The sequence below is a fragment of the Gracilinanus agilis genome, chromosome 4 (genome assembly GCF_016433145.1).
Source record: "Gracilinanus agilis isolate LMUSP501 chromosome 4, AgileGrace, whole genome shotgun sequence".
Classification (NCBI taxonomy): Eukaryota; Metazoa; Chordata; class Mammalia; order Didelphimorphia; family Didelphidae; genus Gracilinanus; species Gracilinanus agilis.
The window spans coordinates 295088277-295208004 of record NC_058133.1 but is presented as its reverse complement, the minus strand read 5'-3'; the positions used below and the strand labels follow the sequence as shown (position 1 = coordinate 295208004).

General features: G+C 34.9%; 1 protein-coding gene across 1 annotated transcript; it reads right to left on the bottom strand.

Annotated features, from left to right (window-relative positions):
- Positions 1-6430: 6430 nt before the first annotated feature.
- ZNF451 (zinc finger protein 451) lies at positions 6431-116033 on the bottom strand. The gene is made up of 16 exons (XM_044675923.1): positions 115989-116033; positions 115149-115226; positions 82623-82703; positions 50500-50625; positions 48027-48138; positions 43264-43414; positions 41510-41636; positions 37201-37354; positions 36242-36386; positions 32323-33953; positions 30616-30759; positions 29913-30043; positions 23742-23928; positions 16226-16303; positions 9248-9284; positions 6431-6986 (listed from the first exon to the last, which is right to left on the bottom strand). The coding sequence occupies exons 1-16, from the start codon at positions 116031-116033 to the stop codon at positions 6917-6919; spliced, it is 3297 nt and encodes a 1098-aa protein (XP_044531858.1). The 3' UTR covers positions 6431-6916.
- Positions 116034-119728: the final 3695 nt, after the last annotated feature.

The following is a 119728-nucleotide window of genomic DNA, read 5'->3' as shown; positions in this document are numbered from 1 at the left end:
TTTTTTTTTAACATGGATGCCCAATACTTGTTCAAGCTGTTGGCATTTATTTTTATTTTGTCAGAAAATGCTATGTAAAAAGTCTGCCTTTTGAAATTTATCAAGGGATTACATAAAATTAAGATTTTGCATAAATACCAAATGCAGTAAAAATAAGAACATAGAGAAAAGTATTTGCAGCAAGTTTCTTTAATACTTTGTGTCACATATAAAATCTATATCAGATTGTTTACCATCTCAGGATGGGAGAGGGCAGAGAGAAAGGATCAGGAGGAGAGAATTTGGAACTCAAAAAAAATTTTTAAGTGATTATTAAAAAAATTTTACAACTAATCAAGGAAATATAAAATATTATTTTAAAAAAGGTGACACTTTTAAGAAACATAAGGAAAAGAATCAAATTCATAATGAGCCAATTCCCAATTGAAAAATGGTCATAGGATATGAAGAGGCAGTTTGTAGAGGAAGAAATGCAAGCTATTAAGTCATATAAAATTCTCTAAATCAATTAGAAAATTAAAACAACCACCTCAATTCATCAAATTCATATTTTAATGTACTATTGGTGGAGCTGTGAACTGGTTCAACCATTCTGGAAAGCAACTGTCCAAATAACTATTACAGTGCCATTACCTCTTTGGCTGAGTGATAAGTCTATATTCCAGAGATACAAGAAAGAATGAAAATAAATTCATACAAAGAAAAATATTTATTGCAGCTCTTCTTGTGACAGAGAATTGGAAAGTGAAGGGAATGGCTGAACAAGTTATGGTAGACGTGATAAAATACTATATTGCTGTAGGAAAACCTGAGAAGGCATGTGAATTTTGCAACACAAGATCAGCAGAACCAGGAGAACAAGATAGAACAGTACTTTTGTAAAGATAATCAGACTTGGATCTATGATCAATACAATGACCAACCGATACAATAATTCCAAAAGCCTCATCATGAAATATGCTATCCTAGAGAAGTGAAGGGCCCGTAATGCAGATAGGGGCATTTTCCTTCCTCTTGTCTTTCCTTCTTTTTGGACACTAATACAAATAATTTTTGCATGCTAATACAAAAAGTTTTGCATGACTATACATATCTGTAATGAGTTTTGTTTTTCTTGACATCTCATGGGTGGTGGAGGGAAGAGGAAAAAAGAATTTGGAACTGAAAATAAAACAAAAAATAAAGCACAGTTTGGGCCATCATTCATTGGCCACCAAAAGAAAACGCCAAGTTTAGTGAAAACTTTTTACTAGTTCATGATGGATATAATGGAAAAAACACACATGTAAAACACTGCTTGATTAGCAATTTGAGATATACCTACCTTGGGTGCTGATGTTCATCCCTTTGTGTTCCATACAAACAGAAGTCCTATTAAATTCCACATATAGGATTCAGCTGGCTAAGAGATACTTGGTGGGTCTGAGAGACAGTTTTTATATTGGAATACTATTACATTTAATGAAACAGGGCAGTGATGGGCAAATTATTCCCTGCAGGCCAGATCCAGGCCGTAGTTTGCCCATTACTGCCTTAAGCAATTCCCTAATCACTATGCCCCCACATCCAGATATAGTGATTAGGGAATTGCTTAAGGCAATGATGGGCAAACTATGGCCTGGATCTGGCCCGCAGGGAATAGTTTGCCCATCACCGAAATAGGGAATCATTTACATGAATGTGCCTGGCTAGTATAGAGATCCGGTATTAGTGTGTGAAAATATCCTCAAGTGTTAAGTGACAAAAAGGTAGATGTTATGGACAGAAAGTGAAAGCCAATTCAATTTTCTTCCAGAGGAAATATCTCTAATACCATTATGACATTTTAGCCAAAAAAAACAACTTTGAGAAACTTTCTTTTGACTTGCCAAAAAACTAACCTGAGACTTTCATTTGGAGTTTATTGCATTCCAGTATCTCCAAAAACTGTCATGGACTTAGTACTGGCAGTGTATTATGACCAGGATTTACATTTTCCTCACACAATTGCATTTCTTGATAAAAAATGACCTTTAAGAGAATGAAGCTAAGACCTAGCGTCAGAGGTCTAATTTCACAGTAAGCTATTATTATGGTAGTGGTAGGGTATGTTTGCTGCTTTATTACAAAGCTAAGCAGAACATATGCTTACGCTAAAGAAATAAACAGGCTTCCAAATAAATGTGGCAGTTAAAAAATATTCAAAATATTTCACTTTCAAAGTTAGCTCTTTTAGAATACAATCATATCCTCCCTGTGTTTAAGGCACAAATACTACAATCCCATCACAGTATTCAGTGGTGGACCTGATTACTGTCACTCCCATTCTTTTTTTTTGTTTCACTAATACATATTTTAATTTAAAAAAGAAAAAAAAATCAAGGCTTTCTTTATGACCTAGTAGTACATGATTAATTTTTGAGTAGTGTTCACTTAAATAGAATATATTACTTGCTTCTGGATCTTTATTTCCAGCTTATTTAATGGAGTTTTTATCTTATTTCTTGAGGAAAGCTAGATGGCGCAGTGGATAGTGCCAGGCCTGGAGTTGGGATGGACCTGGGTTCTATTAAGGACTCAGACATTTGCACGACATTTAACTGTTTGCCTCAGTTTTCTCATCTGTTAAATGGAGAAGGAAATGGGAAACTATTCCAGTATCTTTGTCAACAAAACCTCAAATGAAGTCATGAAAGAGCTGGACACAGCTGAACAATCTGATTTATCTATTTTACCTTCTTAGTGGATGTGGCTGTCTGATAATCAGGAATTTCCTAGTATTAAGTTTGTTCTTTGTGAACCTAACCAATGAGTTGTTTAATCCTTACTTATTTTAAATTGTTTTAATATTCATGTGTTCCTTTAGCCATTTCACTGTGTAGTACCCCTTTTATCTCTTGATTATTTTCTAGTTTGAACTAAAAAACAATACTGATTGGTCTTCCTACCTCAAGTCCTTACCCATTCTAAACCATCCTCCACTCAGCTGTCAAAAGTAATCTTCCTGGGGGCAGCTGGGTGGCTCAGTGGATTGAGAGTCAGGCCTAGAGACAGGAGGTCCTAGGTTCAAATCCGGCCTCAGACACTTCCCAGCTGGGTGACCCTGGGCAAGTCACTTGACCCCCATTGCCCACCCTTACCATTCTTCCAACAAGGAGCCAATACACAGAAGTTATGGGTTTAAAAAATAAAGTAATCTTCCTAAAGTTCACATTTGACCACATCACTTCACACACAAAAAACCCCAATTCAATAAACTCCAGTTGCTTTCCATCATGTATATACAGTCCAATGTAAAAATCTCTTTTGGCATTCAAAGTCCTTCACAACCTACCACCCCAACCCCTTTTCTTTCCAGACTTGTTAAACCTTACTTTCCCTACCCTCCAACAACAAGTATTCTTGAGATCCAGTGATAGTAGTGGTCTGGTTATTCCTCAAACACAGACTTCAGATTCTGAGTGTTTTCAGTTTCCTGTACATAAATTATTCTCCCTCTTGGATTATCTAACTTCCTTTAAGTTTTAGCTAAAATTTCATCTTCTAAAAGAATCTTTTCCTGTTCCCCCTTAATTGTAGACAACTTCTACTATATCTTGAACTTAGTTAAAACAAACAAACAAACAAACAAAAAAGTACAAGAAAAACTCAGGAGAAACATGGTAGGCCATCAAGGAAAGCCCTAACTTATGAGACTCTTTACACTTAGGAATTTCTTCTGATTAAACTTTTTAAAGGTTTTTTGATTTCTGAACAACGATACATTCAAAGTTTACAGGAAAGGCATTTTGCATATTTAAGCTGTTTATTTTTGCCTAATTTTGTTATTTGTCCTGTTATTGCTGAAAAGATTGCTTTAAATATGTAATAATTGCTTTTGAAATTTTGAAGTGTGTGAATTAAATGAACTGAAGGCTATTTTAGATTTCTTTATAATGGATAAATCATTTAATATCTTTCTATTTGTGAATTGTTGCCTCTTTCTGTATAATACAGAAAACTTTTTTCAAAAATTTCTTAATAAATATCTGTATCGGGAAACTTTTCCCAATTATTTATATTTAGTCAACAAACTTCAAAATCATGATTAAAGTTTAAATTTCTTGATCTCTTATATAAGCCTGTTACTTTGCTTGCAAAGTTGTATTCTGAAAAAAGTCAACTTTATTTCCATTCTTTTGACTTTTTTACTAATGTAGTTGGGTTTTTGCTGGTTTCCACTGGTTTCATTCTATACAGTTGCCTAATATTCAGTTTCATATTCTTTTATGAATTCAATATTACCCAATTTATTTATACTTGCTTCACTTTTAGCATCATTTCAGCATTAATATTTGGATTTTTATTCTTTGGCTCTTTCAAATATTAAACTGTTTATCCTTTGGATGCTTTATTTTCTCTTATTCTTGTTCTGAAGGATGATTCTCTTTTCTGATCAAAAAAAAATTTTGCACAGAGCCAAGATCACTGACCTAGGATAAGTCCATAACTTCCTTAGAGGCAGAGTAACCTCTGGTCTAGTGTCATTTCTAAGAAGGCTGCAGTATGTTACCATTTCATCACTTATGCTCCCCCTTCTTTCCCTCCTACGGCAATTCAAGGTAGAAAGGCTGCCTTTCCCATGTCATCAGTGAGCTAGACCTCAATGTATTTCCCAATTTTTTAATGTCATCCCCAAATAGCTGCCCTTTGGTCCAAGGATGGCAGCATCAGTGGTGGCATAGTTTGGAGCAACATTCAGGACTAGGCTGAGAGCAGTGGTAGTGGGGTGAGCTGATTTGGAGAGTAGGAGCAGAAACTCCACATCCCTCTACTACAGTCATGCTCAAATATTTCTAACTGTAATTCTCCCCTCCCTGGTCATTCCCCAGCACTTTTCTACTACTAAGATATTAGCAGAGCCACTTCCTTTGCATTTTAACTCCCACATAGTACCTCTAAGTCCTTAATTTATTAAGCCTTTATTTAGCAAAGATGTAAAGCAGTGGTTCCCAAACTCACAAAAAAAGTTAAAAATGCATTTCTGACATGAAAGCTATAGCTAAATTCTAGAATAATCATTTCCACTTAAGTTTTAAAACCACTTTCAGAGCCACTGAATACAACTATTAATGACATTCATGAATTAGCAAGCAATGAATGAATGAATATTTTTTAAATGGCATTAAGCAGCCTGATAAATGACAAGTCTTTAAGTTATGGGGCATTGTGAGGGGAGGGGAAATTCCTTAATTCCTAAGGTTATCCACAGGATCATATCCCTTTCTTATACTCAAGTAAATTCAATCCTTACAATACTTCATATGAAATCATTTAAAACATGAATTTTAATGAGTAAGCAGTAGACTGATCAAGTGACCTGTTAAAATATGGGAGAAAAATGTAACTCTACTAATGAATATTTTAAAATAAGAGACTTGCATAAACTGCTTTTCATCTCATCAAAATAATCCTTCACTGATTATACTATATGGAATGCTAAATAAGAAAATTTAGACCAAAGTCATCCTTATAAGTGTAATCTATGAAATGCAGATAGAGGGATGTCACTACAATAGTTTGCTCATTTCTCTCTTTATGACCTTGGGTTGCATAGCTTTTCATATGTAAATGCCTTCCAACTTCCAACTTCTTCCTACTATTTCACCATAGCAATTCACACATATACTTAAGGTTTGGATCAATTACCATTCTCTATGACCAGGCTCATTCACAATGCTCTCTCCCATTGAATTCATAGCATTTTAGAATTTGTGCCACTGATATGACACTTTTATAATGCCACATGGCATCTCTTGCATTATTCTATATTTAATTTCTTGTGTGCATGTCTCTTCTTGTTTGAGAATAATAAATTTGTAGAAACAACTTTAAAGTTATTTAAGGCAGTAATATTAAAAAAATATAGGGTTGAATTTCATTTTTAGTCAAATTTCATTAGCCATGTAAAAATACAAAGGCAAGTCCTTCCTAAATAAAGACTTATATGAATGGCATAATAAGGGTTTAACTGTCTCTTTTTCTCAATCAATGACTTTACAATCTGCACAGAAGGGTCTTGGGACCTTAAAAAGTAAATGCCTAATATTATAATAAGAATATTGATAGCTTATTCTATTAACCTAGAATGAAAAAGACTTCCATATAAATGTCAAGCACAAAGCATATAAAATACTGCAGAAAAAAGCTTTTACTGGGAACTTGTTTTAAAAAAGGTTATTTCTAAGAAATGTTATAAAAATAACAACTCAAAACTATTTGGAATTTAATTCTACTCAAATACTCAATACCCTTTTCAAACAAGAGCACAAATGTATATTGCATTGTTTGTAAAATAAATGAAAATAGAAACTTTTAATTTTATTTCCTTAGAAAAGATAAAGTTGCATTTTTTAATGTATCAACATGTGATCTGAAGTCATGGGTGTAAATTTGTGTGCAACACAAGGGATAAAGCAAGTAATATGATTTTATTATCTCTCCAACTATAAAGAACATTTTAAAAAGACATCAAAAAGATATTAAGAGATCACACTCTCAATGCTAACCAGGACTTTAGGAAAATTAGATTGGAGCAATTTATGTCTGTAAAAAACAAAGGGCCAAAATGAGATCCATGAAAAGTCAAAAAAAGATTAATAAGGAGAATACAAAACCATAGTGAAGAGCTTATTTTAACTATATAGAGTCATATGGCTAATTTGAGAGATTATAGCAACTGTCTTAGAACATGGTGATTCAAGTTTATATTAAACATTTATTCTCTTCCTTCTGTACATTTTATAAATCCACATTAGTACAACATAAAATAAGCAACATTAGCTTTCAAGTCTAACAAATAAATGCATAAGCATGTTTTCAAATGTTTGCTAGTAAGGTTTTTGACTCAAAGTAGAACTCAAGATTCTACTATTGTGAGCACCTTCAATGACAGCTGTTATTGTGTAGGAGACTCTTCAATTACACCTCCTCCAGACTCCTTTTGAGAACTTCCTGCAATTCCACATCTGCATAAAAAGATTAGAATTTCAAAATTAGAGGTTAGAAACAAGCACATATGTTTTGTGTCACTATAAATCAGCACGGTGATGATTATGTTTTCAACATCACAGTATATCTTGTTCATCCTTGTAAGCAGACTAAGCATTTCTTTTAATTGGGGTTGAGGGAATGGGTGAGTGAATCAGGTATAAGAGCCTGAGGAGAAATGATATTGCATTTTATTAATTATGATGTTCATATGGCAATTTAGAGATCATAAACTCAAAATTCATTATGATTTTAATTGTCCCATTTGACAGTTATTTTCTTCCTCTAGTAGGGGCACTTGAAACCTAGGGATATGTGCAAAGACAACATAGGAAATTCTTATTTAGGAGTGTGTGGGTGTTTTTATAGCTTCATTGGGGCTTTAACATTTAAAGATTTAAAACCTTATTATCCAAGGGAAATGAGATAAAAATCAATGAAGGGTCTCCCATAGGGGTTTGCTGTGAGCTAGGTGATAGACTTGTAACTCAGACTTAACATTTGTACGGATAACTGCTGAAATAAGGAAATTTTTATGTTTTGGATTTTGGGGGAGTAGAAAAAGCAATGGACAGGACATCAAGAATTCTAGACCTAGGCTCTAACACTGGAAGGTCATTTCTCCTCTTAAGAGTCTCAGGTTCTCTTACTGTTAAAATAAGGAAATGTGACTCTATATTATCTTTTAAGGTCCCTGCATTTTTAATGGGTTTTTTTTAAAGAGTTGAAAAATGCTATATAGGTGAGGAATTTCTCCTGGTTTTAAGGCAGCAATGTCCTCCATTAAAAGTCCTTCTCCAATGCCTCAGTCATGACATGGAGGTGACTTTGGGTTCTCAAAAACTTTGCCAGTTGAGCACAAGCTCTGGCACATCTCTTGTCAAGCTGGAAAAGCTTATAGTACTGGCAATGGACTGTGTATTTGTTGGCCAAGGAACATTCTAAGTTCAGAGATGTTCATCACCATGAGGCTGGCCACTAGGTGATGACTTTTATTGGCCACAGCAATTCATGAAGACCAGAGGCCTGAAAGCATTGCAGTCAGTGTTGGTGGAGGAAATGCCCACACCAATGAAGCCACAAATCCTTGAGGTCAGAAAAGTGCATGATTAATCGCAGAAATAGCAGACAAGTAACATATATAAACATATATATATGTTTTCAAGCTGCATCCCTGCAATAAAGTAAACAAAACTGTATCTGATGCCGGCATTATGCTGTCCTAGTGAGGCTGGGCCAGTGACACTTGGCCCAGGCTAGAGCCGGTGGAAACTGCTGTACCAGGAAGCCTAGCACTCCTCCTGCTACCAAAGATCCCTTCCGGGAAGCAGGGTGGAGGGGTGGAATGGCCATTGGCTGAGTTAAACCAGCACACCTGGAGGTCCTGTGAGAAGGGCTCACTGGTCTCCAGTAGCATAAAGCATTACTGAGGGCCAGCAGCAACCTGAGTGATTTACTGCCAGTGTTACCAAACAAAAAAACACTGATTTAAAAAATAATATAACAAACTGTTTGCAAACTACAGTGTCAGCTATTGGTACATAGTGGTTTTATGTTCTAATCATGTTGACTGATCTCTTCAAATGGAATATAAATGATGTTTTGGGGGAAGTCATCATGAATCTGCAAGAAGGTTAAACTTTGTTAAGCTGAAGTTTTTTTGTATGTTTCTTTTTTAACATACATCTAAGGAAACATCCATAGCAACTGGACCTATAGTTTTAGGTAGGAATTATTTTTCACATTAATTATCATATTAAAAACTGGCCTCAATCATGATCATGGTAATTGTTTAGCATTTTGTGCTTGCCTATTCATACATACATACATAAACTTGTCTCTAATGTAAAAGTACAAATTTTCAAGGCTATTACCTTGGATTATTAATATACTCTATTATCAATGAATAATAAAGTTATTTAATATATGTGAGGATCAAACTTACTCTTATCTTGGAAGCATTAGCACTGTGAAATAAACATTAAGTGAATATACATGTACAAACAATTGAGAACTTCTGCTACTATAGCCAGTGAAATAAATTCTCATAAATACATGATTTCATCTTTAATGCTACAACACAAAGATGTGTCACGAAGGCTTTGTCCAAATTCCAATAGTACATTTGGTTTGGAGTAAATTTAATAGCAATCAACTAAGAATAATCTAAAATATAAAGGAACTGATTAAATAACTGGAAATGTTAAATGACCAACCCACATCAAAATCCCAATTTTACCTGGCCATTTGATTCTGTATTTCACAGCTAAAGAGAACTTGAGTAAATGAGAAAAAACAATTAGCAAATTCATAAATTAGGGACATATCAATTCAATTCATTTCCATTAAAAAATACACAATGAGCACCTGGCTCTATGTGTACACTTAGATACATGCACACATACACATACACAGATAACATTATAGGAAAAATAGAATTTAATTCAGTCTGCTCTCAAGGAGATTACATTCTAGCTAGGGAGAACAAAAAAATATGAAATGTTTAAATTACAATACAAAAAACATACAGTCCTTTTCAAATATATGCAACTTCCTATTATTATTTCTTTTCTTCAGATTTTCACTGCTTTTGGTCAAAGACAAAGTTATGAAACTAACATAGCAAAGAACAAATATAACAGGAATTTTTAAAAGATTGAAACTAAACAAAAATAGGATGTTTTGAGTTAAGTCCTTGATTAACACTTGACAAGTTGACAAGAGTATCACAACAAAATATTAGATTTTCTTAAATGAGGTATCTAATAAAATCCAATAAAAGCCTGATGTTTGAAGTACCTATCAAGAAAGGTACCCTACAATTATTCATGTTTTCAAAGAAACTAAGTAACTTACCTTTTCCTTAATAATGTTTTAGAATGGATACTTGTTAAAAATATATGTCCAATAAAATTCTGGCAGGGTACTATAAATAAATGGAAGAATAAAAGGTATAATGTGGAGTGTCTTCTGGCTCAGTGGTTCCACAAAGATTAGATGGCATAAGTAGGAAAGAAGGAAGCCTAAACAATATATAGAAATGCTACCTACTTTTGAGTGCAGTAATAGGCATTTTTTAGAAATAAAGATTCATAGAAGCAATGAGAGGGTAGGAAGTATAAAAATGACCAGATAAAGTGATCTACTAGAACAAATCAATTTTTAATTATGCTATATGAATAAGAAACTATTCTATTCAAATAACCAGTCCATTGAATTTAGTATTATAACTGAATATTGTACAAATAAACCATTTCAGAATTGAAAGTCTCATTCAGACTTCTCATTTTACAAAAAAAAGATTCCCAAAGAAGGGAAAGTATCTCAAGTAAAGGTCAAAGAGCTGATGAATCATTACAAAAACCAATGCCTCTTGACCTTCAGTCCAGAGATACTTTTTTTGGGACCTAGATCTGAAATTTCATTTGTGTGGGTTGTTCCCTCACCAATGAAGACCAATAACTGTTATACAACTTAGACAATTGCTTAGAACATCAAGAGATTAAGAAACTTGCCTAGGGTCTATCAGAGATAACACTTAAACCCAGATCTTCCAAAATGGCTTTCTATCTACTATATTCTGCAGCCTTTCTTCCAGGTACACATTCTAAACTACCACATATCTGAAAGTCACAAAAATTAATCTGCTTAAGAAACTGAAAATTTGAAGGGTTTCCAAAGAGTTAAGGTAGCATGATGAATTAAATTTCTCTCAAGGACTTGTTGCCAAGACTATTAAGGACTAGTTTTCTTTAAAAACTTCATAGAACCACAAACTCTGAATTAGATGGAACCAAGAAGCTATCAAATCTAGTCTATACCAGTACACCAATCTCTCCTGAATCTTGATTTCTGCTTGCAACTTGCTAATGAGGGTAGGGATCAGGAAAGGTTTAGTGGGGGTGGGAGTGGGGCAGGGAATAGAGTATCAAAATATAACCTTCATGAGGCACCCCATTCCACTCTTGGATAGGTCTAATTATTAGGAAGTTTTTCTAGATATTTAGAGAGCTGAAATTCTGTCCCCAATTTTTACCCACTGCTCCCGATTCTGTCCCATAGGTCCATGGAAACAAATCTAATCCCCTTTTCCCTAATAGAGCTGATAGGTCTTCAAATATTTAAAGACAGTAATCTTTACTATCAATCAAGTTATCTCTAAGTTTTCTCCATGCTACATGTCTCCAATCTTCAACCAATCCTTGTATGCCATCATCTTTAAGACCACTCTATGCTTTCTCACTGACTTTTCTCAGATGTGAACTGAGGAAGGACAAAAGGGAAACTCTTGTCTCCCTTATTCTGGATAGTACCTCTATTAATGTTGCCTAAAAATCACATAAGCTTTTTTTCAATGCTGTGTCCCACTTAGGTTAATGCATAAGGAGCTTAGAGTCTAATAAAAGTCTAAGATCATTCACACAAATCATATTTTATCAACACTATTCTCATGTGTTTTGTAAATGGCAAGAAGAGTACTTTACATATATGTCTGTTAATTCTAAACAGCAAAGGACCAAGGAAGACACTTTGATCCCCTTCAATAGATACCCTCCCTATTTGTTGTTACCTGGTTTCCAGACCCTGCTGCCTCCTCTCTAGCCATGTTCCTCAAGCCTCCCTCTGGAATTTGGACTTTGCTCCCTAGATCTCAGGATACATGAGTTTTTGTTTCAATTCCTATGAATTTCCAAATGTTTCCCACTTCTTGACCCTTTTATAAGTTGTCTCCCCACTCCCTCCTAGAATGTAAGCTCTTTGAAGACAAGGACTGCCTTGTTTATACTTATATCTGCAGTATCTTAGCACAGTGTCTAGAATATAGAATGTAATAAATGCTTTAGTGGATAAAGCATACCTGTTCAAATCTTGCCTTAAACACTTTCTAGTTGTGTAATTCCAGGCAAGTAACTTAAATGTATTTGCCTCCATTTCCTCAACTATAAAATGGGAATAACAACAGCATACCTACCTCACAGATTGTTGAGTGGGTCAAGTGAGATACTTGTAAAGTGCTTAGCATGGTGTCTGGCACACTGTAGGAGCTATATAACAATATAAATGCTTATTCTTTCCTCAAATCATTTATTCTTTGGATCTGGTCATTCCATCCATCTATAATATCATTTAGCCTATATGTCCTCCTTTTATCCATAAGGATGAGAGATATTGTGAAATATTTAGCTTATAATCTAGGTAAAACTATTTCTATAGTATTTCGCTGATCCACTGACTATGTAAAGGAATCATAAAATTAATCCAGCAAAATTTGTTCTTGATGAAGCCATGGTAACTTTTGTTGATTTGATTTTAGACCCATAGCCATGGGCTATAACTGAAAGGAGTCAAATTTCTGCCCATAGTAAGAGTAGCAGAGATTCTGTGAAGAAAGATGTTCCAGATTTGTGTTCTACAAATACATTGTCTAGGTTTTATACTTTTTGTTCAACTGAGATATTTTGGGTGTTACTTTAATACATAAGTTCATTAGAACTGAAAGGAAGCTTAGAGAACTAGTCTGACTTCTTAATTCACAGGTGTGGACCTGAGGGCAAGAAAACAAGTGATTCGTCCAGGGTCATATGGCTAATAAGTGTCTAAGGCAGGATTTGAACCCCGAGGCTTCCTGACTCCAAGTCCAACACTCTAAACACTATAGCATGCTACTTCTAGAGTTTTAATATAGTAGTAGGTGGTCTTTTTTTTTTTTTTAAACAAAAATAGAATTCCAATGGTTTTAAGCCCTAAATAAATTTTTGGTAATTATTTTTTATCTGTGTTTCATTAAAAAAGACACCAGGATATTGAACTATGTTAGGTAAGTTACAGTTTATCAAAAGTTAAGTCTCATTCAGAAGAAGAACTGCAGGAGTGGAAACACAGAAGAAAGGCAACTGCTTGAACACATGGTTGAGGCAGACATGATTGAGGATGTGGACTCAAAACTACCACACCAATGTAACTATCAACAATTTGGAAATAGGTCTTGATCAATGACACATGTTAAAACCAGTGGAAATGCACACCAGCTATGGGGGGGGGGGGGGAGATTGGGGGGTGAAGGGAAAAGTAAGAGCATGAATCATGTAACCATGTTAACTTTTCTAAAAAATTATTAAAAATTAAAAAATTAAAAAAAAAAAAGTTAAGTCTCCTATCATTAACCATAGTTTAAGTCACAAGATCTGTTAAAAATATTAGCTTTAGTTTTGGCTGTGTGTCTTTAGGTAAGTTTTTTCTAAACCTCTAAAGGGATAATAAAACAAACAAAAGGATCTACTGTGAAGAAAATAACCATTTAAGTATGTTATAATTTCTTTAGAAGATGAGGACATTAAGTTTAAGAATTTTTCTTTGCAATGGGCACAGAAAGTTTATAAATTAATCATAAGAAGTCATTCAGTCTCCCTCTCTGGTTTTCTCATTCTCATACCTATAAAATAAAGGTGACCTACATGAACTCAAAGGTCTATTCCAGTTCTCAATCTTATGAAGTAGCTTAGCTGAAAGAAATATACTTAAGATTTTACAACAGCCTTTTATTCTTCAGGCTTACTCAATATTTTAACAAGATAACAGTAGTAATTCAAAGCATGGGATCTTACTTGAAGTTACTATGCTTTAAGACAGAACTACAAAAATAAACTTAACCTAATGAATTAATAAAACTTCATTCCCTTTTATAGCCATTTGTAATATAGGATTTTTAACCTTGCCATGTTGGATTAGGGCAACCTGTCAGTTGCTTAGGGCAAGTTTAAAAATCCTATATTACACATTAAGCCCTGATAAGTTTTACTCCAAAGATATAAAAATTTTAAAAATAAAATAATTATGAACAAATCCAGAAATTAATGTACATTTTTGTAATTTGAATACAAAGTAAAAATTTGCCCATTTTTATAATTTTCTCTTCCATTCAAATCAGAGGTTAAATATTCCAAATTTATATGGGATAAACAGAAGTCACAACATGTTCTTTATACAAAAAAGGAGGTTTGTTTCTTTAAATTTAAGATACTTAAGAAAATGGTTTTTTAAACATAAAAATTTCTATATCACACACATTTTCCCTGCTTTTAAAAACAGAAATCATAAGAGAAACACTTGGTTTTTTGGTTTTCTTGTTTGGGAGGTTTCAATTAATTAAAATATGGCACTTTGTTAAAGGGTTAAAAAGCAGGCATTTTTCTGGAGTTATTGCATTTTAAAATGAATGCTCTTCTCACTTTCAAAAATCAAAGGTCTAGAAATGTTACAAAACACATTACTATACAAGTGAAAACAATTTTTAAGCTAAGAAAAACTGAAATCCTCAAACTATAATCCAAATATGGATGGTGAAATATTAAGCATTATTACAAAAATGATTTCCTTGAGTTCCTTCCCCGCAGGTTTCAAACTGTACAAAACAGAATAGTAAGAGAGGCCTGGGAAAGCACATTTATAACTTTAAATGACTAGTTACTCAGACATTTTCAATGAGTCATAGATTGTTGAATAAGGAGAGCTAGCTAAGCCTGAACTTCTTCAATGTTTAATCATCTTCATTAGCCTCTTTAGTATGCAACAACTTTGTCAATTGCTTTTGTTTAAATTTCAAAGCCTCTCTTCCTAGTTTTAATGGATTATGTGGCTGTTAAGCACTGAATTAGATCTTATCTGATCATGCTGGGAATAGAAAATGGTGTCAAAAAACTAACCAAAAAACCTTGTTCTCAAGGTTATAAATTCTCTGGCCAATTTAGTCAGCTACAGGTGACATCAAAAGTAAAAGACAAGTTAAAGTTTTCTTCATTAAATACCATTCTATTGTTAAAATCAACCCTGGATAACACAAAGACTTATTATATGTCTACTTCACTTGTACCGTTCTTGAGAACAAGAATGTGTAAGTCCTAACAGTTGTTTTTCTCTATACTTGTATATTTGGGCTTGGACTACATTTACTTTGTGCTCCATAGACAAAGCAACAATTGTCAATGTCAACTGTACTTTCAGATCCATATAATTGCCTTGACCAAGAAGAATCCTGATCAAGTTGTTTCTTCAGGCAAATTCAAAGTATTATGACAAATGAGAATTAAAACGTGTATTTCTTTAAAAACTATGGATAAGAAATATAAATAAGATAGAGCAGCTAAGAAATATGAGGCATAATTAATATTAACCATCTTAAGGAGGAGGAAAGATTGGACCTGAGGTTTCAGTACTATAAAGAACCTTCCTAATGAGGAAACTATCTCTATCAACCCCTAATGCCAACTTTTCTGTAATTTATAATTTTAGAAAGCGAGGGGCAGTTAAATTTGAAAATCCAAGGCCATTTCCACACCGAATGACATTTTCATAGGACTTTGGTGAAAGAAAATACACTTCTAGAAAATAAAAGTTTATTTGCTAGAATTAGTCTATCAATCACTACAACCAGGTAAAACTACATACTTGTCAAGTTTCACTATAAAGCTTTAAAAGTTATTAAGAGTTCTTTATCATAGAACTTAGTTTTTACAGATGAAAATACAAATAAGTCAAAAATAGTCATTTCTATCTTAGCCTTAAGTGGAAAAGATGATGACGCATTAGGGATCTAGAAGAAAAAGTACTGGTTTTTGATTTAAAAAAAAAAGTACTTGAAAGAATTCTAGATCTGCCACCAAACTGCTGTGTGACTCTGGAAAAATCAGGTTACCTCTCTATGCCTATGTTTTCTCATCTATAAAAACAGAAATAATAAAAGCACAATAGCTACATCAATAGTGCTATTGTGCCCCGCCCCAAAAAAACAAAAAAAGTTGTCACTGTAAAGGTGCTTTAAACTGTAAAACTACATGTAAGTAAAAATGCAAATGACCCAAGAATTTGATAACTATTAAAAACAATTATGAAAATCTTTACCCAAACCACAATCTACATATTTCTGCTAGTGCACTTTCATCACTCTTAAACCGATAGACTACTTACTACTTTTTGAGCAAAATAATTTTTGTTACACCATCATGAATCAAAACAATATAAATATATTCCAGAGGCCCATGAAGTTTTCGGACTAAGTCTGTGATATAATAAAGTGGCATTATTATTAAGTCTTTTATTTTCCTTTCGAGTAACATTTGCTAAGTTTCTAAAAATTCTGCCTAAATTAACTACATGTTACATAGAGCTGTGTTTTCATATCATCTGAATCAACAAAGGGAAAACTCAATGATTGGGTTACCTTCTCTGGACTTGATTTCCTCTTCTTGAATAGTATTTCTGCTTGTTCTTGTTCGGTCATTTTCACTACTGTCACTGTCTGTAAAGCAGCAATATGTCAATAAATGCAAATTAGCTTAATTATTCCATTTCATTACAATTTTTCAATGGTCTTGATTATATCCAATTTTACTGTGTCAAAAATTTAGAAAATTTCCTCTCCAACCCACTCAAACTAATACAAAGCTAATACATTTTCACTAAGAAATATTAGATTAACTCTAGTCATCTTAAGTTCTGTTGAGTAATATTGCTCAACTCACCAACTCAACTTTATAAGCTTCTTTTAAGATATATTCTGTATTTAAAAAAAAAAAAAAAAACAGAGCCTTCCACTTAAAATCATCTATTTAATGCCTTATCACGACTTAGAGGTCGACACTTCTTTCTTAAAAATTACATCAACTGAGCAAAAAACTCTTGGCTGTCTTGCAAGCTAGAAGGGTTTTGAATAAAGAATTTGTGATGGATTAACTCCGTTTTTCAAGGCTTACCATGTCCAAATTTGAAAAGGTTCATCATCAAAAAAATTGCCCATTAAGGGATTAGGAAACTGGTTACAGCAACACTTAAAAAAGACCATCTACTAGTGTGGTCAAAGGGCTGTACAGTGTGTCAATGGAAGGTTGTTCATATTGATACATTCATGGAATTGTGTACTAAAATAAAGGGGAAGAAAGAAACCTGGACACAGTTAAATATAAGTACTAAATAAAAACAGAATTCCAGCTTTTAGAAAAATCTGAGAAAATAAAAGTTAAATATATTTGACCACAGGCAATAAAACTTGAGGATTTCATGGATTAATAAAAAGAGACATGTCCACTTTTCCTATGTTTTGAGTACTATGTTGACTTATTTCTAACGAGCTTCCTTAGAAAATTATTATAGACATATCCTAATAACTTTTATCTCATTACAACTTCACATCTCATAAGTCAATGTATCTGAATGTTGAAGGTTTCATATTAGAATGTTTTGCAATTACTTCATAAAAATCAATGTTTTAAAACTCTAAAATTCTCTTATCTAGTTTTTTCCAGATAAGGTTTAAATTTGACAAACTTGAACATAACTTTAAAATTATATTAACAAATGCAGAATAAAATGGTTTTCATAAGAAAATCTCTCAAATGACCAAATTCAAGGCATATTTTTAACTTGCTTCTTTATATGAAAACATGTCAATATTTGCTGAAATGTTCAAACTGGTCATTTATAATTAAAGAAATAAAGTAAATATATAGCTGATATTAATTTTGAAAATGTCTAAAATTTTATTCTTCTAGAAAAGTCAATTCCACATTTGCTTCAAAATAACTCAAATTTATGGAAATTCTGATCCTTACATCACAGCCTAGAATAAAAATCTGTCAGGAAGAATACCTTAAATGAGCTTAATTGTCAAAAGAACAAAAGAAAATATTCAAATTGAGAAAAAAATGAAATTAAGAGCTACGCAAAAACACCAAGTTATGGTGACTTTGAAAGATTCCTTGTTCCATGAACAACTCAAAGCTTGCGGCTAAATAATTCTGTTGCCTTATTTTCATTTTCTTTGCTGAGTACAGAAGTTCCAAAACATCATTAATAAAATGATCTGCCTGACTTCTACAATCTAATGTAGTTATTAAGCTTATGATATCCTTAATATGACACTCTGTGATAAATATTACTTGGAAAGAAACACAATGACAAAGAATGTTATTATTCATTGTTACGGGTTACTAATAAAAATCTTTGGTATCTACCTATAGATGCTGGCTAAATGAAACTTCAAGACTTTAAAAAATCATTGACTCTTTATCAGTGTGGCTTTTGTTTTCTTTCCACCAATGAAATCATGAGCTCTACATAGTTTGGGCAAACTGTTTCATGTGTTGCTATTGGCCATAAAAACTATGTCACACGATGGACCTTGCAACACTTAGCTAGTGTGGTGATGGCAGTCTATTGTTCAAAATTAAAATCTTTTAAATTTGAAAGAACTTCTTACAAAACTTGTATACTTTGGTAGCAAAGCTTTCCAGAATCCTAGGCCACCTACATGCAATATAGCCTCAGAGTAGAACACTAAAACATAATCCACAGCTATTATAAGTACCACAAAGTCCAAGAGATTTTATGCAGACCATGAAGTTACAAGATGGGCCACACCAAGTTACCCAAGTATTCAGGCTCCTGAAAAAGAATTTTGAATGACAGTAAAACTTTTTTAAATTCAACACCATTAATTCAGAATTACTGTTAATTCAGGCCTAGGCAGTATTTCAGTGAAATTATATTGAAATTGATCTTTGGTTACCTAGAATCAAAAGATTAATAAATAGTCTAAAATCACTAAAATGTAAATCCTTTGCCTACTTTGGAACTCAAAGTTTTGTTTTCTTATATTTGAGACATAAAAATAACACAAAAGTCTTACCTATATTACTCTAAAATAATGACATTTATATTTTATAAAATAGATCCATTTTATGCCTTTTTTTCCAGTACTTGTCAATGAAGGAAATTAAATATATGAAAAATATTAACTGAGAGATTTAAATGAACTATATGCACATCTAAGGCAATATGCTATAGGTATCTGCAAACTAGGTTCTAATCTTAGATGTGCCCAATAACTAGTTGTGCGAATTTAAGGCAAGTCCCTTCCCTTTTCCAAGCTTCAGTTTCTTCATCTGTAATAAAAGTGATTTTGGATCTACAAGATCCCTTAGTGGCTCTGAAGTTTTATGACTCTAAAGTCACCAAACGGTTTAAATGAAGAAAATGGAACCATCTGATTATTCCAAGTAATCAAGGTTGGTAAGTGGTAGAGAGCAGTGCCTCTTTCCCTTTTAGAAGCTTAATATATGATTGTACATTCAATAACAAGACATCTCTGTGAAAGGCAGTATTCTTTCTAAAAGAAAGAGAATTGGAAATTTATTGTAAAAATGCTTCAGTCATGTTCTCATTATCTGATGTTCCAACTTTCTGTACAGGCTTTTCAGATGTTATGTGTGATTTTGATTAACATGCCTGCTAATAGCTGTTAAAAATTTTTTTTAAATTGTGTTTTTCCATGGCCAACTAACATATTTATCAACAATGACAGAAATCTGTATAATTTATAAAATCTATAGTTTTTCAGCTAGGTTTCTTACTATCTTCTGATTATATCTTTCTTACAAACAGGAAGCTGGATGTACGTGTCTGGCTCTTAATAAGTACCCACTTTTGGTGCCTACATGTAACTTCTGCAGTTATAAATATTTTTCACATATCAACCTAATAACTTCTCCCTAAAAAAATGAGTAAGGACGAGTAATTGGTGGTGCCTAGATGGTTACACAGAGGGATAGTGGGTACAGCAATAAGGAAAAAGATCAGTCTTGGGAATTTAAAAAAAAAATGCAGTATTTCGAGAATGCTAGGAGTAAAAAAGCAACACAAACTTAAGGTTAGAAAAAAATATGGGTAGGTCTATTCATATGGACTTGTTTGTGAAGCAAACACAATAAGACCAGAAAGGCAAAAGTCTATTTTGTGCTGTAATTATAGTCATTATAGTGGATTACTGTATTTTGTTAGCAACAGATAGGGGGAGAAAATAGGATATCAAGAAAATAGAAGTGAAAGAGGGTAGGAATCTAAGGACAGGATTAATTAAGGCATATATGAGTACAAGTACAGAAGATTCTTTTAAAAAACTCATCTGAGGGGGCAGCTGGGTAGCTCAGTGGATTGAGAGTTAGGAGGTCCTAGGTTCAAATCAGGCCTCAGACACTTCCCAACTGTGTGACCCTGGACAAGTCACTTGACCCCCATTGCCTACCCTTATCACTCTTCTGCCTTGGAGCTAATACACAGTATTGACTCCAAGACAGAAGGTAAGGGTTTAAAAAAAAAAAAAAAAAACTCATCTGTATTCCCTGTTTGAGCTGATCATGGTGGTCTTATATTGATTTTTAAGATTTCCATAATTAACTTTCTATTATTTTTAATCAGCCCAATATAACACTATAGAAGTAATGATAATAAAGAATAAGCAAATCCATTTTGCTTCTGAGGGGAAGAAAATACCCATTTGTTAACACATATAAATGTATACAGGTAATCCATAGTAGCACTGTGACTTTAAAAAATTTATTACCTAGTGATTGGGGACATAAACTCTGAAATGAAGGTAATGGAATGTATCTGTACTTAAGTTGCAAATGGGAAAAATCTAGATAAACACAGGAAAATGTGTATAATGTGGACAGCAAAGATAGGCAAAAGCAAAATCACAACAGTGAAAATAAAGATGGTGCTAAAAGTCAACAAATACTTGAGTAAAGAGAATAATGGTGGTACTACACTATAAAGATAAAATAAATATTCTATTAAAAATATTGAAGGAGTCCAGAAGTGGAAATTAATAAATACCATCAAATGCAATCACATGATTAAGTTTTGTTTAACTGTTTTGAGAGATTGCCTCTTGGGGGTGGTAAACTGGATGGGTAAGAGGCTATTTTTACGTGTTTGGAAGTGTCTTCATTGTCAAAACAGACAAACCCCCCTGCCCCCCCCACCTATACCTTAAATTACAAACCTAACTTTAATTATGTCTCACTTTACAAATGAGGAAAGAAGAAAAGATTAAGGAACTTACTCAGAGTAAAAAGTAATGGCTGAACTATAAATTTTTTCATATCTTACTCTACCCCAGTGATTCCCAAAGTGAGTGCTGCAGCGATCCAGAGGAGCGGTAATGGCCACTGGTGCATTTATCTTTCCTATTAATTGCTATTAAAATTTTTTAAAAATTAATTTCTAGGAGGCTAAGTAATATTTTTTCTGGAAAGGGTGGCGGTAGGCCAAAAAGGTTTGGGAACCACTGCTCTACCCTCACAAAACTAGGCCCAAATAGCCCCTGAAACTGCAATAGGAGAGAAGCACAGATATTAAGGCACAAATTCCACTGCTCCCTCCTGTTCTGACTACCTCTATATCTCTACTGAAGTGCTTTCTTGAAAGGATAAATTTAACTGTTTCCTTGAAAACTGAAAAAGACCAAATGCCCTATTTCACAATGTTCCTGGAGATTTCTTCCATTTTCATCAGGGAGCAGAAAGGCTACCTTCCCAATACCATTAAGTATCTAAGCTGTCTGAAAGAAGAAATAAGAGTTACAATTAAATTCTGGGCTACACAACAAAGAATGATAAATGTCTGAGTCAGTAGATTGTCTAAACTCCACTACTCCCTGCATCACCATATCACTAGTCACTCATCTAAAGAGTAACAAAAAACTAAAAAATAAGATTAAAATCTGAGTTCAATTACCTAAACCCAGAATCTTCTCCAAATTGTCAATATAGCCAAATTTAATATAAAATGAAGATGCTAAAAGTGAAAAACACCTGGCTTTATATTGTATATATTGGGTCTATAAAGGTACAGATATCATGTACATTCTCACAGGAATCAGCTAACTAAAAGGTCAACTTATGTTACATCTATTAGATTAAATCTTATAAAAGGGGTACCTAAGGTGACTCACTGGAGAGAAGTGCCAGGCCTGGAAATGGGAAAGTGGGTTAAAATTTGGCCTCAGATACATCCTAGTTGTGTGACCCTGGGACCAAGTCACTTAACCTCAACTATCTAGCTCTTACCACTATTCTGCCATGGAAATGAATTTTAATATCAATTCTAAGACAGAAGGTTAAGTGTTGGGTTTTTTTAAGTGTTACAGGGAATAGACAGACAAGATGATCTTCTTAGATAATTAGTACTAATGAACTCAAGTAATGGTGTTGTGATTCTTTTCAAGTAATCAGAAAGTAAATTCAAGTTTTAAGTAAATCTAAGCTGTGATGAAGAGGACCTGCTTGATACTATTAAAGACAATACATTTTGACCTACTCTGAAATCCCAAAAAAGATGTATATTTAGATTTAAAGTAATTAGCAGTTAAGAATTGTTCAAACAATTTATCAGATGGAGATAAGTTACATATAATATGGTGATGTTTCTTCAGTAAGAATCATTTAATAAAATGCTGTAATACTCTTTGTACTGCCATTATCTGATAACTTCATTGCTTTCAAAGGAATGATGAGAAAAATAAACACAACAATGAACCACTCTGTGTGCCAAAGACAAAGGATATACCCAAAGAGTTTAAGTAGGGAAGAGAGGGAGGAGAAAGGAAGACTTATTTGTAAATGTTCACTCAAGATAAGAGAAGTGTATGATGTCAGAGTTGGAACAGACCTCATCTAATATGGGAGGGAGTTACCAGAACATATCATTCACCCTTTTATTTAGAGCCCTCTGATGTCTTGCCACCAATTTTTCCTATAGCAGTATCCCATCCAGTACTCAATTAATCCAAGCAACATATTACTGAAATGGATGGAACCAAATCCCATTTCACAATCTCTAAATAAAGTGCTCAATATACAGTAATGAAGAATGTAAAATTAAGGCAGAAACTGATAAGGAGGTAAAGGTAAAACAAAGGCATAAACTTTTTGGTCTTTCACAGGGCAAAAAAACAGGAGACTGTTGAGATTCAGTAACAAGGATGAAAAAAAGAATGGCAAAGAAATGAGCAAAAAACAATAAATTCAAAGAAGAGAAAATCAAATATTAGGCAGATAAACTGGTAAGTCAGAGTACGTATCAAAGAATAAAAATTGTGAAATAAAATGTAAAAAGAATTCAATGTAAATATCATAGAATTTAATATAGTTAAAATTTTGGCATGACTATTCTTTTTGTGTTGTCTTAAGACAATAAAGCCTGGGAAATTACTATGTTTGTAGAGATACTGCAGTCTAGAAAAAAACTAAGTGGAGTAGTGAGCACCATTTAAATCCTTAGGATTTAACTCTTGATTTAAGTAGCAAAGTTCCCTCCTTTTGTTTTTTAATCGCCTATATCTCTTTGCAGAAACATTATTAAAAAGACTTTTGAGGTCTTTAGCCTCAGATTATTTTCTATAAGCAGATTGTGGGATAAGGAGGAATAAAACATAATTGATTAAAATCCTTTCACTTATTCACCTTATACTCTTAAAAAATTTAAGACAAAGTTGCTGATCTTCAATAAGCTTATAATAAAGGGGAGAGGCTAAACCTACTCATTCAAATGATTCCTACATATACTCAGCTAGACCACGCAATGCTAGTGAAAAATAAGTGATCACATCTATATTATTTGCTATCTACTGTTTGGAAAACTGTAATTGTGGTTTTTCTCCGTATAATTTTCAAGTGAAACTAAGCCTATCACATCACACAATAACTATGAATTCTGTTACCATTTGAGAAATTCATATGTGGTTGCCAATGAGAGGAAAAGAGATGCAGATTAGATAAGATTATGATGGTTTAAGTAATAGGGAAAACAGTTTCCTTGTGGACAGCCATTTATTGGTTTCTTTCAGCAATGAAGTCTCCTCCTCTTTGGCATTCTGTATGGTATCTGCAGCTGCGTACCTTTGGTTGTATCAGAAATACTATTTAATAAGGCACACATCATATCCCCCTCTAAGTGATGAGGGTTTAGGATGTGGGCTGGCCTCTGAGTCTTCTTAAATTGATTCTGTAGCTCCAGAAAACCTTGATCTCCTGAGAGAATAGTGAAAGGAATTTGCTTAGGTAGCTGTTCATCTAGACGGCCAGCCTGTAGAACAAAATATAAAAGTTGGTAAAATAAGATATACTGAGTTACAATAATGAGGTAATTTGTAATTTATACAACACTAATTCATTAAATACTTATCAGTAGTTTTGTGCAAAACACAATCTTGGATGTATTAACAGAAAATGATTAAGACAAGGTTTCTCTGAAAAACATTTTCCAGTAGGGAAAATAAGGGACTCTTACATATTTATGCAGATAGGCAGTTGGGAAAATTTATTAAGGTAATATAAGAACTTCAAACAGTATGACTGACAATGAAGATAGAAAGAATCAACTCGAATACACAGGTACCAGGGTTTGGTAAAGTCAGTCAAAACTTGATTATATTATAGACAAAATAGTATGTCTGGAATACCAAACAGCTGGACAAGGATGAGAATGAGGCAATGGACATGTGATAATATCAATGTAATAGGGATCCCTGTGTGATACAACTACCAAGTAATAGATCAGTACCTTCTCCAAAACTTCTGTCTGTAGAGATGACTTTAAGCATCTTGTCTAGGGTCAACATAGCTAGTACTATATGAGAAACAAAACTTGAACACAGAATACCTCTGAGTGGGAAAAGAGACTAATTAACTTTTTTCCCACTAAAAATACATGCCTTTTTGGGAAAAGGTCAAAAATTGGAAAGAGAAGTTGATGCTGGAAGTATTTTGAAGACTTCTTCATTAAGAACATAACTAAAGATGCAGGACTAGAGAGAGAAAGTATATATAGAGAAGAGTAATATGAATGTTCAATAAACCCAAAGATCACAGATTTTGGGACAAGAAGCCACTACTGGACAAAAACTGCTGGGAGAATTTGAAAACCGTATGGGAGAAATTAGGTTTAGATCAACATCTTACATCCTATACCAAGATTAACTCAGAGTGGGTAAATGACTTAAATATAAAGAGGGAAATCATAAACAAATTAGGTGAACAAAGAATAATAGTATACCTATCAGATCTATGGGAAAGGAAGGAATTTAAGACCAAGCAGAAGACAGAGAACACTACAAAATGTAAAATGAATAATTTTGATATTAAATTTAAAAGTTTCTGAACAAAGAAAACTACTGCAATCGAAAATTAGAAGGTAAGCAACAAATTGGGAAAAAAATTTTATAACAAAAACCTGTGACAAAGGTCTAATCTCTCAAATTTATAAAGGAGCTAAGTCAATTATAGTCAATTACACAAAAAAAATCAAGCCATTCCCCCCAACTGACAAAATGGGCAAGGGACATGAATAGGCACAGTTTCAGATAAAGAAATCAAAACTATCAATAAACATCAAAAACTGTTCTAATAAATCTCTCATTAGAGAAATGCAAATGAAAACAACTCTGAGGTACCACCTTCACACCTAGCAGATTGGCCAATATGACAAGAGTAAAGGAAAATAATAAATGTTGGAGGGGATGTGGCAAAATCAGACTAGTACACTGCTGGTAGAGTTGTGAATTAATCCAGCCATTCTGGAAAGCAATTTGGAATCATACACAAAGGGCTTTAAAAGAATGACTACCCTTTGACCCAGCCATACCACTGCTAGGTTTGTACCCCCCCCCCAAAAAAAAAGAGAAAATAAGGAAAAACACTTGTACAAAAAACATTCATTGCCGCCCTCTTTGTGGTGGCAAAAAATTGGAAAATGAGGGGGGTTGTCCCTGGACTGGGGAATGGCTGAACAAATTGTGGTATCTGATGGTGATGGAATACCATTTGTGCTCAAAGTAATGATGAAGTGGAGGAATTCTATATGAACTGGGAGAACCCTCAATGAACTGATGCTGAGTGAAATGAGCAGAACCAGAACATTATATACAGAAAGTAAAAGATTGTGGAACAATCCTACGTAATGGAACTTACTACTAGTAGCAATGCAACAAAAGCCAGGACACTCCTGAAGGACTTACGGGAAAGAATGAAGAATGCTAACCACACTGAGAGAATAAACTATGGGAGTAGAAATGCAAAAGCAAAACATATGACACACCCCTTATCACAAGTATATATGGGGATGTGATTTGAGGTTCAGACTTTAAAAGATTGCTCTATAGCAAAAATCAATTAATATGGAAATAGGTAAGTGATAACATTCATACAAATCCAGTAAAATTGCTTGGCAGCTCTGGGAAGGGGAAAGGAAAGAAAATGAACCATGGAAACATGGAAAAATATTTCAAAATTAAAATAAAAAGAGTAACATATCTTATCATGGAAAAGAGAATAGTATAGTCATAAATGTGTTTCAAGAAACGAGGGGGGAGGGGGACGGGGATAGCTAGGTGGCTTCAGGGGACCGAGAACCAGGTCTAGAGATGGGAGGTCCTAGGTTCAAATCTGACCTCAGACACTATCTAGCTGTGTGACCCTCCCTTGATTCCAAGATAGAAGGTAAGGGTTTAAAAAAAAAAAAAAAAAAAAAGGAGGGGCAAAGGGAGGGGTGAGGGAAGAGTGGAAGAGGATATTTTGACCTAGGGATTCTATTGTGTGAACCACCATCGAACCTATCTATAGAAAAATATTTAGACACTCTAATTGTAATAGCAAAACAAACTAATCACATTAAGAACTTTACCCTTTTTACATATGTTTAAGAAAATGGATAAACAAATTATGGCACACTGATAATCAAAATGTTAATATTCCATTAAAAATAAATATTTGAATGTAAGAAAAAATTTATGAGGTAATAATGCAAAATCAATAACATCAGAATTTATAAACAAATGGCCTATAACTAGATTAGATTCAAACAAACAAAAAGACCCCAAAGGTGGTAGAACTATAAGCCAAGTCTAGAAAAGGAAACAAAATATTTTCTATGTTGTTTTGCTGTTTGTTCAATTTGTTTGGTTCTATATTCTAAAAGACTATAAAAGTAAGGATAGCTCTTCTGGGAGGCAGGAAAAGGGACACGGAGGCAAAACTTAGGTTAAAACACATAAATGAAAATAAATTTTCTTAAGCTAAGAATTTAAGCAAGACTTTACTAACCTATTTCCTATTTAAGTATGTTGCATGACTTTTGTTGACCACTTGTAATTTGGGAAGAAACAGAGGAGTAGGATAAAAATGGTCAACAGTGTTTAAAAATTCCACAAAAGTGGAAAAATTGTACTGAAAAGACACAACTGAATTGGGCAATTAGCAATTTTTAAGAAAAAGTATTTGTAGAGTAGGGGGTGGGGAAAATTTTTTTTAAGAATGAAGTAGTAATGGGGGCAGCTGGGTAGCTCAGTGGAGTGAGAGTCAGGCCTAGAGACGGGAGGTCCTAGGTTCGAACCTGGCCTCAGCCACTTCCCAGCTGTGTGACCCTGGGCAAGTCACTTGACCCCCATTGCCCACCCTTACCAATCTTCCACCTATGAGACAATACACCGAAGTACAGGGGTTTAAAAAAAAAAAAAAAGATTAAAAAAAAAAAAAAAGAATGAAGTAGTAAGATAGTAAGAAACATCCAATGTAAATTATTCTTTCCAAAAGATGGACAGAAATAAAAAGAAAGCTATGGGACAGTATAAAACAGTAGTATGGTGGGGGTCAAGGAAAGGAATGGTTTTGGAGAAATATGAGCATGTTTCTACGCAAAAAAAGTAAGTTGCTGATAGAAAGTTAGAGCTTTAATATAACAGAGAGCTGATGGGATATGGTAACAGAGAAGACAGGAGTGAAACAAGACCAAAGACATTTAATGGAGTCAATAGGTCAGTCTCAGAAAGAAAATAAGGTAGAGAAAGAGTCATGATATAAATACACTTTAAATAGAAAAATGGAAGGGACAAAAGTTGAGGAGAGTTCAGGTATCTGAATGAAAAGATTTAAAAACTTGTTGTAGAAAAATGAAAGGAAACCAGTTGGAGATAAATAAAAGAACTGCTAATCAAGCCAAATTAAAAAAAAAAATCTATGAAAGCTCTGAGTTTAGAAAGCTACCAATAAAGTTTAGTGGGGGAAACCTTTTCCTAAAATGAAATAAGTGTATCGCTAAAGTCTCACAATTCCAAACCTCTCTTTTTTTTAACAATAGAAAAGATGGAATTGAGCTATATACTAATGTTTGGTAAAGAAACTTTCATGCTTTGAAACAAAGCACTCATTAGTGGCAGCTATAAGTGACCATTATTGGCTTGCATGGATATATTATGTAATGCATTTCTTCCTGAAGGCAGGAAACTTGAAGCTGATTCAGTACTTCAAACAAAAACTAGCTGTGTTACAAACTCCTCAGATGATTCATTTTCTTTTCTGTAAAATGTATGATTCCTTAATTTTCAGTTACGTGAGGGAAACACTTTGAAAACTTTAAATCACTATTGTAAATGTGAGCTTTCTTTTCTTTTTTCTTTTTCTTTTTTATAAAACCCTTACCTTCTGTCTTGGAGTCAATACTGTATATTGGCTCCAAGGCAGAAGAGTGATAAGGGTAGGCAATGGGGGTTCAAGTGACTTCCTCAGGGTCACAGCTGCCCCCTAAACTTTCTTTTAATTAGAGAAAAACCTTATACTTATTTTAAATTTGGTCAAAAATATATACATATAGTCACAGTTCTTGCTTTACATAAGATTGTAACAATCTATAGATCTCTAGAGTAAAGCAATTTCTCCATAATACAAATTTGCTCCCAGATGTGGGGAAAGGAAAGACAAAAGCAGGAAGAGAGCCATGGACTTATGGGGGGAGAAAGCCAGCACATGGCTCAAGGACACATGCGGACTGCGGAAAGAGAAGTGAGAGCAGCATAACATTTAGGAGCCAGTATCAGCCATGTCGGGTCCTGGCTGGAACCAAGAGGAACCTTTTGAGGGGAAGGACAGACACAGGCAGGAGAGGATGGAACATATGCAAGGGCTAGGGACACACAACACGGTACTATGATAATGAAATTAAATCTACCTTGCCCATTCTCAAATCTAGTCACCAAAAGTGTAAACAACTCCACTTAACTCTCAAGTGGGGAGGTCTATGACCCACGTGTGCAAGAATAGGTGACAAATCAAAATGGACTAACTGCCCCCTAGGCAGTCCTAAGAAAAGCATCTGTGGTGATTGGACATGTAAACTAAGAAGAAAGCACAGGAAGTGACAAAAGAAATGGCCTGAATAAACTGAAAGAACTTCCAGGGCTCGCCTTTTGGGCTCTTGGTTGCTCGTTTCTTGTGGTGGGTGACTAGGACCTGGAGGAGCTCCTACCACTGGCTGAGACCTTGGACTAAGTGAGACTGCTGTTAATCTCTCCCTTGGAGTTATATGTGGTGAGTTTAAAGACTAAATCTTCCTGGACTTCTCTAAAGGAACTGTTCTTTCAAAAAGAGACTCTGTGACTGAAGTCTTCTGCTTCATTCACCTCTGGAGCCATTTGGCCCCTCCTGCATTGGGCTTCAAGGCTGAGCCCTCCCCCAACTGAGGACTAATTAGATCTGCCTGGGTTAAACTAAGGGGCAGGAGCAAATTTCTTGGTGTGTTAGATTTGAGAATGCTCAAGGTAGATTTAATCTCATTATCATAGTACCTTAGTGGTGAAATCAACAAAAGGCACACAGGGCCAGACATATAGGTGAGTAGGTGGAGTTGAGCAAAGGCATTCTCGTCCAATACAGGAGGTCTCAAGCCAAGCTTCTATGCCGATTGGCAGCGGTGGTGGTCGCTCTGCAGATGTGTGTGTGTGTGCGCGCGCGCACACATGCATGCGCTGGGAGAGGAGGTTGGGGGCAGGCATGAGAAGCTACTGAAAATCAAGCCAAAGGGCAGAAGCAGAGAGAGCACAGTACTAAACAGTAAAGCTAATATAGGTGGTTTTTGGATTGTAAATTTCTTTCAGAATTCTATAGAAAGTTGAATTTGTGTAATGTGAATTTATGTAAATTTAAAACTGTACTGCAAAATTTATATGAAACCCATATGCGATGATCACAGAATAAGTGAGTTATAGATATCAAAAGTACTTTAGTCCAACTATAACTCACGTGCATACAGATGGCAAAGTCCGCAGCATCTTTTCTCTTACTGCAGCGTGGATGAAGGAAGAAGCATCCAATCCTGTTGAGGTAATTAAAGATCTTGCAATTGACTGGAGGCTTCCAATTGGTGTTACCTCCTAAGATTTAAATGTTAAAACACAAAAATGATCATCAAAGTGGGAGAAGAAATGCCTGAAAAATTGGCCTAGTTTTAAATACTTGAAAAAAATCCAATATCAAAAGCTGAAATTAATCCATCTCTATTATATAACTGTCATTTCTTTACTTTGATGAAATAAATTACATTCCATACTATATTTTACAAAGTGCAATGGATTTTAAGTTCTGTTTTTTAGCTTTGATATACACTTAAATATGATATAAACATAGTAGTAAATCATAGCAAAATAGTAAATAGGTTTCATAAAATTATGTACATATATATGTAACAAATTAACCATGTTTGGGAAAACTCAAACTTTACTGTTTCAGTACTAATACATAAAATGGAACTTTGAGCTAAATAAAACAATGTTTTAGGATCATCGAATCTTGAATATAGCTAAATTAAAATATTGAATGTGATTCTCAATACACATAAAACATACTTGATGTCAAAGATTATGACAAAGATGATTTCAAAAGCAAATTCCATTTAAGTGGGCCATAAAGCAAAGGGAATATGTCCAATTTCATTGTTAACTTTTACCTTGAAAGCCCCAGACAAAGGTTCCTTGATTAAGGAATCCTGGTAGATGACCAAAAAAGTTCGACCAGTTATCAAAATCCACAAAGACTATATGAGTCATGGTTCGCAAGTAGTCCAAATCTGGTAGCTCAACATCTCCTTCATCTGGTAAAGACACAAAGACATGACGACGCTTAGTAAGAATTTCTCTAAAACTTTTTAATTCCTCAACACAAAATCTTAGCAAATTAACTTTTTACATGTCCCTTCATCTATAAGTAGCCACATCATTTGTTTGTACATGATTACAATAAAATAATGGAAATTAAATTCCCAGGTATCCAACCATGTTCATATGCTAAGTAGGAATCTGATTTCATAAAATAGGTGGGAAAGGAATAGAAACAACTTATCAGAAAGAACTGAACAGCAATTCTCATTTAGTGTGAGGCTCAAGTTATAAGTTTTGATTTGAGAATTTTTTGTCAATTTATATTTATAAGGAAAATGTTTCCTTTTCAATATAATTATGAATAAACATACAAAAAATAGGTATATGGGCATGTAACAGAGATCTAGAGCCAAAAAGTATTAACTACTATTCTTTTGTTTTCATGGGAATATGTGTTAAGTATGTTTTTGGCAGTCAAATATTATCCAAAGTGTGAGTATGTGTAGAATGAGCATGAATTAGTCCTTCTTTTGGTCTATCTACTTATCTTTTACAAGTCATTACTAAACAATAAGGGGTATGTAGAATTCAGTACAATGGGCAAAACTTTTTATTAAATAAATCCTCCCACCATTTTGTGAATGTCTTACTAGAATATAGTGACATTTAGGACATTTAGCTAGGAAAACATGAACTTGTGCTTACTTGGGGTAGTTACCTCTTTCTAATGGGTATTTTTGTAAAAAGCTCAAAAGACAAATTTTCTGTTTTATATTCCTACACTATGGATCAACTGGACGCACTTCATCAATCCACTGAAGCTCATCCATTGCTATTACTTTGAATTCCATCTCCAAGACATATTTTTTTAATATTCCTTCCACATACATAATACATAATGGAAACCATACCTACCACCAGATTATAAAAAGAGGACTTGTGCTTTTCAAGATGATTTAATAAACAGACCAAAGCAAGTTGCCCCAAAAAGCCTTTTAAAAAAATCATCTGGGTTCATGCTTAAGGGGGGAGGGAGGGGCGCGCCCTTAGACGCTATAAAAATAAACTCAGCAAAAGAATTTTAAATTCTTAATAAAAGCAGACAAAAATCCCAAACTAACTTCCCTTCTTGAAAAATTTCCTGTGCCTTATGAGAATCATGACAATGCTGGGAAGAAGAAAATGGCATCTGATGATGTTTATTCTTTTATTAAAAATTACACACATACACTAAATTCCCTTTAAATTTGGAGTTTGGCTAAGAAAAACAAGTAAATGGGAGATAATAAAGGAACCCCAGTTACAACATAAAGGAACCTCAGAGCTACCTGGATGATCTATCTAATTTTTCTCTTATATTTCTTGTTTTAAAAAGATGGCCTAAGGGTTTTAGTTTTCATAATTTACTATGTCACAGACTTTATTATAATTGAATTGAACCATATATATTATATATCACCTTATTGGAAACATGCTGGCTACTGCTGTATGGATTAAGTTTTGACACAACTTGTATGAGATTTGCATAGACATGAAATCATAATTTAACATCATACCTATCTTCTGACAGCCTATGTCATTCTTAGCTCCTGAATCCATGTTTAGTAGTCTATTTGAAGGAGATTCTGAATTTTTTGGATAGCTTATGGGATGTTTCAGTTTTCTGTCTACACGTGCACCACTGGCAGTAAACTTGAATGGGCTTAATTTTTCTGTTCCAAAATGAGCTATGTTGGGTTTTTGTAAGAAGCAATGTTTTGTGTGAAAATGTTGCTGAGCACTCTCAGCATCGTGAAAATTTTTGCTGCAGACGGCACACTTCACAAAGTACTGCTCTTCTTTATGCTCTTTCTCTCCCTTGTGTCGTTTAAGAACATGGGCATTCATGTCTGTAACATTCTGTGCTGTTGCTGAACACCAACAGCAACGAAACCACAGATTACCTTTGTCAAGCAAGATCTGTAGACATCTACTGTGATCTTCCTTCCTGTTTGTTTTGCAGATGTAACTCTCCCGGCAGCCACATGTTAACAAGCTACTTTTCTCCAATACTGGGAAATCATCCTCATTTTTAATAGAAGTTTCAGGCTTTTCTGAGACAAACACATAGTCTATGCTGTGGACATCTTTATAGTGACTCAAAAATGCTTCTTCCACATCAAAAGTCAGATCACATAGCCCACAAAAATATTTAATTTTTATGTCATTGTCATGTTGGTCTTGACAGTGTCGATATAAGGTCTCTATCTTGTGAAAGGACTTTTTGCAATGGTCACAGCTGTATCTATGAAACTGATGACTTGTTAAACACATACAGTGAAGTTTAACACTTTCCTCAGAATCAAACATATCTTCACAAATTCGGCACTGCCATTTCCCTCGGGGAGGGCTTTTTGGAGGACTTTTTGGAGGGGACTGAAGAACAGGCATAATAGTTGAAAGACCCCTCCTATTAACAGGGCTATTCATCAATGTCTTAGAAGAGGATGGCAAAGGTTCCTCTTCTCCAGCATCTTGCTCATAAAAATAAGTGTGTCCACGATGATATTCAGTCACATGAGCCATAATAGTCTCTTTTCTCCGTAACTCCTTTTTGCATGTCCGACACCAGAAAAGAAAGTTATTTAAATGTGCCCCTCCATGAAACCGGCTCATATGCAAACGCATAACACCTGCATCTTCAGATACCTTCCCACAGACTACACATTTATGGCACATTGTATTAGCTGAGAACACATGCTTTTCTGCTGCATCTTCACTTAGGAATTTTTGCTGGCATTCACAAAACCAGACCCATTTATTTTGTTTTATATGTACTACACCTTCACTATTTTGATCCTCCAAATTTTTCTTCCTCTTTGGAGCAGTGCTACATGCCTGTGACCTTGAATCTTTATTGGATAGCGTCCTTTTAAGCGATGAAAATTTTGAATGCTCAAGCAGGAGGCGTAAATCAGAGGGAGGTCTGTTGCCTCCATTGATGTGACAATACATCAAGATGGATTCTTCCATTGAGGCAATGACTCGAACTTTGTGTCCCAAATTCTGCTTGTGATTATTGGTACTGCTCTCATCCACAAAGAGTTCATTGCAATTTGGACAATAACCTCTTGCTTTGAATCTCTCTGCAACCTGGGAAACACTCTTCTCAGCTACTGCTACAGGACCAGCATTTCGACAATGGACTCTGATTTGGACATAAAAGATAAAATATCTTTATACATCAAGTTTTTCTAAATTCTGTAAGTATGTAGTTTAATAAAACACTTAGCATAGTATAAACATGAATAGCCAACAAATACTTTTTAATAATGGTAATGAACAATGACATTAAAACATCTTGAAATACACTTTGTAATATTGCTTGTCCAATGAAAGAAGTCAAAGAAAATGGAGATTGACACACATTAGAGAGTAAAAGAGCACCCAAATACTTCATATGCCCTACAGTATATAAACTATTCTCAACAAGCAAACTATGTTTTTAATATGTGAATATTTCCTTGGGTGAGATGTCTTATTAGGAAGAGTTAAACAAAGGCTAGAATGATGGTCTGAAACTAGAAAAATGAAACAATAGGGACAAAAAATCCAACACTTAAAAAAATAAATAAGAATAGGATATGGATGCTAGGGAAGAATGGTTAAACAATACATGTGCATTTATGTTTATATATGTAAATATAATTAATGTTTCAATTAACTTTCCTTACCCACTCATTTGAGGCCAGATTTGAACCCAAGACCTCCTCCTGTTTCTGGCCTAACCTCTTGATCCACTCACTGAGCCACCTAGCTTCCTCCATCACTCATTTTCTAATTAATTTCCTGCAATGTGGTAATTTTACTTCTCCCGTCCCCGTTCTTTTGGTTTTAAGTAATATTTTACTTTTCCCCCAATTACATAGAGAAACAATTTTTAACATTGACTTTCTCACATTTTGAGTACCAAATTCTCTCATTTCCTTGAGATGATAAGCAATTTGACATAGGTTATATATACATGTGCTATCATGCAATAAATATTTCCGTATTCTCATGTTGTGTAAGACACATATGGCCAAAAAAAAGGAAGGAAGAGATCTAGTAAACCCTGCAAAACTAGTTTTAGGGTGCACAGGGTTGGGAGTTGGCTCCATGCTTGAAGGACAACAAGATATCCAAGTAGAAATGTCCAGCAAGAGACAGGGAGTGAGATAGGGGTATTTCAAATCTTATCCATCCTTGTTGCTTCAAACTTTTATCAATATTTTCCAAATGACCATTCTAATCCTGATTTTTCTCTCTAAGTCCCATATAACTCAAGCTTGGAACCTTTTCCCCAATTCCACAATCCTGAAACCACTTTTGCAGTTTTAACAGATCTCTCCCCTTTTCCATTCTTCTCACAACCACTTTATGGCATTGACTAACCCCATTAAGTATGAATTACTTACAAAAACTTGCTAAAAGATCTCCAGGTTTTATACTTTCCCCTTTTCAATTTTCTACAATGTCATACATCTTTCTAAAAGACCTCTTAGATCAAAGCACTTTCTCAAATCACAACCTTAAATGATTTTCCATCAGCTGTAAGATAATAAAGTTGATATTCCTTAGGCTTCACAATCTCTTCAACAGTCACTTATCCCTTGACATTTCTTGTACAATTATTATTTAACTTTTCACATACTTATGCCCTGATAAATAAATACAATTGATCAAGAAAAGATTGTACAAAACTCTGATTTGGGGCCTTGCTAGGTGGGCTCAGTGGATTGATAGCCACTAGAAAAAGGAAATCTTGGGTTCAAATATGACTTCAGACACTTATTAGCACTGTGTGCCCTGGGCAAGTCACTGTCTGGTCCTTACTGTTCTTCTGCCTTAGAATCAAAACACAATATTGATTTTAAGCTGAAAGATAAGGGTTTAAAGAATTTTTTTTCTGGTTTGGGCTTTAAATACAAAGTAAAAATCAACTTTCCAATGAACTAAATCAGTATTTCTTCAAAACATGGCTCAAAGGAAGGGATATATGAGAATATATTTCTATCTCATTCCTTTGTGGAAGATTCACAAATGTGACAACAACTCTACATTATTTTTAAATGTTTTTAATATTTTTGATCAGTTGTGTGATTTATTCTGACTTCACTTTCTTATCTTTAAAAATACTAATACTATTTATTATTGTAGAATAGTTCTCTGGGAAAGGAAGAATACTGGGGGGGGGGGAACTAATATTTTGAAGTCCAACAGAAATTTTAGGAAATTAGGAAAATAATCAGTTTCAGTCTTCTGCCAACTTGTCTGGTAATCCTATCTGTAAATCTATTCAGAAGCAACCTCAATCAAGCAAGGCTTTTAAAACCTGGGAGAAATTTATAAAAAATTTATAAAAAAAAAATTCTTCTGCTATTTGGCAAAGTAGTAACACAAATTACTTGGCAGTTAAAACCATAATAAACTTTTTATTACTTAAGTCACACTTACCTGAAATGGGCTGTGAGCTCCATGTGAGAACGTAATGTTTTGTGGCAGGCCATGCATTTCACTTGAAAGGGGACTTCTTTACAGAGAGATATCAAAAGTTTCTTTGCAAAAGATGGAAATGGTATAGGACATATTTCTTTGTCATCTGGGGAAAAAAATTTACAAAATTAATTTAAAAAATCCTCAAATCCTCAAACCCATAAACAACATAAAATGGTATTTTAAAAGAAGTTACTATTTTCCAGTCTAAGTAGTATGACATTGATCATGTAAGAATTTGAGTCATTTCATCAAAGAAGTAATACAATTTCAGGTAAATAGAGACAAAGTAGGTTTGTTTGTTTTTTTAATTCCCAAGAGTAAACACTAATTTTATTCACTGAAACCTGAAGTTACCCCTAGCTTTCAGAGCTTTCAAAATATTGCATATTAGCAGACTATATATAATTCTCTACTAAACTAGAGGTTATCTAAGATATTTCATGAAGCACAAAAAATTTTTAAATGAAGACTAATAAATGGATCATAATCTACTTTTACAGTATAGTAGAATTATACTTTGAATTTGGGTCCACAATTTAATTAGACACCACAAGGTGTCAAAACCCTCTGAAGTCTCAAGGTTAATTATCAGTAAAATTGGGGATAAAAATATAAACATAATGGGAAAATATGCCTTGCACACACAAGATTCTCTGGCCTAGAGGAGAGGGAAAGGGAGAGGAGAAGGGGAGAAGAAGGGGGGAGGAACTGAAATTGGATTTGATTATAGTTAAGGTCCCTCTCTATTTCTAACATCCTCCTCTGAGTTTATTTTACTAATCTTTCAACCTCTCTAGAACCCTGCGCTTCCATCACTCAACCATCCTACCCATTTCCTTTGTATATACCAGTCACTTAAAAAAAGCTTGAACTAAATATTATAAAAAAATATTAAAACAATATAAGATAAAACATACCACCCAGTTTAAAACTCTGAAGGAAATGATTTTTTCCAGACATATGCCTCAAACATTCATCCTTGCTGCTAAAAAGAAGGAAGCAATTTGGACATGCAAAGCACTGAATAAGCTGGGGAAGAAGATTGGTTTTATGTCCATCAGCTGCAGCTGCCTAAAATAAGAAAAAATAATTTTATAAATATGTAACTGAATTAAGTTCAAGATTTAATAGTAAAAGAAAATTATAGAAAATTATTTTAGTAGCTTTCTGCAGTTTTATGATTTATAAGCAATTTACATATTCTATACAAGTATAGAAGGTTAAATGAATTTTCATTTATAAAATCTAATTTAATCTGAAACAAACTAAAAAAAAACTATCAAAAAATGTTTAAAATGTATGTTAACATTGTAGTAGCATTCTTAATTGGGGCAATTTCTAATTCTGGACACAATAAAATATGCCAATGTACAATTTATCAATTACTTAACGTGAGTTTCAACACTGAAGTAAATGATAATATAAGGTACTATATTTCATCATATTAAGGCATTTGACAAGTTTTCAGTATATTTAAGGCAGCTAAGTGGCACAGTGGATAGAGTAGCAGGTCTGAGTTGAGAGGAGCTGGGTTCAAATCTGTCCTTAAGGTACTTCTGTATGTCCCTGGGCAAATCACTTTGCCAATTTGTTTGATGAGTAATGTTATAAAACAAAAGGTAGAGATAAAAAAATTTTTTTACCATATTCATCAATGTAGACCACAAGAGTGCTGTACCTTCAACTAAATCTTAAATATAAGGCATTGTTGATCAGTGGAGGGGGTAGTACCACGTGGGTAGGGCTTAGAGCTTAATTAAATTAATTTTTTTTAATGTAATTAAATTCAGACAAAAAATGCATACAGTGAGGTGTATATATATCTAAATAAAAATTTCTAGAAATGGGATGAAGGGGGGGAGAAATGGCACCTCAAATCTTCTTTGCAGTTTTAAAAATACACATTTATTAAGTGTGTACCCATGCGCTGGGCATTGCAGTAGGCCCTTGGGAATACAAATAAGACTATCCTTGACTTCACATTTTCAAAGGTCTGTCGTTCTACTGGAAGGATAAATGTTGGAAGAGACAAGAAAAATATAGGATATATACAAATAAATACAAAGTGATGGGCAGAAATGATGGGGAAATTAAGGAAAATTCTCACAGCTAAAGGAAATAAAAGCACTTGAGCCTCAATCATGAAGAAAATAAAATTAAGGATTCCAAGATCCAGAAAAATCAGTATTCTAGGAATGTGAAAGTGTATGCCAAAAACACACAGGTGACAGAATATTTGTCTAGAATGAAGAAAAAATGTTTAATCTCCAGAAAAGCTTTTACCAGACTTTCAAAGGAGTTTTAAATGTTAAAGATTAAATTGTTCATAGGATCATAAAATACTGTGGAAGATTGATATTAGGTATACTGAGGAAATACTATAAGGATGAGCTCAGACAGAAGTATCTTATGCTAAAAGAAATGTTAAGAAAATTATTTTACAACCTAAACATTTTATCATAAATGTTTCTAACCTGGCAACTTATACCTTTGGAAATAAATTGCAAACATCTGTGAAACAAATACAACATTACTGAATAAGTCAAACCTCATTTTTGGTTATGAGAACTAAAAATAAGGTAAGCATTCCACACCCCCCACCCCCCAAAATTTTTGCTTTGATATTTTCAGAAAGTAATTACCAATACAGATATAGCTTATAATACATTTAATTTTTCAATACATTTATGTTGCAGTGAAATCATCCTATGCCAACCATCCATGAATATCATGATGTTTCATATTTCTGAATGAAAGTATTGTCTAACTTTAAAACGGTCAGAATAAAGTATATAGATCAAGGCAAGTTATAGTCATAAGTGACTTGAATTATTTTGATCTTCACAACCTCAATCCCTTGGAAATCAGAGATTTGACAAACTACTTATTAATCTGTTTTACCTGAATTTATAAAAATGCAAGTTGTTTTCCAAGTCAACAGACACCTTTGATTGTCAAATTCTTGTAGTAATATGAAACACATATACTATAGGTTATTTGATGGTTTTTTCCTGGTCCACATATATCCAAAGCATGGAAAATTCAGCTAAAAGAATTAATAAACAAATTGAAACTAGAGGATCTGGTTTTAAAGTGCTAAAAATATACCACACTAAATTTGTGTGGCTTTATTCAGCAAAGATTTTTTGGATCCTCAATTTTTCTCAGATAGAAAAGCATATATCTAAAAATAATCATGTTAATAAAATTAAGCTTTACAGAAAATCCTATCTTGCCTCCAAACATTAATAATAATAAATTTAGGAAAGGCTTCATATAGTGGCCTAGTGTTTCAGTTAAGCTTTTAAAAGGAGCATTTAGAAAGGAAGAGATGAAAAGACAGTATTGGTAGTCAACAAATGCATGAAGAAAGAAAATATATGTCAAGTTTAGGCAAGAACTAATAGTCCAATTGGACTGCAACATATAATGCATGGTTAACATAAAGAAAAGCTACCCAATAGTATGAAGTAAAAAATGCTAGTGGGCTAAGGAATTTATTTCAAAGGCAACAGGAAAACCACTATAGGTTTTAGAACTGGAAAGTGACCTCTAGATATCGCCTTATTTTAATCATTTTAGCTTCTATTGTCAAAAATGGAATGAAAAGGGTAAAAACCAGGGACGAGGACTATACATTGTTCATCTGAGGTAAAAACTGAACTATAAAATTAATCAAATGAATGCTTTTATAATTTTAAAATTATTTGGGATAAACTGCTTAAAAACACACTTAGAAAACATTTCTTTAAAGATATAACATTCAGTTCACAGCTATGCCTTTTCACTGATTTTGCTTTAAATGTAACCTCTCTAACTATGTCCTATATGAAAGGACCTCCTACTTCTTCAAGGCTCAGATCAGGTGTGTAGCCATTCCTCAATAAAGTTGTCCCTCAACCACCTCTCAAAAAGTAAGCTCCCAGGGCAGATAGGTGCCTCAGTTGATAAGAGCGCCAAGCCTAGAAACAGGAGGTCCTGAGGTCAAATCTGACCTCAGATATTTTCTATTTGACTCTGGACAAGTCACTTAACCACATTTGCCTAGTTCTTGCCCTTCTGTCCTAGAGTTACTAAGACAGAAAAGTGTGGGTTTATGAAAAAAAAAATCATATGTATATGTCTTAGAATCTCCCTCCTATTAGATTATAATAAAATTGAAGGGAGTAAGTTGAACTTAACACAGCACTTCAAGCAGAGTAAGCACTTAACATTTATTGAATTAGCCTTCAAAAAGTGGAAAACCTTTAAAAGAATATCCAAAAACAGAAACAGTAATAAATCTAGAGAGCAAGACAATGAGAAGAAAGATAATTACTCATTTATTTCTCCTCTTACCAAAGAGGATTTATAGCAATGGCAACAATTGAAATATTCTTAATGCTTCTCAGTGAGATGCTAATTAAATGATCCTTATTGTCTTAAACACATTTAAAAAACGGAAAGGCAGCAAGTAAATAAGGCTAAGTAGGCATTCTAACTGAAAGAAGCTGCTTAACTTACATGGATGGCTTTGTTATCATTGTTTGGAATTAGCTCACTTTCTTCCAGACTGAGAAGAAACCACAGATGCAAAACTGATTTAATAAGTTAAATTTTAAGAAACTGTCTAGTGACCTCTTCTGGCTGACTAACACAAAGCAACTACAAATAGATGTAAGCTTTAGAATTGGGTCTGAATTTTCCTTTAGTATCAGTTGGCTGTGAAGTCACTTTTAACTTAGGAAGTGTGCTTAACCTTCTTCCTTGCCTTCTTCAGTTTCTTTCCTTGCAGATCTGTAATATGAAGACTGGAATAGATGACCTCAATATTCTCATCCAAACCAAATATTCTATGACTATGGTACAATGTTCTAAACACAGTTCCTGCTAATTACCACTAAAATACACAATTTTTTTGATGCCTAAAGAATAATTTAGATTTTTATTTTTTTAAAAAATCTTTTACCTTCCATCTTAGAACCAATACTGTGTACTGGTCCTAAAGCAAAAGAGCCAGTCAGGGCTAGGTAATGGATGTCACACAGCTAGCTTACCTGAGGCCAGAAGCTCAGGCCCTCCCATCCCAGCTCTAGGCCTGGCTCTCAATCCATTGAGTCACCCAGCTGCCCCCATAATTTAGATTTTTTAAATGGGAAATTAAGAACAGTTATGAATATACTCACTCTATATATTCCATAGAAACAATGCACATGTGCCCTTCTTTACCTTATGAAGGGTTCTTACCTTAGCAAAAAGGTGATCACTATATTGCTGTTGGGTAGCAAATTTTTTATAACATATTACACATGCAAAGGAATTGGTGAGAGGTCCATGCAGTGTAATTGTTGGATCACATGGAGAATGATCAAACCTGTAAAACAATAGAGATTTGTATCAAAGAATTATTTCATACATTAAACAGCTACTATGCTATATGACAGGTACTGTACTACAGATGGAAATAAATATATAATGAAAATATTTGCCCTAAAGAACATTACATTACCCTTTTAAGCTGGGGGTGGGGGGTGGGTGGAAAACATGCACAAAAATAACTATTGTAAACATAATATGCAAAGTAAATACAACTATACTTTGAAATTTCATGAGAGAAATACTAAAATGTGATGGGGGGGAAGGGGGGTTGTTCAGGAAAGCATTTTCGGTGATATTGGAGATGTCTCTAAAACTACATTGTCTGGTCTACAGTGAAACTGGGATTTTATAACCAAAAGGGCAGCTAGGGGGCTCAGGAAACTGACAGCCAGGCCTAAAGACAGGAGATTCTGGGTTCAAATCTAGTCTCAGATTCTTCCTAGCTGTGTGACCCTAAACAAGTCACTTGATCCCCATTGCCTAGCCCTTACCACTCTTCTGCCTTGGAACCAATACACAGTATTGATTCTAAGATGGAAGAGGTAAGGATTTAAAAAAAAAAAAAAAAAAAAGCTCCTTCTAATGACTTTCTTACTCAACATTAATTAAAACAGAGTTCAGTATTCAAATTAACATTAAGAACAGTTCATTACTCTTTACCAAGATCAGAAATATATAGCATCTAAAGGTTATTATGATTTAGCTTTTATAAAGAATTTGGAGGTCCAATATGTAGAATTTCATTCCTTCAAAAGAGATAATGAATGTACTGACTAAATACAAGCAAGTATGCTATTCTGTAATTCTCTCCATATTATTCTTGGTTTATTTATACCAAATTAATTCCTGGGTCTATGGTGAGGCATATAATAGTACTGACTCATCATTGTCAATTTCCCTCCTACAAGAATAAGCTCAGAACTTACTAACTCCTCTATCCTGAGTCAGGAATCTAGGTTCTGTTGTTGCTAAGAACAGGCCTTTATTGTTAGACCTTTAAGTCTGCAAAAAATATGAGTAGAGATAGAAATTACAATATGGCATCCACAGACTCTCCAGAATTTACTTTGCCACTGGCTAGTGCTACAGCACTATCAGGGTCCTACTCTAACCCCAATCGATACCTAGCTACAAGAAGAATACTTAAGTCCTGTTTATTGGTAGCAAATAATAATGGCTCTTATAAGGATCACATCGTAGGCAGTGTTTTGGTTAGAAAGTTATGAGTGGCTCATAACTTCCTTTATTATCTTTCCTCTATACTTCAAAAGTCATCTCCCACTGAAATTTTTGAGAAAATTGGGGTTGAAGTATGGAAAGTTTCTTTATGGTCTTTTTTGGAACTTTTTATTGCATCAAAGTATGCATTGCCTTAATTTGGTTCTCAAAAAAAAAAAAAAAAAAAAAAGATTAAAAATCTAAGACGGCTTCCTTTAAGGATCAAAGAATTTTAAAACTCTTTAAACATCCTGAGTTGGAAATACAGATTTTGGGGCTACAACCAGAAAAATAAAAGCATTTAAAATAACAGTGACTACCCTTCAAATATGTATTATAAAACTAATGACAACAATGAAATTACTTGCACATTTATTCTAAATGCTGAAAAATATCACACCAACCTTTTCAAATGACCTAAGAGAAGGTGCCCATTGTCAAACTCCTTGTTACAGTACATTATGGGGCATGAAATAGGTTTGTTGGACATCGGCATTTGGCCTGTTTTTCGAATTGGACCTCTTCTTCCAGAATTAATTGTGCCTGTTTTGAGTCCTACAATGGAAAAACAAGGTATAGTTGTATAATATAATCCAGATGCCTGTCAGTGAAAGTAATTATTGAATTTAAATGAAAAAAATCATTAAATATACAAAAAACTTTACACATAAAAACAATTTTAAAAATGTTAAGGAAATTTATAATAAAATACAAATATATTTAATAAAAATAATATAAATTTTTAATTTTAATTAAAAATAAGTTTCAGTGTTTCACTCAACATTTAAAAATCTAAAAAAAGGTTAATATTTTGAAATACTTATTTGAAAAGGAGTCCATGAGACTCCTTAAAGTTTAAAGGACAAGGACAATACAGAAACACATGAAAACACATACACAAATTGTAACCTTAGACAAATTTACTTAATCTACCCTCCTCTCCTGGACCTGATCCCAGTAGATTGAAACTGACAGGCAAATCTAATTCCAGTTCTAAATCTATGAACCTATGAATCTATGTAAAATAAGATTCTAATAATTTTATAGATAAGAACAGTAGTATTCCCCCTGAGATACTTAGATCACAAATAACAAAATCTTAGAGACTGTTAGAGCTAGAAGGGACCATTGAGACAATCTAAACCAATTCTCTCTACTGAAGTCCAGAATTAGTTGAAATGATTTGCCTAAATTCACATAGGTCAGCAAAAAAGCATTAAGCAGAAGTTCAATCCATGCCATATTTTGATTCTAGAAACTGTCTTTTCTAATAAGACTGCAATGTCACTCACTATTTTCATAATTTGAAATAAATTTCTTTATTTCATTTACATAGAATTCATGGGGTCATTCATTAAGACATGAAAGGACCTTTAGAGGTTATCAAATCTAATCTCCCCTTATTTTTTTACACATGAGGAAACTAAGGCTCAAAAAAGTTAAGTAATCTGCACACTGTCACAAAGCTTTATAGCATATATCCGTGGCAAATATCCTCTGGAGCTTCATGCTTATCATGCTGCCTTTTTCTAAACAAAGGAAAAGTAGCATGTATTTTTAGGCAGAACTGTATTGTTATTAATTTGGATATCCAATGAAGTAGAAATGGTAACAGCAAATTCAATAATTTATTAAGCATCTAACATGTATAGAGCACAAAACAAAAATGAAAAATAGTCCCTTCTCTTCAAAAAGCTTACATTGTATAATTTTTTCCCAATGATTTGAAAGACAGAAAAAATACATTAAATATAAGATGTTAAAATGAGCTCTAAAATGTTTGCTTTGATAAATGTCATGTTCATTTCATTCTACATTTTAAACTTGTGGATAATTTATTTCAAGACCTTAACTTCACTAATCCACATTGGCTTTTCAAGCAAACAAGCACCAGTACAATTTTTAGATCTAATCATATACGTTATTAACTAATGTGCGATTCTAAGTCATTTATTTTTTAAGTATCAATTATGTACAAGGCACAAAGACAAATGAAATCTACTCCTTTAAGAGGCTTATATTTTATACTTTTTTCCATTGATTTTTTAAGGAAATAAATTAATCACCAGACATTAAATGAGCTCTGAAAGGTTACTTTGTTGAGCAATACACGTTCAGGTTCATCAGTTTATCCTACATTTAAAATTTTTGGATAAGTATACAAAAGATCCAAGATTACAATAAATGTCATTATTGCTTATGTATGTTATGTTAATTATGTTTGCCATAAAGATTATGTATTTAACTACTAGCAGTAATACCTTTGTGGACAAAATTGTAGAAAAAATGGTGAAAGTCAACCCCTCCCAAAAAAGGGGGACTCCTCATGAAATAACATAATTCAATCCTCTCCTTTCACAACTTCATAAGTTTTTATTTTAATTAGTACACACTCAAGGTACACTGGTCCCCAACAGAAGTAAGAGTGCTACAATCTAAAATCTATAAAGTTATAACCTATGAATGATATTATTGCCAGAAAGAGGCCATCAAGAGTGGGATAAGCATTAATTTTTTTAATGACACTCAAGCTATGTATTTCAAAAATTAAAAAATCCTTTAGCTTCCAAAAATTAGAAATTTTCTCAATTAAAATAACAGTACTCATAGGGGATTTAACTCTAACCTCTCAAAAAATAGTTCCTACAATATACTAATTTGATCTATTCTTTCTTATAATATCGTCTAACAAATGATAAATAAAATATGTAGGGTAACCTGCGGCTCTTTATGAATTAATTCAATATCTAGCAATAGCTATCAGAGGAGCCCATTTTCACAATGAAGATATGGACTAAAACGTTTGATGTGATAGAGGTAGACTAGAAATTAAAAAAAAAAAAAAAAAAAGCAAAATACTAACCTTAACCCCCAAGCTCATGCTTCTCAGTACCCGATCAGCCATCAATGAGCTAGGTACAACCTGATCCTATATAAAGCACCAGGTCTTGCATGCATCATAAAGCATGGCTAAATGACACATATGCTCCCACTTGTCTGCTCAATGAAGGCTATATATTAGTCAGATGTAACTTAATCATGCATTCAACTACCAGTGCATTAATAAAGCTATAAAAATCTAGATGCAAAGAATATTTAGTTACTGTAGGTATTATTCTGCACCTAGACATCAAAATATGCACCCAGAATTGGTTGCATGTCTAGATGTGAAATCTGAGTTAAGTTTGACCAAAAAAGTCATAATGCATAACTCTGCAACATCTTATAATTGTTCATCAAGACAGTAATTTCTCTGAAAACAAGCTTGGTTTTGGAACTTGGGTATCAGATATTTTATGAAATCAGCATACCCCAATCTTCCTTCAATTATGCCTTTTTAAAAAAAGTAAAAATATAAGGGGGTGGGGGTGGGGGTAGGGTCAATAACCTCCAATTCAGAGTGATACCAGTAAAGCTGAGCAATGACTATAATAAGTGTAGCATTAGAAGGCTATCAACAAGTTTGTCTATCCTACACAGTCACCTTTACAAATAAAGTGAATTCTAACTAGAAAACTTTGGAATTGGGAAATTTGACTTTGTGAAAAGCTGAACTTCTTCCCTGTCACCATTTCACTAATTCTTAACTTTAGCAGATATAAAGCAGATATAAACTTGAAAGTTCAGTGAAAATGGGCATTGTATATAGAAATGTTTGATAATTGCTCACAATCATCTTGTTGAATTATTTAAACCACAACCCCACATATCGTTCTTATGACTTTCTAGTATCTGGAGACATTGAAACAGGTACTGTTATAGGTAGAAAAGTATCCTTCACAAATCAGACCTTTGAAAGCTAGCTAAGTTGTCTAGACCAGGCTCCCTATTTATAATAATTTTCCAAAGTAACCACTTAAGAGACGACTCTGTGGAATAGTGTTGCTTGTTATCAAGACTGAAAAATAATGTTACTTAGACTGGTTCCTTTGTAGATATTTATTTACATACAATTTACATTTTCAGAATAGCCATGAAGTAATATTGCAAAATCTGGGTGCAACCAATAATTATCTCAGTGGTGGCTAGTTCTAAAAGGCACTTTAGTTTGGCATTTCAAAACCCTTCAAAATCTGGTTCCAAATCAGCCTCCCCAAATTTATTAAGCATTACTTTTCTGAAAAAATTCCGGATTTATAATCTAATTTAACTGACCTTCCTGTTTCTAATAGATGATATTCCACCTTCTGACTTCTTTGTACAGGCTATCTTTCCCCACCTGGAATGTACTTCTTTCCTCATTTCTACCCCTCAGAATCTCTTTTTTTTAAAGCTTTTAGCCTCTGGCCAAAATTACCTGATGTTTATGTTATGCATCCTAAAATGTGTAAGTGACTGTTTTACCTGAATAAAATGAAAGTTTCTTGAGGCTGACAGGGACTGTGTGTGTGTGTGTGTGTGTGTGTGTGTGTGTGTGTGTGTGTGTGTGTGTGTGTGTAAAAACACAAAGAAAAGAGGAGGGAAGAGGGGTCTCAGTATCTAGTACTATGCTACGAAGTAGGAAGCTAAAATTCTTTATTGATCGAATTTTTTAAAAATTACAATTATAAGGAATAAATTTAGAACACATAGTTTTATCTTTTTCAAGTGGCTTTTTAATAAGTACTACATCACTAAATTATTCTGTGTATATATTGCAGATAAACTACTCATTCTCAATAGTCTCACTATCAGCAGTCTTTATCAACCACTGATGAAGTCATTATTAAGGGGACAGAAACCTTATTTCTACAAAAACACAATTTTACCTCATGAGAGATATCAAATCAAATTTGAATTAAGATCATAAAATGTGGGCCTTTAAAGGGGTAACAGATAGCATCTAGTTGCTCTCTCAACTGGTAGAAATCTACCAAAGGTATCAGGCAACTTTTTTAATATAAAATTTATCTTCCAGGTATAGTTTAAGAATTAATGACAATCTTGAAGCTTTGAAAAGTGAAGCAAATATGTAGGGAACATATGAGATTTACAAATATGAATTAGTTTTACATACAAGTAGACTGTGCTTTTTGAAAGGGCATTTTACAAATGGGGAAAAAAATGCTTTAGTGAGGAAAGGAAAAGAGGAGGATGCCATTATGAGGTTTTACTTAAACTGGCTTTCAATATCACATGTGCTAATAAACAATCCAATATCTTTGCTTTTCTCATTCTTAAAAAATACCTGGCATTTTTAGCCATTGGTCCACACATAATCTTGCTGCTTCTGTGTTACTATGGTCTCGAATAAACTCCAGTTCTTGCAATCCATGAGCATGTTGAAAATCTATTTTTTCCTAAAGACGAAAAAAAAATCATATCAATGAATCATCAGTACAGCCTACATGCACAAGAATGCCATATATACGATCCTCAAAAAACACTGATTTCTTTAAAATTATTATTACTATGCTAAGTGCTTGAGACTTAACTTTTCAAATGTTGAATCCTTGATCTCAAAGTAGACATGATTAAATTAAAGTTATAGTCAGTCATAAACAAGGTACCAGCAATTTAAGTGGGGGGAAAACCTGTCCTGGAGTGCTAAATAGAGATTGACTGATTGATTCATTCATTCATCTATGATCTTCTACACGGTAAAGTTTTAAAAAGACTATGAGAAATGAGATGATGAACCTCTAAATATGATCTTTTCCAGAAGCCCCAACAAATTGTCAATAATTGCTAACTTAAAAAATAAAATTTTAAGTCACAATAAAATATACATATTGGTATTTCTATCTCCTTATCACTCAGTTGCATAGAAATAAAGGGTTTTGTTTAAGTTCAGAAGCTAAGACATTTTCTAAAGTAAAAAACACAGTTGACATTCTCTTATAATAATAAACCTAAAATAAAAAACTGCTAAGCCATATGTGACAGTATCAAAATCCAATAGTAGAAGATCTCAGTCTCATACAATGAAACCACATGAACATTACTTTGAAATGTCTCGTAATGGAATTTGACCTCTGTTGACTCTACCTAAGTTGCCATTTTTGCTTTATCAAGGAATCACTTCCCTTAATAATAGACTGACAGTGTATTATTACTTGCAAGTTGATGATTCCATCTGTTGGAATGTCAATGAACAGAGCTTGTCAAATTCATGTTCTCCCATCATAACTTGATCTTCATTAAGATGATTTATCCACTCTGAATATAAATTTTTCATTAAAACCTCCCCATAAGAAAGTGGAAATTCTATTTTGAACGTAGAAATGTCAAGTTAACCAAGACAAATGAACTTGGAATGAATTCAGAAGTTATTTTCCAAGGCATCTTATTACTGGAATTACAGGCCCATACTAAAATTCTTGATGTTCCAGGATTGTTTCATTGTCCGTTTGCTTTTGATTTTGGTGGTCAGGTACATCTGGGATAGAAATGGCCCATAATAGAAGTCAAGGTATAGAGGAAAAATCATGGTTGATGATAGAAAACAAATAGACCAATGCTTCTCTGTAGAATTTAGTAAGATCTGATCTCATCGAAAACATCTTTTTAAAAAGTTTGACTAAAAAGGATCCTGAACAGAAAACTAAAGTGAACTCCTCATTTCAGATCCAATGTATGATCCTCTACATGGGTGGAGGCTGAAATTAGCCTTGGGTAAACCCTAGTCGTCATAGTGACAGTAAGATTCTCAACGACATCATAACAGCTTTATTATCCATGTGGGCATTGACTTTGCTTGGGAAAAGAAGCCAGCACTAGTCAGTTAGGAAACATGGGGAGAAAAAGGTTTGCTCACAAATTCTTCCTCCCCAGATAAGATTTCCTTCATGACTATGGCAAAAGAGCTACTTAAAAACAAATTTCAGAATAGCATCTTTCTAAAAATTGATAAAAAGAGTATAGTAATATCCCTTTCACAATTTAAAGCAATACTAGATTTATATTGCACTCTAATTATATACTAGTTAAATTCCAGTAGCTTTCTTTCCCCTATTTTTTGACTGAAAAAGTGACGGTTTAAATAAAACTAAGATAATCAAATAGGAATAGGAAAAATAGAAATTAGGTTTCACTATAAAACATTATAGAATATGTACCATTAAAATGTGGCAAGTTTATTTTTTTAAATAAAATAACTTCATTTGAACACTTGAAAAGTATGTTAGTAGGTATGCCCACAGACATGCTTCCTAATTTTTAAGTTGGGATCAAATATGCTTGATATAGTGTTTCTCCTGCAATTTTTGTGGGGCATCTCCCTAGTAATAAAGCTGCTCCTAAACGGGAAGTATGAAGCTTCTAGAATTCTTTGTTTTTAGTGTGAGAAGACAATACCCAGAAAGTTGAATGCTATGTAGACTCCAATGTACCTCTTCATCCAGTTTAAGTTGCCTCTGGACACTGAAAGTATCTTCAATTTCTTCTTCTTCAATGATAAATCTCATGAATTTTTAACTCTAACTGCAAATAAAGACCAAGGCCAATCCGCTTTTATTTTCTTTCTCTTTGCGTAAATATAAAAATGCTAAAATGTTCAGGAGCTAATAATCTGGAAGTAAAAGATTAATGAAAAAAAATATGACTGATGATCCAGTTGAGTTTGAATTCACTTATCTCCATCCAAAATTTCTCTTTTGTCAACATTATGAAACTCAAAAGGATTTTAGATTTTATTTAAAGAACATAAATAATCACATTACCCGGAAAGCTTTATTCTTCTCTTCTTTCTGCTGTTTCTCTACCTCCACATGGCGAGCTAGTCGAGCCAGAGTTAAAGCAACTCTATCCTTCTCACGGTCAACATAGTCTTTACTTTTCACTTTTTCCTGTAATTAACAGATCAATGATTCATTTGGATTTTTTAGAGAATAATCACTAACAGTACATTAAGGTTATCCATCATCTTTGGTTCTCTGAAGGTATGTCATGTTAGCTAATAAAAAGTAATATTTAACTATTTCAAGATTCTATAGATATAAAAAAAATTTAGACTGCTTCTGTCAGAGGTTGATCCAGCAAAGTAAAGTCATCAAACAGAATTCCATCATTCTACCCACCAACTCTTCTGTCCTCTCTCCTCTACAATTTCTCAATTGCTGCCAAAAAGTTAAATTATTTTTTTATGCAGAATGTTAAATTATGACATTAGGTATAAAACACAATTCCAGAATTTTTTAAAAAGTCTTTTAAAAATTGATCAAGTTTGCCCAGATTATTAGTTTTAAATGACAAAAAAAATTTATTCAACTTGCAGTTTGTTCAAGCAACAAATAGCTTCCTTCTGATATTAAAGTTCAGATCAAAGATCAAACTGCATACTAAAGGAAGAGGTACAGTTTGTATTAAAGTTAAGCATTACCATGCTTTCCCATGAACTCTGAGGTAGGTTCTTAGAGCCTAATAGGTGCTTAAGTGGAACAAAGTGTTGACCTGAAGTCAGAAAGAACTGAGTTCAGTTCCTGCCACAAACCCTTCCTAACTGTATGACCCTGGGCAAGCCATTTAATCTGTCTGCCTCAGTTCCTTCAATTGTAAATGATATTAAGAGGTAGTTATCAGGGGGCAGCTGGGTAGCTCAGTGGATTGAGAGTCAGGCCTAGAGACAGTAGGTCCTAGGTTCAAATCCAGCCTCAGACACTTCCCAGCTGGGTGACCCCGGGCAAGTCATTTGGCCCCCATTGCCCACCCTTTCCACTCTTCCACCTATGAGCATTCAATACACACAAGTTAAGGGGTTAAAAAAAAAAAAAAAAAAGGTAGTTATCAGGATAATGAGATAACATTTGTAAAGTATTTAACACAACATCTCACAGAGTAGATAATTAATAAAATTAAGTTAAGGAAAAATTGGTTAAATTTTTTTAAAATTAAAAGAATCATAAGTATTGCTAATAGCTACATCCAATAAATTTGGAAACTTGAAAAATGTTTTAAGATTAACAAAACTATAAAAAGTCAAAACTACACATTACAAGAGTAAACAACTTTTGCAGGAGAGCAATGTTAGGAGAGGCATTAAATATCTGTCCTATAAAAAGAAAAAGATCAGATAAATTCTTGAATTAGTTTCCCAAACTTTTTTTTAATTTAAACATTTATTAATATTCATTTTTAACATGGTTACATGATCCCAAACTTTTTAAGAACAAATAATCCCTCTTCTGCTTCCAGGAAGCTAAAATGGTAGAATAAGAAACACAATGAGCTCATCCAAACTCATCTCCAAACATCCAGCCCCTGCCCCCCAAGAAACTAAGAAAGAAAGAAAAAAATGCCAAATATATTTTTTCAATTTTTAAAATTATATACTTAATAACCACTACCACCACCACCGGGAAAACCATTTAAACAAAAGTATCAACAAATTATGTGGAAAACACAAGCATTACATTATTTACAAATTGTTGTGAAATATGGAAATTCTGTGTGCCCTAAAATAAACACCCTTTCCTTTTGGGTTCCCTTTGGATTTGTATTACTTTGATAGTTTTTCTATTGCTTTTTTGGCTGTTTTTTAAAAAATGTAATCATGGTATGTGTATTATTTTTCTCTTTGATTTCTTCATATATTTCCCTTATAGTCTTTATATTTCCAATATCTATCACTTTTAAATAACATAATTATATTCAATATCATAATCAATTCAGTCATTTCTCCCAATCATTGTAATTGTGTTATTTCCAATTATTTTGTCATTACAAACAAGTTTCCATGAATATTTTCACACACAGCTTTTATCTTCTCAATAAAGCCCTCAGAATCTAATCCTAGTAATAGAATCCCTAGGTCAATGAACATGAACAGCTTTATATTAATTAATGCATATTTCCATCATATTTTTTAGAAAAAAAATTTTTCACAGCTGCTCTAGCAATGTAATATTAGGCCTTATTTCTCAATATTCCTATCCGCATTTAATTTGATGAATTTAACCAGTCTGGTTCTCAGTTCTAACATATTTAATAGGTCCATATCTCACAAAATTGGTCTTTATATAGCCAACCCATATCATTTGTTGTCAAAACCATACTCTTTTCAAAATGAAGTCTTTTCAGCCTAGTCATACTGAGTGAAACTTTTGTTCTAAAATCAAAGCCTGTCAGGAATACAGGATTGGCTTTATGGTATAATATGTATACATAATACTTTTACAGAAATAGAAGATGGCACCAAGAGAAACTTGAAGGAAGATGAAAAATAGGATAAATTATACTACATAATCAGGTGCATAGTGTAAGAAGGAAATATATAAACACACACACACACACACACACACACACACACACACACACACACACACACACACACACATATAAGGTGTGGTCGCCAGGAATAAATCGGATCTAGATTGATTCCACAATTAAAATTAGACCCAAGTCAGGATGGGTTTTATGGTAGTTTATTTACAATTAGGAAGGTTAAAGGTAGGGAAAGAGAGGGAGAAAAACTCTGGTCCAAACCAGCAGAGGTCTGGACCGGGTGACAGTTAAAAGATTAATTAAATTAGGCTACTAGCCACAAGGCCTTAGCAATTAGAGAGGCAAAGAAGCTTCTTGAGGTAGAGACTCTAGAAACGCCAAGGTAGGCAAAAGGAAGTCAGCCTAACTTACCCCCATGACAATTCAGAGGGGAAGCTGCCTGAGGTCTCAGCAGAGATCCTTCAGCACCAAGTTCAAAGCAAGAACCCCTCAAAAGGAAGTTACCTTCATATTTGAAGGACAGCAGCTTTCATCACTTCGTGGAGGTCCACCTCTAATTCAAGCGGACAAATGTCAGCCTCAACACTGTTTTGGACTGCCCGAAGTGCAGTCCCTTGTTCTTGATTTGTTACTTATTGTCGCGTGTGGGTAACTCATCTCTCCTCCCCACTAAGGGAGGTAGGGATGACTTTATCTTTGGTGGCTAGAGTTTTAACTATGAATGGGCTTGAGCTAATTCCATTTACACAATAGGATGGGGAGGGGAAGAAAACTATTATGAGGAGAGGAAGAGAGTGGTAATAGGCAATACTTACTCTCAATGGAATCAATTTTGAAAGGGAAAAGCATCAAAATCCACTGGGTAGAGAATTCTATCTTACCCTACAGGGAAGTTGAGAGGGAAAAACTAAAGAGGGGGAGTGGGGTGGGAAATACCAAAAGAGAGGGAGAGAGGGGAGGGAATTTAATAGTCCCTAAAGAAAAATAAGAGGGGAATAAGAAGGGTAGAAAGGAAAGTAAAAAAGGGTGGGGAAAGGAGGACTGATTAAAAGCATAACAGTGGTAAAGAAGGAAATAATGAAAAAAGAAAGGGCAGGCTTAGGGGAGGAAATCAAAATGATGGGGAATACACAGGGGGGTAATCATAACTCTGAAGGTGAATGAGATGAACTCAACCATAAAACAGAAGCAAATAGGTGAGCACATTAGAAACCAAAATCCTACCATATGTTGTCTACAAGAAACACACATGAGGCAGGTAGACACACACATGTTAAAGGTAAGAGGATGGAGCAAAATTTATTGGGCACCAATAGAGAAAAAGAAGGTAGGAGTCCCAATCATGATATCAGACAAAGCCAAAGTAAAAATAGATCTGATTAAAAGAGATAGGGAAGGTAATTACATCCTAAAAAAAGGCAGTTTTACAAAATGAGGAATTACCAGTACTCAACATATATGCAACAAATGGCTTAGAATCCAAATTTTTAAAGCAGAAACTATTGTAGATTAAGGAGGAAATGGATAGTAAAACTATACCAGTAGGAAACCTGTACCTCCCTCTATCAGATGTAGATAAATCAAACCAAAAATACATAAGAATGAGGTAAGAAAGGAAAATGAAATCTTAGAAAAATGGGCTAACAGATATAAAAATAAATAGGGACAAAAAGGAATATACCTCCTATTCAGCAGCACATGGTGCATTCACAAAGATTGATCATGTGCTAGGGCATAAAAATCTTGCAAAAAAGCAGAAATAATAAATGCAACTTTTTTCAGATCATAATGCAATAAAAATAATAATTAGTAAGTATAGATTGAGAGGCAAATCAAAAATTAATTGGGAAAAAAAAAAAAAAAAAAAAAAAAAAAAAAAATTAATTGGAAATTAAATAATGATTCTCCAAAATTGGTTGTTTAAAAAACAAATGACAGAAACAATTAATTTCATTGAAGAGAATTATGAGGAGACATCATATGAAAATCTATGGGATGAGCAAAAGCAGTACTCAAGGGAAATTTTATATCCCAGAGTGCATATATCAACAAATCAGAGAGGAAACAGGTCAATGAATTGGGCATGCAAATTAAAAAACTAGAAACAAAATAAATTAAAAATCCCCAGATAAAAACTAAATTGGAAATCCTAAAAAAAAAACCAAAGGAGAAAATAAAATTGAAAGTAAAAAAAAAAACTATTGAGTTAATAATAAGACCAGGAGCTGGTACTTTGAAAAAACAAATCAAATAGATAAAGTACTGATTAATCTAATAAAAAAGGGAAAGAAGAAAACCAAATTAACAGTATCAAAGATGAAAAGGGCGGCCTCACCTCTGATGAAGAGGAAATTAAGGTAATTATTAAGAACTATTTTGCCCAATTACATGGCAACAAATACAGCAATCAAGGTGACATGGATGAATATTTACAATAATATAAACTGCTTCGATTAACAATAGAGGAAATATAGCAGCTGGGTGGGGCTTAGTGAATTGAGAGCCAGGCCTAGAGACGGGAGGTCCTAGGTTCATATCTGGCCTCAGACATTTCTTAGCTGTGTGACCCTGGGCATGTCACTTGACCCCCCATTGCCTAGCCCTTACCTCTCCTTCTGCCTTGGAACCAATACACAGCATTGAATCCAAGACAGAAGGAAAGGGTTTTATTTTAAAAAAAAAAAAAAAAAACAGTAGAAGAAATAGAATATTTAAATAATTCCATATCAGAAATAGAAATCAAACAAACCATCAAAGAACTCCCAAAGAAAAAATCCCTAGGGCCAGTTGGATTCACAAATGAATTCTATCAATCATTTAAAGAACAACTAATCCCAATACGATACAAATTATTTGACAAAATAAGCAAAGAAGGAGTTTTACCAAATTCCTCTATGACACAAAAATGGCACTGATTCCAAAGCCAGGCAGGTCAAAAACAGAGAAAGAAAACTACAGATCAATCTCCTTAATGAACATAGATGCAAAAATCTTAAATAGAATACTAGCAAAAAGACTCCAGCAAGTGATCGTGAGAGTTATTCATTATGATCAGGTGGGTGGGCTTTATACCAGGAATGCAAAGATGGTTTAATATTAGGAAAACCATCCACATAATTGACCATATCAACAATCAAGCCAACAGGAATCACATGATTATCTCAATAGATGCAGAAAAAGTCTTTCACAAAATACAACTCATTCCTATTGAAAACATTAGAATGTACAGGAATAGAAGGACCTTTCCCAAAAATAATAAACAGTATATATTTAAAACTGTCAGCAAATATCATCTGCAATAGGGATAAATTAGAAGCCTTCCCAATAAGATCAGGAGTGAAGCAAGCAAGAATGCCCATTATCACCTCTGTTATTTAACATTGTACTAGAAACACTAGCAGTAGCAATTAGAGAAGAAAAAAAGCAATTGAAGGTATTAAAATAGGCAATGAGGTGACCAAGCAATCACTCTTTGCAGGTGATATGATGGTATACTTAAAGAATACTAGAGAATCAACTAAAAAGCTAATGGAAACAACTTTAGTAAAATTGTAGGATACAAAATAAACCCAAATACATCAGCAGCATTTCTATTCTATATATTTCCAACACAACTCAGCAGGAAGAGTTAGAAAGAGAAATTCCATTTAAAATCACCCTAGACAATATAAAATATATCTTATATGTTTATATAAAATATAAATTTTATGTATTTATATAAAATATAAAATATTTAGGAATCTATTTGCCAATTATATGAACACAACTACAAAACACTTTCCATGCAATTAAAATTAGATCTAAATAATTGGAAAAACTTTAGTTGCTCATGGGTAGGACAAGCTAACAGAATAAAAGTGACAATCCTACCCAAAGTAATTTACTTATTCAGTACCATACCTATCATACTACCAAGAAACTTTTTTACTGAATTAGAAAAAATTATAACAAAGTTCTTTTGGAAGAACAAAAGATCAAGAATATCAAGGGAAATAATGGGGGAAAAAAGTGACCTAGTAGTACCAGATCTTAAACTGTACTATAAAGCAGTGGCCATCAAAACAATATGGTACTGGCTAAGAGACAGAAGGGAAGATGAATGGAATAGACTTGAGATAAATGTTCTCTGCAAGATAGTATATGATAAACCCAAAGATCCTGGCTTTTGGGACAAGAACCCACTGTTTGACAAAAACTGCTAGGAAAATTGGAAAAGATTAGGTGTATTATCTCTTTGGGATACAGGCCCAGTAGTAGTATTACCAGATCAATGAGTAAGCATAGTTTTATAGCCCTTTGAGTATAGTTACAAATTGCTCTCCAGAATGGTTGGATCAGTTCACAAATCCACAAACAATGCATTAGTTTCCCAATTTTGCCACATCCACTCCAACATTTACCACTTTCTTTTACTGCCATATTGACCAATCTAACAGGTGTGAAGTGGTACCTCAGGGTTGTTTAAAATTTGCATTTCTCTAATAAAGTATTTAGAACATTTTTTCATATGATTATTGATGGCTTTTATTTCTTCATCTGAAAAATGCTTATTCATATCCTTTGACCATTTGTCAATAGGGGAATGGCCTGTACTTTTAGAAATTTGACTAATGTTTATCAGAGTCGTTTGTCATAAAAGTTTTTTCCATGTTTGTTATTTTCCATCTAATCTTGGTGATATTAGCTTTCTTTGCACATGTTAAAACCAGTGGAAATACACATCTGCCATGGGGGGAGGGGCAAGTTGGGGGGTGAAGGGGAAAGAGCATGAATTATGTAACCATGTTAACTTCTCAAAAAAAATAAATATTAATAAATGCTTAAAAAAAAAAAGAAAGAAATGCTAGCTTTAGAAAAATTCCAGGACTTACAGGCTAAGATGGCCACAGCATAGAAGTAAGGGTCTCCTCACCACCTGATATAAAGCGCCTCAAAAGGACAAAAACCAAAATCAGATGAATGAAAGGGCTCTACTGTAGGACGCAGCCTTGAAGACAGCCTGGGTTTGGGCATTTCCACATTATAAGGGGGTAAAATTACTCCTACCAAAGTATGAGCTGATCACCCCTCCCCAACTCCACCTAAGGCAACAGAGTCAGAGCGAGCGACAGGCAATCGCTAGGTTCTTGCAGGGCTGGCTGAGAATACCACAGACTTACCACAGAGAGCAGTGAGACTTGGGACCCCAGGAGGCTGAGGAAGATGGAGATTGGGCATAGAGGGGCTACACACAGCAGAAGCAACAGAGACTAAAAAATAGCATCAGGGCAAAAACTTGCTCTGTAGCTACATACAAAGACCTGCCAACCCTCTTCCCTCAAATTTCTGACTGGGAAAGGAAGAAAAAACTAACACAACAATGGCCACCAACACCCAAGAACTACAATTCACAACCACTAAAAAAAATAAGAAAAAATCTTTGATCCTGGATAATTTCTATGGAGAAAAAAACAACAGTCTACAGAAGAAACAACAGAGGGAGACAAATAAGCAAACACATCCAAACTTTCCAAAAAAAAATGGAAATTGGTCACAAGCTCTCCAGGAAATCAGAATGGAGGTGGAGAACCAAGAAAGATAGAACAAACTTGGCAAGAAAAGTCAGAAATAGTTAAAAAAGAAAATAACAATTTAAAAGAGAATCCCTGACTTGGAAAAAGAAACCCAGAAATCAAATGAAATGACTAATAAATTGGAGATCAGAATTGACCTTCTGTAAGCCATGAAAAGCAGGATAGATTGAAACAAAAAGCAAAGTCAAAAGATCATTGCTGAAAAACCAGTCTTTAAAGATGGGAATTGTATAAGTAGAAGCTAATGATCTCACAAGACAGGAAAAATTAATAAAGCAAAATTAAAAGAATTACAAATTAGAAGGAAACATGAACTATCTCATTGAGAAGATATTTAACTTGGTCTAGGAGAGACAGTTTGANAGGGAGGGAGGGAGGAAGGAAGGAAGGAAGGAAGGAAGGAAGGAAGGAAGGAAGGAAGGAAGGAAGGAAGGAAGGAAGGAAGGAACCTTGACCCTTGATAATTTCTATGGAGGAAAAACTCCAGACTACAGAGATAGCAGAGAATGACAAACAAGCAAATACATCCAAACCTTCCAAAAAAATGGAAATTGGTCACAAGCTCTGGAGGAACTCAAATTTGAGATTATTAACCTAGTGAGAAACACAGAAGAAACTTGGTAAGAAAAGTAGGAAATAGTTCAAAAAGAAAATAACAGCCTCCCCTCTAATTATCCCTTCCTTTCCTCCCTTTTCTTATCCCTTCGCCCTCCTGTCTCTTAACCCACCCTTCCTTCTCTTTATTTCCTCAGTCCCTCAAATGGGGCTCTCAGTACCTCCCTTATCCCAGCCCTTCTTTCCTGTTTCTCTGTACATTAAAAGTTTTACCCTTCTAATTATTTATTTTGAATTCTCTTTATCCCAGGTCTGATAAAGCCCTCCACCCAGTCCTCCCTTTCTCCATGGCAGTTCTTATACTCATTCCTCTTTCATGAGATAACTGTTCCACTCTACCTCTTTCTGGTCTATTCTCCACTATCATTTTGGTTCATTATATTACATTCATCTTGACCTTAAGTCTTCCATCCATACCTAGGCAATGATGCCATTCTCAGGGGCAAGAGATGGCATATTCCAATATAGGAATCAAACAATTTGACTTTTGGGGTTGCTTTCAATTAGTCTTTTATTACCTCTGTAGGTTTCTGAGTTCTAGGTTTTCCCCAAGGAATAGTTAAAACCTCTTTAGTTCACTAAATATCCATTTTTTTTACCTTTATAATTATGCTCATCTTTGTTGAATATTATTCTTCGTTGTAAAGCCCAGTTCTTTGCTCTACAAAAGTCTATGTTCCATGTCCTGAATTTTTTTTTACAGGTGTAGCTGCCAAGTCATCTTATTCTGACTGTAGCTCCACAATATTTAAACTATTTTTTTTCTTGTTGTTGTAGGATTTTCTCCTTAACCTAGGAGATATGGAACTTAGCAATGATGTTCCTGTGCATTTTTATCTTTGGATCTCTTTGATGTTATCAGTGGATTTTTTTCAACTTCTATTTTACCCACTGATTCTAGAATTTCTGAACAGTTTTCCTTTATGATTTCCTAGAGTATAGTGTCAAAACTCTTTTTTAATCATAACTCTCCAAGAGTCAAACTATTCATATATTGTGTCTCCTTGATCTGTTTTCCAGGTCACTTGTTTTTGTGACAAGATGTTTCATATTCTCTTCTATTACTTCATTCTTTCATTCTTTTGGTTTTTTACTATTTATCTCGGGAAATCATTAACATTCCCTTGTCCAATTCTAATTCTTAATAAGTTTTCTTTTATGAGTATCTGGATCTCTTTTTCCATTTGGTGATTTCATAATTTTCTTGCATTGCTCTTATTTTTTCTACTTTTCCCTCAACCCCTCTCATTTGTCTTTTTAGGTCTTTTTAAAGCTCTTTCAAAATCTTTTTTTTGAGCTAGTAGTCATTTATTGTATTTTTGTTGCTTTAGAAGATGTTTTTATGCCATTGTCCTCTAAGATTTAGCCAACATCTTCTCTGACCCTATATAGCTATTAGTAGTTGGGTTCTTTCTCCTTTGCTTGCTCATTTATCTTTTATATTTTTTTAATTTTAGTGGCCAGGCCAATAGACTTAATTATTGGCTTTTTGCTAGAGTCCCATGGCTCTTAAGATGCAGGGATATGTTACCTCAGGTTTCAGAATTTTTGTGTTTGTTTTTTTCCCTAAGTCTTAATTAGTTATTTCAGTTTTTATAGTCCAGGGTTCTGATATACTCCTGGCCCACTCAAGCCTCATCCCATGAATGAACTCAGATGCACTGCTACAACAAACCACCAATCTACCCCCCTCTCCCAGTGGAAGAAACCAGGGACTCTACTCTTCTGGGAATGACCACAGCAGAGGGTACCCTAGTCCCTCAGCAACTACATTCACCAATGTGTGCCCCTTCTAAGACAGAGCAGGTGTCCAGTTCATTTTCCTCCAGCCTCCGAAGTCCCTTGTTAGTTAGCACTGATGCTTGCATTCCTACTGTTGGGGCCTAGGTGCTAGTAGACTCTATGATGTCTGCTCCTTCAGTCTCCAGCTGTGGGCCAGCAGGGATCTCCAGAGATGAGGCAGCACCAGACACAGCTGCTCCCAGGGCCCTCTGCCAGCAGATTCCAGTGGTATCCTCAAGGACACAAGCTCTGGGGCTTAACAATTTGTAAGGTTGCATCCTGCCCCCTATCCCCTTGGTGAATCCACTGTTTGCTCTGTTCTTGTCCCCAGGGCCTGAGGTAGTAGGGCCAGGGAAGTCAGAAATCTTCCTCCCTAGTTGTTCCTGGCTATTCGGCTTTACTCCCGGCTCCTTTTTTTCTGCTGCTTTTAGCAATGATTCTGTGGAGTTATTTTTGGTTGGTTGTGGGGGGTGAGAAAGCTGGATGCTCTATCATCTGCAAACAGAGGATTTTAGATTTGATCTTGAAGGAAAAAGAGAGACACATGTTCATTGTACTAAGGGTGTGACATGGTCAGATCTATACTTCAGAAAATAACAGTCGGCTGAGTGAAGGATGGACAAGAGTGGGAAGAGATGAGGCAGGGAGACCAATGATCATGCTAATAATATTTACAAATAGTTTCTCATTTGATCCTCATAAAAACCGTTGATGCTAGTGTGAACCTCATTTTACAGTTGGGGCAACTATGAAAATTTACTAGTCTGAACTATTCTTTTGGGGTTGCAATTCAATTCCACTCTTTGAGTTAAAGAACAAGACCTGGGGCCTATCTCTATAAGAGGGATGTATATACATTCTGGAAGGAAGCCAGAGGTCTTGTGGCTCCCTGGCACCCAGAAGACAGTAGCTTCTTGTCCCACATGACCTCCTGGTCTCCAAGAAGACAGATCTCTGATCCAGGCTGAGGTCAAGTCCAGCCAATCAGAGAAACCCAGAAAAGTGATGTCACAAAGGACATAAGTTTTAGGTCAAGGGAAAGGAAAGGTCTCTTTTGAGCTACAATCATGGTGAGACAAGACACTTAGGAAGGTGGGTGAGGGCTGGCTTAGGGGAGTCCCAGAGTGCCTGAGGTCTGGTTGAGAAGCTGGCACAGCAGCAGATTAGGGGAGGTTTGGAAAGGAAACAACCAAGCCACCACATGTGGCTAGTGCCTTTTCTTTCTCTGACCTGCTTATAACTATTTAATAAATAATAATAAATTAAGACATAATTTCCAGAGAATTTTAATCTTCATACAACTGAGAGAGACGTTAAGAAGAATCTGCCCAGGTCACACGTGGGTGAGGTAGGATCAGAGGAAATGGGAATGAGGAATAGGAACAGAGAGCAAAGAATAGTTTTCTCCTAAATAAGTGATACTTAATTATTAAAGATAGGGAGAGAAAGATCTAAGAGAAGCCAAAGGAATAATAACAGTAGGTTACAGATGAGGGATAGGAGGAAGCTTACAATCTACAAGGGGTTAAAAAGACAAGACTTATACATTGAGGCTAAAAAACAAATTAGTGATATTACAGAAAAAGACCACGAAGAATGATAAAACAAATAAAAACTTATTCAAAATAATAATTCAAAAAATCTATCTTTTTAACAATGCTGACCAAGAATATAGAAAGTGAAATGATCAGAAAAGTAAAAGAAACAAAAAAGAAAGTTATTTTTGAGTAAATCGTTCATGTTTCTCCCTAATCAATGTCCTAGTAGGACAAAGAAAGTCTCCTGAAAAGGCAATGGGTAGCTGTGTAACTTTGAGTAGTAAGTTATTTAATCCCCACAGCCTAGTCCTTCTGACTTTTCTGCCTTAGAACCAATAAACAGTATTGATTCTAAGAAACAAGTAAAAAATTATGAAACAGAAGTTTGGGAAGGGAAGGTGAATGAGTATATGACATGCTGAGAGGATCAGAGAGTTAACTGATTTGCCAGGCAGAGCAGAGGCACATGATAAGCACTTAAATTTTTGTTGAATTACATTTTGTCATTGACAAAGGCTATTTGGAAAAGCCTAGACACTCCTTGGAATAATGTTTTTAAATGTATAAAATAAAATATATAGGATTAGAAAGGAGGTCAATAATACTATTATCAAAACATCTATTTTTAAAAGTTCACAGATGCCAGGTTAAGAACTTTTGCAATAGAGTATCAGGAAATCCTCAGATATCCAACAGTATCCAAAAGGCACCTACAAAATGGCAGCAGCATAGAAAATGCTTGTTTATTTAAGATTGCTAGGAACTGCAGTTATCCTTTCAAGTATTCCACTACCATGCTGGTTTCACAGACCTCAGATGGTACTGAAAGCATACCTTCTTGATGGCAAGTAAGTTTTTCAAAAATAGTGTCACTGGAAAACACAGACTAGCTCTGGAGCAAGTTCTAGACAGGTTTTATATACTATATAGTAGTTTCCCTTTATCTATGGTTTCACTTTTCATGACTTAAGTTACCCATGGTTAATTGCCAGACCCAAGCAGGGAAGCAAGTCACTCTGCAGGCAGGCAGGTGGCTGGATGGATGAAGTAGGGGCAAAGGTCTTCTCCCTCTGTGCTAGAGTTCTGACTGGGGCAGTGCTCTGCCCACATGGTTGGTGGATCTTGTTAAGGAATACAAAGTTCTCCCTTCACTTGGGAGGGAATTTTTTTTTGGGGGGGGGGGGGGTGAAGGAGGGTATGGAGGGTGATAGTCCTTGAGCCAAGGGTCAGGAACAGAGAGAAGGGAGCACAGTACATTATGATACTATATGATAATGTACAATATACTTTATGACTAATGTATTTAATATTAGTATTTACTGTGTAACTAATTTATCAATTAAATTTTATTATATGTATGTAGAAGAAAATCATTATACACACACACACACACACACACACACACACACACACACACACACACATCATAGGGGTCAGCAGGTGTTTGATTATATCTGCCATTTCAGTCATCCACAGAAGATCTTGGAATGTATCCCCTGAGAATCCTACTACGTACCTTTTGGCAGTCTTTACAGGTCATCAAGTATTGCAACTACTCATACTGTTTGAAAGTCTAGAATTTCCCTACCTTTTATCACTAGAACAAGTCAAGGTACAGGTGAGATGTTGCTTCACAAGTCTTTCTGGGACAATAATTAATTAGATGGAAAACATAAATCTAAATCAATGAAAAGAATTTGTAGATGGATAGATACAGAGCTGACAATGTAGAAGATTAAGTCTACCACTCTATCCAACATTTTTTTGTTTTTTTGATTCCTTTTTACACTCCATGATAATTTCCATATATTCTGCCTTTCCTGCCAACTTCAAGAGTACCCCTCTACCTCTTTATTAAAGAAGGAAAGTATGGGGCAGCCAGGTGGCTCAGTATAAAGAGAACCAGGTCTAGAAGGGAGGTCTTGGGTTCAAATGAGGCCTCAAGACACTTTCTAGTAGTGTGACCGTGAGCAAGTCACTTAATCCCCACTGCTTACCCCTTACCACTCTTATGCTTTGGAACACTTAGTTTTGATTCTAAGATAGAAGGTAAGGGTTTTTAAAAAAAAAAAAAAAGGAAGAAAGCATGTTTCTACCATTTCCTCAGGTGACAATACTGGTACTCTTTTCTCTTATAGAATTATTATGCATATTGTTCTGGTTCTGCTTTCTTGCTATTTATCCATATTATACAAGACTTACATTTCTCTGATTTTTCTCATTCATAATTTTGTATGATGTATTAAAATCCCCTTAATTCACATTCAATAATTTGTTCAGCCATTCCCTATTTAATGGGTGCCTACTTTGTTTCCAAATGTTTTTGCTACTGTAAAGTGCTACAAAGCTTTAAATACATAGTAGCTTTACTTCTGTCTTTGAACTCCTGGGGGTATATGCCCTATATAATGAGGTGGTCAAAGAGTATAAAATTTAGTAATCAATAACCATAACAAGGAAAAGCTTGCCAGTAGTCCAACAAAAGGCAGCCTGGCGAGAAGTCATTATGGTATACAAGTCTGATTGAGTGGTATCTTGTTCCTCCAGGTAATTATCTGTTCTGAGGCAGGAATCCAGCTATGACATTAAGAACCAGAATATGAAATCATATATTGCAAAGAAGGAATGTGTCAGGTTGAGAATATTTTTTTTTTAATTAAACTGTGCTATGGACAGAAAGATGGCCTAATTATCCTAGCTGTATAAAATATAAGACACTGCTGAAGAATCTGAATTGTGGCTTGTTCATATATAGCAGGGATAGATAGATGTAAGGGTGAAGTGTAGCTTGACTTGTTATACAGAAATAGGCTGTCTCAAAGGGATAAACTATGGTTTGTGGTATAAAAGTTTGCTCAGAGAGGCTGTATAGGCTGAAAATCTCATATAAATATGCAATCAATTTCCAAATTCTTAGGATATTTGACATAGAAAGTAGTGAGCCATTTTTGTCCTAGTGTATACCATTTTTATTGCTTTTACAACAAAGAGAACCTTTTGAGTCACTCTCCATTTATCTATGGCTTCTTTATGTACTCCAGTTTCATTTGCAATAAGAATGTCAACTATGAAAATGGTTCAGTCCTAATATATTATCTTGTTGATCATTAAACAAAGTCAAACATTAAGATATCCAACAGTTGGGGGCTACTAGGTGGCTCAGTGAATTGAGAGCTAGGCCTAGAGACGGGAGATGTTGAGTTCAAATCTGGCCACAGATGTCCTAACTGTGTGACCGTGGGCAAGTCACTTGACCCCCATTGCCTAGCCCTTACCACTCTTCTGCCTTGGAACCAATACACAATATTGATTCCAAGACAGAAGGTAAGGGGTTAAAAAAGGTATCCAACAGAACTATCCTAAAAGGTATCCTAAGAACTATCTTAGGAGTTGGAACTGACAACACATTGAGGATAAAATGCTTGTGCTTTAATCTTGCCTGGAAACTTTGTAATCATTGGTAAATCATTCAATCTTAGTGCCTCAATTTCTTCAACTGTAAAATAGAGTATCTATAAATATGATACACACCACCTCACAGGGCTACATCAACAAAATGCACCGCAAGCTTATATGCTATACTATTTTAAGTAATTATTCTTACTGGACTACCCAGAAAAAAAAAAATCAAGAAAAATCTTATTTCATGAAATACCTGATCATGCTGCCTTACACTACTTATAATAAGGTTGAGTAACTACACAAAGATGAAAATTACTTCATGGTTTAAAAGCCAATATAATTACAGAAGATGAAGAAGCAGAGAGTTTTAATAAGAACTTGAGAAAACCCAACAAATGGAAGCCAACATATGCTTGTTTACTGATCCAGGTAGTAGAATCTAGGGATGTAAAGAATAAAACTGGAGAAGAAACTGATGTAGAGTTTAGGCACAAGATGGAGAACACTATGTCATAAAATATGGGTCAGCATCAAGAAATTAAAGAAACTAAAGACATGCAAACTCAAAAAATCCAAGTCTGTAAATAATTCTGTAAACATTCATCAGGAGTCTAATAAGAAGCATTGAATGTTTTTTCAGGTAATTACTGAATTTAAGAGTTAAAAGGGAACTCAGCAGCAACTATCTAATCTAACCCTTATGCAGAAAAGACTCCTTTATACTACATAGTGTGAAGATGGGATTAACTCTCCCCTGCCTATTTTTAGATTTACTCACCAGCAGTGTATACATCCCACTTATCCTTAAGTATGGGGAGGTCTGTGACCCATGTGTGCTATAGTGGGTGATAAATCAAAAACAAATGACTGTTGGCTAAAATGATAGTAGAGGAGAGTAATGAATGTTGGAGGGGATGTGGCAAAATTGGGACAGTAATGCATTGCTGATGGAGTTTGTGAACTGATCCAACTATTCTGGATGGCAATTTGGAACTATGCCCAAAGAGCTTTAAAAGACTGCCTGCCCTTCAATCCAGCCATAGCACTGCTGGGTTTGTACCCCCCCAAAGAGATCATAAATAGACTTGTACAAAAATATGTATAGCCGCGCTTTTGTGGTGGCAAAAAACTGGAAAAGGAGGGTATGTCCTTCAATTGGGGAATGGCTAAACAAATTGTGGTATATGCTGGTGATGGAATACTATTGTGCTTGAAGGAATAATAAACTGGAGGAATTCCATGTGAACCGGAAAGACCTTCAGGAATTGATGCAGAGTGAAAGCATGTACACAGAGACTGAAACACTGTGGTAAAATTGAATGTAATGGACTTCTGTACTGGCAGCAATGCAATGATCCAGGACAATTCTGAGGGATTTATGGTAAAGAACGCTACCCACATTCAGAGGAAGAACTGCAGGAGTGGAAACACAGAAGTAAAACAACCGCTTGAACACATGGGTTGATGCGGACATGGTTGGGGATGTAGACACTAAAGGACCACACCAATGCAACTACCAATAATATGTAAATAAGTCTTGACTGATCACACATGTGGAAATGCACGTTGGATATTGGGGTGGGGGGAGATTGAAGGAGGGGCGAAGGAGAAAGTAAAAACAGGAATCATGTAACCATGGAAAATTTTTCTAAAAAAAAAAATTAAATCTTTAAAAAAAAAAATGACTGCCCCATGGGGGCAAAGCTAAACCTCTAATTAGTCCACATAAAGTGAAAGGAAGGCACAGGGAGTGACAAAAGGAATGGTCTTTAAAAGTGGGAAAAACTTCCTGTGAGAGGGCTCTTTAGCCTTCAAACTTGGCCCTGGTGGAGCTCCAGCTTGGGACCTCAGACTACTCTTGGATCTTCCCTTAGGAATACCACCTGGATGAGTGAAGAAGGACTAGTGTCCACAGAGGCCCCCTTAGCCCATCTTGGAAGAAGAGGTCGAGTGGCTAGAACTTTTGCTTAACTTAACCCTAGGCCCTCCAGCTGAGGTTTTTTGGAGCCCTGCTGGAGTAAAGCAAATAGACTAGCTAATTAAGCTAGATTTCTCAATCTACCCTCTTTCTCTTTCCTCTACCGAATTCTTTCCCTCTATTTTGTAAATAAACTTCTAAAAAGTCATTCTAACTTTAGTAATAATTTCAGTGACCACATCTCATATATTTAATCTAACCTTTTTATTTTAATCCTTACAATACCCAACAAATAGTTATCTAGCTTCTGTTAAGAGACCTGGTAAGGAGAATCCTACTACCTCCTACAGAAATTTGTTCATTTTTTTTATATCTTTATGTATAAAAACTTCCTTAACAATAAGACAAATTTTATCTCTGTATCTTCTAGACACTGGCCATAGTCGGCGTTCTAGAGTAAACCAAAATAAAACTAAACTCTTTTCCAGGTGCTAACCTTTTAAACATGTCTTCCCTGAGTCTTCATTTCTCCAGTAAACCACCTCCCAATTCTTTCAGCTGGTCATCACATGGAATTAATTTGAGGTCTCTCACTATCCCAGTTGCTCTTCCTTTTTGTACACTCACTTTATCAATGTTCTTTCTAAAAGGTGGTACCCAGAACAAAACAAAAGGAAAAAGGCTACTTCTTAATACTTAAGAAATCAAGTGGTTAAACATTGATCACTTACTAGTTAAAACAGACGTCCAAATAAGGAGTAAATCACAAGGCAGATAAGACACAAAAAACAATTTTAGCAGTGCCAAATCAACCTGTCTGAATACATTTTAAAAGTGGAAAATAAGGAATAGTCTGTGTCTTTATTTTTGTCTACCCCCATTTCCTAGAGAAGTTTCATTAATGCAAAACAACTACCATGTTGAGAAAGACAAAAGAGCCAAGAAACTCTAAGCCTACAAAAAATAATCTACTTAAACAGTGGAGAAATACATCAGGCCAGGTTATTAATAGTTACAGAATAAATTCATTTAGAAAAAGCCATGGAAGAGGATTTTTTTAAAATCCTATGAACATTATCTCACCAAAAACCCCTAAAAATACATAGAGAAAACTAACCTATTTAATGCTTTATGAGATCCAGTTAACCAAAATATACTGAGAATATTCATGAATTATGCCAGAAGGAGGACAGCAGACACTTGAGAAATGGAACAAATTCACTGGCAATGTTAAAATGAATCACTTATAAATAATAATAATATCTGAGGACTACTACCACTGGATCAAATAATGGCATGTCTTTAAACATCTGATTTAAGTTAAATGTTCAACTTGAGGATCATGCTTTTAGCACAAATCTTCAGAAGTTCCAATGTACTTATTCTGTCTGAATTTATTTTTGTACTTTCTGAATGTTAACTGACCTTGAGAGCAATGCATTTCAAAATGATGAAAATTCTTCAAGAATGTCATTCATTAAAATCAAGGTCTTGCAAGAAACTAATGTTAGCTAATCTTTCTGCTAAACCAGTATATTTAAAAAATGTACATATAATGCTGGATTTCATATAGTAGTAGCAGCTCTTAATATAAACTTGCCATATCTCTTGACATATCTTTGCTCCAATACTAAATCATCTTCACAATTTCAATAATATTTCTAGTTCAGGTGTATTTTTATTAGTTTGGTGATAAAGATAATTAACTTTATGTAGAAGTATTTTTAAATGATTAAATTGTTTAAATGATTCATTTGTCCAGATTTTGAATTTACAAGTGATAATTACAATCAATTTAAATAGTGTGAAATCAAGATTTTAGGGAATTTTTTAACAACTTACCTACTCTTGAGACTTTTTTGACAAAATGCAATTAAGTTGGCTTTAAAATATTCATTACTAAAGTCAAAAACATTTAAAGAGTGATGTACAGAAAATACAATTGGTGTGGTTGATGTTAATTCTTTTATCACACCCAGCATAGAAGCAAACTGAACTGAACGCTAGAGATAAATTACTGAAGGGATTGTCTTCAAAATCAGTGCCTTCATCAATTATTTTTTTTTTAAACCCTTGTACTTTGGTGTATTGTCTCATAGGAGGAAGATTGGTAAGGGTGGGCAATGGGGGTCAAGTGACTTGCCCCAGGGTCACACAGCTGGGAAGTGGCTGAGGCCGGGTTTGAACCTAGGACCTCCTGTCTCTAGGCCTGACTCTCACTCCACTGAGCTACCCAGCTGCCCCGCCTTCATCAATTATTATACTGAAACTGGCATTCTCTTCTATGATATTCTTTAATATTTTCATCTTCATTTCTTTTACAGTAAGTTCCGTTATTCTTGTTGCATGGTAGTATAAATAAAAAACTGCCTTATCTACTCCATTTTTCTCTTTTAATTCTATAACAGATAAATGACTATTACAACTCATTAACCTGTTAACAGCATTGAAAATTTTTAGAGCACCATCAAAATATTTACTATTGAATTTAAGTACTGAAATAGAAATTGAGTCAATAGATGATTCATTTAAGAAATCCTAAAATTTAGCATGGACTCTATCCTATCCCAATTTTTTCCCCCTCACAGAGCTTATCTAATGGTATTATTTCTGTCATTTCAGTTTATAAAATATAAGTTCCATTCCTTGAGACATAGACATGTTTTTTTTACTATTAACTCACAAATGGAGAACTGTCAAGCAATCCATACATGCCAATCTAACTATTTTTTATTTCAACTCATTTTACTATTTTATAAATGCATGTTTTTCATTCCAATGGCATAACAATTGGGTTATCTATTTCTTCCATGGATGACCATGATGTTTAATTTTTTTTTTCCCAATGACAGGTCATTCTAGACTCTAAATTTCATTCCTTAAGTTTCAGTGTCAGACGCTGATTTTCGTTCTTATAATTATTTTCATCATCACATTAAAAAAAAACTTACTATGTAGATCACTGTCATTTGGACATTTTAATAGTTAGAACCTAAAAAATAATTGTTATATTCATAAAATTCACAAAACCACTTAAGGAATGATGCAGAATTTTCTGTTAATGATTTATGGCATTTTATAATTTTAAACTAACATACTTACAGGTTTTCAGTTTATACCTCTGACTTTAGACTTGCTAATAATTCTTATAAACCCACTAATGGTTATTATAATTTTATCATCAATGAATCACAAAACCAGACAGTGAATAAATGCTCAATAAATATTCCATTTAGCAAATAAGTCCCCAATGTCACTGTTAAAAAAAAAGTTCTTAAGTGGTTAATATTTTTATTAATATTTATGAGTAAGACAAAGATATGTCAAAACTTTACTTGTTCATTAATGATGTGAGCATCTTCTTTGATAACTGAGAGAATAATTTTTAACAAAAGGAATAATATTTACATACTTCTTTGTGCAATATTCAAAACATAACAGCAATGAACATGATACATTGCACATTAACAATCAACAAAATAAAAAAAATTAAGCCTTGATTTGTTGTGTTTACCAAATTTCCTTGGTGTAAACACTTCTACCATATATAATGTCAAATTACCAATATGACTGATGTCATTGAATATATAACTGGAGATGTACAGTATTAAAACCATTAGTTCCACCATAAAGAAACAATAGGGACTTACGGGCTAAGATAGCCGCAGAGTATAAGAAAGGGTCTTCTCACAACTGATCTACAGTTGCAGAGCTCCTCAAAAAGACAAAAATCAAAATCAAACTAGTGAAGGGGCTCCTCCATAGGGCACAGCCTTAAAGGTAAGCAGAGTTTAGGCATTTCCATGCTACGAGTGGGTAAAATTATACCTACTAAAGCAAGAGCTGATGACTCCACTCCCACTCTACCTACCATGCCAGAGAGAGTGCTAGGGCAATCTCTAGGTTCTTGGGGGCTGGCTAAGGGCACCCCAGATTTACCCCTGAGAACAGCAAGACTTGGAAGCCCAGTAGGCTGAAGAATGCAGAGCTTGAGGGCAGAGAGAGAGCAGAGTGGGGAGACCAAGCAATCACTCTTTGCAGGTGATATGATGGTATACTTAAAAAATACTAGAGAATCAACTAAAAAGCTAATGGAAACAACAACTTTAGCAAAGTTGTAGGATACAAAATAAACCCAAATACATCAGCAGCATTTCTATTCTATATATTTCCAACACAACTCAGCAGGCAAGAGTTAGAAAGAGAAATTCCATTTAAAATCACCCTAGACAATATAAAATATTTAGGAATCTATTTGCCAAGACAAACACAGGAATTATATGAACACAACTACAAAACTTTCCACACAATTAAAATTAGATCTAAATAACTGGAAAAACATTAGTTGCTCATGGGTAGGACGAGCTAACAGAATAAAAGTGACAATCCTACCCAAAGTAATTTACTTATTCAGTACCATACCTATCATACTACCAAGAAACTTTTTTACTGAATTAGAAAAAACTATAACAAAGTTCTTTTGGAAGAACAAAAGATAAGAATATCAAGGGAACTAATGGGGAAAAAATGTGAAAAAAAAGGGACCTAGCAGTACCAGATCTTAAACTGTACTATAAAGCAGTGGCCATCAAAACAATACAGTACTGGCTAAGAGACAGAAGGGAAGATCAATAGAATAGACTTGAGGTAAATGCTCTCTGCAAGACAGTATATGATAAACCCAAAGATCCTGGCTTTTGGGATAAGAACCCACTGTTTGACAAAAACTGCTGGGAAAACTGAAAAACAGTATGGGAGAGATTAGGTCTAGATCAGGGGTCGGCAACGTATGGCTCTTTCTGCAGGAGCCATAAAATCAATTTTTTTTCAGGTGCTGTTACAGGAGCGCGCACTGTGAACACTGTATGGCTCTCACGAAATTACGTTTTTAAAGATGTGGCGTTTATGGCTCTCACGGCCAAAAAGGTTGCCGACCCCTGGTCTAGATCAACATCTCACATCCTATACCAAGATAAATTCAGAATGGGTAAATGACTTAAAATATAAAGAAGCAAAATATTAAGTAAATTAGGTGAATATAAAATGATATACCTGTCAGATCTGAGAAAGGAAAGACTTTACAATCAAGCAAGAGATAGAGAATATTATAAAATGTAAAATGAATAATTTTGATTATATTAAATTAAAAAATTTTGTACAAAAAACCAATGCAACCAAAATTAGAAGAGAAGCAACAAATTGGGGAAAAAAATATTTAAAACGAAAACCTCTGACAATGGTCTAATTTTCCACATTTATAAAGAACTAAATCAATCGTACAAAAAAAAAAATCAAGCCTTTCCCCAATTGACAAATGGGCAAGGAACATGAATAGGCAGTTTTCAGATAAATAAAAACTACTAATAAGCACATGAAAGTGTTCTAAATCTCTTATAATTAGAGAAATGCAAACCAAAAAAACTTTCAGGTACCAACTCACCCCTAGCAGATTGGCTAATACGACAGCAAAGGAAAATAATAAATGTTGCAGGAGTTGTGGCAAAATCGGGACACTAATGTATTACTGATAGAGTTGTGAGTTGATCCAACCATTCTGGAAAGCAATTTGGAATTTATATCCAAAGGGCTTTAAAAGACTGCCTGCCCTTTGATCCAGCCATACCACTGCTAGGTTTGTACCCCAAAGAGATCATCAGGAAAAATACATGTACAAAAATATTCATAGCCACACTCTTCAGTGGCAAAAACTTGGAAAATGAGGGGATGTCCTTCAACTGGAGAATGGCTAAACAAACTGTGGTTATCTGTTGGTGATGGAATACTATTGTATAAGATGAATAATGAACTGGAGGAATTCCATGTGAACTGGAACGACCTCCAGGAAGTGACATAGAGTGAAAGAAGCACAACCAGGAGAACATTTTACACAGAGACAGATACACTGTGGCACAATTAAATGTAATGGACTTCTCTACTAGCAGCAATGCAATGATCCAGGACAATCCAGAGGAACTTAGGAGAAAGAATGCTATTCACATCCAGGGAAAGAACTGTGGGAGTAGAAACACAGAAGAAAAACATTTCATTGATTACATGGTTCAATGGGGATATGATTGGAGATGTGGACTCTAAATGACCATTCTATTGCAAATATTAATAATATGGAAATAGGTCATGTAAAACCCAGTTGAATTGCATGTTAAGTATGGAGGAAGGAGGAGGGTAGGGAAAGAACATGAATCACATAACCACGGAAAAATCCTCTAAATTAATTAATTAAATTAAGAAAATATTTTGAAGAAACAATAGGTATAAATGACCTCAAACAGCATATTATTTGCCTTTGCTTTCCACATGTTTAATTATAAATATAATTTCTATTTTTATCTTTAACAACCAGTATGCAAAATTTCTGAAAACATAACAAACTGGATCTAGTAAGCCAGTATGAGTTACCTCTAAAAAACCACAGGAAGTAGACAAAGGAATGGAGATTTCACTTTTTAAAGTCATACTTGTTCATAGTTTTCCAATGTTCACTTATTTTTGTGCGTGTGTGTGGTTCTCTCGATTACATTGTTGTGGTTACTGTGTATATTACATTCTTGGTTCAGCTTATTTTATTCTCTCAGTTCATGTAAAACTTTCCATGCTTCTCTGTATTCATCATATTTAACTTTATTTACAGCACAGTAATATTCTCTTCAATTTATATGCTATGATTTGCTGGGTCATTTCCTAATACATAGGTAATCAATCTATTCCCAACTCTTTACTAACACAAACAGCGCTACTATAAACATTTTGGCATATACATGAGTTTTTTTTTTTTGTTTTTTTTTTTAGGTCATTCACTAGCCTTCTTATGGCAAAGGCCTGGTATTGGAATTTCTAGGTCAAAGTATATGAACATTTTAGTCATTTTACTTGCATAACTTCACATTGTTTTCTGTAATGACTACATTGATTTATAGATCCACTAACAATGCATTTATGTACCTATTTTCCCATCAACCCTTTAAAAACTGACTGTTCTCATTTTCTCACATTTATCAGTTTGTAGGGTGCAAGGTAAAAGCTCAGGGTTGGATTTATATTTATTTCTCTTATTATTAGTGATTTGAAGCATTATTTCATATAGTTGCCAAAAGTCAGCAATTCTTTTGAAAACTATTCATACTCTTTGACCTTATCCTTATATATGGGAGAGACTAATTTTTGCTTATATTGTGTAAATGTATTCTTTGCTTATATATCTTAGATAAAGCCTTAAAGAAATTTGACACAAATATTCTTTGTCCTGTTTGGCCACTTTCCTTCTTGTCTAAGTACATTAATTTCATGTATGTAAAGTATTTTTAATTTTATGTGATAAATTATCCACTTAATCTTTTATAACTGCCTCTACCCCCTTATCTGGCTAAGAATGCATTAATCGTGGCTCTGAGATAAATAGGATTTTCTCGGTTTTGTCGTTGGTAATCTTAAGTTCACATATCTACTTACAAATTATTATTAAATGTGGTATAATATGCTTCTCTAAGCCTAACTTCTGCAAAACTTAGTTCTACTTTTCCCAACTGTTCTAATCAAACAAGGAATTCTCTCCTATGTATAGTAATCCCTTCCACATTTATAGGGTGAGGAGTGCAGTGCCCCCACAACCTGGAAAATCTGTGAAAGATGATCTTTCAGCCCTCCCTTTGTACCAGAAAAGATGTGTGATTTTTTTTTCTTTTTCTTTTAAGGGGTATTTTACATTATTGTAAATTTTGTGTTAAGCATGCATTTCTGTGTTTCTAAACTTTCTGCTGGCCTCTACAACTACAATGTGTCATCTACAACTTCTGCAAAACTCCCCAAAAATGTTCACTGAATTTCTTGTGCCAACCCTTAATATATAAAAACCCCAATGAAGAAAGTTGTGATGTAGAAGAGATAACTGTAATTTATACCTGATTTTCACCTGTCTAGTCTGATCCATTGATTTAACTCTATTTAACCAATCATGATGGCATTTATAATTTCAGGTCTAGAGATCTAACTAAATCTTTATTTTTCCAAACTAGTTTAAAAAAAGACCCTTACCTCCCATCTTAGAATCGAGAGTGTATAATGGTTCTAAAGCAGAAGAGTGGTAAGGTCTAGGCAATGGGGGTTAAGTGACTTGTCCAGGGTCACATAGCTAGGAATTATCTGATGCCAGATTTGAACCCAGGACCATTTGTCTCTGGGCCTAGCTCTCAATCCACTAAGCCACCTAGCTGCTCCCTTTCCAAATGAATTTTGATAGCTATTATCTCAATCTTTGCTAATTCTCTAATTTTCTTTTTTTTTTTTTTAATTTTTTTTTATTTTTTAAACCCTTAACTTCTGTGTATTGACTTATAGGTGGAAGAGTGGTAAGGGTAGGCAATGGGGGTCAAGTGACTTGCCCAGGGTCACACAGCTTAATTCTCTAATTTTCTAAGAAAATCATCAGTAACCCCAAAGAGATCATAGATAAACAGACTTGTACAAAAATATTTATAGTCGCGCTTTTTGTGGTGGCAAAAAACTAGAAAAGGAGGGTATGTCCTTCAATTAGGGAATGGCTGAACAAATTGTGGTATATGCTGGTGGTGGAATACTATTTTGCTCAAAGGAATAATAAACTGGAGGAATTCCATGTGAACTGGAAAGACCTCCAGGAATTGATGCAGAACAAAAGGAGCAGAGCCAGAAGAACATTGTACACAGAGACCAATACAGTGTGGTAAAATAGAATGTAATGGATTTCTGTACTAGCAGCAATACAATGATCCAGGACAATTCTGAGGGATTTATGGAAAAGAACACTACCCACATTCAGAGGAAGAACTGCAGGAGTGGAAACACAGAAGAAAAGCAGCTGCTTGAACACATGGGTTGAGGCAGACATTATTGGGGATGTAGACTACCACACCAATGCAACTATCAACAATTTGGAAATAGGTCTTGATCAATGACACATGTTAAAACCAGTGGAAATGTGCATCAGCCAGGGGTGGGGGGAGGGCGAGGGGTGAAGGGGAAAGTAGGAGCATGAATCATGTAACCATGTTAACTTTTCTAAAAAATGAATATTAATAAATGTTAAAAAAAAAAAAAGAAAATCATCAGTAGCACAGATGTCCATCACTTCTTTTCATATCTTTATCTCTTTAATTTCTTTCATTTAATTTTATTGTTACTACTAGTATTTCCAACTTATATCAAATAGTAAGGAGAGGCAGCTAGATGGCTCAGCGAATTGAGAGTCAAGTCTAGACAAGAGAGGTCCTGGATTCAAATGTGACCTCAGATACTTCCAAACTGTGTGATCCTGGGCAAATCATAACTCCAACTGCCTAGACCTTACAGCTCTTCTGACTTGGAACTGATACTTACTATGGATTCTAAGACAGAGGGGAAGGGTCAAAAATAACAATAATACTGTAAGGAGCATCTTTGCTTTTCTCCAACAATCATAAAGAAAGATTCTAATGTATCTCAATTGCATATTATAACTCAGTTTTGTTTTCAGATATTTTTATAGCATTAAAAAGGGTCTTTTTATGCCATACAATGTAAGACTTTAAGCATAAAAGAATAATGTACTTACTTTGCATCTACTGAGAAAATTGTGTGGTTTTGGATTTTTCCCTCTCCCTGTTAAATGATTATGTGTATTATTTTCCTACTCTTAAACCATCCTTGCATCCCTGGAACAAATGCAACTTGGGTCATAATGGTTTCTTGTATGTATTATTAGTATGCCAGATTTTATTTTAAAATTTTTTAAATTGATATTTACCAATATGTTCAATAATAATTTTCAGATGAAAAACTCAAAATGATATGTGGACAAATTAAAAAATACTCTAAAGTACTAATGATTAGAGAAATGCAAACCAAAATAACTCTGAGATATCACCTCATACCCATTGGACTGGCGAAAATGACAAAAAGGGCAAAATAACAAAGATTGGAAGGTATGAGGGAAAATGGGGATATTAATACACTGTTGGTGGAGCTCTGGGCTGATCCAACCACTTTGGAGAACAATTTGGAATTATACCCAGAATTACACCATTATAAACCTGTGTGTATATATAACCCTTAGATCCAGCAAGGGTCTGTTTCCCAAGGAGATCAGAGAAAAAGAAAAAAAACCCATATGAACCTATATGTTCCAAAATATTTATAGCAGCTCTCTTTGTGGTGGGAATTGGAAACTTAGGGGATGTCCATCAACTGGGGAATGACTAAACAAATTATGGCATATGATTGTGATGGAATATTACTGTGCGATAAGAAGCAATGATCAGCCAGATTTTTTTAAAACTTGGAAAGAACTACATGAGATAATGAACAATGAAGGGGGTACAGCCAGGAGACCATTATACACAGCCATAGAATTAATGCTGGAAGAATAAACTGTGAATACCTCCAGAAAGTGAAATGAAAGATGATACATGAAAGACTTAATTTACATGTACATGCTGGTCTCCCAAACAATACTTTCAGTGATACAGGGAGGGTAGAAAGGGTTTGGGACACTTGTGGAAGGGATTTATGGCACAGATATGAAGAATAGTAAGCTAAACATAAGAGATGTCTGATTTCATTCATGTGAATCCTCTTTTTCTTTGTATATGGAAATGCTTATTTTATTTGAGTTTGTAAAATTTTGGGAAAAATATTTTAATGATATGTACTATAATTCTCCTTCTGTGCTTTATTTATGTGTTTAGATCTTAAGACTATATTTATCTCATAAAAAAGAATCTGATCTGTAATATTATACTATGTAAATGGAGAAGAAAATGGCAAACTACTCCAAAATCTCTGCAAAAAAAAAGGGGGGGAAGGAGGTAATGAAAACTCAGGCAGGATTGAAAGGACCAAACAACAAAAAGCATCATGGACACAACTAGAAAAAAGCTGAACTGGGGACAGCTGGGTGGCTCAGTGGACTTGAGAGCGAGGCCTAGAAACAGGAGGTCACAACCATATCAGTAAAGCAAAATTAAAACCTGTAGATTAATTATCTTTATGGGCTAAAAATGGATAGTAGAATTGCTACATTTCTTAAAGACGATGTAATAATACACTATATAAAGATCAGATGTCAGGAGGAATAAATTTCACCACTGAATAAAAATGAATAAAAAATCGGTTAGTGGTAGTGGCCAGGTATGGCTAAATTCATTACTTTCAAATAAGACATCATGGAGACTAGAATATAGAAATTGTTGTCTTAGATCCTATTGTAAATAGCAAGAAGTTGGTATAAATTTTATAACATCCAATTTCTGACAGAATTAAAATGATCTTTTTCTCATTCCATGTAGCAGATTAGTAAGATAGTATAAAAAGCAGCAAGTGGTAGTCTATGTATACTCTGACATAAAAGCATCTGAATGTAGTCATAATGGAATGGGCCATGGCTTTTCTCTGTAGGAGAAATCTTTGTCTTATTAGAGCAGACACTAAGGGTGGGGGAGGGAAAGGGGAAGAGAAGGAGAAACAGAGAGGGAGAGACAGAGAGGGAGGCAGGGAGCATATATGTATACACACACAAGGGCATATGAGGGTCCTTGGAACACTCTTCAAATGGTGAAAAATTCATGACAGGCCCCCTAAGTCCTTGGTTCTCTCTCCCTCTCATCTCCAATAAGGATGGGGGAAGAACCCTTCTAACAGATATATATAATAAATCAAAACAAATTCCTATATTACCCATGTCCAGAAAACATACCTCTTATTCTGAGCAAGGAGTACCTCTTTATTAGGAAATGGGTAGTTTGTTTCATCATCAGTCCTTGAGAATCATAGAATCAATGTATTATTTAGAGTTCATAAATCTTTCAAAGTTGTTAACTTTCATTGTTATACAAATTATTCTCCTTGTTCTATTCACTTTATTCTCCATCTGCTCACTTACAAATTTCCATGTTTCAATGAAATCATAACTTAATAAGTCCATGAAGTAAAATAATAGAGAATGAGAATGGATATCTGTAAAATTCATAGGATAGGGGGTGGCTGGGGAGCTCAGTGGATTGAGAGCCAGGTGCAGAGATGGGAAGTCCTGGGTTCAAATCTGACCTCAGACACTTCCTAGCTGTGTGACCCTGGGCAAGTCACTTGACCCCCATTGCCTAGCCCTTACCATTCTTCTGCCTTAGAACTTAAGAGTTACATGGTATTGATTCTAAGAAATAAGGTAAGGGTTTAAAAAAAAAGTTTCTTAGAATAATGGCAGATAGAAATGGAAGCCATAAAGACCATGGCAGATAAATTGCTAACAGAATACTAGAGGTATTCAAGAACACTTAGATATGACAGGATTTACTTAGATGTTTAACCTTAGAAATTGCAAATTTTGCCTTGATGGTGTTCTGAGTCTTAGAATAAAAAATGAACTAAAAAAAATTCCCTCAGGAAGAAACTTAAAAACTAAGATCCCAGGAGTGGGATGCAGGACCTGTGATCAATTTTCCATCACTAGAAATGATATTCCAACAAATCAAACAAAAATTGATCTTTAAAGAGGGAAATCTTAAATTGCTTCTGAACTTGATTTCATGAATTATCTAGGACAACTTAGTCATTTATGTCCATATATACAAGATGAATGTTGTTCTTTTTGTAAGTTTTTAAAGTTCCTTTTCTTTTCAACCCTTACCTTCTATCTTAAAATCAATTCTAAGTCAGAAGAGCAATAAGGGCTAGATAATCAGGATTAAGTGATTTGTCCAGGGCCACACAACTAAGAAGTATCTAAGACCAATTATGAATCCATCCTCCTAAATTTAGGTCTAGTACTCTATCCCCTGTGCTACCTAGCTGTTCCTTCCCTTTGATTTCTAGTAGAGTTAAAGGTTCTTGTGAAGGTACAGAGAGGAAGAAAGGACTCTCTCATAACCTAGTGATGGATTATATATGGTTTAGCTGCAGCTAAGTCCATTTCTAGCAGTTGAGGCTCTCAAAAAAGGGGGATGACTAATGTTCCCATAACAGCTCCTGTGATAAAAGCAAACATTTGAGAGGGGTGAGAACTACTGCACACCACTACACTAGAGAAAATTCCTGGGTGCTCACTCCAAATGGAAGACACTCTGTATTTGAGTATTCTTTAGCAGTTACTTGACCAGAAAATCAAAAAAGGAAAAAAATTGCTTTTATTATTATATTAAATTTCCGATACAGAACTGCATGTACAGTGAGTGAAGAGATATTTTTACTCAAAAAAGAATTACTAAAACTAAAAGATGGGGCAGCTGGTGGCTCAGTGAATTGAGAGCCAGGTCCAGAGACAAGTGGTCCTGGGTTTCAAAGCTGGCCTCAGACACTTCCTAGTTGTGTGACTGTGGGAAAGTCATTTAACCCCCATTGCCTAGCAACCAATACACAGTGCTGATTCCAAGATAGAAGGTATGGGTTTAAAAGAATAAATAAATAAGAAATTCCCTTGACAGAGATTGTGAAGGCCAAGTCCATATGATTCAGCTCCCCCCACACCTACTCTTCAATATTAAAAGTGTTAACCAAGGGCCATAACTCTTAGAGAGAAAGAATGGAGTAACAAAGGGAAGCCAATGTTTGGGCCTACACTATTCACATCCCCTTTTTTGTTTGCCAAATCTGTCTGACCAAAATGGTCATTTTTCTGAATCACCACTGGTCACTCACTGCTAGAAACTGGTGAGTCAGAAAAGCCAATGGCAACCAGAAAAAACCAATAGCTTCCTTTGCTAGAAATGGCAGTATTAAAGGTTACTTGGAGAGAAAGCCCAGTAAAATAAAATATCTCTTCCACTATTCAAGGTCACTTTTGCTTTCCATTTTTTTTTTTTTAAAAGGCGGGAGGAGGGAAGAGCTGTTCAGTCCTAGAGAAGAAAAGAGAGCAAAGAGCTTTCTGTATACTGGTGTAAGATACTAAAAATTCCCATTTAGTTGGTGCATTCTTCACAGTGATGTCATGAAGTAGGTATAGATTCTATTTTATGGATGAGGAAACTGAGGCTCAAAGAGATGAAATGACTTTTCAGATCACATAATGATTCTCTCCTCAACACACACAAAAAAAGAATAGCTGGTTTAAAGAACAGGACTAAGATATAGGGTGGCTTCCTAGCTCATTACTGAAAATCTACCAGGCAAGATTACCATTTGGGTTTTACTAGTATGTTTTCCCAATATTGGCAGCTGAGTGACATTATTAGGAAATCATAACTGATAAAAAATTTTAATATTTGTATTTCGAAAGGGGAAGTCATGAGATTGTTGGTGAGTAAAGTTGTTAGGAAATGCCTAATTTATGGAACTCTTATTTCCTAAAGAATATTTATGTCTTTTTCCTCTTTACCAAGAATAGAGTGGAATATGTCCCCTCCAAAGCAGTTTCTGATCATCTAAGTCCTAGATTCTAGGACTAGAGTCCTATCTTATAAGGTATCTGATGAAAACAATATGAGGAAAAAGAATAGGAACCAAAAGGTTTGAAGTCTTCTATTTTCCTTCTATTCACTTAAACCAACTAATAAGACCTTCAGGTAGGGCTTAATTATTTTGAAATCTCATATTTTTACTCGAAAGATGGCAGAGAAGTGAGAATTCAGTCCCTATAGAAGACTCCGAATATACTCCTCTCTCAAAGCCCATCTGAGTGACCTACACAGGAAAATCTTTGAAGATGTCTATCTCCAAACCCTGCAATGTGGAAAAAGCATTAACTAATTTAATGACTAGATCTGTCCTTATTCTTGGAAAGTGCCTTTTTAACTGAAGAACTGGAAAATGGTATAAATAAAATACAATGTACTTACATGAATATGAGAAGTGCTAGGTCCTTCATCATCACTACTAACCAAATCAATGTATTCAAGGACAGGTCTCAATGGTCCTTCCTAAAAGAAAATTTGAAAAAATTTACAAGTCAGTGGACAGTTCAATTCAGAACTTTTGGCATTAACAATGTTTTCTGGATGAAAGGGGCAAGAGTTGGAATTAAGATGAAAAGCCCAGAAATGCCTTGCAAGTCAACAGTGTTCATAAACAAGAAGGCATTAAAAAAATCCCAAGGAAAATAATTAGAATCTTTATGAGACAAATTTTAAAAAAAAGACTAATTCCTTTGAAAGAAGAAGAAATTGGTGTCAAATTGTTATCTGGAAATATTTTTTTATCAGGAATGAAAAGCTGTATTGTACTAGAGGCCCATCCTTGATCATCATTCTTAATCATTCAGGCTCTAAACCTTAAGAGTCATCTTTGACTCACACTTTTTTGTCACAAAATCTGTACAATGAGGAGAACTATATAGAAATTGACATTTTTTATAATTCTAAATCTATGATTCTGTGACATCTTTTCTTCCCTCCAGCTTACTTGCCCCAGTTTTGTTTTTCTTTACATGACATGCTGTGTATTAATTTCTCATTTCTTAGAAAGCCTTACCAATTTTATTTTCTACTGTTAAAGAAATTAACACGTATGTAAATGCAAATATTTTTGCAACTTAAGGTTGATTAATTAGCCTCACTGTAAGAAACACTGTAAGAAAACTGTGTAACAATAAGAAAACTAATTTCTAAGGCTTGAGGTCAACATGTAATCTCCATCACTGAGGGGAAAAATTAATGCAGACAAGCCTATCATCCTCATCACCTGTCAACAACTGCTTATCAACTGCCACCAAAAGGAAGATAAGTACAAAAGCCCTGGGAATGACCGTACCCTTAGACCTCTAGTTCTCTTTCCAGTCTAATCCTTGTAATAGCCAGCATCTAAGGAAGCAACTGTGGAGAAAGAGCCAGCCATGTCTAACTGCCAATTAAGTGTCACTCACAAGGTCAAACCACCACCTGCCCGCAAACCCTGATGGAGACAGCTCAGAACCTTAAATTTGAGAACTTTGGAAATAGCAATATTTCCAGCCTAATAACTATATATATTTCATTCTGAGAAGCTAGAGGAAATGCTGCTTGGCCACTGCTCCTACAGGTGCTACAGTCACAAAAACTGAAGACTCAGAAAAGAAACTTCTCACTACCAGTCAGAATTTGATAGGCTTTTTATCTGTGAAAATGGTATTAAAAAGAGGCATTACCTTCTGCTTTGCTACTGCACCCTAAGGCCCATGGGACCTTTCAATCTGACTTAAAACTAAAACCTTACCTATATTAAATTATCTCCCCCATAAGAATATGAGTTCCTTGAAAGCAGGGACTTACTTTTTAATTTCTGTTCCTAAAGCTTTGCACTTTCATTCATTCCAACACTACTAGGATGGTAGGAAGTCATAAGTGCAACTCATTCATGATGCTTTCCAGCATCCTGAAAAGAAATTCTGAAACTTAAAACTCTTTAGATAGATACAGTGGAAGGTCTGGCCTTTTTATACCCTATATAGACCTGATTAAGTACCACTGAACTAAACTACTCAATCTGACAAGTGCCAAGTCTAGAAGAGAACCAAATTTATCAGGAATTTATCCAAAGAGAACCTATCCTGCTACAAAGTGGCCCTCCATTCCAATTCAGCCTACCCTATATGTCACTAATTGTTTCCTCAACAATGCTTTAATCATGTTGTTACTCTACTCAAAAACATATAACTTTGTGAGGAAAATCAACTACATTGTATCCAACTTTATTTTTACTACTCTTATATCCTTTGTTCCTATCAAGACAATCTCTTCTCTACAATTTATGTTTCTGTGCTCATGTTCTTTCATGAATTATCTTTTCTATACAACTATTCAAATTCTACTCATCCTTCAGAACCAACACTGAATACTAATCTTTTCCTCCAACCATTCCCAGATATACTTTTCTCCTCTTTTCTGAATTCCTTTAACAATTTTGGCTTATACATCACAATTTGAGCAATAACATATTTTACTTCAAGGGATCTTTTTTTATTCATGTAAAGTTCCTGAAGTCCTTGAAAATCAGGCAGATAAGTTTGTATTTGGTTTCAGAGGTGATAGGGAGCCATTATAAGTTTTTGAACAGATGAACAACAAAAGAGCATTTATTAATAAGCTCCTATTACATGCCAGTTATATGTTTTGGGGGATATAGAGACAAAAGCCAAACAGTATCCTCAAGAAACCTTCATTCAACTGGGAGGAAACAACACTTACAAAGATAAATTAAAAAATTTATTTATAAAGTGAAATTTAGTAGGAGTATCAGTCCCTTCCCAGTTGAGCCTGGAAATAAGAACTCTGAAGTAAATAGCTTTAAGAGCGAAACCAGAAGCTTTATTCTATCCTAAAGGGGACAGGGAGCAACAACATAGTTCAACCTGTAATATTTAAGCTTAAGAAAATAAATTTTAAAAATTTTTAGCAATTCTGTCAAATGTTGCAGAGCAGTCAAGAAGTCAGAGGACTAAGATTTAGTTATAAAAATAAAATTGTTCAATAAATTCCAAAGCATATTACCATAAAAGCTTTTAATAAGAATTAAATGAGAAGAGACAGCTAGGAGTTTCAGTGAATAGAGAACTAAGCTTGGAGACAGGAGGTCCTGGGTTCAAATCTAGCCTCAGATACTTCCTAGCTATGTGACCACAGGTGATTCACTTACATCTCATTGCCTACGTGTAATTGTTCTTCTGCCTTAGAACCAATGCATAGCATTGATTCTAAGTCAAAAGGTAAGATTTTAAAATAAAAAGAATTAATGAGAAAACTGGATAGAATTTTAATTTACTTATAAAAATAATAATAGGGGCAGCTGGGTACCTCAGTGGATTGAGAGCCAGGCCTAGAGACAGGAGGTCCTAGGTTCAAATCCGGCCTCAGACACTTCCCAGCTGTGTGACCCTGGGCAAGTCACTTGACCCCCATTGCCTACCCTTACCACTCTTCCACCTATAAGTCAATACACAGAAGTTAAGGGTTTAAAATAAAAAAAATAATTATTGACACATTTTGAATGAATGATCCTGGGAGAAGCATTTAACCTCTCAGTTTGCTCAGATTCCTTTCAGAGATTCCCTGAGAAATTCTTGAGAAGTTAAAAAGTATCTGCTAATTTGATTGGTAAATGAAATATATTTTACTAGTTTTTCACAAAAATCCAACAATAGGCCCAGAAACTATGAACTATAAATGATAATAATTGATGCTTCAATGAATCTCATAACTTTGTGCCTAGCTTTTAAAAATTCAGATTCCTCTCCAACATAAACACACACACACAAACACATACACACGCACTGATATACTTTCTCAGTGTTTGTGATTCTTCCCTATGTCTTTCCCTGCTGACATTTGTAAAGGATTCATTTAACGTGCTGTAGGTGTTTATCTAACTAAAATNGAATTGGATAGAAGAATGTTAAGACTAAAATCTAATACCATGTGCCACAATAAATTCAAAATAGATATGTGACCTAAATATTAAAGATCATAACTTTAGAAGAGAAGTCAATTATATACCTTTCACAGCTATGGTAGAGAGGGCTGAATTCTTCACCAAACTAGGATAAAAAACAATTATATAAGACAAAATATATAATTTTTCTTACATGAAATTGAAAAGCTTTTTGTAGGAAAAAAAATTAGTGGAACTAGAATAAAAAAGTTTTCGCTTTATCTCCAATATAAGTCTGGTAGACAAGATATACAGGCCTAACAGAAACATAAAGACAAAAAGGCTTTCCCCATATTTAAGTAGCTAAAGGAGATAAATAGTTCTCAAAATAATTGCAATTAAAATGTTCCAAATCATGGATATGAAAAATATAAATAAAAAAATCTGGAAGTTTTGCCTCACACACAAAAAACTGGCAAAGATGATAAAAGATAGGAAACATCAATACTGGAGGAATTATAATACAGTCACACTAATGTTTGTTGATAAAATTGTGAAATGCAAAGCATTTTGGAATTATGCAAATAAAGGGCCTAAATTAACATAAACTATGACCCAGAATACCATTACTGGGCATATGACCCCCTCAATGAGAATGACAAAGAAAAAAGTTCTATATACTCCAAAATAGTCATAACAGCACTTTTGGGGTAGAAAAGAAACAAAACAGATGCCTATCAAATGGGGAAAGGTAAAACAAATTGTGGTACATGAATGAAATGGATAATGCCATGCTGTAAAAACCAGTGAACATGATGAATATGAACAAAAGTAAAAGAGGATAATCTAGGCAAATAATATACACAAATACAAAAATGAACATGGAAAGAACTACCTTGATGAAACAAATGAAACTGAAGGCTATAAAAGTTACAATTACCAAATGTGAATACCTAGAGGTTCCATATTCTTTTGACCATGGATATAAAACAGTGATATCAGTGCATTATAATGTCAGACTTTTGGGGGATATATTGTTAAGTTTTACTGAACTTTTCTTTTTTTCCTCTATTTTATTCTTTATCCTGTGGAAGGTTGTGGTAGGGTGAGTGGGGGGCCTGAAAAATAAAAGTGGAGCAGCTAGGTGGCTTAGTGGATTGAATGTCAGGCCTAGAGACAGGAGGTCCTAGGTTCAAATCTGGCCTCAGACACTTCCTAGCTGTGTGACGCTTGGCAAATCACTTAACCTCTACTGCCTAGCCCTTACTAGGAAGGCTTGGAACCAATACATAGTATAAATTCTAAATAGGAAGGTAAGGGTTTTATTTTTTTAAAAAAAGAGGGTTAGAGACTAGGGGAGGGAGGAGGAGTTGTTACTGCTAAAAGAGCAATTTGAGGTTCTTTCTGAGTGTTCAGCTAACTCACCAAAATTTTAAGAAGCTAAAAAGTGTCATCAAAGATTATGAAGGGAACAGGGTATATTTTCCTTATCAGTGTGTTCATTAAAGAAAAGAGATTCAGAAAAGAAAAACTGATTTGGGAAGTGAACAGCTAGGCTAAAAAGGTAATATCTAAAAACAAGATTTGGGATTCTGATTCATGCCTAAAAATAGAGTAGAGCCTCCTGCATCTGTGGGATTCCAAGCCCTACCGTGGATGGGTGAAACTATGGATATAAACAAACACTTGCTGATCCCAAATAGAATATGATTTCCTTATACATATATAATTAAGTTTAAATACAGTAATAATAAAGTACAGTGTACATTATAATACAGTATTGTGACCTCTCTCCCTATTCCTGCCCCCCAGCTCAACACTCCTCAAGCCTACACACACACACACACACACACACACACACACACACCCCTCCAAGTAAAAGCAGAAGAAGTGACACACAAGAAGACAGACTTTTCATCAGGGAGAGACCTTTGCCCCACTCTGCCCATCAGGAAGCCACCTGTCTGCATGTCTATCTTTTGATCGTTTGCTCAGTCTGACAGTTGACCTCCAGGAACTGAAACCACAGGAAAGCAAATCCTGAGATAAAGGAGGGACTCCTGTATATAATGATGACAAATTCCTGGCTAGGGATAGAACATATTCAACAAATGACAGTTAGAATATATTTACTAGATAAATGGATCTAAGACAACCCTAAGGGACTCATAATAAAAACTGTAAACCACAGCCATAGATAGAAGGAATTGTCAAGAGTATGAATGCAGATTGAACCATACCATCTCTCACCTTCCTTCCTTTGTTATTTCTTTCTTGCATGTGTGATATGTCTTCTTTCATGACATGAAGAATATGGAAATTTGTACTGCATGACAACACTGAAATAAGCTATATCAGATTGTTCACTGTCTAGGGAGGGAGAAGGGGAGGGAGGGAAAAAGAGAATTTGGATGGCAAAAGGTCAGAAAACAATTGTTAAAAAAACTTTCTACATGTAATTGAAAAAAAAAAAGAAATGGACATGAATATACTAGGTATAATATAATCAAAGGGAGTTAGCTGAGGTACTAACCTCATACCTATCAGACTAGCAAAGATGACAAAAATAAAAATAAAAATTACTGGAGGGTCTATGCAAAAACAAGAGCATAGGTGGAACTGTGAATTGGTATAGCCCCTGTAGAAAACAATTAAGAACAATACCCCAAAAAGTCATTAAACCACACATAACCTTTTGACATAGAAATATTACTATACCTCAAAGAAATCAAAGGAGGAAAGGATCCTCTATGTTCAAAAATGTTTATAGCAGCTTTTCTTGTAGTGGTAAAAAACTAGAACCTAAGGGAGTGCTTTAATAGTGGAATGCCTAAACAAATATATAACAATGTAATGTAATGCAAGGTTAGCATCAGAAAAACATGAGAAGATTGGCATGAACTGTTTCAGAGTAAAGCAAAGAACATGACCAGGAGAACAATTTATACATTAATATGCTTGTAAAGAAAAATAACTCTGAAAGACAAGAACTCTGAACAAATGTCATTCCATAGGGCTGAAGATGAAGTGTTCTGAGAGGAGTGATGAACTCAAGTTGCAGTATCAAAAAAAATGTTTTTTCCTTCTTTTTTTATTTTGAGTTCCAAATTCTCTCCCTCCCTTTAGCCTCCCCCCACTCACCCATCAAGAAAGCAAGAAATAAGAGGCAGCTGGGTAGCTCAGTAGATTGAGAGTCAGGCCTAGAGACAGGAGGACCTAGGTTCAAATCCAGCCTTAGACACTTCCCAGCTGTGTGACCCTGGACAAGTCACTTGACCCCCATTGCCCACCCTTACCACTCTTCCACCAAGGAGCCAATACACAGAAGTTAAGGGTTTAAAAAAAAAAAAGAAAAGAAAGCAAGAAATATCTGTTGCCCATTCTACATGTAAAGGCATGCAACACATATTTCTATTTTAGCCATATTGCCAGGAAAAATAAAAAAGAAAACAAGAAAGATAACATGAAACATCATGCTTGAATCTGCACTTGAATTCAGTTCTCTCTTAAACATACAGTTTCAACTATGTGGGAATGTGTTTTTTACTATATTAAAAAAAGTTGTCGTCCCCCCCCCCACATTTTTTCTGTGATGGAGGGGATTCAGGAATGATAGGTAAAAGAAAAGATAAAGCATTTTTTAAATGTTCAGAAAAGAACAAAGACAAAAGGAATAATAGACAAACAGGTCAGTTTTGAATATTACATGTATATTATATAAAAAAGAAAAGCAAATAGATAAAATATTTGCAATTGATTTTTAAAAATTTAAAAACAAAAAGGGAGAAAGAAAGAATTAAACTTAAAAAGATAAAAGAGAAGAACAAAAGGTCAAGAATATCAAGAGAATCAATGAAAATAATTGAAGGAAGGTGCGCAGCAATACCACAAGCAAATTAGGGAAGCATAGAGAATATTTTATCTGTCAGATATACAGATAAGGGAAGAACTTATGATCAAATGAGATAAAGAGCATTATCGGATATAAAATGGATAATTTTGATTACATCAAATTTAAAAGAGTTTGCAAAAACAAAACCAATGCAGCCAAGATTAGAAGGAAATCAGTTTGGGGGGAGGGGATTTACAGCAAATTTCTCTAATAGCCTCATTTCTCAACTACTTAGAAATAAGTCAAATGTGTAAGAATCCAAGTCATTCTCCAACTGATATATGGTCAAAGAATATGAATAAGCAGTTTTCAGACAAAATCAAAGCAAAGTCACATGGAAAGAATGTTATAAATCACCACTGATTAAACAACTAAAGTAATTACCTCATACCTATAGGATTGGCTAATATGATAGAAAAGGAAAAAGATAAATGCTGGAGAGGATGTAGAAAAACAGGGGCACTAACACACTGAGTAGAGTTGTGAATGATCCATCCATTCTGGAGAACATTTAGAACTATGACCAAAGGACTATGGAACTGTGCATACCCTCTAATCCAGCAATCCTACTGGATCTATATCCCAAAAAGATTCAGGAAAAAGGGAAAAGATCTATATTTACAAAAATATTTCTAGCAGCTCTTTTTGTCATGGTTAAAGAACTAGAAAATAAGGAAATGCCCATCAATTGGGGAATGGCTGAATTAAGTTGTGGTATATGATTGTGATGGAAAATACTATTGTGCTGTAAGAGATGAGGATGATTTTCAAAAAATCTGCAAAGATCTACATTATCTGATACAAAGTGAAGTGAGCAAATCCAGGAGAACACTGTACACAGTAATAATATGGTATTAAAGAACAATGAATCTAGTCTCAGAAACACAATAATCTGCAACAATTCTGAAGGGCTTATGATGAAAAATGCCATCCATTACTCCAGAGAAAGTACAGACATACATCATCATCTTTATCCAAGTTTCGGTGGATGACAAAGCTGGGAGGGATAACTGAAACACTAGATTAGAGTTAGGATCCAAAATGATATTAAAAGGCAAGAGCACATGCTCAATTGAATATGATGAAATTCAAAAGGGATACATGTAAATTCTTATAATTGGGTTTAAAAATCAACCTCACAAGTACAGGATATGGAAAGACATAGTTAAGTAAAATCTTGGCTGCAAAGATCTAGAAGTCTCAGTGGACTTTAAAAGTTCAATAAGTAAGCTATTAAAAAAAGAGAGTGAGACTGCAATTTTGAGCAGCAAGAAGAGAGGCATAGTTTCCAGGAATAGGGAGATAGTTAATAAGCATTTATTAAGCACTTACTTAATAAGCATTTATTAAACACTTATTATTGCTAGGCACCGGGTTAAGTATTGGAGACATAAAGGCAAAAACATAGTCCTTGCAGTCAAAAAAACTCATAGTCTAGTGGTAGAGACAGGAAAGTAATTATATACATATAAGATATATAATAAAGAAATAGAAGCTAATCTCATAGGAAAGATACTAGCAGTAGAAAGAGAATGGGGAAAAGTCTCCTGCAGAAGGTGACGACCTAAGTCAAGGAAGCTAGAAAACAAAGTATTGTAGGAATAAGGGACAGCCAGTGCAAAGGTATGGAAATAAGAGATAACTGAGTTAGAGGAGTTGCAAATAGGCCAGTGTGGCTGAATTAAAGAATGAATGGAAAGGAGTAAAAAATAAGACTGGAAAGGTAGGAAAGGGAAAGGCTTTAAATATCAAAGAGCATTTTACATTTGATCCTAGAAGTAAGAAGATCCATTGGAAAAGACTGAATTTGTATATACGTGTGTGTGTGTGTGTGTGTGTGTGTGTGTGTGTGTGTGTGTGTGTGTGTGTGTTTTGGTTAAGGGGGTAAGGCAGTGTTGTGTGACATGGATTTGGCAGATTAGAAACAAGGTTACTATAAAGTACTAGGCAAGGAATGATGAAAGTCTGTATAAGTGTGGAGAAAGGAACATGAAGTGTGTTGGGAGGGTTGAGGGGAACACATAAACAAGGGGGTAGTGGACGGAATAAGCATTAATAAGTGTTTGATAGATGCCAGGAACTGTGCTAAGTGTTTCATGAATATTATTTTCATTTGTTCCTCATAACAATCCAGGGTGGATAGGTGCATTTTTTTTTAAAACCCCTGCACTTCGGTGTATTGTCTCATAGGTGGAAGATTGGTAAGGGTGGGCAATGGGGGTCAAGTGACTTGCCCAGGGTCACACAGCTGGGAAGTGGCTGAGGCCGGGTTTGAACCTAGGACCTCCCGTCTCTAGGCCTGACTCTCACTCCACTGAGCTACCCAGCTGCCCCCTAGGTGCATTTTTTTATCCCAATTTAACTGCTGAAGAAACAAACTGACAGAACTCTGACTCCAGTCCCAGTTCTCTATCTACCAAACCACCAAGCTGCCTCCCTGAGAGATCCTGTGATGTCTGTAGAAACAAGATTAGAGAACAGTCTGAATGAATGGGATGAATATGAGTGAGTACAAAATATCATTGGGGTTGTGAGCTTGCTTTACTGGGAAAATGGTGTGCCTTAGATATAAGAAGAAAACTGGTAAGAAAAGAGGATGTAGGAAAAAAGATGAGTTCTGATTTGTTGAGTATAAGATAATCTGAGATTTCTTTTTTAAATTAAATTTTATTTGTTGCAGTTACATGTAGAAGCAATTTTTGACAATTATTTTCTGACATTTTACAATTCAGATTCTTTCCTTCCCTCCTTCTCCTCATCCTTGAAAGCAATAAACAGTCTGATATTGGTTATATCAGTGTTTTAAATAAAATGTATATTTCCTTATTCCCCATGTTGTGATTGAAAACACATATCACATATACAATGTAAAACTCATGAAGGAAATAAAGTGAAGGATGCCAGGTTCTGATACTGCAATCAGATTCCAAGTTTCTTCTTTGGTGATGGATAGCATTTTTTTGTTTTTTTTAATTATGAATCCCTTGTACTCTTGAAACTTCCAATTCAATATGTTCTCCACCTTGAGTTGATATCATATGATTATCGATTTGACAACCTGGGATGTTTAGCCTGATAAAATGGTCAAGTATTTGAAGGGCTATCAAGTGGAAGAAGGAATAGATTTATTCTTTTTGGTTCCAGAAAACAGAAACATTTATAATGGAAGCTATGAAAAGGCAAAGTTCGGCATGAAATTAAGGAAAATTTTCCTAATAATTATAGTTGTTCCTGATGATAGAATTGTGAACTGGTCCAAACATTCTAAAGAATAATTTGGAACTATGCCTAATGGTTTACAAAACTGTGCATTCCTTTTGACCTAGCAATGTCTCCATTAGGTTTCTGTTTCAAAGAGATCAGAGGGAAAAGGACCTATTTTCTATCAAATTATTTATAACAACTTTTTGTGGTAGCAAAGAATTAGAAATTGAGGGGATGTCCATCAAAATTGGGGAATAGCTGAACAAGTTATTGAGACAGAATATTCCAGTGCTATAAAATGAACAGGACACTTTCAGAAAAACCTGGGAAGATTTGTATGTACTAATGCAAACTGAAGGGAGACAATCCAGAAGACAGTACACAGTTAACATTATTCTAACTATGAACAACTGTGAAAGCCTTAGCTACTCTGATCAAGACAATGATCCAAGACAATTACAAAGGACATGGGATGGAAAATGTTATCCAGAGAGAAAACTGAAAGAGAAAACTCTACTGTAGGTTAAAACATTTTTTCACTTTTTTGGTTTTTTCTGTGTTTTCTTTTGCGATAAGACTAATATGGTAATATTTTCACATGTATAATCAATATCATGTCAAGCAGGAAAGAGGGAGATAATCTAAAACTCAAAATTTTAAAAAACAATGTTAAAAAATTAATGTAATTGGAAAATATTTAAATAAATTAGAATATATTTGAAAATAAATAATCATAGCTGCCCAAAAATAGATTGTAGCCTGGGAAATGGCATGGCTCAAGTCCCTAAAAGTAGAACAGTAAAGTAACTCAGTTTCAGAATTTAACCTAATCTGAAGAGAAACAACAAAGGCAAGAATCCAATATACCAGATGGGAGTCTATAATTCTGTTGCTCTGAACTAGAAGAATTTCCTAGCTGGCTGACAGGGGCATAGTTCAGTAGCATTCTATTATTGCTCTGACTAAAACCAAGGTCAGGAGCTTGCAGAGCTCCAAGCAAGAGGGCAGTAATCAGACTTTACATTGGATCAGAACTTTCATGGGCACTAAAAATGTTTGTAAGTTCCCCAGTATATTCCTAACATACTAGAATAATATTATACTCAATACTCCAAGAAAGCGGCAATAGGACCAACCCAGACTTTCCCTCCTATATTTCAGAAAATATAGCCTTAACACATCAAGTCCAAAGTAAGCAAGTAGACTGGAAGCAAATCAAAAAAAGAAGCCCACATTAAAGAGATATGGTGGCAGGAAAATTCAAGACACAACACAAAAGAGAATGACTCCAAAACATCTACAAGCAAAGCCTCAAATTTGGGCAGGAACTCAACTAGAATTCCTGAAAGAGATGAAGCAGAAGTTTAAAAAAAAGGTTTAAAAATATTTTTATACTCTGAGGGATTTATGGTAAAGATGCTACCCACATTCAGAGGAAGGACTGCAGGAGAGGAAACATAAGATAAACAATTGCTTGAATGCATAGGCTGAGGCAGACATGAATGGGAAATAGACCCTGAACAAGGACACATGTTACAACCAGTGGAAATGTGCGTTGGCCATGGGTGGGAGGAGAGCGGGGGGGTGAAGGGGAAAGTAGGGACATAAAGTATGTAAACAGGTTAAAAACAAATATTAATAAATGTCTAATAAAAAAAAAAGAAAAAAATATTTTTATAAATGAAATGAGAGAGATCTTGAGGGGAAAAAAATGGAAAAGAAACATAAGTGGCGAAAGAAAGAACTAGAAAGAAACTAAAAGCTTGGTGCAAGAATTACTTTTTAAAACATTGCCCAAGCATCAAACTTCCTGAAAACTAGAATGGACCAAATAAAAGCCAATGACTTCATGAGTTAATAAGAAATATTAAAACAAAGGCAAAAGACTAGAGAAAAAGGAGAAAATGTATTTCCTAGCAAAAGCTGAAGGAGAAAAAAATTGAAGAATCAGAGAATGTGAATGACACAAAAAGAGACAAGTCTAGTCACTGTATTTTTAAAATCTTGAGGGCAAGGCAAGATGGAGGAGTAGCAGCACAGAAAGCTGGAACTATTCAGAATTCTCTCAAATTAACCTCATCGAAACAAATAGTAAGAGTGACAGAACCAACAAGGGGACAGAATAAAGTAACTCTCCTGCAAAAAACAACTTGAAAGGTAGGCAGAGGTCTATTTAACTGGAGTGAGAGGGAGCAAGGCAGTCTGCAGCACACCTGGATCAGAGCTTCTGCCAAGCCTGCCTTGAAGCCCCAAGATCAGCACAAGGGAGCTCTGAGCCCTGTAGGCCAGCAGCAGTCCCTAGAGAAGACTGAAATCAGCAGGGGGAGGTGACTTCTAGACCTCTCAGCCAACAAGTCATTATACACCTTGGAACCTGCAGAAAACTAGAAATAGAGCTAAGGGTAGCAGCAAAAAAACTGAAGTTTAAAAAAGTATATCCTCTACCCTGAGGACAGAGTCCACCTTTAAGACAAAAGTAAAAGTAAAAAAAAAAAAAAAAAAAAAGCTGGGAAAATGAGCAGACAAAGAAAAATAAAAACACCTACCATAGAAAAATTTTATGATGACAAAGAAGAGCAAGGCAAAGATTCAGTAGGAGACAGTGAGATCAAAGCAGCCACATGTAAACCTTCAGAGAAAAATGGGAATTGGTCTCAGGCTCTGGAAGAGTTAAAAAAAAAAAAGAAGAGACAAAAGAAAAAGAGGGAAGAGAAATGAAAGTAAGACAAAAAGAAAACAGATTAAAAAACAGAATTGGCCAAATGGAAAAAGAGGTGCAAAAATCCAATGAAGAAAAAGAGTTCCATAAAAAGTAAAATTGGCCAAGGGGAAAAGGAGATTTTAAAAATTCAATGAAGAGTTTCATAAAAATGAAAATGACCAAATGAAAAAGGAGAATCAAAAGCTCATGGAATAAAATCATTCTTTAAAAATTAGAATGGGGCAAGTAGAAGTTAATGATTTCATGAAACATCAAGAAACAATAAAACAATAAATAAAAAGGATAAAAAATAGAAATGTGAAATTTTGAGAAAAAACAATAACCTGGAAAATAGATCCAGGAGATAACCTCAGAATTATTTGATTACCTGAAAGTTATTATTTTTTTTAAAAAGCCTAGACAGCATATTACAAGAAACTATCAAAGAAAACTTCTCTGATATTCTTGAACAAGGTAAAGTAGAAATCAAAAAAATCCACCAATTACCTCCTGCAATAAATCCCCAAATGACAATTCCCAGGAATATTATAGTCAAATTCCAGAGCTCCCAGGACAAGGAGAAAATACTGCAAGTAGCAAGAAAAAAAACAGCCAATTCAAATATTATGGAGCCAGAGTCAGAATTACACAGGATTTAGCTTCTATATTAAAAACATCTACATTAAAAGAATAGAAACCTTCTACATTAAAAGAATGGAAGGCTTGGAATATGATATTCAAGGGAAAAGTATGGTCATTTAATAAAATGGAAGATTTCCAAACAATCCTGATGAAAAGATCAGACCTAAACAGAAAATCTAATGTCCAAATACAACATTCAAGAGAAGCATAAAAAGGTAAATTAGAAAGAGAACATTTAAGGTATTCAGTAAGATGGAACTGTTTATATTCCTACGTGGAAAGATATTTGTAACTGAAATTTTATCTCATTAGCAGAGCAGCTAAAAGGAATATACAGAGACAGAGGGTATGGGAGTAAGCTGTTTAGAATGCCATAATATGCAAAAAAAGAAAAAAAATCAAGTGCTGAAAAAAAGGATTGCACTGAGAGAAAAGGGAAGAGAGGTAAAATGAGGTAAATTATATATCTCCTAAAGAAGTGCAGAAAAAAACTATTACAGTGGAGGGGAGTGTAGTGACAAGCAATGCTTAAACTTTACTCACATCAGAATTGACTCAAAAAGGGAATAATAATCATATTCATTGAGGTATAAAATCCTATCTTACCCTATAGAGAAGTAGGAGAATAAGAAAAGGGGTGATGGGGATGGAGGTAATATAAGTGAGGAGGAATGGGGGGGATGATTAAAAGCAAGGCATTTATGTGGAAGGAAAGAGTGAAAGGAGAGAAAAAGTACAGGATCAAAAGAGGAAAATGAGATGGAAGGGAATACACAGATGGTAATTATAACTGTGAATGTAAATGGGATGAACTCACTCATAAAACAGAAGTATATTAATTCTAATGTGAGTAAAGTTTAAGGACTGCCTGTCACTACTCTCCCTCTCCCTTCCGCTATAATATTTTTTTTAAGGATATAATTTACCTCATTTTACAACTCTCTTCCCGTTTCTCTCAGTTTTCTCTCTTCCTTTTTATCTCTCTGGATAAAAAAACAGAATCCTACAATATGTTATTTACAAGAAACACATATGAGGCAGATAGACACAGAGTAACGTAACTGGTTGGAGCAGAAATCTATTTATTGGGCTTCAAATGAAGTAAAAAAACTAAGAGTAGCAATCATTATCTCAGACAAAACTAAAGCAAAAATAGATCTAATTAAAAGAGATGAGGAAGGGGGCAGCTGGGTAGCTCAGTGGATTGAGAGCCAGGCCTAGAGATGGGAGGTCCTAGGTTCAAATCTGGCCTCAGACACTTCCCAGCTATGTGACCCTGGGCAAGTCAGTTGACCCCCATTGCCCACCCTTACCACTCTTCTGCCTTGGAGCCAATACACAGTATTGACTCCAAGATAGAAGGTATGGGTAAAAAAAAAAAATTTTTTTTAAAAAAAGAGATGAGGAAGGAAATTACATCTTGCTAAAAGGTACAACAAAAATGGAAGTAATATCAATACTTAACATTTTTATATTCACCAAATATTGTAGCCTCCAAATCTTTAAAGGAGAAATTAAATGAGCTTCAGGAAGAAGTAGACAGTAAAACCATACTAGTAGGGAACCTCAACTTTCCCCTATATTTACTAGATAAATCCAATCAAAAAATACATAAGAAGAAAGTGGATGAAATTTTAGAAAAGTTGGATTTAATAGATCTCTGGAGAAAACTGAATGGAGATCTAAAGGAATAGACCTTCTTTTCAGCAGCACATGGTACACATATAAAAATTGATAATGTACTAGGACATAAAAACTTCACAACCAAATACAGAAAAGCAGATATAATAAATGCATCCTTTTCCATGTCATAATGCAATAAAGGTGCATGGAAAGAAAATTTTACATTGGAAATTAATCTTAATTCTAAAAAAGGGGTGACTAAAAAGAACAAATTGTAGAAAAAAATCATTAATTTCATTAAAGAGAATGATCCAACCAATCTGGAAGGCAATTTGGAATTATGCCCAAAGGACTTTAAAAGAATGCATGCCCTTTGATCCAGCAATACCACTACTAGGTTTGTACCCCAAAGAGATAATAAAAAAGGGTTGTACAATAATATTCATAGCCTCACTTTGTGGTGGCAAAAAAATTAGAAAATGAGGGCGTGACCCTTGATTGGGAAATGTCTAAATAAATTGTGGTATATGATGGTAATAGAATACTACTGTGCTGTAAGGATGATGAACTGGAGGATTTCTATATGAACTAGAAGAACATCCATGAACTGATACAGAGTGAAATGAGCAGAACCAAAAGAACATTGTACACAGAAAGTGAAACACTGTAGAAAGATGGAATGTAATGGACTTTGCTACTAGTAGCAATGAAGTGACCCAGGACAATCCCAAGATATTTATTAAAAAGTGTATTTTTGGAATTGGGAAGATGCCATTTAAAAGTATGTTATATATTTCCTATGGACATGTGAGGGACTTTGAAACTACATTTCCTATGATTTCTCATGGCAAACAGGAAGTATGATGATGTAAAAGAGGGGTTAAATCTCCTGGGTGAGGAGGAAGTCGCTCTCTTAGCTAGCAGGCGCAGGCGATAGGAAAGGTAAAGATGACTGAGGCAATGTGAATACTTACAGGCGCGTGGTCTAATGATTTTATCCCTATCAGCATGGCTTTAATTAAAGTACTAATTTATATTATTATATCAGTCTTTATCATTTTTAATCGTAACAAAAGAATGCCAGCCACATTGAGATAAAGAACTGTGGAAGTAGAAACACAGAAGAAAAACATATTACTTATCACTTGTTTATAGGAGTACATGATTTGGGGTTTTGGTTTCAAAAGATTGCTCTATTGCAAAAATGAATAATAACGGAAATAGGTATCAAGTGATAACATTTGTATAATCTATTGTAATTGCCTGTCGGCTCAGGGAGGAGGGAGGGAAGAGATGAGAAAGAAAATATGTCATGTAAACATAGAAAAATATTTTTAAATTTTAATTTTTTAATTAAAAAAAATTTTAAGCTGTCAGTCAAAAAAAGAGAATAATAATGAAGAGATGACATATCATAATTTATGGGAAACAGCCAAAGCAGTACCTAGAGGAAAATTAATTATCTCTGAATGCTTATATCAATAAAATAGATAAAAAGAACAAAAGACCAAGAATATCAGGGAAAATAATGAAAAAAAATATGAAGGAAGGTGGCCAAGCAGTACCAGATCTTAAACTGTACTATAAAGCAGTAGTCATTAAAACAACATGGTGCTGGCGAAGAAACAGAAGGGAAGATAAGTGGAATAGACTAGGGGTAAGCAACCTCAACAAGACAGTCTTCACTAAACCCAAAGAACCCAGCTTTTGGGACAAAAACCCACTATTTGACAAAAACTGCAGGGAAAATTGGCAAACAGTATGGGAGAGATTGGACCTAGATCAACATCTTACACCCTATACTAAGATAAACTCAGAATGGGTGCATGATTTGAATATAAAGAAGGAAACTATAGGTAAATTGGGAGGGCACAGAATAGTATACTTGTCACGATCTATGGGAAAGGAAAAATTTTAAAACCAAGCAAGAGTTAGAAAAAAATCACAAAATGTAAAATAAATAATTTTGACTACATTAAACTAAAAAGTTTTTGTACAGACAAAACCAATGCTATCGAAATTAGAAAGGAAACAACAAATTGAGAAAAAATCTTTATAACAAAAAACTCAGATAAAGGTCTAATCACTCATATATACAAGGAGCTAAATCAATTGTACAAAAAAATCAAGCCATCTCCCAATTGATAAATGGGCAAGGGACATGAACAGGCAATTCTCAGATAAGGAAATCAAAACTATCAATAAGCACATGAGAAAGTGTTCTAAATCTCTAATAATTAGAGAAATGCAAATCAAAACAACTCTGAGGTATCACCTCACACCTAGCAGATTGGCTAAAATGACAGCAGGGGAGAGTAATGAATGTTTGAGGGGATGTGGCAAAATTGGGACATTAATGCATTGCTGGTAGAGTTGTGAACTGATCCAACCATTCTGGATGGCAATTTTCGAATTTTGGAGGAATTCCATGTGAACTGGAATGACCTCCAGGAATTGATGCAGAGTGAAAGGAGCAGATCCAGGAGAACATTGTACACAGAGACTGATACACTGTGGTACAATCGAACATAACCGACTTCTCATACTAGCTGCAATGCAAGGATCCTGAGCAAGGCTGAGGGACTTATGAGAAAGAAAACTAGCCACATTCAGAGGAAGAACTGTGGGAGGAGAAACACAGAAAAAAAACTGCTTGAACACATGGGCTGTTGGGGATATTATTGGGGATGTAGACACTAAACGATAACTCTAGTCCAACTATCAATACTATGTATGTTATTGGGTCTTGATCAATGATACATGTAAAACCCAGTGGAATTGTGTGTCAGCTAAGGGGGGATTAGGGGTTTGTGGGAGAGGGAAAGAACATGAAATATGTAACTATGGGAAAATATTCAAAATAAAAATTAAAAAAAAGAAAAAGGAAACAAAAAAAATGAAAAATATTGTGGAAAAGAAGGGAGACATGAACCTTTATGTGAGACTTAGCTAAGGGTAAATCATTCCTAAGAGTCTGGTGGATAAAATTTTAAAAGTAACAAATAAAACAAAATGAAATAAATTAGTAAATCTTTCTACCAAAAAGAATAATAAAATAAAATAGATAAAAGGCAGCTCAATGAATTGGGCATGCAACTAAAATAACTAGGAAAAGAACAAATCAAAAATCCCCCACTGAAAGACTAAATTGGAGAACCTAAAAATCAAAGGAAAAATTAATAACAGTGAAAATAAGAGAACTAATAAACTAATAAATAAGAGTAGGAGGAGTTGGAGTTTTATGAAAAATAAAATACAGAGAGAACATTGGTTAATTTGATATTTAAAAGTCAGTACTTATTCAGTGTCATACGCCAAACTACCAAAAAACTAGAAAAAACAAAAACAAAATTCATCTGGAAAAAAAAGATCAAGAATATTATGGGAATTATTGAAAAACAATGTGAAGGATGATAGTCTAGCAGTATCAGATCTCAAACTATACCATAAAGCAGTAATCATCAAAACAATCTAGTACTAGCTAAGAAACAGATTGGTGGAGCAATGGAATAGATTAGGGAAAGGCCTTAGCAATTTAATGTTTGATAAATTCAAAGATCCCAACTTTTGAGATAAGATATAACTTATAAGAAATAACTCACTATTTAACAAAAACTGCTGGGAAAACTGGAAAACACTATGACTGAAACTAGGTAGAAAGCAGTATCTTACACATCCTATACCAAGATAAGGCCAAAATGAATACATGATTTAGATATAAAGAGTAATACCATAAGTAAATTAGAGGAACATAAAATAATTTCTCTCTCAGATCTATGGAGAAGGGAAGAATTTATTACCAAACAAAAGAGAGAGAACATTACCAGATGTAAAATGAACAATTTTTTTTACTATATTAAATTTAAAATATTTTTACAAACAAAACCAATATAACCAAAATTAGAATAGAAACAACTGGGGAAAAAAATTTTGTAAAAAATTCTCTAATAAAGGTCTCATTTCTTAAATATGTAGAGAACTAAGTCAAATTTATAAGAATATAAGCAATTACCCAATTGACAAAATGGTCAAAAGATATGAATAAGCAGTTTTCAGAAGAAGAAATAAAAACTTACAATAATCATATGAAAAAATACTCTAAATCGCTTTTGATTAGAGAAACACAAATTAAAACAACTCTGAGGTACTACTTCATACCTATCAGATTGACCAACATAATAGTAAATTAAAATGATAAAATGTTAGAGGGGATATGGCAAAATAGGATACTAATGCAATACTTGTAGAATTGTGAATGATCCAGCCATTCTGGAGGGCAATTTGGAGCTATGCCCAACGGATTACAAACAATGCAAACTCTTTGATCTAGTAATACCACTATTAGGTCTGTATTTCAAAAAAAAAGAGCAAAGAACCTACTTGCTCAAAACTATTTCTAGAAGCTCTTTTTGTGGTGGCAATTGAAGGGATTGGGGAATGGCTGAACAAATTGTGGCATATGATGCTGATGGAGTACTATTGTGCTGTAAGAAATGATGAACAGGATAACTTCAGAAAGAGCTGGAAAGACCTACATGAACTGATACACAGTGAAATAAGTAGAACCTGGAGAACATTATACACAGTAACAGCAATATTGTGGAATGATCAACTGTGGAAGGCTTAGATACTCTCAGCAATACAATGATCCTGGACAATTCTGAAGGACTTATAACAAAGAATGCTATACACCTACAGAGAAAGGACTGTTGGCATCAGAATGCAGATCAAAGCTTACAATTTTTCATTTTATTTTTATTTGGATTTTATTGTAGGGTTTTGGTTTTATGAGAGTATTTTCTTACAAAAATGAACAATATGGAAATGTTTTGCATGATAATACATGTATAACCTAGATCAAATTCCTTGCCAGCTCTGGGAAGAGGGATAGAAGAGAGGAAGACAGTCTGGATCATACGACTTCAGAATATTTATATGGAATTTTTTATTATATGTAATTAACTTAAAGAAACATATTTCAAGGTAAAAAATAAGAAAAATAAGTCAAGAAATATTGAAATAAATCTTCCCAGATCTCTTGGAGTCAAAGGGCAAAGTAGAAACAGAAAGAATCCACCAGTTACCACCTGAACTCCAAAATTAAAAATCTCAAGAACATCAAAGTTAAAATCTAGATTCCAGGTCAAAGAAAAAAATATTGCAAGCAGTTAAAAAGAAAGTACCAAGTACCTAAGAACCACATTCAGGTTCATATACAATTTCACAGCCAATAGAATAAAGAAGTTTATAGGCTTTGGTCTACTATATTCCATAAGGAAAGGGACATAATAAGACTTACAACCTAGAATAACTTATAGAACAAAACTGAATATAATGCTACAGGGGGAAAATGGATCTTTAATGAAAAAGAATTTCTAAGTATTTCTTTTGAAAAGACCAGAGTTGCACAGAAACTTTGAAGTTCAAACACAGGAGAAGAATCACAAATGAACGATTTAAATGGACAAAAAAGATAACCTGTTTACCATCCTGCTAAGAATACAATAAATAACATGACTAAAAACAGACCTCATGGAAAGTATATGCAGGTTCCTTGGCAGAAAATACAGTAAATACTATCATCTTATTCTCTGCCTTGTCCCATCTTAAGAACAGAATGTCCCCCAAGATCTTGTGACATCAACTTATGGACAAGACAATTAAAAAGTATGCCAAGAAACAAATTACACTTCCCCCCAAAGAGGGGGATTGAACCATTATAGTTCCACTATAAAATTTGCAGGGGAGGGCACGGGGGGAGACGCGGACAAAACTTAATTTCTTATTCTTTGTGGCAATAGATATCAGTCAGGTGGCTCATTAAATATAAGGCTACCGGCATCAACCAATCTAGGCCAACTGTCCCACCATTCTCTTAGTGATTTGATAAAGAAAAGAAACAAACATAACTCCCAGATGAAAACCCTACCATCTATTTAAATCAGTGATGGGCAAACTTTTTAAAGAGGGGGTTCAAAGGAAATGTTCATCTGTCAGTCTGTTTCTAAGGCAGCTCTTTCGAAGTTTCATTGTATTGTCTCCTACTCATTGTATTTGTCAGATTAGGAATAATGTCTCCCAAGGGATAGAACATTTCAGGGGGCCGTATTTGGCCTGCAGTTTGCCCATCACTGATTTAAATGGTTCCATGGAAAATTTTGGAAATGAAGGCATTGAAGCATATGGTCTATGATTATCAGCGAAAATTTCAATTAAATGGGAGTGAATGATAATGTCCCATCTCTATGGCTGAATGACAGTCTTGTTGGCCCTAAAAAGAGTAGAGAGGAACTTGAAACAAGTATTGCCATATTTTTAAAAGCTGCTGATATACACACTCAACCAGGATATATTCCATTACCTCCATAGTTGCAGTCTCAATTTTTTTTAAAAAAAGGAGAGATCCTTTACCTGATCTATAGACTGGCAATCAATCTACAGAGCCAAACTGAACTAGTTCCCATTGAATGGGGCCAGGAGACCTGGCTGTTTCTCCACACTAGGCATGGAATGAAACACTCCTATATGCCCTTCATTAATATGGTCATCAAATGAGTGGGGATTATTTCCAAAAGCAAAATGCTATTTTAAATAGACCAGTTAGTTAAATAGATCAGTTGCCATCAAAATGTGGCATAAAATTGAGATTCAGATAAATTTTAACAGTTTCAGGTCTGAAAAACCCTTAAAAATGGGAGTTGAGGTTGATAAATTTAAAATTCTGGATACTTTTTTAGAGGCAACATATATACTGAAGTCTACAAATATAAAAATAGGGGATTAAAACAGAAAAAAAGGTACCACGACAGGAAAAAAAATACATGTTGATAAAGAAGAATACCTACTCTCTATAATATTATGCAGTTGGAGGGCCAGTTCATCTAGTAATCCACTAGTAAGTATACAAAAATCACTGCTAAGAGACAATGAATTGGATCTTGAATTGAAGGAAGAGATATAAAATGATATTTGTAAAATTGTTAAATGCTTTAATGAACCAAAGTCTCTTTTTAAAGAAAAAAACTTATTCTTCCAGTTTTTATGGCTACAAATTATGGAGCATTAGAATCTAGTGAGCCTAACAAACTGCAGCATATTACAGGTATCTCTTTTATATTGTGACTTTTCCTATCACGGTTTCAATATATATCAGTTTGGCTTAAAAAATTAGGGAACTTTTTTTTAAGTTTTGCAGAAGCCACAGACAACCCTCAAAGGCCAACAGATGACATTTAAAAAAAAGCTTAGAAACTCAGAAATCCATAAAATATATGTACAGTATTGTATAACATCAATATATTTTATCTTTTAAAGCCACGATCTACACAATTTCTTTTTTAAAGTTAAAAGAAGTATAAAGTTAAAGTTTGCAAAAAGAATGTGAAAGCCAGCAAACAACATACAAAGGCTAAAAATGTTCATGTTAATCTTACTTACATATCACCTATGACCAAAACACTTAACACAAAATTTACAAGGTACTCTAAACACTTCATTAAGGTCAAGAAAAAGAAAATCAGACTTCTCTGGTACAGAGGGAAAGCCAAAAAATGTTATACAGGTTTTGATCACGAAGTGCACAATCTGTATGGTACAAGGACACCTGTACTATAAATGATTTGCATTAAAGCAGATCATCAAAGACATTATCTACAAATTTTGTGACTACAAAAGAGGTTGTTGCCAGTCATATACTGAAAAGATAGATGAGTAGCTTAAATGCTGCACAAGTGTTACTTATGTAACATAACAGGATTTTGAAACAGGCTTCCTAGTGTTTGGTGGACTCCCTACTAACATGAATAAGAATCACTCAAGATGAGAAGCAAAAGAGCTGCAACCAGCGCAGTTGGCAGAATTACTAACATTGACAAAATCCTACATTTGCTGATTCATTGACACAATTACAGGATCACTTCCATATCACAGGATTTAGGGGGCACAGCAATCTGGAAAAATTGCATAAAATTTTTTGGGTCTCAGAGAAGAAGTCTGAATTTATTACTTTTCTTTTATGGGGTGTTTATAGTACCTTACTGTAAAATTTGGATTAAGTATTTGGTCATAGGCTATATGTATATGAGTCAATGTTAAGAAAAATGTTTTTAACTGCTTGAACACATGGGTTGAGGCAGACATTATTGGGGATGTAGACTCGAAACTACCACACCAATGCAACTATCAACAATTTGGAAATAGGTCTTGATCAATGACACATGTTAAAACCAGTGGAAATACACCTCAGCCATGGGGGGAAGGGGGAAGTCAGGGGGGGAAGGGGAAAGTAAGAGCATGAATTATGTAATCATGTTAACTTTTCAAAAAAATAAATATTAATAAATGCTTTAAAAAAAAAAAAAGAAAAATGTTTTTGGGGGCAGCTAGGTAGCTGAGTGGATTGAGAACCAGGCCTAGAGACAGGAGGTCCTGGGTTCAAATCAGGCCCCAGACACTTCCTAGTTGTGTGACCCTGGGCAAGTCACTTAACCTCCATTGCCCAGCCCTTACCACTCTTCTGCCTTAGAACAAATACAGAGTGTTGATTCTAAGGTGAAAGCCAAGGGTTTAAAAAAAAATTTTTCCCCAAAACTTCTTTGTCATTTGTAAGTTTCCACAAAACTCCCCACAAATTCCCATTTTACTATCATATGTTGACCCTTGACATATAAAAACCACAATGGGGGAAAAGTTCTCAATGTAAAAGAGATATCTGTATATTGTTTTGTGTTGTCGGCTGTTCATGGCATTAATCCTAAAAACAGAGACCCTATCTTGTACTTTTCCTGGGTTATCATAAGCACTTAGAAAAGGTCACTAAATAAACATTCCAACTTTAACTGAATTAAAATATTTTCATTCAATTGCTCTTGTTCCAGGAGCTCAGTCAAAATGGTAGAATCAAAAGAAGTAATATAACCTAAGTGCCCCAAAAACTAATAATCCAAGGAAGATTTCAGAGGAGCACTAGTCTGAATTGCAAAATTCAAGGAAAAACCAGTGGGTCATCTTTGCAGTTCAAGATCACAAATTAGACTCAAAGGCAAGAGACAAAGACAAGAACTATGGAAAGAGATGGTCCAAGATATTCAAGCTAGTCATATTCCTCCCAAAGAGTTGTCAGTAACAACCAGGGGAACTTGAAGCAAAACCTGGGAACAGAAAGGGGCTAAGATGATACCCTCTAAACCACCATGAGACAGTTCAGCAAGAGAGGGCTGTTAAGCTGTAACTCTACAGTAGCAGGACATCAGATAAGACAAGCCAGAATGATAGAAAACAATTATGGTTCCACCAGAGATGCACACAGTCTAGCCCAAACATCAAGGCTGAATCAATGGAGAAACACTAGAAAATAAGTAAATTAAAAATGCAACAAGGATGTCACGTCCATGGCATAATGCCAGGAAAATAACTCCAAAAAATACCTACCAAAGAATCACACACACACACACACACACAGAGATCCTATCCACAAGATAAATTAGAATTCCTAAAGTAATGATCCAAGTGTTTCAAAAGTTTTTTTAAAAATCACTATAAAGCATTGGAGGGAGAATTTAAAAAGAAATGAGAGTTGGAAGAGAAAGAACTAGGAGAATTAAGTTAAGCACAAGAAGTGTACTTACCCAAGTAATAGATTCCCTGAAAATCAGAATGGGCAGAACAGAATTCACTGACTCCATAAAACCACCACCAAGAAATATTTTGAAAATTCAAAAGATTGAAAAAAGTGAAGAAAATAAGGTAAACAAACTTTTTATTTTTAATTTTTGTTTTCAGCTCCAAATTCTCTCCCTCCCCATCTCCATACACTGAAAAGGCAAGAAACACAATATTCATTATACATATGAAGTGTTGCAAAAAATGTCCACATTTAGCCATTTTGTTAAAAAAAAAAAAAAAGAAGAAAAAGAAATAACACATATGAACACACAAAATCTGTCCTAGGAAGTAGATCAAGAAGGAATAATAAAAATCACTAGACTATCTAAAAGTTATGACTGGAACAAAAATAGTAATCATATTTCAAGAAATCATGAAAGGAAACTACCCAGACATATTAGATAGAATAAGAAGGCAAACTGAGACAAGGAAGACTATACTGCTTTACTGAAGGAAGCACAAACATGAAAATTTCTAGAAAATGACTAAATTTAAAGTACTCAGGCAGGGCTATACAAATCTAGTCAAAAAATAAACAAGAAGTTAAGGTCAAGTACAGAATTTTAGAAGTGGACATTAAAGACCTCTAGAAATTTCTGAATACAAATAAAGAGTTTACATATTTCTTAGTTGCACTTTTTCATGGAGTTTTAGCTAAGAAAATGTAGAAACATCTCCACTTCCAGCCCAAGTGTTCATACAAGCTATTTGTGCTTGACCCGTGGCAGAGCTTTAGGAGCGTATATTGCTCTAATCAGCCACAGTTGGGACACATTGTACACTGACCCTGACATGGTGATGTCATTTTGGTTATCTTCCAATATGAAGTACAACAACTAGCTGAGAAAGGAAAATGAGCTATTCAGGTGATAACTTAAGTGAATGATAGGGTCTCTAAGTGAAGGTTTTTTTAAGGAGAGTGGAGAATTTGACATGTTTGAAGGCAGTAGAGATGGAACCAATTGGGCAGAGAAAGGTTGAAGGGTTAGAGAGAGGTTATAATCAAGCACAACACTTTTTAGGAACATACTTTTTTAATAGGGGTACACCTATTCTAGAGATCATAATACATTTATTAGCAATCTAGTACCATTAGGCATGAAGCAAGTCATAAAATGAGTACATGATCATATTCATTATAGAAATCACAAAAGTAAGCACTTTTCCTGCCTAGAAGACTCTTTTTCAATCCTTAAACATTAGAAGAGCAACTTGCTATTTAATAAAGAAAAATTTTAAAACGGGGGAAAACTTTTTTAAACTTAAAAAGTTATCTTTAGATGGAAGCAATTATCTATATTACACATATATGAAAGATAAGTATTGCTTCCACTTCATAAACTAGTATTTATCATTTGTTCTGGACCTTCCATTCCAAAGTAATTTCTATTTCCCTCAAGGGGAGGGGCTGTTTATTTTCTGTCTATATCCAATGACTAGGATATAGACTTCACCTTCTACCAAGTAGGTATTTTAGTGCTTTCTGAGTTAAAAAATGCTTAACAATCTATCATTTTTATTAAAAATTATTCTACCATTTGAGTAATAAACTACTATTCTTATTTTACTGCACATATGAGAAATCCAGATTTTTTAATGTTTTCTAAAGTTTCAGTTACTATTTTAATGAAATGAAAACAATTTAATAATCCTCTAGAGCAGTGGTTCCCAAACTTTTTTGGCGTACCGCCCCCTTTCCAGAAAAAATATTACGTAGCCCCCTGGAAATTAAATTTTTTTTTTAATTTTAATAGCAATTAATAGGAAAGATAAATGCACCTGTGGATCGCTGCAGCACGCACCAGGGGGCAGTAGTACCCACTTTGGGAATCACTGCTCTAGAGTTAGGGTATTTTTGAGAAGAAATGTTAAATATAAGCAGAATATCACTACTTCAATAATTTGGGGGAAACTATCAATATATTAATCAAAGAAGAAATAACTTATGTTTTGAAAGATTTATAGGATCTAGAATTTGAAGAAATCTTAAAGAGCAATAGTTAACCCTTTTATTTTATATTTCTTTATTATATAATTGCTCAACACAATTAATAAGGTCATTCAGTAAAGATTCAAACCAAGATCTAGCTCAAAATTCACTGTACCACACCAATGCTAGAACTATTTAGGAGTTTTTAAGAATGTGAATGATGAAGGCAAACACAGAAAAGCAAATGTTGCATATGTACTTTTGTACATACAATCTAAAAATCTTCAATAATCAAAACTTTTTTCTTTAAAAAATAAAATAAAACTAAAGTTTCTCAAGTCAAAGAGTACAAAAAACAAGGAATGGGAAGGACCCTTGGTTTCTTCATGCTAACCTCCACATTCAATTGGGAATCACAAGATTCTATATTCTTTAAATTTACTTCAAGTTACAATGACTATGTAACTAGTTGCAGAGATGTACTCCCCAGCAAATATCTAAAAAAGATCAAAAGACCAAAAAAAAATCCAATAGAAACTACAGTAGGCCCCCTTATCCAGGACAGGACTACATCATAAGAAGGCTGAGTACTAGATCCAGTATAAGACAGGTAAATAAGCCTTCCTGGGCCCATCAGAGAATTTAGGAGCAGCCTCTCAGCCTAGAAAGCAAGAACACTTAAAGAAGCTATTTATGTACAGGCTGAGAAGTTAAGACAAGAGGAACAGGAAATGAACAGTGTTGACAAATAATGAGAAAGAAGCAATTCACAGCACTCTGACCTGAGCTTATCCAACGGGCCTGAAAAACCACAGGACAATGCAAGGTAAGGTAGAGCCAGGTGTCCTGAGCCTTTCCAGAGCTCTACAAGCAAACAAAACAGAGAAAGTAGAAGCTAGCAGCAAGAATCAAGGTCAGGCTCAAATAGAGACCAACAAACTACTCCACCTAAAAATGCAAGAAGAGAGTATATAGCCTAACCCTGGCATAAAGATTCAAAATACCAATTGAGTAAACAGAATACAGAATACTTCTAAAGATGGATCTAGAGACACCCAAGACATACACTTAAGAGAGACTATAACTCCACAACAATAACAAAGCAGAGCCTTGAAGAAAAAAAACTGGCTTGGACATAGACTATTAAAGAATACCTGAAAGAAATGAAGCAGTAGATAAAATGATGAAATTAGAAGAGAAATTAGAAAGCTCCGAAAAAAAGAATTAAGACAATAAATAGAAATTAGAAAATTTTACTCAATAGACTACCTGAAATTAAAATGGTCAACAGAAATAAATAATTCCACAACACGAGAAATATTAAAACAAAACCAGAAGAGAAAAAAATAGAAGAAAATATAAAGTATCTTCTGGTCAAAGAGATTAAATTTAAGAATCTTCAGACTCCTTGAAAATCTAGACCAGGGGTCGGCAAGATATGGTTCTCGAGCCATATCTGGCTCTTTTGAGGGCCAGATATGGCTCTTTCTGTAGGAGCCATAAAGTCCATTTTTTTTTTCAGGCGCTGTTACAGGAGCGCGCACTGTGAGCACTGCACGGCTCTCACGAAATTACATCTTAAAAACTGTGGCGTTTATGGCTCTCACAGCCAAAAAGGTTGCCAACCCCTGATTTGACTCAAAAATAAATATTTAAAATTCCGGATACATTATGTCCTTAAGTTGTTCTTAAAACATCTTCTATCTAAATAAAACCTCCTGTATGCCTACAACTTCAGAAAATTCATTCCAAACTATAGTAGAAAATAGCATTATTTATCAAGGCAAAACAGTTAACAGGCTAAATGTGCTAGCCATTCATGAAACTAAGTAATAGATACAGACTTTCTCCTAACAAACAGTCTAGTTCTTGCCCTTTCTGGAATGAAAATGTAAACAACCATAATCACACCTACCCTTAAAGTAATTTGAGAAATAAAATTATTCAAAACATATGTGTCTCAGAAAACTACTAGGATATCCCAAAAAAAAAATCAATCTTACCCTCCTGATTGGTGTGTCCCTAAGCTGGACCACCATTTTATGAGGTGCCTCAGCCTCACTTACTTCACTCATTACTGGACTTCTTTTCTATCTCCTCAATACACTCTTCTTTTATATGTTGTCTTCCTTCTCCTAGAATGTAAGCTCCTTGAGGGTGGAGGTCTATCTTGCTAGCACATTAAGTGTTTACTTAATACTTGATTTATCTGATATAGATAATAAGCTGAGAAAATCTACAAGTCTACACTGCTTTTCAAATGTCTTCAATTATCATTTAACATGTATGTTTTAGCCTTTTTTTTTTGTTCTCTATCTTAGGCTTTTGTCTTTTTCCTCCAATACCAGGGCTAAGAATAAAAGACACTATGATCCAGTCAGAAGTATAATCCCTCTGATAAACATTCTTGCTCACCTAAATAAAAAAGGAATTATGATGCAACAACCTCTTGGTTTTTTAAAAGCCACCACCTGGTAAGAAGACAAGTTTAGGATTGTTTAAACAAATTTGCAAGTATTAGGCTTAATTTGTACCTGTGTATCCTAATCTCTCATAGTAAAACCAAAAAATTTACCCCTGAAAGCTCTTGGAGATCAACTAGTCTAAACCATTATTTATAGAGATGAGAAACTGAATCCCAGAGAGGGTGACACATGATGCAGGTTGTAAAACGGCAGAGTTTCAATTCAAACCCAGGCCCCTATTACTCTAAATCTAATGTTCTACTAAACACAATTTACAATACTTTCAAGTATCAGAAACAGACTATCACCCTTACCATTAATTAGCAAGAAAACAAAGGATTTGTTCCAGTGATGACTTTCCAAACAATTCTACTAAAGTACCTGAATAATAATGTGCCTAGATAATGATCAAAATATTTTATAACCAAAGGCTTACTGAATTCTAGGCCTTAATGATGACACCATCCAAAGTAAAAAAAGTCAGGAGGAGATACTTCAGAACTATATGGGTTCTAAGCCAGAGGGGCTGTTCTCCTCCCCCTCTCCATGCGCCTGAGGACATTCCTCACTTCTCAGGCCCCTCTGCCCAGCAGCCCAATGGGAATTCTTCCTCTCTCCCCTGCCTGGGGTAAAAGGGGGGAGGGGGCTCACATGGCATGAGAGGGTTGCAATTTAGCCACTTGTTCTCTAAAAAGTTCTCCATCACTGCTCAAGAACAAAGGATTACCATAAAACTGCAGCCATCTGGAACCCTTGAGAAATTGAGTTGTTCTAGATGGCTGAGAGTTTAAGATACTAATAGTCATATTAACATATTTTCCATAAAACATGAGGTAGATAATACAAATATCAAAAACTCTATTTACATAAAGAACCTAAACAGAGTAATTACTGAATTACAGTTATATTACTAATAGATGGCTATTACTAATACATAAAATTAATAGGTCTTCCAACTCCAAATCCTGATTTCTTTCCAAGATACTATACTGACTTTATTTATACTAAATAAAATAAACACTTTATTTATACTTTCCAAGATACTATACTGACTTTATATACTAAAACTTTCTCATCTTATCTACTTTATTTTCTAAAATGTATTACCAAGTTCTCTGCCTTCTTATTGTATACTCAATATAAATGAATAAGTCTGGATAGCACAAGCTTATTTACTATTTTGGGCAATTTGCTCCATTAGTAAATAAATGATCCCAACATCAGCTGTGCTTTTGGAGAATTTGGAACCTGCTTCCTATTTACTTTGGTTTTTTTCTATCTTTCTCTTACCACTGATGCTGTCCATGTGCGTTACCTACATTCTGTACCACCTCTTCTTTCCTCTCTAACTAACTGAAAATTTAAGAGATCACCAATACTTGTCAAGGTGCCTAAAACAATACTAGCAATTACTCTCGGATCCTGAAATGCAATATGCCCAAAACTTAAAAGCCAAATCTTATTTCCAAGACCTGCTATTCACTATTTCTTTCACTTCTTTCCTTCTCTATTAATGATATCATCAATCTCCTGGGTCACCTAGACATTACTTCCAAGCCATTTTTGATTCTTCCCTCTCCCTCACATCCAAACTGTGGTCCAGGTCTATGTCTATTTTACCTCTGCAATATAGGTATTCTCTCAATTCCCACTATAATTCCCACCCTAATAGTTCAAATCATTATTACCTCTCTTAAACTTGAACTATTGTAAAGAAAAGATCTCAATATCTAGTCTTCCTGTCTCCAATTTATTCCCTCTCCAACACAAACTTCCTATCACACTGCTTTCTCATCATGTTATTCCAGTCCTCAAAAACCTTAAGTGGCAACTAACTGCCTATCCAACAAGTATAAAATAAGTTTCCATCCTTGGTATTCAAAGCCATCTATAATCTCTCAAATCTAGTTTTCTATCTTTTCTCCCTCACTCATATTCTTATTTACACTCTACTATATCTGGGCTTTAATTCATTCTCTTCTCCCATCTCTATCTGCTGAAATCCCACTATTCCAAATCTCATGGCTAAAACTCAGGTGCCATCTGCTTTATAAAGTCCTGACCATTCCTTCTTCTACCTAAAAGTGATCATTTCTCAAATTCTTCACAATACTTAGCTCTCTCCTTTGCCACAAATTTTCTAATTTATATTCTAACATATATGTTTATTCTAATTTATATATGTTTATTTGTATAACTCCACTATTAGGTAGAAATCTTTTGATAATAGAAATTGTTGTTTCATCTTTGTATGACTAGAACTTAGTACTGACTTGCAAATAGAAAAAAGTTGAAAAATATTTGTTGAACTGAAGTGTGGGGACTTTGTAACATCTATTTTAAGTGTTTAGATGTTTCTATGTTTCTCAATTGCTATGCCTCTTCCAGCAAGGTGAAATTGCTTGACAGCTGAACTCCAAACTGGTGAGAGGCATAGCAAGACACAGAAGGTAGCAGACAGAGGAAAGGGGGTGTAGGTTCAGTTCCCTACTTAACCATTTCCAATCTGTGTTACCATGAACCTAATTCTTCTGACCCTCACTTAATCCCATTCACAAGGAGGAAAATGGGGTGGATGATCTCAAACATCTTTTCCTTTTTCTAAATAGATTTTATATGGTGCTAGGTCTGAAGTTAGAAAAAAAAAAAAGACTCAAATCCCGGATCTGACAATTCCTAGATGCGGATGGAGCAGCAAGTCAAGTGATTAACCTCTCTAGGGGTACAGTTTCCTCATCTGTAAAATGGGAATACTACTTTTAATATAAACCTCATAGGGCTGTCTGTGGTTTAAAACAATGACTGGAAATGCATTGAAATCCCAATAGAAATGCATTATTACCATGTAACGAGGGACGAAAGGCATCAGTTACCATGGTAAAACTGAATTCAACAGCTACTTACACTAACAAACTGAATGTCATCTTCAGTGTCTTCCTTTGGTGACTCAGTCTCAGAGTCAGTGGACGATAATTCCATTATCTGCACAACACAAACCAAAACATTCTTTATTAGCTCTATAGCAAGGTCTTCACGCCACTTTTTTCCACTCCCACAAGATGTACACGGCAGGAGCAACCGGAACTAATACCAAAAGGAGGAAACCCACTAGAGTATTCAGGGAAGCCCGATGTTAATGTGCAAATCAAACTAAAATACAGGCAGGGCAGAGGCATGCCCCAATATTTTCATGGAGATTGGAGGCGCAGTGAGGGGGGGTCGAGACATGAAAGTGAGATGGGTTTCCCCACCGCCCAGGTCACTGGTTTCCAAAAACCTCCCCAAATAAGGAGAGAGGCGCGCAGGACGATGAGCTACTACAACTCTATCTCACAATGCACGTCTCCTTCATAATGCAGCCATGGGCAGCAAATGCCGGCAGCAGCTGCAGAAAACTCTGGACTCCGTGCGGCTCAGACCCGCAGCTATAGTCATTGTTGCTAAAGCAACAGCCCGGTTTGCACCAGGTAGGCCCCCTTTCCACTCCACTTCACTCCCACGCCACTACGGCCACCACTGACACCATCACCATCACCACCACCCCACACCTAACCCTGCAGCGGGCCCCAAGGGCTCCAGCAGCCCTCCGATTACTATCCCTCTTCTCCCCACCCCCACCCAAGGTTGCGGTGGCTGTAGTAGCTTCAGGCCCCTCCGGCAATCCAACCGATCCTCCCTCCGCCCCCCTCCGAGGGATGGCTGCAGCCTTTGGGTGGTCCCGGTCACAGGCTTGTTTTCACCCACCTCGGACCTCAGTTCTCGTTTCTTCCCCGGCTGCTCTTCTGACATCTTCCTCTAGCAGAGGCCGCCGCTGTTCCTGCTACTAATAGAGTGGCTGCAGCTATCGTAGCTGCAGCGGCTGCCGCCGCCGCCGCCGCCGCCGCCGGGACTTCCCTGGCTGCCGGAGCTCGGGTTCCCTCCCAGTCCCTTCCCGCCTCGCGGCGCAGCCGCCACCCAGCGGGGACCCGCCCCCGCGTGACCGCCTAACAAGCGGGGGGGGGGGTGAGGGGGGCGTAAAGGGGAGGGAAGGTAAGGAAGCGACGCGAGCTCCCACTTCAAAAGTAGCCACAGGCCGAGGCGTTGGCAGGCCTCCGGCCGCCGCGAAAACAGAACAATCCCAAGTAATTCCTTCTTCCTCGCTTTTCTCCCCTAACAGCTCCTACCCCCGAGGCCACTGCACTAGCTTCTGGGATTTATTGTTCTCCCGGAGTCCGAAGCGGACGCCCGGAGGAGACCGGTGAAGAAAGACTGCGGCCGCGAAAACGAGGAGAAGCGAGCGAAGCACTGAGGAGCATGCGTAGTTAGTCTCGCTGACAGGGCACGCTTGGTGGGAGGGGTGAGGGGAGAGAAGGTGGAGAGAAGAGGGGGTGGTTTGAAACGGGCCCCCGGTAGTGGGGGGGGAGGGGGGGAGGAGTTTAAGAACTTGTGTATTAACTTTAAAGGAACAGGCTCTTCCTCTTGTCAGTTTAGCTGCACTATAGCTCACCTCCTAGTACTTTGATCCCCCTTTTGCTGGCCTTTTTCACCCCCCCTCCATCACCCCATCCTTCATATGTGTTGTGGGGACAAACGGGACCCCTTTTCAGGAAGGCTAATGTGGATATAAGGCTACTAAATATGAAATATGTATATATTCTCTTTTGATTTCTGTTAGGTCTTCCTATTCCTCATAACTGACCTAGAAAGCACTTTGTTCTTGCCTTTTTTTTTCCATCTTTCTATAGTCTAAGGTGTCTGGTATGTCCCATTCCATCCATTAGCTCTGGAGGAATTTTCCTGCTGCTCCTCCAAGAAACTGCAGGAATGATTGCCCTTCAAGTATGGCAAATAGAAAGATGGCTACAGCCTCTTAATTCTTGTGACCAAAAATCCAGACATTTCCATTGACCTGGGTGGTTGAAAGAAGGGGGCGGGAATCAGAAGTTGTCTCATTAGATAGGTAATAAAAGGAAACATAAGGCCAATTCACATAGATAATCTTGTCAACCATAAGCCAGTGGTCTGATTATTGCATTTGGAAGCCTTACAAACTCTCGATTCCAGATCCAAAATTAACTGACAAAATTATTAGTTGCAGGTAGGTAGCCATAAAGTCATATCCAACCCTAGACATCCAGTGACAGTCTTTTAGCCATTTGTAGGCTGTTTGGGCCTATTTTCATAAGTCATGGAGTAGCCATGGAGTAGTAGTCATGGAGTAAATTTATATAAAAGGTGGGGTATGGAACAATATAGTCCTCAAAAATAAGGGCTAGGTATACATAAATAAATTCATCCAATTACTATTACTTTTAAGACACTTGGTAGAATAACAAACCAGCCACTCAATATTTTTCGCCCTTGAGCCAAGAATAATTCCAAAAGTGAGGGGGAAATGAGAAGAAACTTATGAAGTAGGGCATTATTTTTAGGTCTTTTCTGACCCTAACATTCTATAAATTTATGAATTAAAACTTTCCTGACACCATCCCATGGTACAGTAGCATATTGTAAGCACAAACCTCCCAGGCTCCCCAAAAGCCACACCCCCCTCTCGAGGACACGTGTGGAAGCGGGCTGTCAAACAGTACTGGAGTGGAGAAATACCCTGGAGTGCTCTGAATGACTCAATGGCGGGGTAGGCGGGAGTATAGAGAAACAGCTATGATTGCGCCCAATAGTTTTCATTCTAATTTTCATTCGCTAACTATAGCCTATAAGCGTGAGCAGCAGACACCCCGTGATTCCAGTTGTTTAAAAGCACTCTGTACACACGTGTTCTTGCGTAGAGGTGTGGCTTCCAGCAAATCCATGTGGTTGTGTTTACCTTCCGGTGGAGGACCGCATGTGAGAAAACATGGCAGCCAATCAAGAAAGAGTATAAGAAAACGTCACCTTTCAGAGGTCCAGCCCCCAAAATCTTCTTCTGGCGCCAAAATCAAGAAACATTTCCCCAAAGTAATCTCTCTGTACAGGAATCCCTGGGAGCAGTGAAAAGTGTGTATAAGGGAGGAGGAAGTTATTGTCCCAATCACCTTATAAGCCTTTCCTGTGTATACTGCAACAAAAATTAACTGATATAAGTGTGTTTTGGTGTATCTGTCCTTCCCGAATGTAACCTTGAAAGCAAAAGTAATTTTAGGTCAACTACAGTACAATAGAAGTTGTTCCATTAAACAGCTAGGTGAAGGATGGATTCCGCTAGGACAGGTTTAGTTACTTTCTTTTCCTCCAGTAGCAGCGGAGGGAGCAGCAGCAGCAGCAGCAGCAGGGAAGGGTAGGGAGAGGAGGAAGGGAAGGTATATCCCTCATCAGTTAGTTCTGATTGGTGCTTAGGAAAGAGGAAAGAACAACTCCAGATTCCTCAAGTTTTTTCATTGGTTGCTAGAGTCAAAGTAGAGATTTGGGCCTGGGGCACACATATCCTACTGGTGTTGGGGGAGGAATGGTTCCCTTCCCAACAAAAGGGGAATTAGAGGAAACAGAAAAGGAAAGATAATTGTTTGCATTTTTAGTAAAACCTTAGTTCTTAGAAAATATTTTACATGCACAAAAGAGGAAGAGCTATTGATGGGCCCTGATATGTTTGCTCTGTGTTTTTTTTTTTACTTCACTCAGACATCAAATGAATGAGAGATTTGAGCTGAGCCCAAGCTACAGGTAGCTAAAGCAAAAGCTGTTGTAGTGCATAATCTGATCACATGAAGGGACCGTGATTATATTGAAAATCCCAGAAGTAGTGTATGGTGAAGGGAATTTCAGGCTACTGGCAGAAATCTTTGGAGGATTACACTTCCAAATAACTGGGTTTTACATAGAAAAAATTACTACAGACCAAAAAAAAAAAATGGCAAAAAAAAGCAAGTGGGGAAGTGAAGATGTTGACAGGTTCAACTCATTAATATTTCCCTGTAATGCTCAGACTCAAGCTAAAATTTCAGCAACCTTTAAATGAAATTCCATTTCTCAAGTTTAATCTGAAAAATAGAGCTGTTAAATTGTCAAGGATGTGGCATTTCCTGCATCAGTTGTGGAGTTAGAAGAAATATTTATGTAAATCAGTGCTACTTCGGGGGAAAAAAATAAAAAATTAGAAGACTGAAGGAATTTAAAGGGGGAAAATGCATCTTCTCCAAAGTGAAGACTAGAAGCAAAAGGGAGAGTCACTTTATCTCTAATGCATTATGTAAATTGTAGAAAAGCCCGATTAGTCAAAACTGTACCTTACAGCAAAACTCACTATCAGCTATTTATTTGCATACTGGATAAATTTCATCTAATGCCTTTGATTTATTTATACAACCCAACTTCTTTGTGATCTCATTGAGTCTTTCTAGATACATTGAAAGATGTGGCTTATCCTATGTAATGACAAAGAAACTGACTTTTGAAGGCAAGTATTTGAATTGGGGGAAGGATATTTGCTCTAAATAATCAGAATCTGCAAAATCAGTTGCTAGATTAATTATAAAAGGTCATAATGTGTTATCAGAATGGTATGACAT

What these genes read in the sequence shown, in the direction of transcription:
- ZNF451 (XM_044675923.1), bottom strand. Translation starts at nt 116,033, where the DNA reads ATGTCAGAAGAGCAGCCGGGGAAGAAACGAGAACTGAGGTCCGAG. An exon ending in AGAAGAATAAAGCTTTCCGG is followed by an intron (nt 48,139 to 50,499) that starts GTAATGTGATTA and finishes TTTCGTCTTTAG; the next exon opens with GAAAAAATAGATTTTCAACA. An exon ending in GTGATCACCTTTTTGCTAAG is followed by an intron (nt 37,355 to 41,509) that starts GTAAGAACCCTT and finishes TTCTTATTTTAG; the next exon opens with GCAGCTGCAGCTGATGGACA.